We start from the raw sequence: 144,179 nt of genomic DNA, 5'->3' as shown, positions 1-144,179 counted from the left end.
GTGTTAAAGCTCAGTCTCCCCTGAGATTATCTACAAACATACTCTACAAGTTGGGATGAATGGAGTGAGTGACACTTTCATGAAACGCAGACTTTGTTGATTTTCTTTCTCAAACTCCAGCTTATTATCAGATACAAGCCAGATCAAGAACAGTAATACACCACTTTCAGTGAGTTCCCTTCCCACACCTTACTACTCCATTTCAATACCACAGACAAAACAGACACAATAACTTAAGGACCTGAAAAAATACCTGAATAACTGCCACCCACCTAATCCACAAACAAAACTGTTCACTGCACATGTGGATGTGACGGTGTTGTGATACCAGTGTGTTGGACGTCTTTCCTCCTTCCAAAGTGATCTCCAGGTCAGACAGGGCTGCATCCACCTCATCCACCTCCTTCTCACTGTTATTCATGTGATTGTCGGAAGACATGATTGACAGCTTGTTGATGTGGTACTACAGAGGAGAAAGAAATGCCCACTTACACCAATGAGGCAATTTTAAGCACTTCAACCATTTCTGAGTCACAAATGTGAAAACCTAAAAACATGTCAATGAGATCAACGGCAATGGGGCCATAATCATAGTGGTTGTACTAGGAGCCTGAAACTCACATGATCACAGTTCAAAATTTTTAGACGATCCAGAAACACTAAGATCACATCCATTTAAATTTCTTTTAAAGGTAGATAACTGAAGAACATCACCTAACCAAACCATAACCCACACCCCCCCGTCAACCTCCCACAAAAGGTATGGTGTTCACATAATGGTATCACTCAAGGTGAAGTCACTGATATGTTCTATGTTTTTCATGCCCATGAAACTAGGTCATCTGAGTATCAAGGTCAAACATGTCACATTGACCCACTCAGTACAGTGGCACCATACACAAGACTTTATCACTGTTTCTTTTACCAGTTACTGTGTACCCAAAGGACACCCATCATAGTAGGCCTGGGCGATATATCGATTTTATCGATTAATTCGAGTTTTTTGTTGCGGACGATTTAAAAAATAAAAAAATTGATTTTTTTTCTCCTCCTCTTGCTACGGTGCACCTTTTTGTCTCCAGGACCTTCCGTAGCTCTCCCCCATCCCCGTCCTGTTTCTTTCACACAACAACAACATGGCTAATTGTTAATGGAGCGCGAGTTTCGCCAGTGATTTAGGATTGCTGCGAAAGATGTGGAACAAGTGACTGCATGATGCAAAGTTTGTCTAAAGCCCATTGCAACAAAATGCAGCTGCATAACAAACTTATTCCAGCATCTAAAGCAGAGGCATCCAGCCGTGTGGTAGAAATGCCACACTTTATGAGGGGAACAAGAGCACAAACTCCCGCGAAAAAGCAGCTTACTCTGGTGGAATCATTCACCCAAGTGTATTTTTTTTAAACAAAAGAACAGTTGGAGCTTCAATTCCAGGAGGTAAGTAGGGGTTACTTTTGTTAAGTTTTTGATCAAATAAAAGCAAAAGCTGTTTTGAGTTATCTCTGTCATTTGTACTAAATGTTTTTTTAAGTGTGTGTGTGTGTGTGGGGGGGGGGGGGGGGGGGGGATAATCAGGAAAAATAAAAAAATCGAAAGTCAAATTTTTTTTGGAAAAAAAAAAAAAAAAAAAAAAGAGATTTTATTTTTAGGCCAAATCGCCCAGGCCTACATCATAGTGTGATGAATGGACTTTGCCGATCAAATAGACAGGCTTGCTATGTGTAACCTGCCCAAACTTAACCAGTCCAAGGGATTAACATCAGTTAAAAAAAAAAAAGAAGGGTAGATGGGGTTGGTCTTTGCTTAAAGACCTCCCTCAACAGTTTTGCTGACTTCTGGAAATGTTCCCGCTAGATGTGCTACCGGTGTGGATACCCGACAAGCCTGTCTTATAAAACTGAACCTGTGCGTGATAATAACCAAATAAATTATTTAAGACCTGCTTGTATTTCTGCTAACAAGTGCTGCTGCTATTCAGCGATAAGGGAGCGCAATGACTACCTCTGAAGTGTAGTTTATGCAGACAAACGTACAGGGGTGCCCACGTTCGGCCCTCGAGATCTACCTTCCTGACACTTTTAGTTGTCTCCCTGTTCCAACACACCTGAATCCAATGAAAGACTCGTTAGCAGGCTTTTAATGAGCCTTTCATTGGATTCAGGTGTGTTGGAGCAGGGAGACAACTAAGAGTGTCAGGAAGGTAGATCTCAAGGACCGAACTTGGGCACCCCTGAACTAGACAATCAAGAGACACTAGATACAAGGACAAGAAGAAGCAGCGGCGGTGATTCACTGAGAAATAAATGGACGGGTCTGTTCACTGCACTGGCAGAGTTTCTTTGAAGTTCAACCAACTATAAATAAATTTTTATAGGGAACATGTTAATCTGTTGCAGCAGAGTTTGTCTGTTTTTGTAATAATGGAAATGCAAATTCATCAGGATAGATCTATTACTGAAAACTTTATCATGGTTTCCTCTTAGCACGAGTTGGACACCAACCACATACTGATGACAAATGATATGTATAATGAAGACCCATCAACAAAACCAAACCCCCACCTGCATGACTGCAACCAGCATCTTTTTCAGAGTGGATTTTTTTTTGGGGGGGGATAACACACTGAAACCACTGAGTGAGGAGTAAATTGCGTTTCAGCTTTTGGGCACTGACTCAGTGTTTTTCTCCTAAGGGATAAAATTGATAATAAAAAACACTATATGGACACAAGACCCAACAAGAAGCCAGATAAGTGTCATTCTAAACAGGATACAGAAACACAGCTAACACCTCTCAGTGTCCGTGGACTTTTAATGCACAAAGGTCTGTCGCACAGCTTCTTAAAGGAGGAGGTGGTCTGGGCCCAGGCACACCATCTCATAGTCAAGATGATCTATAATTACCCCAGGGTGAGGACATGGTGGCGTCCTCAGATCTTGGCACCCACAGTTTATGAGGGTCAGAAATAGCAGAGGCAGCCCGAAGGGGCAAAGGGGGCTCACGTCTGTACACAACTTGCACACCATTCTCCTATAAAACCATATTCAACAAGTCTCTGCATGGAGAGAACTTAATGTTGGTGGACCAGTTTGCTGGGAAGGTTAAAAGGCCACCACAGCAACATCTCTAATTTTAGAAAACAGACTTCAACCATTGTTTTGTTGTTCATGATTTAAAATCAGCTTGAGATGCTTTTAAGCCTTTTACATTAATTGTAATTAATTATTCATCAGATACATTTGCTGAAACATAATGAGATACTCAGAGAAGCAGAGTGCAAATGCCACATTACAATGTTTTTGCAGCAAAATTTAAATCTGGGCTGCAAGCCCAATCAATTCATTACTTTTGTGGTTGACAAGACAAAGTGCTCAGTGCCTAATGAAAAGAAGACTGCGGGTCTTCTAATTTCAGAAGTGATGTTTATGTTGAAACAGCAGATTTAAGATCAGGTTCACACACAGACATACCAGCTTGTCTTTTCTTTTCTTTTTGGATTTTTTTTTTTTTTTTTTTACCTGTAGGGCAGCAAACATCATCATTTCCTCTTCTGTGCACTCAATCTCCTCCAGCAGAATAGCCCACTTGGCCTGTTCATAGAGCTGGTTCACCCGGATGGCATCATACTGGAAATGAGAAAGTCTCAACAGATCAACATATGTGACAGAAGAAAGGACACACTGATTGTCCTATTGTCCAGCCAACATTTTACACCCCATTATTAGAATATTTCTGTCTGTCATCATACCTGCAAAGCTTAGGGCTCTATCTTGCACCCAGCATAAAGCACCTGGTTAATCATGTTATGCCCAAAAACCACCCCTGAATAATTAAGAGAATAAAGTACAATCCCTTTACACTCTGTGCGTTTTATTGCACTCGGGTGCACACCGTGTAAACACCAAAGTGGAGTTGGACACGTCTCAATTAGGGTTGCAACAAACAATTAATCTATTGATTATTTCTTGATTAGTGAAGTGTCTTTTAGTTAATTTACCAGTAAATCAAGTTGGTCAAGTCTGGGAGCAAACGCTGGTGCTGCACCCACAACTAGAATGCCTTAACTGAGAGTGGCGACATGACAAGTCAAAAAAAAAAAAAAACAGTCACGTGACTCATGGTGCCATCTTGGGTTCAAAATAGAGTTCACTGTTAATCTGTCTGCATGTAAATCCAGCTATTTTATTCATCTATTCGCTGAAAATGCTGGGTTGCTGTGCATTTGGAGGCACAAATATACACAACAAAGGCTTCAAGATGCACAGATTCCTTTCAGATCCGAACAGAAGACAAATTTGGGAAAATAAAGTCAGCCGTGTGGGTTGGAAGTGACATCATGGTCAAAGTTTTGAGAGGTAAATTTATTGTTCAGTCCCATGTAAAGTAAAACTCACCTAAATCGTCATCGTATAAACCGGATATTCACAGACAGTGGACAAAAAAGTCCCAATGTTTTTGTATTGTTTTCCATGTAATAAACACTGTGTATATGGGATTTTGTTTACGTAGCCGGTCTGCTCTGTGTAGGCCTGATCCCATCAGATCTCAAAAGCTAAGCAGTGCAGGATCTGGTTAGTATGTGGATGGGAGACCTCTTCGGAACACCAGCGGCTGTGTGTTTCTCCAGGTGACACTGGAGCTGCGTCAGGAGGGGCATCCGGTGTAAAGCTTGTGCCAAATACCAATGCGGATCTGGCTGTGTCCACTGTGGTGACCTTGAATAACAAACGGGAGCAGCCGAATGGACAACAACAACATATGGGATTTTGTACAACGGATTTTCACTCACATCAGATAGAATGTCCCATCCGATTGCAATGTATTTCCATTAAAAACCCTGAGCAGTCTGGATGTGTACAGTAACAGAGGTACAAATTAAATAAAGTTCAGCGCTCTGACACTCGCCGATTTGAGGAATGTGGGACCGGAGTCATTTCCCTGCTTAAAAGCCCGACTGTTTATTTTTTCACACCGTGCTCAGACTCGGACCTGCAGCCTGGATGTGGACCCAATAAATCAGACACAAAAGGCTGATTTGACACTTTTCTGCTTTCATTCTTTCATATTTTAATAGTTTTTGCAGTGCACACGCTGATTACAAATGGATCAGAAAAGTCCGCAACTTTACAACAGAGTGAAAAAAGAGGAAATTGTTCAGTTTACCTTCGAATTGGAGGTGATGATTGTAGAAAGAAACGCTTGTTGAGGGTCAAATTAGTCGAGAATAAAGCATAATCCAACTGGCATAAAATTAGGCTTTAAATTCATTACATAAATCATCACAAATTGTAAATTTGATAGCTTAACTATTTTTATATTTATTTTGATAGTACCTGCACCTGGATGTGTTGCTGTACGTGGTTAAATAATTTAAAAAAATGTTGAAAACATAAAAGCTTCATTCAGTAGTTCAGCGTAGTTGGAACCAAAATGGCACCATGTTCTGAATTGATGCCACTCTCTCACTAAGGCACTCTACCCACAACACGACAGAACCGCCTTGGGTCATGGATGGCAACCACTCAGGCAGACAACCAGTTCACTCCCCACATCTCTAAAATAACCATCTATCTGCTGCAGCCAGGTGAACCATGGGTGCCACCTTGGCTTTTTCTAGCTGCTGGGGTCCTCAACACCCTAGTGCAATGTGTGCTGGTAAAGCAAGCAAAGCACCACATGGCCAAAATGTCAAAGCTGACATTCCCTCACAATGCAAGTGACACCCCTCATCTTAGTCTCTCTTAGTAAACACTCATTTGATACAAAGACATCCAGTCCTAGTCTTAGGTCAATGGTTAGCATCAAAGTCTCACAAACACACAGCAAGACAGGCAGTACCAGTTCCCTAAAAACTTGGACATTTGTTTATTAAAACACAATGATGAATAGATTACCAAAATTGTTGGTGATTCATTTATTAAGTCAAATAATAATCCTACACTTAAGTAATTGTTGCTTCTCTTGTTCTAACTCGACCTGTGTGCTGTACATCGTGACGATAGGGCCCTAACATACACAGTACAAACCTTTCAAACACGCTGAGTTCATCATTTAAAAATAATCAGACATACTGTGTGGATATTAAATAATGCTAAAGTAAGTCAAACATACTGCAGGGTTTGGTTGGAATCACACTGATGATCACTATAACAACACTGCTGTTTTCCTTCAACTGTGTTCAGCAACTACAAAAAGTTGTACTACATTGACCATTGGACATACCTTTGGGTTGAGGTCAAAGAAACTGTGGTACTTAAACCTCAGCAGTAGCACCTCATTCTCCTTTACATCTTGTTCCATCAAAGACCTGGATGAGTCCAACCACCTACACAGAGAGTAAATATGGCTACAGTGAAAATCACACCTCCTGAATTCACTACAGGGAAAATAAAAATCAATCAATCTGACAATTCCATCAGTTACACAGCTCAAAAACATCTGGTTTACTAAACTGCTACACACAGTTCACCTCACCCCTGGTTAATCTTTGCTTTATCCAACAGGGTGTGGGGCTTGTAGAGCTTCATTAGGATGTCTGGTGATGAGATTGGCTGGCTGACAGCGAGGATACCGGGGTTGCCCTCAGACAGTGGACTGTCTCCAAACCAGGCGGAGGTGGGTGACAGTGGGCTGCCGTCTCTGGAGTCGTAGGTGGGGGTCATAGTTTTACTGTACAAGCCAGGACTGGAGTAGATGCTCCCTGAAACCACAGAGTCATCATTCTTTAGTTATTGTGGACGTAAACAGGGGGTGGGGGTAATTATAGAAAAAGCAATAATGTCAACACAAATTCTAGGGCTGAACAATTAATCCACCCTCATATCAAAAAGCAAGCATACCAATAGCTATCATTTTGCAATGCGTCTTTCCCCCATAGCTAACCCATCCTAAAATGCTCTATTTGCATAATTAGGCCAGAGTGGTTAGACTGTTCACAACACACAACCTTCAGCAGAAACACCTTCTTGTATATGGACCATGTGTTCACCGTGAAGACCAATGAGTGTGACATCACTTAACAATAGGACAATCTTGGATTCAAACATGAGACTGAAGCCAGTGAAACCACGAAGGAAAACAAAACCGTAATGGCGTAAAGCAATCTGCAACCTCACCACCATATGACACCAAATCCTACACACTGCCGCATTAAGTGCCAAAATGTTGGGTTTTGTGAGATACAGTGGACAACCAGTGTACTTCCTATTTTGAGCCATGTTTTAACATTCACAATGACCACAACATAAACTAGACCAACAGGACTATCAAGCTGCATATTAAGCCTGTTGCTAGTCACCAGGAAATTCTGCAGACCCACTGACTGACTGACATTGATTGACTCCATTAATCCGATGCTTATCCTGCTGATCACAGGCAAGACTGCATTTGAATGATATGGACTCTCATATCATCCAACCCTAATTAATACCTCAGTTGTCTAATGACACACTGTGCTCCAATGAAATTTCCCTTCACAGAAGGGTGGGTCTAGTGCACGCACACCAATGCAATCAAAGGCCACACTGGCGTAAAAAGGAGGTTAACACTTTTCAAAAAAAAAAAAAGGACACACAGCTGTAGCTTAGCCAGGCCAGCTAGCGGTCAATGACACCACGTTACGATAAGCTGACACTCTGCAAATGAGCGGTTTTGAGGTCCTCCTGCCGATGGCTGGGCTGGATTGTTGTGAATCAGCATGCAGATGATGCACAACATGATCAGGGTCGCCCTTTTAAACAACCAAAAAAAAAAATGCAGGGATGTGAAGCACACAACAACCAACTGCACAGCGTCCCATAGAGAGGGAACAAGAAAGAAATGAGAGGGGGGGACACAAGGATTTTAACAGCATGTTAAAATAAATTAACATTTAAACCTACACTTAATTAGATGCCATGGTCACTTTTTGTTACCTCCGCCAAGGAGGTTGTGTTTTCGGTCGCGTTTGTTTGTTTGTCTGTCTGTCTGTCAGCAGGATAACTCAAAAATGTTTTGAACGGATTTTGATGAAATTTTGTGGAGTGGTTGGAAATGACAAGAGGAACAAGTGATTAAATTTTAGTGGTGATCCGGATCACGATCCGGATCCTGATGCTAACGCATTAGCATGTCTATGGCATTTTCAATGTTAAAACTTAGCATTAAGCAGTTGCAGCTGTCATCACGTTCGGGTGCATTTGTTTTCAAATTGTAATATTTCTTAAATTTATTTTTGTTTATATATTAATAATCTAATGATTATTATATACAATTTTAGAGAAAGAGACAAAAAGAAATAAATCACTGTGCCAAGGAGGGAATCTCTTTAGGGTCAGTGACCCTATGGCGTTGTTTAGAGAAGTGTTTCATAAATGTTAAAAAATTCATATATTTGCAGTTTAGCAGAATAATAAATTGAATTTTGTCTCTTATTTGTTTTTGTCTATAAGCACATGCAACATCAATATCAGTGCTCAGATGACAGTAGCTTCTGGGAAAGGTGCAAGTTGCAATAAACTGTAATGCCAAGCGCTAAGGATACATGCTATCCAGTCACAGCAGATGAAACTTTTTTTTTTTACTACTGAGCAAACATCGTTAGACTTTTTTAGGTTCAATGATTCCACAGCGTGTAGATGTTATGGCGTCAGTGACCCCATGGCCTTGGCAGAGGTTTGCACTCTCTGAGTGCTTCTAATTTTATATTTTATTTTCTCCCTTTAATTCTTTCACTGGTGTGGATTTGGCAGCAAACGAAAAGCTCGTGGGGTATTTTGGACCTGCTACTCTCCCTTCCCTCTCTCAAGCCAAAGTACCAACTCTTTCTTTCTTTTCTTCAAGAAGCAACATCAGCTCAACCGTTAAATCTAATTTGAAACCAGGAAGTGAGCTTGGTTTGTGTTTATTTGCGTGCATGTGACCATGTTTGTTCGTGGAGGTCATGAGAATGGGGTGAGAGCTATGGCCGACCGTCCCATGTGGGGGGAAGGGTGTTACTTTAGTTGTTTCAAGGTTTTCCGCTAATGCAGAGTTCACCGGGTCAGGAAGAGTACTCCCACTGGGTCTCAGGAGGAATCCCAAATATCCAGAGGGACTATAAGATAAAAGCTAGCAGCCCATTTCAAAACATAAGCAGCTCCTCCATCCTGTTTACTGACTCTGCAGTATAGGCAAGAAGTCACAAAGAATGTTTGCCTCCCTAATGCTCCCACATAGGGGAGGAAGCCGGACCTCCAAAAGCTGTCAAGATGAGATACAAATAAAAATTTTCTTAATTATATAACTTATTTCATGTCTTCAGTGACAGCAGTGGTTCAGGTATAAACCAATAGTCAATAAAATTACGCCACTGATTTGGCTAAACGTCCATGTGTCCCATGCAAGACTTTAGATGGGGAAACGGGACCAGCTAGGCACAGCCATCTGCCTGGAAGAAAGCATGCACTTTGAGCCAGATTTCAATGGGGGGCAATGTCTTTTTCATGTGGCCACCCGAATCAGCTGACGTCCTTACACAAAGGGAGTCAGGGGGCTCAGCTGCAAGTCCCTAAGTTACAGAGGTCATATGATCCAACCAATCCAGCTGTGAGCGCCAGGCAAAATACAACGGCGAGGAAGCAGCGTTAAAGAGACAGAAGGAAGAGGAAAGCTTACCTTTGACAGGTCCGATGTATATTATCTCAGAGGCTAGGATGAAAAGAGGAAAAAGTAAGAGAAAGAAAGACAGGAAAGCAGAGAGGAAACTCATGCAATTACAACAAACATGAATAGGACAGATTTAAGACACTGGAATTTCTTTTAAGGACAGAATGAAACAGAAAAGAAGGTAGAGACATAAAGGAACGAGGACGTTTCCATTGGCACCGCTAGCTGCCAAGTTCGTAACAGATGACTCAGTTTACCCTCTCTGCAGAGAGAGAGCGAGATCACCCTGGTGGAACCGTAGTCACCAACACAAACTAACTGATTGAAAACGCAGACAAGGCGTTGGTCAATGTGACCCAACTCTGCAGATACAAACTACAGGTCAAATATAACAGTACAGGCTATCTGAGGTCACACGCCCTTCTCGCCTGTGTCCTCAAACAACCATTTTAGGACATGCCACACCTTTCTGGACTGAAGAATACAGCATCATAGCTTTTAGCCTTTTTCCACAATTTTGCATCTGAGCAAAGCAGGAGTGCCTGGTGTAAGAACGCTGAGTGCCCTCTATTCATTTGCTTGAATAGCTCAATATCACCAGGAAAAGCCTGTTAGGAGCTGACAAATTTTTCACAGAGCTGACGTTACATCATAGTATAACTAGTGTTGGGATTTATTGCTCCAGCCGACTCAAGCAATAAATCGAGCAATGAATTCATGTACGGTGGACAATCTGACAGTTCGGACGTCATCCTGCTGCAGTGTGAGTCAGGCGTGTCTTATGTGGCCATTTATGAATGTCATTTTTTTCACCTTGTGCATTTAACTTGAACTTTTTTGTCCGCGTCTGTGGGCACGCGGTGTGCACATTTCTGTCTACAGGAGGAGTAAAGGAGGTGGCGAGGTATTACATTTTTCCTGCAGGTGAGTTTATCTGTGTCTATCTGTGCACATGTGCTAATAATTAGTGGCCGATGAATTTTTATTGCCAATTATCCCTCTCGCTTGGCGAGTTAGCAGGTGCATTTCCGGAAAAAAATCTTACTCTGCATGTCTCTGTGTGTGACGTACATTTCAGGAAAACCTGAACCATCATGATGGCCGACAGAGTGACATGAACACTGCTTCGTCCGATAACAAAGCTTCTGAGCTTTCATTCAAAAGTGATGGCTCGGATTAACATATGATGTACAGAAAGGAGATGACACACTTCACCACAAAACTCTTAATTTTTTGAGAGTCTGTTGAATTTTGGATCCTAACGTGTGCTGACTATCTGCATCGTAGGACTCTATTTTACTGCTGCCGCAAACGCGCCCGTGGAATGTCCCCATGTCGCTGTTTTTACAGGCTGCCTGAACATGCTGATTATTTCTTGCATTTGAAAACATCAGAATATGTTACTTTCAGGAGATCATGGACTTTCTATCTAATGTGCCAGAATCATGAGAGAACTCTGTGGGGAGCTGACGGCAGAGCTGCCGTCGGACACTGTTCTCCGGCTGGCAAATGCACACCATCCATGCGTAATGACTTCTTTGATGTTGTAGACTTTACATATTTAATTTTGAAAATCATTCTACAAGTGGACGAGTGTCCTGTTCAGTTTTCTTCCTTTTGTATTTTTTTCTCATCAGTGGAGCTGGTAAGCTTTGTTAACTTTATTTTACTTTGAGAGCATCTGTTGGATTTTGGATCTCGATGTGTGTGGAGTCTGCTGTCTGAACTGGAGCAGCATGCTGTTTTCACCCCCTAATGCTGCATTCACACCAGACACCACGTGAGCGACGGCGGCAACAGGTTGGCATGTAATGCTTATGGAAGGACGCGTTGTGGCAACACAAAAGTCCAAGCCACACAATGCAACATGGACACGAATAAAGCGACGTGAATAAAGCGATTTTTAGTGATTGGTGCATTTGTGGCGTGATATCACGTTGCATCGCGTCATCCTCTTCCCCAAGTTGAAAAATCTGAACTTTTTCGTTTTGTCGCTCCGCGATGACCAATCAGGGACGGGATATGTAGTGATGTGAAGATGTCTGGAATTTATACTTGATGTGGACATGTCCTGTCTCCGGCAGCCAGCCTGTGAACAGGACTTATGTCCCTTTTGTCCTTTATTTCACAATTATGACAGAATTTGAGGGGAGAGTGAGCAGCAGCACTGCAGCCAGTTTCCTGTTTTTTTTCCACGTGCGCGTGTGAACGAATTGTCCACGAAGATAATTTTATTAACTACACAATTATGACAGAGTTGGAGGAGAGAGCGAGGAACTGCAGCGGCAGCCAGTTTTTTTTTTTTTTTTTAATTGTTCACATGTGTGCGTGTGAATGGGAGAGGAGGTCCTCAAACTGGGTCCTGGAGAGGCGGAAGTACCGCTAAAAGTGGCCCTCATCCAGATGCATCTCCTGCAGCAAATAATGAAACTCCCCAAATTGGGAACATCTCATGAGGATGTTGTGAACCCAGGGACGGTGCCTCTGGCGACATTTGTCAGCTTTCCACAACAAATGGAGCACAGCAACTCGCTCCGTGTGATCATGGACCGCCATGTTGACTTGACGGCGAGTGGAATGGAAGCTCCTCCTATGTGATGACGCATTGGGGTGAATTTTCGCAGCAAAAGCAGAGGGACACACCGGGCGATGGTGGCACATTCATCGCCAGGCGAGGGACGCGAATTTGTGGCGTCGCGTGGCGTCTGGTGTGAACGCGGCATAATAGCTACCGACATGCAAGTGGAACTCTCTGCTATTTTACAGGCTGCCTGATCACACAGATTTATTTCTTAGACTTTTCACAGCTATATTGATGATAACATAAGTGTACTATATATTCTGTACTGTAAATTATGGCACTATAAAATTAAATTCACATTACCACCAACATTTTATTTACTTTATTATTATTTATTTGGCAGGGGTGGTGGCCAATGGTTCAAGTGTGCTTGTTTCCAGTGTGAAAGAGTCCCGGTTCAAACCCCAGTCCTACTCATTCTCAAATATGAAGTTGCATCAGGAAGGGCACCCAGTGTAAAACGTGCCAAATCAACATGCAGATCCATCTTGGATCTGCTGTAGCTACCCCGAAACAAGGGAGAAGCCAAGAGGACTTTCTTATTTATTTATTTAATTATGTTTTACACACAATACACCAACACAGAATGCTCTTTGTTCATTTAAATTATTCAAAAGAAATTTTTCTGAGAACCAAAGACATTCTGTCCTCATAGAAGTGATTTCTTGTGCCAATGAAGCTCACATAATTCTCCTCTGATTCCTTCGCTCCATTCCAAGAAAGCTTGTGATTCCTGATCAGGAGAAATGAGCTAACAGGCTTCACAAGAGATGGAATAACGTCTTGTAGCTTAGCCATGAAAAACATACTGTAGTCTAGGAGTACGGCATGTACTGTGACAGGCAGTAAGGCGAGTGTGTGTGTGTGTGTAAGACAGCAAACAAATTCTGCACATTCCCCTTCATACTTCTTTTCACTCTGCTGTCTATTAATATAACCGCAACCCACCATCTTAACCAGAGACATTGCCCTACCAAAAAAAAAAAAAAAAAATCATCTGAATGATGCAACTATGGGTGTGATGGTTATGTGCCACTTGGCATGAACACCAACAATAACAGAAATCTCAATAGTGTGTATGATCTCACTTCCACCACATGATGTCATATCATCACATCATGTAATCTGCTGGTAGAGTAAAAGTGAACCATGTGTGCACAATTCCAGATTGCTTTTGCCCCCCAACCGCTGGGTTGGACAAGATGTAAATTTGAGATTTCGCCTGCTCAGATAAAAGTATATGAACAATAAAGCACAACTCCAGAGCCAGTCAGCACATCAGGACAGCAGAGACTTAAACGTACAAAGAGTCTCATTCACCTTGTCTTAGAGCATTAGCAGTTCTGGCAGTGCCGACTCTGTGACAGCAGTACAGGCTGTTTTGTTCCGCTTCTCACATGGCCGTGGGTCTCCCCTCACTGGGAGGAGGGTTAGCATAGCTGCAGTCGTGTAGCCTGGTTTGGGTTTAAAATGGCAGCGTGACCAACTATGTGTGGAATCTCAATCATTCTTCGTCCTCCCTGCCAAGGAATCGGTAGCCCGGCCTGAGGATCCCACACTGGCCTCAAACTCACACAATCATATTTGGTCACTGGAAGCAGCAATATGAAGCTATTCTAGTGGTTCTAAAACCACAACTGTCATCAGACACAAAAGAATACTGAAGATGCTCCATGTGAGCCAGAGGAACCTGCACTTCAACCTGCTGCAAGAGGGAAACTTTAGTACACTTTAAAAAGAAATAGTTGAAAAAGATCTCCTGCTGATCCACAATAGATCTCTGAAGAAAGAAAAATGAGAATTAATTTAGATGTTGTAATAATGCACCAAATATGCATAAAAGAAAAAAAAAAACCTCATGTTTCCCCTGTATTAGTACAGGCCAGGCTACAAGTGTATATATATATATATATATATATATATATATATATATATATATTAGGGGTGTTGGGGGGGAAAAAAAAAAAAAAAAAAATCGATTCATGTCCGAATTGCGATTTTTAAAAAGCATTTTTAAAAAACATTTTCTTGCTTACTAGCTGCGTGTACTGTTTGTCAGGCAACGGCTTGCGTACTACAGCATCCCTCCAAGGGGAGGGTCCGCGTGCTTTAAACATTCGTGAGCTGCAGCTTAGCATGGCGGACGAAGAGCTAATTCACCCAGCACCGTCTTTGCTGAAGATAAATGTTTGGGCACATTTTGGATTTTATTATTTGCTGCATAAGAAGGAGCTTGACATGACTTATGCAGTGTGCAAAATTTGCAAAATGAAAGTCAAGTACTTCGGAAACACTTTAAATCCGCAATCCCACATGCTACGGCATCACCCGGAGCTAAAAGAAGTGGAGCAGACCAGCGCTTCCCTAAACTGCCAGCCAACTCTGAACGAGCAAAGCAGATAAGTAAATTTACATCTAGAATCACTTGATTAACCCTGTAAAGCTGCATTTTCTTAAACAAACATTTTTTAAAGTAATATAACTATTTCTCAGAGCTCTTTGAATCGAAAATCGATTCTGAATCAAATCGTCACCCCAAGAATCGGAATCGAACTGAATCGTGAGTTGTTGTAAGATTCAAATCCCTAACATATGTGTGTGTGTGTGTGTGTCTGTGTGTGTACGTACACAAAAACAAAATGCCGAGAAAATAGCAGCAAATAAATGGTAAATGAACTGCATTTATATAGCGCTTTTTCATTTGCATCAGATGCTCAAAGCGCTTTACACTTATGCCTCACATTCACAAACACACTTCCACACTGATGCCAGGGTGCTGCCATACAAGGTGCTCGCTATACACCGGAAACAACTTGGGGATTAAAGACCTTGCCCAAGGGTCCACTGTGATTTTCCGGTCAGGCTGGGTTTTGAACAGAGGATCCTCTGGTCTGAAGCCCAACGCTTAGCCACTAGACCATTACCTCCCCAAATATAGAATAGAATAGAATAGAATGCTTTTTATTGTCATTATACACAAGGTACAATGAAATTCAAATATCCATTAATTTGGAAGTCAGTCATTTTGCTGCATCATCACCATTTGCTCACTGCTTTTGCATTATTTTGAGCACATCAACCTCCATCCAGGCTGTGTTTTTTCAGTGCGTAATACCACTGCACCCCCCCACCCCACAAAAAATTATAGGGGGAATGTGGTTAAACCATCAAAATAATTCAAGAGTTGTTCAATCAGTCACTCACATTCCACCACAAAATTCAAATGTTTGGATTTAATAATTAAGCAGAAAGCTGCTTCATTAAGAATTTCTCAATCTCCATACAGAGATGAAAAATCCATCAGCTCACCTGATCCAGGAGTTAATAACGGACCCTCCAACTCCAGATCCTCTTCTTCAGACTCCTCCAATTTTTTCTTCTTCTTCTTGGAATCACGAGGTTTACGCAGTAGAGACAACTCCTCTGGGTGGCGGATATCTGGCGAAATGCACAGAGTGCCAGAGGGGGTTAATCTGATGCCACATAAACTGATCTGCAACATGAGGTGTGTGGTGATTTATGCCACAAAATCCATTACCCCCCACACCCCCACCCCCACAAACCCATTATCAGACTAGAAGGGCACTCGGTAGAGCGCATTCCTCCGCCATGCCACATATCAATATTGAAGGATGTGGATGCACAAAAGGGCAAACTATTACATTATGCTATAATCCAGCGTTTAATCTGGATCATCACCAAATTTTAATTGATCCTGGACATATTTCCCATCATCCACCAAATTTGGTTCAAATGCGTTGAAAACGTTTTGAGTTATCCTGTTAACAGACAAACACCGGTGAAAACATAACCTCCTTGGTGGAGGTAATAAAGCAAATGTTATCTCAAAGTGTACCAAGACAGGAATGTGTGCAGAGGGGAATGTTGGGACAGGAAATGCAAATGCAAGAATAAGTTAGAGAAAGCAGAGGGCCAGGTGAAAAACCCATACAAACAGCTGTGCACAATCTGGGATGGAAAACTGCAAATTCCATTTTGAGGGGCCCCAACATATCTTTCAAAGCAGTTCTCAACTCAGACCTGGGAGACAATCTGCCCGGTTATTCCTCTGACACACATAAAACTAGTATCCATGACCGGCAATGAGTAATGATGCAGTGCCGCTTCCATCAGGAGATTTCAAATTTATCTTAAAATACTCCTGTAAACTACACAAACCACTGTCTTAACTGTGCGTGTAAGTGAGACTGCATTGTGCAAGAGGCTGACACCATATGAAATATAATGAGTAAACCAGAGCAGCCCTCCTCTCTGCTCCTCTCCTCTTCTATTCCATCTCTCCCTTGGGTTTGGCAGTCAGGGAACCATCAGTCATCAACAGAAATTCTGTTTAAAGAGGGGATTTGGATGTTTCTGACGTAGTGGCTAAGAAAGACAAACTATCAGGACTAAAATAGATCACACCCTTCTAGAAGCACATCTGGATCCACAGCTGAATTTGGTTTTCTCCAGGATTCGGTACACATCACAGAGGGACCCGATATTTGGGAATGTCATTTTATTACTTGCAGAACTGTTGCTAATTTTCTCACATCCAATTGACTATTTTAAATATATTCAAAGGTGTTTTCAGATGATTGCAGAGGCTGTCTGGAGAAGCACAGAGGGGGAGATGACTTCTTGGCTTTGAGTTAAAGCTTGTTTGGTTTGTGTAACTAAAGCAAAAGCATTCCAGGGGTTTTAAGAACTACCAGATGGGAGCGCTCCCTCCGTCTCTACTCCCCTTCAGTTTTACGCTCACTCCTGCTGTAGCGGTGAAGCACGGTCCCCGTGCCCTTATACAGCCATGTGAGTGCAGGCATGCTTGTTGTGCGAAGACACCAACACACACAGTAAAGTGTGTATTGGCCTCCAGCATGACTGCTTCTTGGTGAGGTCTGTGACAATTTACTCAAGACCTCACTGTCAACAGTGAATACTTACAAAGAGATGGAATATCAGCCATCTACAGAGTACAACATAGTTGATGATACAACTTTTAGCAAATATTTCAGGAACAACGCGACTTCTTAGCCTTTTATTATAAAACAAGCAGTGGTGAGTTAGTGACCATGAGACCCAGGCTTAGGAAATGAAAGATGCAACTTCAAAATCACAAGTATCGCCATGAGAACTTGTGAAAGTGTTAGGAGTTATTTGGTAGGGGCGTGAAAATAAACAGATACGAACAGAAAATCAATTTTCAAGTAATCGATAGACAAAGTCCTGAATCGATCTAAATGTGTTATGAACATATTTAAACATTTTTTGTGGTGTATAGTAACTCTGCGGGAGCACCCCCAATTTTGCTGTTACACCCCCCCCCACCCGGTACAATGACAATAAAGGCTATTCTATTCTAACCTGTCAATGACTTTATGTTAATGTTATAAATTAGTTCAGCTTCTTATTTCACTGCTATTACCGCATCTTCAAATGCTCATGAAGGTTCAAAGGTCGCGACGCTGGCCACAGTAAATTTTAACTTAATTCGATAAAATAAAACCAACATGTCTGACAGTGGTAGATGGCACAATGGATAAATGTACATGTTTAAATGTTAATTTGTTAATACAGTCACACCAGTTCAGAACGCCAAAATTATGCTTCGCTATTTATGCTATGCTAACAGCTGGCTTCTTCTAGGCTATGCTTTCTGCTACTCTGTGGTGCTGCCCCTAGTGGTGAACAAACATCAATCTGAGGCAGTGCTGAAGTGCTACAGCACTGTGGTAAAAACCCAAAGAAGGCCCCTCGTGTTTCATGAAATATGTATTTGACTTTAAGCAAGGCCACATTTGGATTACTGTAATTTATCATAGAAAATAAATGTCGACATTAAAAATAATCCTAATATACCAAATTTAATGTCTCAATGATAAAATGCATCATTCCGAAATCATAATCACAGCGCATATGGGATTGTTTTTATAAGGGAAAGATGCTTACCACTACTAACTTCATTTAAACAATATTGAAAATATATTTTTATTTCTGATTTGGTGAAAAGCAGCAGTGGCCTTGGTGACCACCAGAGCAAGGCTTTGGAAATGAAAGAAACTAAATTAAAAACAAAAACACTAACGAAACTGATACATCTCTGATGTAGTATTTTTCTGTGCAGAAGCGGTGCGTCTCTCACAGACCTGTTCACTCAGCACCTATTCTTTCATGGCTAAATCCAAACAATCCTTGTGCTAGGATGCGTGAAATATGAACATGTTTATGTGAAACAGACTTGATTTAACTTCTCTAATTTAGTAGATTTCTGTCTACCTCGGGTTGACACTTGCTTCTAATGAATTATCAATCCAGAATGCACGAAACATCCAGCCAGTGGCAGACGTGTCTATGGGATATTACATATGCAAAAAACTAATTTGCTTTTTAATTACTTAGGTACATCAAATTTTACAAGATGTTAAAGCGTTTGCCCTCATTATGTGGAAATTCACAATATGACAGCATTTATTGTGATAAATTGTAGGGGATGGATTTGCATTATTAATACAGAGAAAATGCAAAACACGAAAGCACACCTTTAAGTATTATTTTAGGCTATGGCTGCCTGTGTGAAATCAAAGGCGGGAAGTACGTTTAAGATATAATTACTAAGAATTGTAAAATGTAAAGACAAAGGCGACATTCACATTGCCTCAATTCGGATGATGGACTGTCTTAAAGTTTAGTGTTCATAAACAATCAAATGTATATGTATGGTGAAGAAATTTCATTGCACTTGTAATGACAATAAATCTATCTATAAGAGTTATTAGGTAAAAGTTTATAGATTTTTTCCCTTAAATAAAGATGATCACATTAGTCTGTTCCATCTCCTGAATTTACATTCATAGTAATAATTTCAAGTCATGACGATCGAGTGGGATAAAATGCTCTGAAGCTCACCAGATACTTGTGGTAGATGTCAGGAGGAGGAAGGTTGAGTAAGAGTTATAGTGTTTCTAAAACCTTGGCTGATTTCCATTCACAGAAATGACACTTGCACAGCAAATCCCAATCTTCAATCTTGTGGCAGTCTCTACACAGAAAGCCAGCTAGGCGTGCAATATTTACTCCTTGGAACACATGATTCACTGCAGTGAAATGAAATGTGGGGGGAGATCACAAGTGCTGTCACATTCTAATTTCACAGCACAAATGTTCCCGTATGAAAAGACAGACCCTACATGGGAAAGTATACAGTTACAGAGGCTCAATTTCACCTATTTTTTTTCCCCACACCTCCGCGTTTTCCCAGAGCATCATGAAGAACTGCTGACTAGGTTTGCAAGAATGACTGATCATTATGCTGCAATAATAATAAGTCAATACATAACAATAATAAAAAACCTTGTTCTTGCTTAAAAACTATGTTTTGTTACGATGAGCAGAATCTAAAGAAGCAAACATAAGGAGCAACGCCATTTTTTTTTTAACTAGTGAGACAGTGAAAATATGATTCAATCACTAGCACACAATGCTCTCAAAAATTAAAATGACCAGATTTTGTTGCTTTAACAAAATTATACAACATGTAACAAAGTGCTATTACATGTTCTGATATCTGTGTTACTGGTCAGTGTTTTGTATTTAGGTACACAAGTACTGGGAAGTGACGATCTTTGTTCATTTGCCTCTGTACAATGCTCCATTGTTGAATTGAAATTAAAAAAATGTGTGAAACGTAGATTTTCAGCTTTATTTCAAGAGGTTCCACAAATCTGTCACATTCATTATTTAGGAATTACAGTTATTTTTTTTAAACATAATCAACTTTCAGCAACCAAAAATATGAATATTTCCATGTCACTGCTTATAAGAAATACAAACAGTATGTTGCTTTATGGTAAATATGTCTGGAGTAGGCAACTTGTGAGGGAAGCCCCCAAGACACCCATGACAGCTCTGAAGGAGTTATAGGTTTCCGTGGCTGTCACTGAAACTGTGTGTGGATTTTTATTAACAATAATCCTCATATCTAGTTTGTTCAATTACATATGGCCTCTAAAAACTGGGTGGCTACTTATAAATATAATGCAATGCTAAAATACCCTATGATACCCGTATGAGCATGTAATCAATGAAAGAGTGTGTACAAAGAAGGTGACCTTTTAAAATAGGTCAAGGCTAGCTGTCTTTGAACTTGTCTAAGGTCTGTGTCCCAAGAATGCTCCCTATAAATTTGAAGATCCTGGCAGTAATAGGACTGGAGTTATGCTGAGCAGAGACAGACGGACGGAGGCAGTCTTCACAATACCCATATTTTGGCCTCGGGTAAAACTGGCTGTAATTTGATATTTTTGCTAAGCCTCATGAATGACAATCACATTTTGACTCTTTTGTTTCAACTTCACTGTGATGTTATATAGCGGCAAAATTATGAAAATTCTGCCACTGTAATTAATCACATACCCATCTCTACATTCAGTCAAAATTCAGTCACTTTAGTGAAGCTTAGGGATGGTGGCCGGCGATCACCTAAGTATTTCTTCTGTTTTTCTTGTTGCTTAATGCTGACAAATTATGCTGTATTTGTTGTCTTTCCGATGCCCAATTCTGTTTTTCTTTTCTCTCTGTTTGAGGTGCGGCTCCATCCAGAGATGGGTGTAGTGTCTACTTTCAGACCCCCCCCCCCGCCCCCGTCCTGTGCACCAGCAAAATTTCTGTATATTTGTTTTGTAAGTTGTTTTGTCAATTGTGTCGCTAGCATGGCCCAAGCAGAGGGTCACCCCTTTGAGTCTGGTCTGCTTGAGGTTTCTTCCTCAAATCAGAGGGAGTTTTTCCTTACTACTGTTGCCTGTGTGCTTGCTCTGGGGGTTTGGTAAGGTTAGACTTTACTTGTGTGAAGTGCCCTGAGGCAACTTTGTTGTGATTTGGCACTATATGAAAATAAATTGAAATCTTTGATGACAGTATTGCAGCTTACATTCATCATTTGCTTTCAATTCTAATATGCTGCTGGACAGCTAAAATAACCAACTCCATCAAAGTCCAAATATTTAATGGACCTCTGTTTCAGAAAGGAGGGCTTTCATAGTAAAGACATGCAGTTTTAGCCATAAAAAGATTTATATCCACGCTACACAGAAACGTATAGTCTTATGAGCAGTCCTGTTAGTCAAAGTAAATATTTTGTCTGTCGTATCAGCTGACACGATGCATCACTCCCTACAGGGAGTGGAACGGTACCAAAAAGAGCACTGAAAACGGATAACAGTGTGCTGAATTTAGTGCTCTGCTCTGTGTTATGACAACAGTGGCTGGTCAATCATAACTTGCCCCGGGCCAAAACGATGAAGCAACAGTCCCGCACAAACACAAAAAGGTTCCTGGAGGGCAGCGCGCCCTACCCAAACACTCTGCTGCAAAATGCCTTTCCAAGCATCATCCTCCTCCTTTCTATTGATCATCACTGAAGTCATTTCTGCCATCTCCTCTATTCCCCCCATAGCTAATCAACGTGCTCCAATCCTACATGCAGGCTACAGCGCTGTGACGACTCGGTGGATTCTTCAGCGCTACAGTGCATCGGTTTTCTCACATGCAATACTAAAGGAGACCTTGCAAAACAACCCTGCGTGTAACTGTAGGCTGCCTGACTCTTGTTAGCCTGCAGACAAAAGCAGGTTTATTTTGTAGCACCATAACCTCCCGTGTGCACAGTCATGTGTCTGTGAAAGCTAAGAGACTGGGGGTGGTGTGGTGGGGAGGAGGTGTTTGGAAATTGCTGAAGTCAGTCCAGTTTGTCTAGACAGGAGAAGCACATGTCTGAGGTTCACTGAACACAAACGCTGCAAAAACCTCACAGAGAAATTCATACCTATAACGCACCTCCTCCATCAGGCACCGGAACAAAACAAACACCACAGGCTGAGGACTTCAAAAACAGCATACTGCATACTGACGTGGAGCAAAAATGTCAGAAAAATGATCTTGCAACTGAACGTGGAACCACTTAGGCCTTTGCTTTCCTTTCAAGCAGACAATGCCACACAGGATATAAGTGCGGCCAAGTAGAATCAGAGGTCAAAAGGGGAGTGGAACTGAGTGAACATGACAATAGATCCACTTTCTGCTGAGTACTCCTCTTTCCCTGCCTGCACAGATGGACAGTGTCCATGTCAGGACACAGCTGCCACGGACGTGGGAGGAGAACAGCGGCGCTAACCGCTTTCATACTTAAAATTTTTCACATCATGTTGATTTTCGATGCTTTGCGTCTGCGTGAGAGGTTCACTAACCAAGTCTGAGATGCATTTGAGACACTAAAAACACTCAAAAGATGGACATTTGACACAATTCTGTAGCATGAACAAAATTTTCGTGGAATTTATGTTCGCAAAATTAACATGCTAGCAGGTAACATAGCATAGCTGATGTTAGTTCCAACTCCACACTCGCCCAAACTGTGCACCATGACTGAGGCAATAATCTAATCCAGTCCACAAAAATAAACTAACGCCAGAACCAACATTAGCCTGTTTGCTTTGTGTGGCAACGCCAAAATGGATGTGGGTTTGTCCCAACCAGGTCACGTGCTGTCTTGGCTATGCTCCGCCTATCTGCCCATATATGGGATGGCAACTGAGCACAGCAACACATAGATTAAGCCACATAAAAGAACAAATGTGAATAGTCTGCTAAATGTGCAGTACAACACACACACACACACACACACACACACACACACACACACACAGAGAGAGTTGTGCTCAAAAGTTTACATACGCTGGCAGAAGTTTTTTTTGGCCATTTTTCAGAGAATATAAATGATAATACAAAAACTTTTTTCCCACTCATGGTTAGTGGATGGGTGAAGCCATTTATTGTCAAACAACTGTTTACTCTTGAAATCCTAATGACAACACAAACTACCCAAATGACCCTGATCAAAAATTTACATACTCCTTTTCTTAATACTGTGTGTTGCGCCCTTTAACATCAATGACAGCTTGGAGTCTTTTGTGGTAGTTGAGGACGAGGCTCTCTGATGGTAAAGCTGCCACTGAATACGTCTTGGACTTTATTTACATTAATTACAAAGAAATACAAACAGTATGGCACTTTATGGTAAATCTGCAAGGAGTAGACAGTTCTCAAAAACAGTGACTGTGCAAAAAGGAGAACAGTGAGGAAAGCCACCAAGACAACCCAGGAGAAGTTATGGGAAGTTTGTATTTCTTTGTAAATAATGTAAATAAAGTCTGAAATATGTTCAGTGGCAGCTGTACCATCAGAGAGCCTCATCCACAACTACCACAAAAGATTCCAAGCTGTCATTGATGTTAAAGGGGGCAATACACAGTATTAAGAACAGGGGTATGTAAACTTTTGATCAGGTTCATTTGGGTAGTTTCTGTTGTCATTATGATTTGAAAAGAGTAAACACTGTTTGCCAATAAATGGCTTCACCCAACCACTAACCATGAGTAAAAAAAAAAACTGTTTTTGTGTTATTGTTCATATTCTCTGAAAAATGGCCAAAAAACCAACCAACCAAACAAAAAAATATGCCAGGGTATGCAAAGTTTTGAGCACAACTGTATAAAAATGGCAGCATGGTGGTTTAGTGGTTAGCACTGTTGCCTCGCAGCAAGAAGGTCATGGGATCAGTTCCCACTTGTAGGCCTTTCTGTGAGGAGTTTGCATGTTCTCCCCATGTTTAGGTGGGTTTCCTATGGGTGCTCTGGCTTCCTCCCATCATTAAATACATGCAGGTTAGGTGAATTGGGAACTTTATAAATGTCCAAGTATCCCTTGCAAAAGAGATCTCAATAGGACTACCTGGTTAAATTATATATATATATATATATATATATATAAATAAAATAGAGGCTTTATTTCTCCAGGTGTAGAGAAAGGAGCAGTACCTAAATTAGCATGTTTTTTGATTGCGGGAGGAAACCAAAGTGCCCAGAGGAAACAAACACAGACATCGGGAGAACATGCAAACTCCACACAGAAAGGGCTGGAAGTGATCTCACGACCTTCTTGCTGTGAGGCACCAGTGCTAACCACTAAGCCACTGTGCCGCCCCACAAGTCTTTGCACTACTAACCCAGCAGAACAAACCTCATCTTTTCCAGTCCCGTGATTCTCTGTAGTCTACAGTAATCAGAAAACATGCACAAGAAATTATACGTTGCTCAGGAAGCAAACAAACAAACAAAAAAATAAACTTCTTCAGGACCGATCAGCTGCAAGTCACCGGTCATAACCCCAGTTACAGCACCACCCAGTATCATCAGTTCTGCTTTTTGTATAGTCGTGCAAGTAAAAATAAATCCTTTTTCCTTGTGTGTGTGTGTGTGGAGGGGGGTGTACTGATGTTTATTTGCAGTTTCAATGCAACATACAATGATGTAAATTAAACAAACACACCACAGTGTCCAACTGCTGATCCGCGTTGTGCCATGTAAGCCAAAAACAACTTGTCCTGAAGATCCGCATAACTGAAATGGACTGTTACAGAAGCAGCAACACACCTCAAACAGTCCCTCCAAAAGAATTAGTCTGGTTCCCCCTTTCAAAAACAACCTTCTGTGTATTTATACTCTACTAAATCTTCCATTACTTCTTTTTATTACACAGAAGTGCTGTGCAGCCCTCTCAGCCCTTTGTATAATCAAAAAACAACTCGATCTCCATTCCCACCAAATTAAAAGAAGGCAGAGTGTGACCTCACACAGCCAACGAAAACAGGAAGGTTGTCAGTGATCCGGCCTGCTGAACACGGCCCGCTGCCTAAAACACAACAGGTGTTACATCACATCGTCTCATGGAAGGAGCTGCACAAGTGGGTGGATGGGTGGGAGTTCTCCAAAACGGAAACTTATCAAAGCCGCAACAGCAAAGTATTGGGAGTGCGAGAGAACAGGTCAGGAGTTCCTGTGAATGACCTATGACACATCAGACCAGATCACCTATTGCGACGGCAGAAAACAGCTGACAGTGTGTATACATGACTCTCGGCGGCACTCACTCAGACTGCTTTAACTTTGAACATTCTGACAAGAGCTGGTAGGAGAAAGATGCTAAACAGAAGGAGTTATTTGGTACAAATTATTATGCACTTTTGTGCACACGCGTGTGCTATGACAGCAGAAGATTAAAAATCTCTATTTACTAAACACTACTAGGAGACTGATGGAGTCCAGGTTCCAAGCACATGAATCCAGAGCTAACAGAGTTGACTAGCGGCCCAGCTCATATATACTCAGCACTTTTGGTTTTGCTCCCATTTTGTATGAGATGAACTCAAAGATCTAAAACTTTTTCCACATACACAATATCACCATTTCCTTCAAATATTGTTCACAAACCAGTCTAAATCTGTGATAGTGAGCACTTCTCCTTTGCTGAGATAATCCATCCCACCTCACAGGTGTGCCATATCAAGATGCTGATTAGACACCATGATTAGTGCACAGGTGTGCCTTAGGCTGCCCACAATAAAAGGCCACTCTGAAAGGTGCAGTTTTATCACACAGCACAATGCCACAGATGTCACAAGATTTGAGGGAGCGTGCAATTGGCATGCTGACAGCAGGAATGTCAACCAGAGCTGTTGCTCGTGTATTGAATGTTCATGTCTCTACCATAAGCCATCTCCAAAGGCATTTCAGAGAATTTGGCAGTACATCCAACCACCCTCATAACCACAGACCACGTGTAACCACACCAGCCCAGGACCTCCACATCCAGCATGTTCACTTCCAAGATCGTCTGAGACCAGCCACTCGGACAGCTGCTGAAACAATCGGTTTGCATAACCAAAGAATTTCTGCACAAACTGTCAGAAACCATCTCAGGGAAGCTCATCTGCATGCTCGTCGTCCTCATCTGGGTCTCGACCTGACTCCAGTTCGTCATCGTAACCGACTTGAATGGGCAAATGCTCACATTTGCTGGCGTTTGGCACGTTGGAGAGGTGTTCTCTTCAACTTTATGCGAAGGAGATGTGTTGCACTGCATGAGGCACATGGTGGTCACACCAGATACTGACTGATATCCCCCCAATAAAACAAAACTGCACCTTTCAGAGTGGCCTTTTATTGTGGACAGTCTAAGGCACACCTGTGCATTAATCATGGTGTCTAATCAGCATCTTGATATGGCACACCTGTGAGGTGGGATGGATTATCTCAGCAAAGGAGAAGTGCTCACTATCACAGATTTAGACTGGTTTGTGAACAATATTTGAGGGAAATGGTGATATTGTGTATGTGGAAAAAGTTTTAGATCTTTGAGTTCATCTCATACAAAATGGGAGCAAAACCAAAAGTGTTGCGTTTATATTTTTGTTGAGTGTATGTTATGTTATTAAACATAGGTATGTTTAATAAACACGACAAACTGCCAGGGATCAACACAAAGCAAGGCGAAGGACACAATCCGCTAGGTTAGAGCCAGCTTCAGGACCTGTCCGAAGACCAAACCAATGTCTGACACTCACTTTTCCAACCTCTGCTGTCTTATAAATCAGTCCTTCACACCAACTTACTGAAAGTTTTGCAGATGTCGGAGACGGCCTTGAAGACTCGGTCAGAGAAGTTGACTTTGACTTTCATGTGCTTCATGTTGGGTAGTTGGAGGCGAAGCAGCTTGTGCTGTGGTGTGAAGAGGAGCCGGGCATCAGCTTGGATGCCGTACTTGTCCAGCGTCCAGTGGGTTTTCAGCAGCCACGTCTTCTTCTTCTCCCACCATAGAGCATGATCTGACCAGTCCTTCTTCACATCTACAGAAGGGTAAATAAAGGTGCAGTGGTTTGTAAATGCATCAAACAAAAACAAAAGTGAAGGAAATAATTTGTAAGATGCAGGACAGTACAAGTGGGCAACTCAGGATATAACCATCAGCGTATACTGTACCAACCCCACCTCAACAAGTATATACACCTTTAGGGCAGACGGCCGGGTCTGAGGTAATGGATTTCAGTGTATGCACAGGGGCGGTGATCTCAAAGTAAGAGGGAGGAGAGGACAGCGTGTGCGAAAGATGTGGTTTTGTGTGACATGGCTGGGATATCAGATTCACACCCCCCTCTTTGTTCCAAAGTCTAGCTGTGATCCCTGTAAAGCACAAACAAGCTACCCAAAACCCCCAGCTTCCAGGCTTCTTCTCAGCAGGGCCTCAGCACAATGGAGATTAACCTCCAGACTCACATCTGAGTTAAAGGTAGAAAAAAACAACAAAAAACTTCAGAGACTGGAAAGAAATCAAAGCAGCTGTATTACACATCACTCTGTTCTGGTTTCTGTTGGAGAAGATCTGTGATGAGCCATGATGTAAATTCTTAGCCGCATTATTTTTTTTATTTTTTAAAAAGCAAGGTGTGATCAGCATCTGATTATAAATAAATAAATAAATAATAAATAAAGCCAATGGACAGAAGAGGTTTTACCATTTAGGAGTGATGGATCCATCACATTTTGACCCTTGATCCAATCTGAGTCTGAGTATTTTATGACAGTGATTCAGATACTTGTGACTGAAATCATGCATCAGTCAGATAAGCTACGGATTGTAGGGTCATCTTTAAAATGCACATGGAAACAAACTGTTCATTTTAAATGCACATATATAGTACAGCAGCACATTAGCAATGTGTTGTAACAGAAAAAAATGAAGATATTAAAGAGGCTTTATTAAGCAGATATAGATCCTCAATAAGACGCCTGAACTGGGTGAGATAGGGACAGACCCATAATTCATTGTTAATTAAAGACTGCCCTTTTGTATGCATGCATCTCGTAATCTGCATACAATCAAATGTATGACACTGTTGCCTTCTTACCAGAAATTAGTCACTGAGGTTGTATTTTTATCTTATTTACTTGATCTCCCCCTCACCGGGTAGTGATGTCATTGTTCCAGCATTAGTCCACGAAGGCTTCCCAGAGGAGTGTTTCATTTCCTCCAACCACATACCTCCTCATCTCTCCATCCTATCCTTCGTTTCTCTTTAGGTTTTACTCTCCTGGTTATACTGAGTCACTGTGTCTGGACACAAGGTGGTTTGCACAATCATCCAATAACATTTGATCAATTTAAAACTGTATTTTTTAGTCAAGCAAGTGACATCACGTCTGAGAGCAGCTCTGGTGCCAGACATTGCTGCATCTACCACACTATGGAATCGCCTTGAGACCTAGATGAGAACTACCCAAGCAGACAAGTGGTCCATCTCCAACTCTTGAAAGCAGCCATCTATCTGCTGCAGCCATGTGAAACGAGGCCAATAAGGGACTGGTGAGCCAGATCATGCCCAAAGAAATGTGCCACATGAGCAAAATCCAAGTGATATGGTTCACCTGAGCCTCCCTAAGGATCTGTTCATTTGACATGAAGTTATGCCAGCAGCATCCAAGGATCATCCAGAGACCAAGTACCTTATGTCACTGGTTAGCATCCACAGCTCACAGCCAGACCATAAGACAGGAAGCACCAAGATCCAAAAAAGTTGGACTTTGTTCTCCTGCAAAGATATAGGCACTAACAAAGACCTCGGTCTAGGGATCTCATGACTCCATAAGATCTTCCCAGGCATCTCTCGACTGAGATAAGAGACAAAAAGTGGCAACAGCATGGTGCCACTTTTGGAAGTACTGGATCTTTTGGATGGAATGAGCTTCTGGACTGACTATGATCCTGCATTAACATACACAAAAACCATGTTCGAACTTAACGAACCTGAAATCCAAGGAACTCACTTTTACTGGGTGCAAAAATATCTGCAGACAAATCAAAGGTTGAGCTGGTTTAGACTGCGTTCTAGGAAAACCCTTAATGACTAAGAGCTGGCACCAACACAAACACGTATTTCATTGCCAATCTGTCCGTACAGTGGATTTTATTCATTTGTTTATTTCTTGATAGCTCGTCAGATGGTTGCACAATTGACTGTCACAGATTACTTCTGGTAACTGAGCCCCCAAAGTATTTCTTAAAAGAAAGCAACTGTTAAAAGGTCCAACTTGATTACCAACAATGTTCACAAAAAATAGTCATTAGTCAGTCAAGTCAATCTTCTGTCAATCAGTGGTGTAAAATGCAAAATGACCCAAGAAACCCAAACCACTGACACATTCCATTTCTACAAGTTGCAAATGCTTCTTTAATTTTTACAAACATATTGATATATATACTGCTGAAACTCATGCTGGTCCCCTCTAAAACCTGAGTAGATGGCATTAATGCTGTAGTCGGTGAAATACCAAATGGCTGCTTTTAACCAGTAAACAAGACTGTGACAAGTTAAGACTAACTTGCCAAGAGATTACAATTGTGATTAAAAAGGGAAGAAAGTTTGCCAAGAGCTGCCACCAGCATCTCAACACAAAAGCTTTTAAAGAACTTTGTGTGAAGTGGAGAGAGGAGGCACCGTTTGTCAGACTTCTTGGGTTTATACCGTTCAGCAAACACAAGGTACTTCAGTGACAACATTCTGTGCTTTTCTTTCTAAGACCCTCTGTATGTGCTGGCTGTCCCCACTCTATTTTGATGCCACAGCTGTGCAAAATACAACTTCAATGCTTCCATTCTACCCCTGTAAGTGCACCGTAGCTCCAAAAGGTAAATGCGCTAATGTGTTTTTTTGTTCTTCATCTGATGCAGATGCTAAAGCCTTAAATAAAGAGAGGGGCTAAGTGGAGGAAAGTTGAAAATAGACCTGAATGTAGCTCTCCTCAGTTTTCCTCTTACAACCTTGTAATTTCTGGTGTCTGGGAGCAGTACGGAATAACTACCATTAACGTTTGGTATTCAGGTCTTCACCACAGACCGTGTTCTATACATATGTCCATAATCAGGATGCATGACCACCATGCAGTCCACAGGAACGCTGATGTACAGTAAGGCATGAATGCACATCACGATTGAGGTTTCCAAACCTCTTCTCCTACGTCCTAATGGCTCCACAGTGCTTGTGTGTCCTCGTGACTTGCCAAACCTGACTGGTTATACCTCGTCCTGCGTTATTACGCAATACTCACATATGTTATTGTTAGATGGGGCTGTCAGTCCATTGGGTTCTTTCAGTAACAAGGTGGTAACTGGAGCCATAGAAGGCAGCACAGTGGGCCAATGGCATCTCCCAGCTAAAAATATATTCTGCCAAGCCTGACGTAATGCAGCAGCCAGAGGAGTGGCGGGCTAAGTAATTGAGTACATTAAATGCAGCACCACAGCCCTTCAGTAAATTGGTGTGTGTGTGTGTGTGTGTGTGTGTGCGCAGGAAAGATAAGGAGAAAGGAAACCATAAGCGCAAACCATGTTTTATGACCTCTAAAGGATGTCAAAGATGATAGAATTTTGTGTGTGTGGGTGGTGGGGGGATTTAATTTGTCAAATGGAGTGTTTTTATCCATCCATTAGTTACATTAGCTCTGTGTGCTTGTGTGGGCACTTTAACAATCTCAATTATTCTATACAAATCTGTCAACCAACACCAAACCAGCTCTTGACCAAGACCACAGTCTACACCAGACACCGCAACTGGAAATATTACGTACTAATCTCAGTATTCCAAACAGAAACTAACCAACAAGCAAATTGCAGACATGTTCTGTCCTTCTTTGCTCCTCATTTCTCCTCTGTGTCATTCCACTTTGCTCCCTTCCTTCCTGCCCTTCTGGTCAGAGCATCTCAGTGTTTACTTTAGGAGACAACAATGTTCACAGATGCCTGACTGTGAGGAGGCGGGAATGGACAACAGACAAGAGGATGAGCAAACCGGAATGACAGAAGAGGCTACATGAAAGAGAGACCAGCAGAAGCAGAGATATAACTGGACTGTGTGAGAGCAAAGAAGAAATCCAGGCAACCAGGCCCACCCTCTGCATCACAGCAAACACACAGACCGCCTCACCAAGGTCAACATTGATTTTTGTCTTTACCAACGAGCTCCTCCCTCCATCTCCATCAGCTGTCAGACATAAAACATGTCATTTTCAGCCATGAGCTGATTTTAAAATAATAATAAAAAAATCCAGCTGGGCGAGGTTGGATAAGCTGTTTCCTTGGCGAGACTGAGCGGACGTCGTAGAGGCAGCAGTGCAAGGTGACAACTTGTTTTCATACACAACAAAGACAGACTTGCAGGTGTGTCAGTCTTATTTTCCTTCTGTCAGACACTTTACCCCACTCTACATCATGAAAGCTGTTCCTTTTACAAATACATTCTACAACCGAAGCAGAATTCAGATAGACAGAGACAATATACAAGAAGCCTCTCTTCTAAATTAGACATACTGTAAATGACATGTGGGTGCTCATTTACGGGTCCAAGTGATAGATGGCATCACAGTCCAACGTGTGCACGACAAAAATCAATATAAGCAACCGATGACAGTAACGGAGTGAAACCAGATTGGAGTGGAAGATAGTGTTGCTGTCAGTCAGTCGACTCGTGCTTAAGACGGAGGACAGTTTGTAATCACTGTGCATCAGCATGTTGGACAGACAAGTGGAAGGTAAAGACAAATGTTTACAGACAATCGAAAGACACAAAGCCTAATCTGTACATAGACGTCTTGCAAAACACATTGGGTGCACATACAAAAACAAGTGTGCAATACCAGAAAGGAAGCATGTTGACTGATTTGTAAGAAAAGGAGATATAATGTCACCAAATAATTTGCAGACCAATTCTACCTCCCTTTATTCTCCAACAAACACCTTTTACATACAAGTGTAAGGTATCGACAGGTTCGGCTAAACAAGGTTACCGGTGTTTATTTCGGAACCTTGCTATAAAATAGATCAGCACTTTCCAGCAATCAAACACAAACAGTCCATTAACTGCAGGTATTAAATATGCAACACAACGTGGCCTGAATCCAGAGTCCTTCATTGCTAATAGTCAAAACCTTTTAAAACTGTCCAGAACTACCAGACGCATGATGTGGCGCACGGTCAAGAAAAAAACCTTTGATCAGACACAATGTCAATTCCATTTGTGCCCACAGTCAAACATGCACACAGCTGTCATAAGTGAGAGCATAACACAGAAGTCTCAAACACAAATAACCCAGGGACCGCAGGTTAAACTTAACTTAAACATAACTTGGTAGTAGGGATGAAGCAATACATGATTCAGAGTTCACAATAAGACTCTCACAATATATATATTTTTTGTAAAACAGAATGAGCTGCAGACAAATTTAAACATTCCTTTATCTGAAATTAAAACATAAAACTGGATTTTTAAAACAAATTCCACATTTAAAACTAAAAATATGCTACACCACGGTCGACTTAATAAAAACAACTACAACCTCTGGCAAAAATTATGGAATCACCGGCCTCGGAGGATGTTCATTCAGTTGTTTAATTTTGTAGAAAAAAAAGCAGATCACAGACATGACACAAAACTAAAGTCATTTCAAATGGCAACTTCCTGGCTTTAAGAAACACTATAAGAAATCAAGAAAAAAAAATTGTGGCAGTCAGTAATGGTTACTTTTTTAGACCAAGCAGAGGGAAAAAAATATGGAATCACTCAATTCTGAGGAATAAATTATGAATCACTCTGTAAATTTTCATCCCCAATACTAACACCTGCATCAAATCAGATCTGCTCGTTAGTCTGCATCTAAAAAGGAGTGATCACACCTTGGAGAGCTGTTGCATCAAGTGGACTGACATGAATCATGGCTCCAACACGAGAGATGTCAATTGAAACAAAGGAGAGGATTATCAAACTCTTAAAAGAGGGTAAATAATCAGAATCAGAAGACGTTTATTGCCATTACCAGTGAACAGGATTCACAGACTAGGAATTTGCTTCAGTACAATGGTGCAACATTAAGAAGAGATAAAATGCTAAGATAAAATATAACATATGTGTCAAAATAAGATAAAATATAAGATAAAAAAAGAAATATGAAATATGAAAGGCTGTGTGCAACAGAAAAACAGAAAAAACAGTGCAGTGGGAGGAGTGCAATTAAAAACCAAAGTACACTGTCTAAAGTGACCCGTGATAAAATGATAAAGTGACAGAGTTAAGCTTAAGGTGACTGAGTTATGAGGTGTTCATGAGTCTAATGGCAGAGGGGAAGAAACTGTTCTTATGGCGGGAGGTTCTGGTCCGGATGGACCGTAGCCTCCTGCCCGAGGGGAGTGGTTTGACTAGACCGTGTGCAGGGTGAGAAGGGTCAGCTGTGATCCGACCTGCTTGGCCCAGAGTCCTGGAGAGATGGAAGGCTACAGCCGAGAATCATCATGCAATGTTGCAAAAGATGATGGTTGTTCACAGTCAGCTGTGTCTAAACTCTGGACCAAATACAAACAACATGGGAAGGCTGTTAAAGGCAAACATACTGGTAGACCAAGGAAGACATCAAAGCGTCAAGACAGAAAACTTAAAGCAATGTCTCAAAAATTGAAAATGCACAACAAAACAAATGAGGAACGAATGGAAGGAAACTGGAGTCAATGTCTGTGACCGAACTGTAAGAAACCGCCTAAAGGAAATGGGATTTACATACAGAAAAGCTAAACGAAAGCCATCATTAACACCTAAACAGAAAAAACAAGGTTACAATGGGCTATGGAAAAGCAATCGTGGACTATGGATGACTGGATGAAAGTCATATTCAGTGATGAATCTCAAATCTGCATTGGGCAAGGTGATGATGCTGGAACTTTTGTTTGGTGCCGTTCCAATGAGATTTATAAAGATGACTGCCTGAAGAGAACATGTTAATTTCCACAGTCACTGATGATATGGGGCTGCATGTCAGGTAAAGGCACTGGGGAGATGGCTGTCATTACATCATCAATAAATGCACAAGTTTACGTTGATATTTTGGACACTTTTCTTATCCCATCAATTGAAAGGATGTTTGGGATGATGAAATCATTTTTCAAGATGATAATGCATCTTGCCATAGAGCAAAAACTGTGAAAACATTCCTTGCAAAAAGACACATAGGGTCAATGTCATGGCTTGCAAATAGTCCGGATCTTAATCCAATTGAAAATCTTTGGTGGAAGTTGAAGAAAATGGTCCATGACAAGGATCCAACCTGCAAAGCTGATCTGGCAACAGCAATCGGAGAAAGTTGGAGCCAGATTGATGAAGAGTACTGTTTGTCACTCATTAAGTCCATGCCTCAGAGACTGCAAGCTGTTATAAAAGCCAGAGGTGGTGCCACAAAATACTAGTGATGTGTTGGAGCGTTCTTTTGTTTTTCATGATTCCATAATTTTTTCCTCAGAATTGAGTGATTCCATATTTTTTCCCTCTGCTTGGTCTAAAAAAGTAACCATTACTGACTGCCACAATTATTTTTCCTGATTTCTTATAGTGTTTCTTAAAGCCAGAAAGTTGCCATTTGAAATGACTTTAGTTTTGTGTCATGTCTGTGATCTGCTTTTTTTTTCTACAAAATTAAACAACTGAATGAACATCCTCCGAGGCCGGTGATTCCATAATTTTTGCCAGGGGTTGTACATGTTCATCACAATTATTTCATTTCTGATAGTCAAAGACCCACAATATCTACCATAACAGGCATTCTACTATTTTGAAAAACTAATATTCATAACTTTGAAATCTTAACAGCAAATTATTTTGATAAAATATTGTCAGTATAAATGCTATTTTGCGTTTCTCGTCACCAATTTGCTGAAAAGTGTCACGTGACAAAAAGCCACACTGTGATTGGCTGTTGGCTTTGCCCAGCTCAAATCAGGAGAAAATGCAGCGTTTAATTGCTTTAGATGGTTTGGATTACAACTCGTCCCATTTCACATTTGCGATGCTCTAATATATCACCTGCATTACCCAGCCGCACAGTGCTGGAATTCAATGCTTCTTCTCATGAAAGCAGTGTTACATTTGCACTCCAGGAACATTGCTGGTGTACCGTGGTGAAGTTTTTTCTAGAAGAACCAACTTCACCATGGTCTCTGGTGTGTGAGCTTGAGTGAAAAATAACAGATTCCTTTTCCATCTCAACAAACCTCAATTTTTACAATTCATAATGCACTGTGATCCATGATGCACTGTTCCATCCTTACCTGGTAGACATACTCGAGGTGGTGTCACATTGAATGGATGCAAAATTATGTATCTGGGTCAAGAGCAGTGGTGGGTGGTGTACCTACTGAACCTCGTTTGAAGGTTTGGTTCATTTCACAATTTGCAAATACAGTAACACTGATTGTCTGTGTTGCTTCCAGCCTATGCACAGAAGAGTAATTAAATAACGCAGAGGCTTTTTAATATGCAGCTGTGCACTCTTGCCTGGTATGACTGCACCATCTCTACAGCATGGTGAGTTTGATGCGTGGTGCAACAGATGGAGGAAATTCAGGAGTTGAATTTGTACATCAGACATCAAAAAATGGAAATGAAAACATCTGGCTGCTTCTTCTCGGCTTCTAGACATGAAAAAGTCTATGTATGATGGTCCAGACTGCACAAACATGCAGTCGTAATGACATTAAGAAGACCCAGTTTGAAAAATAAATTAATAAAATATCAATATGGGTAGATGTCTGAACTGTATTGTGATGCGCATTTACTGTACCCTGCTAGCCAAGAAATGATAAATGTATGAGCAGTAACAAATGTTTTCCACAGTCTGTTATAACATAAAAAGACTGCAACAGTGCCGGCATTTGAGCATTAGGAGAGGCCAGAAGACTATTACAAGCAACCTCCTTAGAGACAAATAGTTTGTATCCATTTGTGTCATAACCCAAACACAGCAAAACAATGGGGTACTCCCTCACTTCCCTGACAGAACGTTACACAATTAAGTGTTCAGGGACCCACCAGAGTAATGATATTACATAGAAACTCTGTTACAGAGAACTAATGGACCAGATACAGAACATTCATCTCCTCCTATCACATGCCAGGCCTCCCATCAGGACTGTGATAAGCCACTAATGCCTCCATGCGTCCAAGTTCAAGGAACTGCTCTGCTGCCAATCTTACACATGCATGTTTCAGATGGAACATGCTATAACTTAAGTATGCATGTTGCACATTTCCTGATTACAGTATTCAGGCTTTTGAATGGTTCATTCTGTTAAGCAGGCCTATTGCCAGATACCCGTTTCGACAAAACAGGTGTGTGCAGCAATCAAGTGCTGAGAACTACCAATTTATTAGCAAATGAAGCACGGGTAGAGCAGAGAGATGGAAAATATGAAGAGAAGAGTACTGATATACTTTATGGTTTGCCAAGGCTCTCCAACCACCCCAAGCATCCATCCATTTTATAAACAGTTAAAGGTCACGGGGAGAGGGGGATGAAAGCCAATCTCAGCAGTCATTGAGCGAGGTACACCCTGGACAGGCTGCCAGGCTATCAAAGGCCCGACACCCCAACATAATCTCCTCCAACACCAAAGTCTGCCCACATTACTTATATGAGAATCCAAACTATATGTCACTGTCTTGCATTCATGATTGGGGGTCATTCTATATCAAATCACCCAAAAGGTTCCAAGTCACCCGCTTTAGATTTCCTGGGTGAGGAGATGATTCGCAGCTACTCCTGTACAAGACCAAATATTAGGGAGGGTACACAGTGAGCAGATGATTGTCCAACTGGTCTCATCGGGAGTTAATAAGTCATATTGGCTCGGTGTGTCCCATACCATCAGCAAGGCTGCACTCAAACATCAGCTCTGAGCAGCATTTTCCCAGATTCAAAATGTTGAATGGACATTGGTGCACAGGGGTGAGAGCACACTTTTATTGGATGTGCATAATTAGAACTCCACAAGTTCTGGTTTCCACATGCATAATGTATGTGCTAGACCAGGGGAGGGCAACTTGTTCCAGGAAGGGCCAAGAGGGTGCAGGTTTTCTTTGCAGCCACTGATTCCACCAGGTGATCTCACTGATTAATATCACTTTGAGCAGATGGACTCAGTTAATCAGTGAAATCACATGGTGGAGTCAGTGGCTGCAAAGAAAACCTGCACCCTCTTGGCCCTTTCTGGAACAAGTTGCCCTCCCCTGTGCTAGACTGTTTTGAGGGACCATGCACTGTCATTACATAGTATCTGATCCCTATGGGTTAAAACTCTAGCACCATACCTGCCTCCATCCTTAAGTGGTTTTGAACTGAATGGCCGTTTTTACATTGAGTGGAATGCTAATCCTGTCACCAACCCAATGGTTTAATTTTACCAGGCTGTTGAACACCTGTAGCCCAGGCTAGAGCTCAGTGTAGAGCAGGTCCTTCGCCACCAGAATGGCCAGTGATAGAGAATAATAATTTGTCAGTGTGTCGTAGTGTCATTGAGCAAGACATTGAACCCCACATGGGTCTGTCTTGGGTTTAAATAATCAATCTGACTCCTAACCTATTAGCGGAGAAGCTGATAGAAAAAAAAAAATTCAACTGAAATCTACACCTGTGTGAAAATTACAAAATTATATTACAAAGGCAAAGAGCGTCTGACTTATTTTAACAGACATGAAAAGCTTGAATGGAACTTGCGTGCATTTTATACCTGCTCTTAAAGACCTGAACAAAAAGGTTGGTGGTGAAATCTGGTCTTTGTTCCGTAAGAGAGAGAGAGAGATGCAGACTATCACGCAAATTGAAGCCAAAGACATGTGGGCTGGAGAGCTAAACAAAAGCTCCATATCAGTTTACTCCATTGACTCGCAGCTGTGTGGAGTTAAAACAACAATCCAGAGCTCAAACATTTCCTTTATCTGGACGCACTACTATATTTGTCACAAAAGGAAGGGACAAGACAAACGATGCACCAGACTGATATTTTATAAATTGCACCTTCCAGGTTTTCACAACAATAAAAGTCCTTGTAAGATAATGATGAGGAAATGATATAAATATACTGGCAGCATTTAAAAACCCCTAGTCATATTAAAGCATCGTCAGCAAGTGAGCTTCACACTCACATTTGACAACTGCTAAGAAATCACATGTATATGAGTATTCACAGCCTTTTGCCATGAAGCTCAAAACTGAGCTCCTGTTTTCACTGATTGACCTTGAGATGTTTCTACAGCTTAATTGGAGTCCACCTGGGGTAAATTCAGTTGATTGGACATGATTTGGAAAGACGCACATCTGTCTACATACAAGGTCCCACAGTTGACAGTGTATGTCAGAGCACAAACCAAGTATGAAGTCCAAGGAATTATCTGTAGACCTCTGAGACTGCCAGCACAAATCTGGGGAAGATTACAGAAACATTTCTGCTGCTTTGAAGGTCCCAATGACCACAGTGGTCTCAATCATCCGTAAAATGGAAGATGTTTGGATCCACCAGGATGCTTCCTAGAGCTGGCCGCCCCCATCTAAACTGAGTGATCAGGAGAGAAGGACCTTAGTCAGGGAGGTGACCAAGAACCCATTGGTCACTCTGTCAGAGCTCCAGCATTCCTCTGTGGAGAGAGGAGAACCTTCCAGAAGGACAACTTCTCTGCAGCAATCCACCAATCAGGCCTGTATCGTAGAGTGGCCAGACAGAAGCCACTCTTTGGTAAAAGGCACATGGCAGCCCGACTGGAGTTTACCAAAAGGCACCTGAAGGACTCTCAGACCATGACAAACAAAATTCTCCGGTCTGATGAGACAAAGATTGAACTCTTTGGCGTGAATGCCAGGCATCATGTTTGGAGGAAACCAGGCACCATCCCTACAGTGAAGCATGGTGGTGGCAGCATCATGCTGTGGGGATGTTTTTCAGTAGCAGGAACTGTGAGACTAGTCAGGCTTGAGGGAAAGATGAATGCAGGAATACACAGAAACATCCATGATGAAAACCTGCTCCAGAGTGCTCTTTAACTCATACTGGGGCAACGGTTCATCTTTTAGCAAGACAATGACCCTAAGCACACAGTCGAGATTTCAAAGGCGTAGCTTCAGGAAAACTCTGTGAATGCCCCTGAGTGACCTAGCCAGAGCCCAGATCTGAATCTAATTGAACATCTCTGGAGAGATCTGAAAATGGTTGTGCACTGACACTCCCCATACAACCGGATGGAGCCCAAGAGGTGCTGCAAAGAGGAATGGGCAAAACTGCCCAAAGATAGGTGCACTAAGCTTGTAGCATCATTTTCAAGAACACTTGAAGCTGTAATTGTGCATCGCAGTCTAGTTTGAGGACGAGCGCTAAAGGGGTAAAAATATGATGTAATTTCTCTACTTCCAGGGGAAAAAAAATCCATGTCATTTTCTCTGAGTTTTTGGGCAAATTATATGCAAACAAAGTGAAAATGCAAAGAAAGTGATGATGCGGTGGGAAAGTGGACATGTGTTGCGGTTTGTATGTGACCCGGAGCACAAACGTGTGGAGGAGGTTTTGGAGACGAGACAACGCAGCTACTCTGGTTAGCTGTGTAGGCTAACACCTACCGATACAACGTCTCCCACTTACCTCATCTTCCTTCTCCACTGGGAACTGAAAAAAAAAAGAAAAAAAAAAAAAACACTTTTTGCAACTGCTTCAGTGACTGCAACCGAAAACAAAACAGTACACCATTTTTCCATGTGAAGTTATGCTGTGTATATATCGCACAACGTGACCAGCTGTCCCCATAAGTGGTCAAATACTGTGATATCATTCAGGGTTCAAACGAGACTGCAGTGCCCTATTGCTACCAAAGGTGCATGAACAAAGTATTGAGCAAAAGGTGTCAATACTTACATGTGCTCTTAGTTTTTTTATTTTAATAACTTTGCAAAAATTAAAGAAAAAACAACAACAACAAAAAACCCCCCACTTTTTTCATCTTGTCATTATGGGGTGTTGTGAGTAGAATTTTGAGGGGAAAAAATAAATTTACTCCATTTTGGAATAAGGTTGTAACATAATGTGGGAAAAGTGAAGCGCTGTGAATACTTTCCCGATGCGCCGTATATCAACCCTGCATCAATTAAAGCAGTTGGTTCCAAACAGTTTCTTTCCTGCCATTTCCAGATATCAATCTCATATTGCATGCCCTGCCCCCGTATTAGCAACACTGAAAGCTTAAACAAACAACAAAAGCAGACGCTGAACCTTCAATAAAGGTTTACCGTATCAGTATCACCAGTGGGTAAATAGTCCCTAAAGAACTGAATAAAGGTTGTAGTACGTGTTAACTCCACTATGCAATTTTAAAGTTTGGCAGAACACAGCCTGATTTTGTTTACAGATAGCTCTAAAATACTGTAGCTGCCCCAGTGATACCCATTATTTCTTTTTCAGCAATTTGTGGAAAAATGGAATTCTCTCAGACAACCTAACTGTCAGGCTTAATAACCATGTTTTAATATGACTAAGCTGATGAAAAAGTGAGCTTGTCTTAGCAGCTTAAATTATTCATAAATAGAGTGAGGTTCAAAGATTATTTTTTGTACATGTATATGAAATTCACTTACTCAGATAACTGTATGAGGAGAAATTTACTTGGAGCAACACCAAGTAATTTTATGTGCATAATACTTCAGTAGGGGGCAAAACAGTATTGCACTTATGAGTATATGCGACCCTGATTTATAAAATACAACCCCTGGCAAAAATTATGGAATCACCGGCCTCGGAGGATGTTCATTCAGTTGTTTAATTTTGAAGAAAAAAAGCAGATCACAGACATGACACAAAACTAAAGTAATTTCAAATGGCAACTTTCTGGCTTTAAGAAACACTATAAGAAATCAAGAAAAAAAAATTGTGGCAGTCAGTAATGGTTACTTTTTTAGACCAAGCAGAGGGAAAAAAAATATGGACTTCATTCAATTCTGAGGAATAAATTATGGAATCACCCTGTAATTTTCATCCCCAAAACTAACACCTGCATCAAATCAGATCTGCTCGTTAGTCTGCATCTAAAAAGGAGTGATCACACCTTGGAGAGCTGTTGCACCCAAGTGGACTGACATGAATCATGGCTCCAACACGAGAGATGTCAATTGAAACAAAGGAGAGGATTATCAAACTCTTAAAAGAGGGTAAATCATCACGCAATGTTGCAAAAGATGTTGGTTGTTCACAGTCAGCTGTGTCTAAACTCTGGACCAAATACAAACACATGGGAAGTTTGTTAAAGGCAAACATACTGGTAGACCAAGGAAGACATCAAAGCGTCAAGACAGAAAACTTAAAGCAATATGTCTCAAAAATAAAAAATGCACAACAAAACAAATGAGGAATGAATGGGAGGAAACTGGAGTCAACGTCTGTGACCGAACTGTAAGAAACCGCCTAAAGGAAATGGGATTTACATACAGAAAAGCTAAACGAAAGCCATCATTAACACCTAAACAGAAAAAAACAAGGTTACAATGGGCTAAGGAAAAGCAATCGTGGACTGTGGATGACTGGATGAAAGTCATATTCAGTGATGAATCTTGAATCTGCATTGGGCAAGGTGATGATGCTGGAACTTTTGTTTGGTGCCGTTCTAATGAGATTTATAAAGATGACTGCCTGAAGAGAACATGTAATTTCCACAGTCATTGATGATATGGGGCTGCATGTCAGGTAAAGGCACTGGGGAGATGGCTGTCATTACATCATCAATAAATGCACAAGTTTACGTTGATATTTTGGAAACTTTTCTTATCCCATCAATTGAAAGGATGTTTGGGGATGATGAAATCATTTTTCAAGATGATAATGCATCTTGCCATAGAGCAAAAACTGTGAAAACATTCCTTGTAAAAAGACACATAGGGTCAATGTCATGGCCTGCAAATAGTCCGGATCTTAATCCAATTGAAAATCTTTGGTGGAAGTTGAAGAAAATGGTGCATGACAAGGCTCCAACCTGCAAAGCTGATCTGGCAACAGCAATCAGAGAAAGTTGGAGCCAGATTGATGAAGAATACTGTTTGTCACTCATTAAGTCCATGTCTCAGAGACTGCAAGCTGTTATAAAAGCCAGAGGCGGTGCAACAAAATACTAGTGATGTGTTGGAGCGTTCTTTTGTTTTTCATTCTTCCATAATTTTTTCCTCAGAATTGAGTGATTCCATATTTTTTCCCCTCTGCTTGGTCTAAAAAAGTAACCATTACTGACTGCCACAATTTTTTTCCTGATTTCTTATAGTGTTTCTTAAAGCCAGAAAGTTGCCATTTGAAATGACTTTAGTTTTGTGTCATGTCTGTGATCTGCTTATTTTCTACAAAATTAAACAACTGAATGAACATCCTCCGAGGCAGGTGATTCCATAATTTTTGCCAGGGGTTGTATATGCTGACTTTGCATTCAAGTCACAGTATCTGCTGCATCATCAAGCCCGCCTTTGGAAACAAAACAGACTCACTGTATAAAGAAAACACCTCTTACGTTTGAGCCTCAAAGTACAGAAAAGAAACACTGCGGTAAGAATGAAGTTTTAGGCCAAAAAGTTGAGGTGCAGACACACCGCAATCACCGGAGCATCTTGCAACTGAAACAGGAAACCTCTGGGTAGGGCAGGACCACTACTTACACTAACTACTTCCTGATGAAGAGATTGGACAGGAGTTTGATTACGCAGCCTGCCAAGCCATCCCTGCAGATTTTTATGATGGCTCCAAAATAGCAATCAAAGACTCTCATACACGGTGATACATCTGATCTGTGCGTGTGTGTGAGGACAAGACAAGGAGAGGACCGTACGTATTATCCACAGCTCTCACACCATCATGAAAACAATACCCATCTCGACTCTTAGCTGCCTGCAGGGATGCAAGATTCTGAATACCCCTCAGCTCAACACAGAAAAAACCCTCAAAAAAAAAAAAAAAAAATCATGTACATGCTAAGAGGGTGGGAGTGGAAGTGTGGCAGAGGGATGAAAACTGTTATTAAAAGCCTGGAGGAAGTTGAGCATCCTGTTTGAAATCATGTCTGTTTCCTAATGAAACCTGCGCTCTATTGTCAGAAGCCAGTGTCCCTCTGCTCACCACAGCCTGCAACAAACAGCGCAAGGAAACATTCAAAGCACAGCACAAGAAAGCACTACTATGGAATAAATTAAAAACATAAAGAATCTTGAATTAAATAGTAAATGGGTGGCATTTATTAGAGCTTTTTTTTTATTCTCTTTCTTATGAATAGTTTTTGTTATCTGTTTTATTATTTTACTTCTGTTTTTATTTATGTATTTGAAAATTTTATTCATTTTTAATTATTTATTTAAATTTTATGTTGAATTGTTTTATGTAAGGTGCCTTGAGATGGCTTTTGCTGCGATTTGGCGCATTATAAGCTAATTAAATTAAACTGAATCCTTGCAGGCATCCATTTCAAAATGAGCAAATAGTTGCACAAAAACAAAGTTTATCACTTTGAACATTAAATATTTTGTCTTTGTGGTGTATTCAACTGAATATAGGTTGAGGAGGATTTGCAAATCGTATTCTGTTTTTATTTACATTTTACACAACTTCCCAACTTCATTGGAATTAGGGTTGTACTTTGTAAAACTTACAGGACAGAGTAATCATCAGGGAAATATGAGTGGATTATGAGACACATGAGAATGCTGTTGCCCTGTTATTGCCGTCGGGTGGGGCGAGGGCAACAATAACAGGAATCTGGGATGAAAACTTACTGAATCAACTGTGATATCCATATGTAGGTCATCGAATACAAAACACATTCTCCCCCACCAGACATGCAGAGAACGTTTCCATGGTTGGCTGGTGGTGGTTCAGCCAAAAACTACAAACTCTCAGTGGAAACGTCGTGAACTACCACAGTCACCCTGTACCAATTAGTTTGCTTTTTAGCTCTATTTTTAGAACACTGAGTGGGCAGCATACATGAACCTGGGTCAGAAATGGTGGTTGATATTAGGACAATGGGAACTTTAATGCATTGATTATTCAAACTACAGTTGGTAATGTGAGGCGTGTCCAAGACATTGTTTATTAAAAGTGGGACAATAATGCTTTTTTCCACAAGCTATATATCAGTGAAGAAAGAAAAAAAAGGGGTGAAAATGGACTGAAAGGAAAGCAAGGCTGAGAGAGGGGGAGGAGGATGAAGCAGTCAGCAGAGAATCCAGCAATGACGGCAGCGACCAGAGAACATGCCAAACCCTGGAAGTCATTTCCTGCTTCGTCAAAGACTTTTATGGAATTCTAGCGCTAGCAGTGTGGCTAACGTCACAATGAGAACGACAGATGGAAAGAGAAAGCCCACTCGTTCACCAGACACACACACACACCTCCCTCCGAGTCCTTTTCTTTCTCTCCCATGTTCTCCCCTTCAGTTCGTCAACCCTCAGCTTTCCTGATAAGCCAATTCAACCAGAGTACTTCTGACAGTGGAGCCTAACCCATCAGTTACCCATCAGTCTGAGGGCATCAAGCGCACCTTTAGTGCATGCAAAACGGTGGTGCATTTGTGCAAAACAATAACAGGACAAGCACTTACTGTAAACGACATATTACCACACCTAAACGCTTTGTAGCTTCCAACAATTCTTTAAAATTTAATAAAACTGCTTCCAGCTAATGCCTAAACATTTGTTTTCCCATCTAAATGGTAATAATATTGGCTTTTAGAAAGCGGGGACAAAGAGAGTACCCAGGGACCAAAGGCTGGTCAATCAGCTGGCTTTAAATATTGTACTGCTCGAGAGCTGCAGTGGAAATGGGCACTGCAATGGCTGCTGTGATCAATAACTAAGTGCCTTCCTGGAATTCGTCTATTTAATCCATTATCGAAGGCCATCTGAGCTTGCAATGTGGACGGGAGATTTGCAGCTTGCAGGAAGAGGCAAATGATGGAAGCAGGATGCGTGTGGATGAGACGCATCCACTGGCTAACTCGACCATGATCATGTACGGAAACATGCATAAATGCATCTCTCGAGATCAGCAGCCATGGCATGGTACACACAAACTTAACAGGCAATCCCTGTGTGTAAAACACTCAATACACATGTACAAAACAAATGCACACACAGCAGGTCTCCTCAAATGTAATTAATGAATCTTGATAATTTGCAGTGCATGACGGCAATACGATGGACAGGAATCAGTCACTGCACTTGTGCTCAAGTGGCATCAAGCATGAAGGACAAACAAAACAAGCGTGTCCTTCAAGCATGAAGGACACGCTTGTTTTAAAGTAGGTAAGGTGTTTGTTCGAGGCCACTTACTCACGCACTGCTGCACGTCTGCTTCGCTTATGGCTAACACGTGGAAAAGCAGTTACATGTTGGCAGGAGCACAAGTTTGCATGTCAAAAAGTCAGTGCACCATGTGATTACCCATAATTCCTTTCTCTGTGCCGACCTAAAGTGAACCCGTCAAGCATCAGTATAATACTGAAAATGGACCATTCTATTTTTTGGTATATTTTTTCTTGATACAGCACACCTTTTATGTGTTTGGATGTGTGTGTCTTCTCTGCATCACCAATACTGAAAATGGGCCTTAAAAACACATCACGTACACTGCATGGCAGGTTTAAAATGAGAAAATAGGACTGAAGTGTCCATCTACTGCTCTCAAGCTCCAACTTACACCTCCCCCCCAACTTGTGAACAAGACCCTGAGATACTTAACTCATCCACCTATAGTAATAACTCTCCCCTGATCCGGAGAAGACAATCCACCCTTTGGCAACAAAGGACCATGGTCTCAGATTTGGAGGTGCTGATTCTCATCCCAGCCCTTTCACACCCTGCCTCAAACCTGCTCAGTGCACACTGGCAGTCACTGCCTGAAAAAGCAAACAGAACCACAACATCCGCAAAAAAGCAGAGATGCAACTCTCGTGTCACCAAGCTGGACACCCTCCGGTGCGTGACTGTGCCACGAACTCCCATCCATGAACAGGACTGGTGACAAGGGTCAGCCCCAGTGGGATGGAACACTGTATTTAGTTTCTCAAAAAAGGTCCAAAACAAGGCTGCCCAAGCTAATAATTCTGACAAGAAATGCATTTTCTGGACGAACAGGAACTTCACATTTCTTGTCCAAACAGAGAATAGCTTAGCCTGTACTCGTATAACAGAGACACTGTAGAATCTTATGCAGACTGAAGCCATGCAGAAACCATGTTGCAGAGTGGGTTAATAATTACAATGGATAAACAACCTGTTGACTCTGTGTAGGAGGGAAAACACAGTCCAATGAAATGTCCCCCTCAAAGACACATGACTGATTCTACATCACTACATGCATTATGACTGGCTCCAAAAGGATCTACTCAGCTGTAGAAGCACAAATATTACTACAGCAATGAAGAAGCACAATGATGTTTTGATGTAGATGATCGGGAACAGCAACCAAGATCTGCAACTTAAATACATGTTCCATTGTTTTACTTTAGCAAATGATTGACAAAATTAAAACCACTTTCCATTAAGAATGTGAAGACCTCAAGCTGCCAGAATCCTGAAGTGACAAAAAGTGCAAGGAATCAGCAAAACTATTATGTCATCAAGAAAGGGAAATCAACTTAGTGAGGAGAATGGAAGAAAAAAAAAAAAACCTCCTGTTACACATGGGATTTATATGGACCATCTTATATTTATCCAACTGAAATCACACTGGACAGCATCATAACTGTGATTTAGTCATTTCAAATACACTGAACCAACGGTGGGGTAACACAACATGACTTTAAGGCAAATTCAGGACCAATATGAGGTTGGGCAGAGTCTGGGATAGTTCGTACCAGTCTAAGGTACTTGCATTGAGCAATACCAACTGCAACCTGAATGTGCGCGAGGATCAAAGATCTCATCCAAAGATCCATCCCAGCTCAAGCAGGTTTGAATGTATTGGCCTGAATCACTCTGTGGCTGATTAGCATCACAGGTTAGAAGTGGAGCTGAATCTTTGAGAATGTTCAACATTTTCCATTTATTTCTTCTCATTTCTAAAATCAAAAATTCTACATTACACATTTTTTTTCCACCAAAAATATTCACTGAAATTCAGCAGCTCAGTTTGTGTCACAATGTCACAAGAGAAATCAATCTCATGAGCAACGCTGACAACGAGCAAAGCCGGGCCATGACTGAATTCAGGTCGACCCACACGGAGAAGCTCCCCTGCATCAGTCTGGTATGGAAGCTGCCCAGCACAAACGACCACAATGAACAAAGACCTCAATTATATGAAGCTCTAACAGGATAGCTAAAAATGGGACCACGGACAGCCAGGGAAGAAAACCTTGGAGCACCGAAAGAATGCTGAACATGTACTCGCCACCGACAAAACACGCTGTCACTCCCGAAGTGCACCGCCACCAATGACCTTTCTCTGGCCTCCATGAAACAGGGCAGTGTTCAAGTAGCTGGAACAGAGGACCCTTATGCATGCTTGCACCCAAACTTCGTCAAGTGTACAACTGCAGTTACAAGACGGTGCATGATATATAAAGAGAAGAAAAACAATGCATACTTTCTTTATAACTGGAGAACTGCTAGCCTAGATTCCCTCCAAGGCAAGAATTTGAACATTTCCAAAGTTCAAAGATAAACTTGTTGAAAACCCTAATATTGGTTCCGCTGAGAAGTGGAAAATAGCAAGGCATCAAGTGGAAACACTGATATCTTAAAGCGTGGACTAACTCTGAGTCTCACCTGACTGGATTCACTACAAATTCTTAGAAACAACAGTTCACTGGACAGCACGTTGGAAAACCAATAAAAGAGGAATCCAAACTACTGCAATCCCACCCCCCTGCCAGAGGACTCATTTGGTTTAAAGCAACAAATAACAGTCATGCAGTTATTCCACTTATTTAGTACTTTGGACATGTAGGATATGTACTGAACAAACGGTAAATTTTCTCTGAAAAACAAACCAGCGCATGCTGTCCCAAACATACTAAAGTTGGAAGCGTCTCTATAACTAATCAGACACTGACATTGTACTACTGCAAGACCACACAGAGGTTAAAGGAATAAGCTTTTTTGGTTGCCAATAAGAACCATATCTACAGAAACAAGGCATGTCAGTCGGTACACAGTGGATTACCATTTCACAATTTCTCACAACCCGCAAGACAGCTTCAAATTAATGTTTTCTCACTTAAGTGTCCAACTGTACAAAATCCAGATTTTTGTTTAACTTACGCCACTGGTTTGGAGTTGTATTTATTAAAAAATTAATAAGTTAGCAAAACACTGCCTTAAAGTGCTCTTGAAACAGGCAAAATGCACTTTAAAAACAACCACTCCAACAACAGTTTAGTCAAAACCAAATTATCTGTCATTTAAACCAGTGACAAAATGTCAAACTGGTTTTTACCTCCGGCAACGAAGTTGGGCAGAGGTTGTGCTATTTCACCCCTGTTGGCTTGTTTCTCTGTTTGTGAACAGCCATTCAGTTTTCATATATGGTTATGAATTTTCTTTTTTTTTTTTTCTTTTTAAACAGAGGATTCATATCCTGATAGTCAAGAACTGATTCAATTTTCAAGCAGACTGACACTCACTATCGCCTGACAAAGTTTGACCTGGATCTGATCCAGATTGCGGATTTTGTGGACATTTGAATTAATATGTAAAACCCCATCTGGTGTACATTTTGCTTTAGATCTCAATCAAAAGTGCCTCACTCACTCATTTTTCTGTTATGGGTTTACCTACACCACCAAAATTGGATGGAGGTTCCAATTTTATGCCTGTCTGTCTATCTTCGAGTTATCAGTCGGAAACCAAGTGCCAAAAAGCAATGACAAATTGTACATAGCAGAAATAAACAATGTTCTGTGAAAATGATCTGAAAAAAAGAATTCGGAAACCAAAAAAGTTGGGAAAAAAACAAAACCTGACAACACCACACAGAAAACTTTGATTCAAGTGCATGAACTAAATACATACTCCTGACATTTCATCACATATAATTTCAGAATAAAACCAGTTTAAGACATTTTATCAGTGGTTTAAAGCCATTTAAACAGAAAAATAATCCTATATGTAGTTTAAACCAGTATAAAGCATGTTTAAATGCTTTTAAAAAATGTCTAACTATTCTATACATGGTACATAACGGTTAAAAAAAAAATCCACCAAAGCCAGTTTTACACATTTTACCACTGATTTCAAGCTGCTTAAATACTGAAAAATAAACCAAATCTAGGTTAAACCCATATTAAATATATGAGAAATAGTTTTAAACCATTTTAACTGCCCAAACATTGGTACAAAACCATTTAAACACAGGCTACCTGTAATTTAAACCAGAATAAGGTCCATTTAAAACATTTTATCACTGATTTAAAGTCATTTTATCAAACAAAAAAAACAAATTTATCTGGCATAAACCAGTATAAAACACGATTTACACAGTTTAAAAGCAGGATAAAACATTCAACAGTTTATTACCAGATTGTTCTCTAGAAACAGAGAAAAGGAATTTCCCCATTGGACAGAATATATGATTTAAAAAAAAAAAAAAAAAAAGCTACTGACGATTAACAAAACTTATGGTTATTTTTCTGCTAATCCATAAATCATTCAGCTTGACTATGCACAAGTATGTATTGCATTCAAGACAAACCACTTTGACTTATAAGCATACCTAGCTTCTCCACGAGTTTAAGCATGACTCCACCGATGTGGATTTCCCCGGTGACCCTCAGCGACACGTCCCTGCGGAGGTCGGTCACATGCATCTTAAGTTCCCACGTCCCATCAGCGTAGCAGCCATCGGGCATCCGTATCCCGTCCAGCGCCATCCTGTCAAACAGATTCACAGTGAATGCCTACTTAAAACATCTGTCACACTGGAATGAGCAGAATTCTGGAGACCGCCTGTCTCCAACCATATGACCTGAAGGGCCAACACTGTGCACGCTAAAGAATGCACCAGTTGATTTTACTCACTGACGTCACTATCAGCAGAAGGAAGTCCATAGTCAAATTAGCTGCTGATATCATTTAACAGAATAAAAACCTGCCGACTTTAACACATGGATCCAGTTCACTATTTTAGCCCATCTGCAAAGAAGTTAATGAGCCGCACATGCTAGGCCTGTGAGCATTTGAAATTCATTTTTCCCCTCCATATTAGAAAAAAGAAACTATGGGAATATTAAAGCAGTTGGGAAAAGATGAAGTGTTTGTCTGTCCACAGTCCAAAACCTAAGGCTTTTCACATTACACTGATGGGGTGGGGGGGGTGGGGTATTCTCAAATTCAGAAATCTGGAGCCAGTTTGACTTCTCCCGCCCCTTTTATGTTTATGATTTCCTTGAATTTCTGAAAACAATCCGTTATCAAACAAGTTCAGCCTTTTTTTTATCAAATTATTTATACTGTAAATGGATGTACCACTCATGAATTCAAGGGAAAATGTAATTTTCATGATGTATACACTGATCTGGCAACCATAGTTCATTATCTTGTAAACTTATGCTCGCAACTAAAATAATTTAGATAATATCAAACAACATGTAGCCTATAGGAACTATATAAAAAAATGGTTTACTTAACTTTAGAAAAAATTTAGAAAGGAATAGCTTATTAAAGGTGACCCCTCCCCCCAAGTACATGGCAGAGCTGTTAACTTGTCAAACATTCACAACAGATTGACTTTTAATGCACTTGTATTATGTTTTTCTGCAATATCTCTGAAAATACAAGTATCAGACTGGGACTATGAATCAAGAGATACTCAATGTGACTGATTTATATATATATATATATATATATATATATACACAGATATACATACATACATACATATATATATATACACATATATATACATACACATATATATAAATATATATACACACACACACACACACACACACACACACGAGGTCTAGTAGAAAAGAAATCAACAGTTTTATTTATTTTTTTTAAACTATATGGATTTGAATCACGTGTGATTACATCAGCTAAGCTTGAACCCTCGTGTGCATGCGTGAGTTTTTTCATGCCTGTCGGTGACGTCATTCGCCTGTGAGCACGCCTTGTGGAAGGAGTGGTCCAGCCCCCTCGTCGGATTTTCACTGTCTGAGAAGATGCTGAGAGACTGGCGCTGTGCTTGATCAAAATTTTTTCAATAACTGAGGCACATCCGAGACACCATTTGAGAAATTCAGCTCGTTTTCTGTGAAAATTTTAACGGCTGATGAGAGATTTTGGATTGTTTCTATCGCTGTAAGGACTTCCCATGGAGCAGGACGTCGCGCAGCGCTCCGAGGCGACGTCGTCATCCTGTTTCAAGCTGAAAACCTCCAAATTTAAGCCTCTGTAGACCCAGGACGTCGTGAGAGAACAGAGAACTTTCAGAAGAGGTCGGAATCAGCAGTTTATCTGGACATTCCACTGTTAAAGGAGATTTTTTTAATGAAAGACGTGCGGACGGATTGGCGCGCCCGCCACAGGAAAAACACCTCCATGTTGATAACCATTTGTAAAATCCAGGCGGCTTTTGGTGGCTTTCAGTTGAGTGAGTATCTGAGAAATTGTTTAACAGCAGGGCATGGTCCAACTTGTCCTTAAGGCTTCCAACGGAGGCGTTTTTCCTGTGGCGGGCGAGCCAATCCGTCCACACGTCTTTCATTAAAAAAATCTCCTTTAACAGTGGAATGTCCAGATAAACTGCTGATTCCGACCTCTTCTGAAAGTTCTCTGTTCTCTCACGACGTCCTGGGTCTACAGAGGCTTAAATTTGGAGGTTTTCAGCTTGAAACAGGATGACGACGTCGCCTCGGAGCGCTGCGCGACGTCCCGCTCCGTGGGAAGTCCTTACAGCGATAGAAACAATCCAAAATCTCTCATCAGCCGTTAAAATTTTCACAGAAAACCAGCTGAATTTCTCAAATGGTGTCCACTCGGATGTGCCTCACAGTTTTTGAAAAAATTTTGATCAAGCACAGCGCCAGTCTCTCAGCAACTTCTCAGACAAAGGAATTCCGACGAGGTTGCTGGACCACTCCTTCCACAAGGTGTGCTCACAGGCGAATGACGTCACCGACAGGCGTGAAAAAACTCTCGCATGCCCACGAGGGTTCAAGCTTGGCTGATGTAATCACACGTGATTCAAATCCATATGGTTTATATATATATATATATATATATATATATATATATATATATATATATATATATATATATATATATTTGGATTATTTGGTTAAATTGGCATGCGGTGAGTATGTACAGTTGTGCTCAAAGGTTTACATACCCTGGCAGAATTTATTTATTTTTTTGGACATTTTTCAGAGAATATGAATGACTCATGGTTAAGCTAAAATCAACTTTATTTATTCCGAAGGAAATTATTTTTCCCAGAGTACAGAAACAGTGGACAGTTTTTTTTTTTTCCCAATAAGTACAAGAAATTACTCTGAGTAACTGTTCCTCCCCCTTCTGCACGATGTATTCATTGTGCAGAAGGGGGAGGAATTATACAGTCTGATTGGCACAGGTAGGAAAGCTCTCCTGTGGCATTCTGTGGTGTTGGGGTTAGTTGTTGGGCGAAGCAATTTATTGTCAAACAACTGAGTTGACTCTTTAAAATCATAATGACAATAGAAACTACCCAAATGACCCTGATGAAAAGTTTACATACCCGTTCTTAATAGTGTGTGTTGCCCCCTTTAACATCAATGACAGCTTAGAGTCTTTTCTGGTAGTTGTGGACGCGGCTCTCCGATGGTAAAGCTGCCACTGAATGTGTCTTGGACTTTATTTATGTTGATTACGAAGAAATACAAACTTTACAAATTTTGCATCACCCCTCTTAACTTCATAATGGATTACAGCGGAGAACGATATTCTTTCACTAAAACAGATCAAATCTAGGCTTGCATCTCAGATGAACCTTCTGGCAATTTGAAGCTAAAGTTTCAGGTCTTTTTTTTTTTTTTAATCCTCCTCTATACCACTTCATCATGAAGCTGGATAACTAGTGATACAAAATGATACAAAGCCTGTAACTTCTTCTGGGTTGTCTGGGTGTCTTGGTGTCTTTCCTCTCTCTTCTTCTTGCACACTCACTCAGTTTTTTTGAGAACTGTCTACTCCATGCAGATTTACCATAGAGTGCCATACTGTTTGTATTTCTTCGTCCAAGACACATTCAGTGGCAGCTTTACCATCAGAGAGCCGCCTCCACAACTACCACAAAAGACTCCAAGCTGTCACTGATGTTAAAGGGGGCAATAGACAGCATTAAGAACAGGTGGATGCAAACTGTTGATGAGGGTCATTTGTGTAGTGTCTGTTATCAATATGATTTAAAAAGAGTAAACACAATTGTTTCACAATAAATTTTAATTTAACCAGGTTAGTCCCGTTGAGACAGAGATCTCTTTTGCTTGGGAGACCTGGGCAATTTTTAAGTTTCCAATTCACCTAACCTGCATGTCTTTAAATGTGGCAAGAAACATGCAAACTCCACACAGAAAGGCCACAGGTCGGAATCGATCACACGACCGTCTTGCTGTGAGGCAACAGTGCTAACCACTATGCCACTGTGCTGCCCATGGCTTCCTTCACCCAACCATGAGTGAGAAAAAAAAAAAAGTTTTTGTGTCATTATTCATATTCTGTAAAAAATGGCCAAAAAAAAAAAAAAAAAAAAAATTCTACCAGCGTATGACAACTTTTGAGCACAAATGCAGATCTGACCCCCAACTTGCCTGGAATGGCAAGTGACCTCTAGGGCTCAACGTAGAGCCCTGACTTGATGAAAATCCTGTACACTATTACCCATTTTTCACAAGTATATACAGATCTGAACCCAAGAAGACTCCCTACCAAGTACATGACAGCACCTTTCAACAAGTATGTAGCGAATCACTTGCATCTCATTTTTTTGGCCTTAATGTGATTGAGATCAGGGGAGGTGATGGTCTAGTGGTTAAAGCATTTGGCTTGAGACCACAGAATCCTTGGTTCAAATCCCAGCATGACCAGAAAATCACCAAGGGCCCTTGGGCAAGGTCCTTAATCCCCTAGTTGCTCCCGGTGTGTAGTGGGCGCCTTACATGGCAGCAGCCTCACACTGGGGTGAATGTGAGGTATTGATGTGCTTTGAGCGTCTGATGAGGATGGAAAAGCGCTATATAAATGCAGTCCATTTACCATTCATCAAGGTTTGGGGTTAGGATCCAGGTAGAATATTAAGCGCTGTGAATTGGACAAGGTAGTGATCCAGACCAGTATTGGATATCATGTGCACATGTAACTGTGATTGCCTGAAGAATATCCTGTATGTGATTATATCTGGACCTCTACCAACAGTCCAATACATTTTATGATAATTGCTCAACTTAGCTTGATCAACAATACTGCATTTTTACCTGGGTGAATTTTCAAATACATGACATCTATTTTATTTCCCCAACATAGTCTTGTCAGTTTTGAAAGAAAACTGGCATTTTTCAACGTGGGCTCCATTTTTAGATGTCTTGGGTTCATGGTTTCACTCAGGGCAAAAGCTAAACTAAGTAGCTGCCTGTATAATCTGCTGTTTGAAAGAGTTTCTTTACAAAAACACTTAACAATGGTGCCCGGGATAAAAAACATTCAAGTTCCCCTTAAAGTCAATTAAAAACATTTTTCCACACTGGTGCATTGTAGTATTAGCTCAGCAAGTATAACACTAAATGCATTCAAGGTTACCAATATACCTAGAATAACACTGTACCCACTGAGCATACAAAATTATGTTTCCTGAGAAGTCATTTGTGGAGTGTAAGATTTAAAAAAAAAAAAGTAGCGAGCAAGAGAGAAGGTGTTCAAAAGTAGTAATGACAGGAATCATTTGTAGTCAGCCTAACAAGAAAAACACTCACCGATTCAACTTTAACAAATAAATTGGCATTTCAAACATAAAACAGACATTTAAATAGAAACAAGGCTCTTAAAAGAATCAGCAGTACTCTTGGGGCAACATCAGACTTCGGCTTTACAAATAAATGACACTCACACTCATCTTCAATTGCTTACTTCAATTAAGGGTGACAGGGGGCTGGAGCCTATCCCAGCAGTCATAGGGCGTGAGGCGGGGTACACCCTGGACAGGACACCAGTCTGTCAGAGTGCTTCACATAGACAAACACATTCACACCCACACGCACAAACAATTTACAGCTTCTAATCAACCTAACCTGCATGTCGTTGGATGTGTGAGGAAGCTGGAGCACTCCATGGGACAGAAATGCCACAGGTGGGAATCGATCCCATGACCTTCTTGCTGTGAGGCAACACTGGTAACCACTAAGCCACTGTGCTGCACATAAAAGCAACTAAACTCATTTCAAAATACATGGAACATCTTCAACCACACCTGCTCCTAATTTCCATCATGCATTTGATGTTACTCCAACTAATCATTATATCTCCTTAATAATATGGAGATTTACAAGATTGTAGCATTTGTAGTTTTTGAGTTAAGGTGAGGGGGACTGGCCAAAAACCAATCAACATGCCAAAGCTTTTCCAAATCCAGGGAATAAAATATGGTTGAAATTGTCTGTCTGTGGTTTAGTGCAAAATGCGATAAACGTCTCTTGGACAAACACGTGTCCAGAGGGTGGAAAATCATTCCTAAAACGTTAACATTAGAGCCTGTCAATCATTATTTGGCCTAGAAGTGGGTCCACTAAAGTAGCCTGCTGACAACAAATAGCCGTTTAAATCAGTAAACAGGACCGAACAAAAGGTTCGGCCCTCAGCTACAAGTTCAACAAGAAATGCTGGCAGCTTTTTATGTGCGCAATATCGCCTCTTTAACATAACGGTAAACGCACTCTTACATAATTACGTCACAAAGCTCATACAATAAACTCCTCGCGGCACGCGCTCATAAAGTCAGTCGGTCGGTATATAAAAAAAAAGTGTTAAAAAAAAAATAAGAGCCTCACAGGAAAAGTGCGCGAACAGAACAAAACAGCTGCTAAAATAAGACAAAAGAGTGGTAATGGTCTAAAAGTAGGACACGCTGCACAGCAACAAGCTGGTAAATGTTTTCATAGCGGCGTCCGAGCAGCGCTCTGAGGAAGAACACTTAAATCTGTCCACTCACCTTCACGAAAGACCAAAAAAAAAAAAATCCCTCTCGAACAGTCGACTACACGGTGCAGAACAAGTTGCCCTCTTTAAATCATGTAGGGTTTTTCCGTGGCTAATTAAAACTAAAAAATAAAAAAATAGGAAGAAAATCTGGTGAGCAGCGGCAGAGTGTTTGTCCCCCCGCAGGCTTCAGCTAATGGAGACCAGCCGTCCCTCCCTCTTTCCACTGAACGTCACGGCTTTAAGCCCACTTTTCCTTTCATACTTGGATCTTTTCGGGTCGCCTCCTGCGCTCCTTCTCACCTTTCCCCTTTACTTTCACGCCTGACGACCCCCTACAGTGCAGACAACTTTTACCAAAAAACACAACTAGCCCTTAAAAAGTAGCCTAGCCTTAGGCTAACGCCATTGACCAGAATCAAAAATCCTACGCTCCAGGGGCGTAACTAGTATTTTGTAAGTGTGTGACGTGGGGGGGCTCAGAAGTCCCATAAAGGAAAAAGTAAAACAAAAGTGCTTTTCAAGTACTTAAGGTAGAGGTGGGCGATACCGGGAATTTTGGTATTGATCCGATACCAAGTAAATACAGGCCCAGTATCGCCGATATCGATACCAATACTTTTTCATATTTAAGCCTCATAGATCCAAAGGATCCAAAGGACCTAGGATAGAATTTCGCCAAACATTGTACGTGACAACAAAATACTTTATCATAACCAACATTTTTGTTTAAAAATTAAAAAAATCACAACTTAAAATCTCCTAGGTAGAGGGCTGACAAACCACAATACAAGGGTGCTCTGCTCCGTGTTGTGTGACACAGCACAGCGCTGCTCTTACAGACAGACAGTAGATTTTGATGAATCTGCATCCGCAGCAGTCAGTGCGTGCGGGAGAAAAAAAAAAGCTTGAGTATCAATGTTTTTACATGAGGAACGTTCAATATCAATACCAGCATTGGTATCGATATTATTGATATTAGGATCGCTCCGCCCACCTCTAATTTAGGGTGCCCTGACACTTGCACGACTTTGATACGCACACTTGCATGCACTTCATCGTGACAATCCCACCTGCTTTGTTCCACTGAATGCATTTTGTGCGCTGGATGCTGCGTACATGAAATAATTATTTCGTAGTGGATTAATCATTTTCTCTCAGAGTTGGTTGTTGAAAACACCTCTAATCACTTCTGGAATCACAGAGGACTGTTTCAGCTGGACCTTTTTTTCCTCACTCTCATGCACTACATGAGGTGGAGAACATATTTGTAACATCTAAAAGGTAATTATTTGTAATGTTTATATTGTAATGGCTTGGTAAAACAGTTGCATATTCAATTCATTCGCATGAGGAGCTGTAAAAGTATGTTTATGATAGATTTAATATCTCGTTATCGATCAGATAAGCTGCGGTGTGGTGCTGTGTGCTGATGCAAACACTCGCACTCACACGTAGTGTTTTTTAATTGTTCACACAAAATGTTCACGTAATTTATGCATGATGGAGATTTTGAACCTTTCCAAAATTTATTTACGTACTTGCACGAAGCCACGCACAGTTTAGAATGGTTTACAACGAGTTTATTCTCCTGCACGGTAGAGTGCGTGCAAGTGTGCGGATCAAAGTTGTGCAAGTGTCAGGGCACCTTTAGGCTCTGTGAGCAAATGCCATTCATTAGCATCTGCCCTCTTATGTCCTGTCAAGAGTTCTGCTCAACCAGCTCATTGCACATCTCAAGGAACGCCTCCTATCAGAGAGCCAGCTTGGCTCCTGGAAAGATCGCGGGAAGAGAGAACTGTCAGGAGCAGAACACAGATCTCTACCTACATCAATTTACCCAAGACCTTTGATACCGATTGTAGAGAGGGCCTTTGGAGAATCATGGTGAAGTATGGATGCCCCAGAAAGTTCATTGCCATCGCATGACAACTACACGACTGCATGCTGGCAAGGGTTCAGGACACAGGAGAGACCTCTGATCCTTTCCCCGTCTCCAATGGAGTGAAACAAGGTTGTGACCTTGCTCCCACCTTGTTCAGCCTCATGTTCTCAGCCATACTGAGAGATGGTATCAGAGACACTGATGTCAGCACTGGCATCAGGTATCGGATTGATGGTTCCGTGTTCAACCTCAGGTTGAAGACTGCTGTTTGGTGAGCTTCAGCATGAGAAGCCCTCCCAAGGTGGACAGAAGAAGCATTTCAAAGCTGTGTTTAAAACTTCACTGAAGGCCTTCGCCATCAACCACAACACAGCAGTTAGTGCAAGACAGAGGAACATGGCAATCAGTTGTCCACAAAGGTTCCAAAGCATGCAAGGCCAACAGGACCACTACAGTATGAATGAAGAATGCAGGCAAGCCAGGATGAACAGAGCTGCCAACCGCAACCATTTCCTGTCCCCACTGCCAGAGACTCTTTCAGGCGCAGATTGGCCTGTTCAGTTATCTGTGGACTCATAGAACTCAACTACCTTAATCCTAGGATGAGTAGATGGTCTTCGTCGTATTGATAAATGAGACAGGTATGTACATGTGTAAAAATTTGCATCCCTAAAATTGGCATTTTTGGAAGGGTGCTGCACACTTCTAGCTTAAATGAGGCTCTAAACTTGTCTTTTTCTTCAATGATTTCTGATTAGAATTATGATAAGAAACAGGTCCTATACAGTTCCTGAGGCACACTGGTATCCCCAGAATCCCTAGAGGGAAGCATTGAAAGGCTATGACTCCCAATGGACGGGACACCAATCTGACATAGGTTACTTACCCAGCCATGGCATTTACACCTGGGTGGAATGCAACAATGCTGATTAAGTCCAAAGGTGCAGACAGGAAGCATAAACAGGAAGCCACTTTCAGCTTGTTGTTCTGAAATGCATAGAAAAATATTAGAAATTTGAAAATTTCCTCTTAAGTTTTGTTGCAGATCCACCTCAAGAGACCACTCTTGCCTAGGATCTGAGAACATTAAACACTGATTTCTCAAAAGTCTATGGATTTGGATTCAATTTGGTGGATAGGGAGGTAGGCATTGCGCTTGAGGAGTTGATCCAAATTAAGTGCAGATCTCAATTAATGGGTAATTCTACATTTGAAGGCTTGGTCTTGATTCCCTTGAGTCTGTAATTAGGATTACAGATTAGTGATGTAGATCAAAGGTCAAGATCCCCAACCCCCCCATTGGTCCTGATTGCACGATCAAAGAAAGACAGATAAATGATAACAGCAACATATCTTTAGTGAGGCTCCTGGATCAAGGATAAGAGAGATTTACTGTAAATTCAACAATCAGGATCTTACAATGTTAGAGATCAAAGGAAAAACCCAAACAGGACTGTTGAACCTGAAGGTACATGATTTCTGAGTGCCCTTCTAGCTTGTGCAATTGTTTCTTTTTTGCATTATTATAGTATTCTTTATAAAACAGTTTGGCTTTAGAAATTTAAGAAAAAATTAACAAACATGCTTCTTTCAAGATACATGCAACTTCAACCACACAAATTCCTAATGTCCATCATGCATGTGGTAAATTATTTCCTGCGACAAGGCCAGACATGTCCAGCAGGGGACAGTGTTCCGAAATGTCCCGCAAATGACAGGCATATGGCATATTCATTAATTTTCTATACCTGCTTATTCCCATTAAGGGTCACGGGGGCTGGAGCCTATCCCAGCAATCAATGGGCGAGAGGCGGACAACACCCTGGATGGGCCACCAGGCTATTGCAGGGCTAGCAGATGGGTAAATTATACAAGCAAAAAGAAAGTTGCTTTTTGAATTGCGCTGTTGCATCAAAGTTAAGTTGTTTATCTTCATGATTTTCCCTTTTGATTCGTTTGCATTTATTTATTGTTTTTCAATAAGACTGTTAAACATGCGCAGACTTTCTCAAAGCCCAGGAGTAAAAGAGTAACTGTGTGGCGTTTGACACCCTGGTGTCTTTATGAAAAGTCGAATAACCTTTTTAATAGACACACACTACAACATAATCAGGTACATTCTTTATCTTATTTTAGGCAGCTTTTGGTTGCAGGTCTGAGACCCATATGGTGGAATCTTCTCACTAATTGACTGTTATGTAATTATAGATTTGTGCAACATGTATTTGCAACCAAACGTTGTTAGGACACCAGGTTTGCAGTCCATCAGAAATGACATAATACAACCAACTTTGATATATGTGCACGGTGGTGCAACAGTTTGATTGATTGATTGGTGGTGCATTTTGTCTTCTTGTATATTTTATCAAAGTGCAGTCATCCGGAGCAGAGGGTGCAGCAGACTGCAGCACTGATAATGCTCATACAGTTAAGATCTCAAGCTGCCTTTTATGGAAATAGTACCGAGCCCTGCAGCAGCGTGCAGGAACCTTTCAGTCTTTAACTCCAACACAGTGAGTAGTAACACACACTCTGAATACTTTGTCATTTTCATTGTAACTATCATAAGCTCCCACTCTCATATACGTTTTTTTCCCCATGCATTGCTGATATACTCTAAGGGTTGTCATTACTTTCTCTTACAGTAATGATCAAGTCAAAAATAGCAAGTCATTAAATCCAATTAAGTTGCAGAACAGTTAAATCTCATTTGCTAATAGCAGTTTTCCCAATATAGGTAGAACAACAAAAAAAAAATCTTCTGCGGGTCAGCATTTCTTTTCTTCACTTGCCGATGAACAATGCACATGTGGGGATCAAATGGTTCCTGACAAATGTGTAGTTTGGATTTTTTTTTTTTTTTTTGCTATCCAGATAAATGATGACTAATGAATTCAATCAAAAGCTCATGCAGATGGCACAATCTCTTAAAGACAGAATGGCTGGCTTTCATTTCAAAGCTGAAGTGCAATGCGCCTTCTGAGACAAATTCTCTTGAGTGGTTGGCAGCAGATAGCCATGAATCATCAGTGTTTCTGGCTCAATTTCCCTGCTGAACTCAAAACTCTGAAGCCTCAGTTCAGGGATCTGCAAAGCGATTTATAACGTCTCTCCTTGCAGCTCTGAACCCTTCGTCAGTGTCTGGCTGCTGATGCATTGCCTTTTATAGACTGTGTTTTAATTGTGGAGTAAACATTTGAGTCAGAGATGCAGAGCAGGAGACGCTCTGGGAGAATGTGAGGTCTTCAGGACCTTCACGGTTTCATCTGCTGGGGGAAGGGAAAAAAGTGTGGAGTCTGTGTGATGGTTGAGTGAAGTGAAACAACACATTTTGTGTTATCTGCTATGATTAAAATACTGTAAAAAATAAAACTGCACACTGAGAAAGTGCATTCTATTTGAAGTGTTAATTCAATGAGCAATAAATGGATAACAGATCTTTGTCCAACTCTTCTCTCCGTGGATTATGGACCTCTCCTGGTGACACGCACAACAGCAGGCCAGTGTGCAAGCCTGGTCTTAGAATGTTAAAACTGCATTAAAATGGGCTAAATTCATGTTGAAACAGTGACAGCTGGCAGATCACAATACACACCATTCATGTTGTATAAGTAGGCTTTGTTACTCACATCGGGGGGCGTCTTGGAAGGACTCTGACCATATTTCAGATGAACAAACAGCTGTATTGTCCTCCAAAAGGAGCTGCAGTTTCCAATGGCGAGATCATCTACTCCACCTACGCTGCAGCACACTTGACCCAAATGGACTGCACACTTTCTTCTTTTTATCTGCCAAATGTTGCGCAATAAGCAGGAAAAAGTCACCATGTCGAAAAAAGATGCTTTAATAAAAGGAAATAAATACGTTTTAGATAGCAGAATCCATTACAGGCATGGGTTATTGCACAGCTGACAGCACGTTCATCAACATCCATTTGATGTTTGAGCATCAGTGGGAGCTGAATATCACATTTATCCACCAAATAAATTCAATGCATATTTCTCTTATCTTGGAACTTTTTTTTTAAACATATGGCTGCAGGGCTTTAAAAGCCTCTGAGCATTTGAATAACAATACTGACACACCCATGAGAGCAACAAATGATTATGGCTTCAAACTGTGTTTAATAAGCGTTAAATCTCCAAAATATGTAACAGTACATTTCTCTGTTGCTGATGGTGCTTTTACCAAGAAAATATATACTTTTATTTTTAAAAGGCTGTACAATAAATGCTCATGTAGTTAAAATTACAATATTGCAACATATTTAGTTTTTTTTGTCCAGTTTAAGCTGCTATAAATTGTTAGTCAGCAACATGAACTGATATCTGCAATTGCCATGACAGAAAAAGTGCAAATTTCACATACATTTTGAAACAAATAAGATGACAAATGCAAATCTTACAGGGATGTTGAGATACAGAAACAAAAAAACACAAGGCTGGGAAATTTCTGACTGTTTTATGCATTGATTTTTGTTTTAGAGCATAATGAACAAAAGATAAATTTAATTCAGGTGTAGCAGGGGGTTACTTTGCAATTTATTTACATTTCATAGCTGATGATACACCATGTGCAAGAACCAAAAGATTACATCCCACTCCCTTACTTTTCACTACTTCTGTAATACTTTAAGCCTTTGGAAACACGAAAAACTCAGATTCTCCTCTGTAGCGGACAGTCATCAGCCCTTGATTGTGTTGAGCAGCACAACAACATTTCACATCTTGGCAAACGTGAATAAATCCTTCAATAATTTCACCTTAAGCACATTTTTGTTAAATGAGCCATGACTGCCACCTCAGAAATATTACTCAGATGATAGAGCTATGTCTTCATCCCCTGTGTAATAAATTATTTCATTACAAACCCATAAACAATCACAAATGGTTTTCTAGTCAGTTTTCTTGCATCATGTTGGCCCCTTCACCAGTTATGCTTTCTTTCCCAAACTTTCACATTTCATTAAATGAGAGATTTATTTGCTTAGTTGTCTCCTCAAACTAACAGAGGAGGGTCAAAGGTTATGTGATTGCCAGTGTCTGAAAACTAAAAAAAGACGGATTTCAGTAACATTTTGCAGAGACAGTGTTTGTGTCTGGAAATAGCTGACCAAACTTTGAATCCAAACTGGATTTAATTCTAAACCTTTTAATTAATGGAGTCTGGTATTTCAAGGATTGGCCTATTATAACATGCACAAAACCTGGACAGCTAAGTTTAAACGCCCCATGTCGGTCAGTGAAGTAATACAGGTGGCCATTATCACCCCACAGTCTTTGGCTGCAACATCTAGTTACTCAAGAACGTACTGCGAGGGCAAAGGGGAACAAAAAAACAAAAACAAAAACAACCCACATTAAATTACAACTAAAGTAAAAATGCTAACAACGTGTTAGAGCTCTGTCAGTTTGCCCTTATATGTATGTCATGTTGCAAACCTAAGGCAAAATTCATGGTAAACAATACCCAGTGTGCAAGACTTGACCTTTAACCCAACATTTACACAAATAAAATGACAACCTAACATCGACTGAGGCAAAGGGTAAAGTGTGAATTAGTGACCAGCTCAACAAAGAAGGCAAAGTTGAAATAAGTTTTGTGTGAAATACTCCACATAACCCTTACATGGAAAAAAAAATTACAGTCCAGGCAACTCAATTGCATAACAACGTCAAGAGAATAAAGAAGAAGAAGAAAAAAAAAAAGGATATTTGGCCACCAGTTTCAATCCCATTTACCAAGATGAGATCCAAAGCTTAAAAAAAAAAAAAAAGAATACGTACATAAGAAAAACATTTAAATTAAGGAAAAAAAAAATCTTGTTCCAGTGAAACAACCTATTTTCTGTCAAATTCTGATTCTAGCATTAGTATTTCTAAAATGAGATTGAATGTTTCATGTAGCAAACCTTTTTGTTTTTTAAACTGATTACAGTATATCTGCAGTTCTTCAAGTTGATGACAATATTTGAGCCTCTACTACTGTAAATCTGTCTCATGGAGACCGTAATGTTACATCAGGGCTGAGATGCAGCTGTTACATTAGTGACGTCTAAAACCAGTGCTGTGGAAAAGTAAACATGAAAATGGAATGCTGTTGTAGTGAACTGTGTTCTATATATATATATATATATATATAAAACAAAACATTTTTTCAGATTTCACATCATGGACAAAAGTGGGAGAATGGAAATAACCCCAGAGGGAAATGAGCAAACACACACACATGGATGCATGTTATCTTCACACTTCCAAAAAAACAAAAAAAACACTCAGGAGAAAAAGAAAATGCCCCGTTATAAATAAATGCCTAAACATACATACACATTGGATTGGACTTTGGAAAGACGCCACATTTGCTTTTTAGAATTACCTTTTTAAGCCATAGCACCTGAACAGGTTTTTTTTTGTTTTGTGAGTTTGTCAGGACAAAAAACAATTTTCTGGGTGATGTACCAGCTTTCTGTTAAAATGAAGGTAAATTATTGGGTAACAGTGAAAGCTGAGGTGGTCGTGTTGCAGAATAGTTTGTCTCACGATCTGAGAGAAGTCGAAGCCTGGACATTGTGATCAGTAAACTTCAGGCCATTTAATCAACTGCTTCCGCCTGTGAGGCTTCAGACTGAAGAGTTGCTGGGATGACGTTTGGACGCTCTTCCCTTGAGTGTGACGAACATCTATGGATCAAACTCATTAGATTCTTGCAGTATAACCGTATGGTGTGCTTGAGGTCATATTGCCAATGTGTGCACCACCTCAGCGGTGGCAGTCACCTGCGGGGCGAGCCATTGTGCACAAACTAGACGAAGACCAAAAAAAAAGTGTGTGTCTCGGAATAAAAGTACAAGTCAGTCTGTCAATAACTGTCATGAGCTGGAAGAGGTTTCAAACAAATCAGTGTATTTTGAGCTTATTTTAAGTCTGTGCTCCACCAAACGTGCTGTTTGGGTCTGGTTCCAGGTTTTCTTCTGCTGGATGGGAAGGTGTCATCTTCTGTTTGTATATGAAGGTCAACAGAAAGAGTGCAATGTCATGTGAGCACCAGTATCCCGTGTGTGAGGTCACAGCTGACCAATAGCGGCTCTCTACGAGACCCTCTCGGAGCTCAAAGTCGATGCGTCGTTCCAGCTCCACTGTAAGAAACACAGACATCGTCAGTGGGACATTTTTAGGTGTGCTCCCAATATCATTGCACCTGCCTGACACAGATCTAAACAAACAAAAAAAAAAAAATCACGTGAAAATCCAACCAAAGTGTTTGAGAGGTCAGTGTACTAACGAGAGGGGTCAACCGTGGGCGAGTTGAGTCGAGTCATGGTGGAGAGGCTATAGGCTGACTGACTTTCTGTTCTCTTCTGCTCCTCCTCCTCAGTGCTGACTCCACCTTCCACTCCTCCAGACACTGAGGGCTGGCTGCTGGAGCGAGAGAAACGCGAGAAAAGGATGCCCCCGATGCCCTTCCCTATGCTGGCTGCTCCTGCGAAGAGGAAGGGAACAGAAGTCAGATGTGGAGACGGCTACTCATCATTTCAGACCATCTGCTTCATTATTCACGACAATGATAGAAACTGAGTTTATTGACCAAGGAACAATGCATCTTACATGTCACAAAATTTAATTGCAACAAATGTAAAAAAAAAAAAAAAAAAAAAAAAAAAAAGTGTCAACAAACAAACAAACAAAAAAAACCCCACCAATATTGCTATTGTTTGGATTTACAGAGATTACTGGGGTCTAACCCCCAAATTTAGACTTCAGTGACTGCAAAACGTAAAAACAACAGTTTGTGTGTGTGTTTGTAAAAACATTTACTTATCCTTCTTACCCATCATTGTAATTAAGTATTTCCTATATTCACACCTGGGGGAACACTGTAATATGATTTCAGTTACCCCTAAAGTGGACCACACCACTTCTTAATGTTACTTTAACATCTTGTCTGCCAACCGTACTCTTATGAATTATAACTGGTAATTTAAAGCCTATGGTTCAGTGCACTGCACAGGCCAAAGGATACTGCAGTAGGTTAATGTAAGTAGCAATCTAGGATTAGATTGCTCCAAGTTTTGACAGTTTAACAAATCAACAGTAGCTAGCGAAAGTTACTATTTGGCTTACTTAACATAAGGACCCCCCCCCCATCCAAACAAAACTGTTGCTTAACTCCACTTGAGAATATAGTATAAGGGACGACATGATTACAAAGTGATTAGAGCAGATGTTTCCTGAGTTAAAGGTTCCCGGTTTTCCCGCCTATTCTCCATAAAATGTTGAGTTGTGTCAGGGAGGGGCCTTCCTGTGTAAAAGTTGTGCCAAATCAACAATCAGATCCATATCGGATCTACTGTGGCGACCCCAAGTGATAAAGGGGAGAAGCCTTAAACTAGGAACCTATTCATGCAAGTAAGCAAAATGAGGCTACTCTCCATCTATCCACATGGTGGCAATGTTGCCACAGTTCTGAAATCAATAAGGATATATCAGCAGCCATTTCAAGTGCTGAATACTGCTGCTCCTGTGCTGGACATCAAACTAAAATTTTGAAGCTCTTCAACAATAAAAAAAAAAATGTGGAAAAACAAAACACTTTCACTGCATTGTTATTCTCCTACTGAATTACAGTTGGAGTCAAACTTATAACTTAACCACAAACTTAAACTCAAATTTCCTGACTCCTTTATCAATCTTTGGGGTCATAAACTCAGTTATAATGATTATTAATTTTTGCATAAAGTTATTGGAAAATAATAGAATACAAGAATTAAACCAAGGTATCTGGGGAAAAAGTGTGTATATCAGCAAGTCTAGAACTATCACATCATTGAAGAAGGCAGCCTAAATGAACACCCAGGAGTTCACAAAGGTGCAACAGAACCCCACAATGACAATTAAGGAAGAGATCATGTAGCTGGAAGCAAAACAATGGAAACTGATAGTATCAGACAGACAGTACCAACCTTTAAGAGAGTATCAATCAACTCAATCAACTTTTTTTTATATAGCGCCAAATCACAACAAATAGTTGCCCCAAGGCGCTTTATATTGTAAGGCAAGGCCATACAATAATTATGAAAAACCCCAACGGTCAAAACGACCCCCTGTGAGCAAGCACTTGGCTACAGTGGGAAGGAAAAACTCCCTTTTAACAGGAAGAAACCTCCAGCAGAACCAGGCTCAGGGAGGGGCAGTCTTCTGCTGAGACTGGTTGGGGCTGAGGGAAAGAACCAGGAAAAAGACATGCTGTGGAAGGGGGCAGAGATCGATCACTAATGATTAAATGCGGAGTGATGCATACAGAGCAAAAAGAGAAAGAAACAGTGCATCATGGGAACCCCCCCACAGTCTACGTCTAAAGCAGCATAACCAAGGGATAGTCCAGGGTCACCTGATCCAGCCCTAACTATAAGCCTTAGCGAAAAGGAAAGTTTTAAGCCTAATCTTAAAAGTAGAGAGGGTATCTGTCTCCCTGATCTGAATTGGGAGCTGGTTCCACAGGAGAGGAGCCTGAAAGCTGAAGGCTCTGCCTCCCATTCTACTCTTACAAACCCTAGGAACTACAAGTAAGCCTGCAGTCTGAGAGCGAAGCGCTCTAATGGTAATATGGTACTACGAGGTCCCTAAGATAAGATGGGACCTGATTATTCAAAACCTTATAAGTAAGAAGAAGAATTTTAAATTCTATTCTAGAATTAACAGGAAGCCAATGAAGAGAGGCCAACACGGGTGAGATATGCTCTCTCCTGCTAGTCCCCGTCAGTACTCTAGCTGCAGCATTTTGAATTAACTGAAGGCTTTTTAGGGAACTTTTAGGACAACCTGATAATAATGAATTACAATAGTCCAGCCTAGAGGAAATAAATGCATGAATTAGTTTTTCAGCATCACTCTGAGACAAGACCTTTCTGATTTTAGAGATATTGCGTAAATGCAAAAAGGCAGTCCTACATATTTGTTTAATATGCGCTTTGAATGACATATCCTGATCAAAAATGACTCCAAGATTTCTCACAGTATTACTAGAGGTCAGGGAAATGCCATCCAGAGTAAAGATCTGGTTAGAGACCATGCTTCTAAGATTTGTGAGGCCAAGTACAATAACTTCAGTTTTATCTGAGTTTAAAAGCAGGAAATTAGAGGTCATCCATGTCTTTATGTCTGTAAGACAATCCTGCAGTTTAGCTAATTGGTGTGTGTCCTCTGGTTTCATGGATAGATAAAGCTGGGCATCATCTGCGTAACAATGAAAATTTAAGCAATACCGTCTAATAATACTGCCTAAGGGAAGCATGTATAAAGTGAATAAAATTGGTCCTAGCACAGAACCTTGTGGAACTCCATAATTAACTTTAGTCCGTGAAGAAGATTCCCCATTTACATGAACAAACTGTAATCTATTAGACAAATATGATTCAAACCACCGCAGCGCAGTGCCCTTAATACCTATGACATGCTCTAATCTCTGTAATAGAATTTTATGGTCAACAGTATCAAAAGCAGCACTGAGGTCCAACAGAACAAGCACAGAGTTAAGTCCACTGTCCGAAGCCATAAGAAGATCATTTGTATGCCATCAACACAACCTAAGAGGCTGCTGACCAAGGAGGAAGCTACTGATCTAAAATTAACACTCAACTTGTCCTGCAACAATAACCTTTTGACTACTTTTTTGTTGTTAATTTTTCAAACTTAGCCAAGGTGTCTGTAAACTTAGTTCAGCAACTGTATATTTTACATCCACATCCTCATATTTTTAAAGACACAGATCTGTCTCACATTTTGTATTTTCTCCTGCAACATCATTATGCAGCAATGAAACATATAATGTATGTAGAAACAGCTTCAAAGCTAAAACTCTTCACAAAGTGACTTATTTTTAGCCTATATACTATTAAATACGGTAAAACAAATCTATTTGAAAATTGAAACAGATGATGCAAAAATAATAGAGAGGTATTTTATCAGAGGCACATTTAACCCTCATTTCCAAAGTGGCTTACCCATTATACTGGCCTTGCCCAGACTGGTAATGGATTCGCCATAGTGTCTACGTGGGAGAACCGGAGATGAGCTCGGGCTGGGGATGCTGTCAGTGTCAGATGTCGGGTCTTTCACTGGGTTTAAGAAGGTAGGCCGGATTTCATCATAGGGTGTGGGATTTGTAGCACTACACCTGATGGATAAGAGGCATTCAGATGATACAATGCATAATGCAGTCCATGACATTACACCGATATCTGTAAAACAGTTCAGTACCTGTTTAAAACACCAAGAATAACTGTGGTACAACATGAGCCAATCATCTGTGTCTGAATGCATCATCAAACTGACATGAGCTCCAACTCCTTACCAGTGTATTTGAACAGGTGCCACGTTGCTGTAATGTTTGAGGATAAGGGGCTCCAATCTGTAGGCCTAAAAGCACAGAAAAATGTTAATTGAGGCATAAATGACGACAGGAAAACTATTCAACATGTACAGTGCATGACTGGTACTTGACAATTTTGTTGGAAGGAGCTCAAAGCAGCACATTTTCCCCAAGATGGTCATAAAATTTAACAAGACTGAAATCAATCGTTTTACAACACAGCAAGTTCAAGAACAAAGTCCTGGGGAAAAAACAAAACACTAAATGTGTGTGAATGTATTCAGCTAAACTAAATCCAGAGATGATGTCAAAACCCTGAAAGCATTGACTGTATATGTGTCAAGTCATCCAAAGGAAACTGACCACTGGGTCTGTGGGATGGAAGACATTGAAGAGTCTGTTGCAAATGGAGGTTGGCATGATGTGGTCTTGGTGGCCGCTGGTTCCAGGGCGGATCCCTCTCAGCGCTAAGAACACTGCCAGTGGTGAACCCATGCAGAAAAAGTTCTCCACCTGAAAGGTTGAAAATGATGTAAATGCTCTAGAGTGTGTTTTGTTTAGGAAACTGCATTTAGATCCCGTTTAATTTCCATGTGAAAGTCAGAATTTCCCTACCAAAATTGGAGAGTGGCTATCCTTAAATTGTTAACAAGTTAGCTTTCAAATTGGAAACATATCCGGAGGGTATCGAGAGCTGCCATGGACATTTCTACTGTTAATTTGTTTCCTTGCTGCAAGCAGCAGGTAAAATGTGTAAAGCTAGTGCTGAATGCATTTTTAAAAAAGTTGACTGTGTGCGCTCAAGAGGGAAATTTACAAGTACATCAAGGCACACAACTGATCATGGCAGAGAGAATTAAACACTCAAAATGTGTTGTTGACTGGTGACTAATTGGCATATACAAAATAAAGCATTGTGAATTGTATTCTAAATTAGATTTTTTTTCTCCCCCAAAAGTACTGACAAACTCTCAGTTGCACTGTAACGGATCAAGGAAATGTATGAGGAACTAATCCTATACGTTTGTGTTTGCTTTTGTTCGCCAAAAGACCCTTTCCCATTCACAGAATGCACTCCTTGTCACCTGATGTCTGCCAACTTCATCACAAAGGTTTGTGCATGTTCAAAACTTTGAGCAGAGATCAGGCAGACAGTTTTCCTGCTGCCTGCACATTTGTGTGCCATTTTCTTCTCTGCTCGTCTTTTATTGTTCCAGTGGCTGTCTGATGCTTCATTCTGGTCTTCTGATTGGCCTATAGTCCAGCACTAGCAGAGAAAGGACCGACACAGTAAGTGCAGCTCCATGTCTTTAAGAAATAGCGTGCTGTCTGTCTTGCTCTCTTTCTGCCTGTGTCTCTCTCAGCAAGGAGAAGCGTCATGATTTTTGAGGTAAGGTCAAATCATGCAGATCCAGAGTTTTTAGTTTATCGAGCTCTTATTTTGTGCAAATGCGGATTTTGTCGGGAAAACTCCACAAGGAAGAACTTCTCTGCGCACAATAAACTTTCCAGTCTGGACCATGTGAAGGTTTTCTGACAACTGAACAAGCATGGGTGCATGGGGGGCATGCCTGCTTCTGTGCGGCGATAACATGGGGTGCACGGGCATAGTCTGACGTCCAAAGCTCATCTGACACACACGTCTGAATTCAAGTCACACGTGCATGTGTGCATGGGATTCTGCTTGCTGTTTTATGTCTACCAATGAGGAATAATGGACAGCTTGATGGAGAACTGCAGAGTCAACTCCTGCAAACAGGTAAACACATATTTGTGTGATATTTCAGAAAATAATTAATTTATAATCTCACAACAGTTAACTTTTAAACTGACGTCAGCAACCTGCAGTCTGTCTCTACAGATGACATTAATTCTGCTGTGACGGTTTTCTGACGCCGACATCGGAATGAGCGTGGGTGCATGTCTATGTGCCTTTCTGTGTGGTGGCGCTGCAGAAAAAGAAATTTGATGAGCACTTTACTGGAGGCGAAGGAGTGCACAGAATCTAGCTAGCCCCGGCCTAGCTAGATTCAAGCTGCATTTGTGTTTAGACTGTAGAGAATCCAGCTCAAATCCTCCAAGAGGTGGGTTGAAAAGAATCTGGCTTGAGTTGGATTTGTGGCATTCAGATTCAGAACAAACTTATTTGGCTTAAGCAGGATATGGCAGTACCCTGCTTAAAACTGATTGCAAACCTCAGTCTGAACAGGGTCTAAGAATACTGTTAAACTACCGAATCATACAGGCAGAAAAGAAGTAGCACCGTTATCCCTAGTAATAACTATGACAAATATATAGAGTAACTTCCCATAATAATGATGCTGCAAAGTAAATGCTATCTTACCTTAAACTTGAGGGCTGGAGGTGTGGAAGGCTTAGAAGCCTCCAGGCTGAGGAGTTGATTTTCTAGTTCTCGTAACCTGACAGGAGAAAGAAACATTGTGTTCATAAAGTACAAAATAAAACATGAAATAGTACTGAGTACAAACTTTTGGCTGGGTAATAATGGTTTGCCAGGCACCTTTTGTCTTCACAACACATTGCTGTTGTCAAAGAAAAGCAACATTTTGGTTACCAACACTGTATAAAATTACAGCACCTACAAAAGCTGTGCAATTAATCACTTTAAAAAAAAATTTACCACTGTACACCACCACAATGGAGAGTAAATGAAAATAATGACTGATGGAAATGCAGTCCAAAACATATTAAGTGACTTGAAAATGTTCATGTAGTCGTCATCAGACTGGTCGGAAGAAAAACTGACTGAAAAAGGGAAGATTAGTATAAACAATAATCAGTTCCTTCAATTATTTATGGCCTCTAAAAATGGACTTATGTGTATAAAAGTAACATAGATAGATTAGATAGATGGATAGATAAAACTTTATTAATCCCCCGTGGAGGGAAATTCCACTGTCCAATAGCAAAACAGACATACAACAAATAAGCACATAATACAAAAACATAAGAAAACATTAACATTATCAGTGTGTGTTATACAGCCTAATGGCCAAAGGAATGAAAGATCTCTTATAGCGCTCTGTCCTGCAATGTATTGACAGGAGACGATCATTTCTTCTGCTCCTCTGAGCAGTCAAAGTCAGGTGCAGAGGGTGTCTGGTGCTACTGAGGATGGTCTGTGTCTTAGTCCTTGTGCACCTCTCCACCACATCCCCCACCCTCTCCAGTGGCTGGCCCACCACTGAGCACAACCTCTTAACCAGTGTGTCTATTATTTTACAATTTTTGGCTGAGATGCTATTGCCCCAACACACAGCAGCGAAGAAAAGAGCCGCAGCAACAACAGATTCATAAAACATTGACAACATTACACCCACATTACTTGTAAGTCTCAGAAACTGTCTCCCAGCATCACATATTGAGGCCATCCTGTAAGGTAATTGTAAATCCAAGTGATAAAAAGAGGCTCAACTCCCATTCGCTCCAGCTTCTCCTTCAGAATGTCTGGCCATATAGTGTCAAAAGCACTTGAGAAATCGAAAAACATAATCCTTACATATCCACCGGGCTCATCCAAAAACGAATATATTCAGTGCAGCATAGAGAGGACTGTGTCCTCCACACCCACTCCCTCCTGATAGGCAAACTGTAGGGGATCAATCGCCTGTTGAACCTGTGGTCTCAAGACACGCAGAAGAAGCCTCTCCAGTGTCTTCATGATGTGAGACATCAGAGCCACAGGTCTGAAGTTTTTCATTTCAGTTGCACACATATCCTTAGGCACTGGCACAATACAGGACGTCTTCCACTGCACTGGTACAGTGCTCGACTGTAAACTTAGGTTGTACAAAGTTTGTAGTGGTATCGCCAGCTGGTCAGCACAGTCCTTTAACAGACATGGACTAACACCATCTGGCCCTGCAGCTTTTCCTGCACGCAGCCTTCTCAGTTCTGCTCTCACCTCAACTGTAAAATACAGGCAAGGTGGTGCAGCAGAACCTGAGATGGTAGAATGGTCAGGCACAGATGGTGCATCAGGGCCTGAGATGGTGGAATAGCAATAATTAATTTGATACTTTTGTTATAGTCCATGAATTAAAGCTAAAGGTCTACACTATAAACCACATCTTGTTTCAAATCTACTGCAGTGGTGTACAGAGGCAAAATTACAATAACTGCCACCGTCTAAATTCTTATGGATTGGACAACATTATAAGACCATTATTTAAGCAAAAAAAAAAAAAAGCCATCCAATATTTTGTAATTTTTTTTTATGAATTACATCTTTATATCACAGGCCTCCACATGTTCTTAAGTGTCTTCCAGCATTAACCAATGGGGAACTTTAGCAGTATAACTGTTGAGCACCATTACGTCTTCAAAGTCAAGGAAGATGTGAGTGATGTATATTAGCCAGCCCTACCTCTTCCTTGTGAGTCGCAACTGCTCTAATAGGTGCCTTTCTTCATAGGATATCCAACGTAGGTCCAGCTCTTCTTCTACAGCATGGTGCTCTTGCAGGCAAAAGCGTACAGGGTCCCATCCTGTCATGATGTCATAGGTGATGACGCAGCCAAGTGAATGGGACACGATGGACACTTTGCCTCCCTTCTCCTCAAACTCAGGGTTGCGTGAGCAGAAAAGACTGTAGAGCCTGTTCAGCTCCTGAGTGAGACCTTTGGTAATCTACAGAAAATCAGTGGTAAAGTTTTCAGGAGAAAAAAAATGTCTTTCAGAATGTCAATGCTTTCTCTGTGTGTCAATAATAACAAAACTGTTGCTTCACAGTTTGAGTGTGGCTCGCACCTCATCCCGGTAAAGGGGGCTGTTGTAGTACATAATGTCCATGGCACTGCTGTTGAGAAGGTCTCGTAGTCCTCTCAGTTTGTCTGGTGTGATCGAGTCTACTGTATCTACAGAAACATGCCACCAATAAGGAAAACTATAAATTTATTACTAGGCACGCGTTAACCCCACCACTGATATTTGAAAAAAGAAACTTTTGTTACAAGTTTATTAAGAACTGATGACTTTGTGTGTTCACGGTCTGAGCCCACCTGTTTGCACAATGAACTACATTAACATGTAGTATCAGACCAAAATAGGCCAATTCAGCATCTCAGTACATGTGGCGCTTGATGGGCCAGGTCAAAGTTCACAATTACACAAAACACATGATAAGGGCCGACAGCAATGTAAATACTGAAGAGCACTGGAAAGTTGACATTTTGAAAGAATTTAGCAAAAAAACAGCTACAAAATACGTGGGAAGCAGAAGAAAGAACTTGTGGCAATACCTTATGCACTCACACTACAAAATGCCCCCGTAGTACTAACTAAAGAAGATTAACAGGAGGTCGTTAAGACTCAGTCTTTAATGACAGTTGAAATTAGTAGTTGTCGCTTGTCAATTCCCGTCAGATGGCTGGGAAAATAATACATCAGTAGCTGGGCTTCCTGCATGAATGCAGATATTAACAAGTATCTCATACAGAAAGATGAGCAAAACTTGCATGGTCACGCAACACATGGTACACAAACTGAAAGCTGTCCATGTCTAGGTTTTTTTTTAATATAGAGTTTATATTCTTTATACCGGTATTATAAGCAGGGGTGGTGGATAAGTGGTTAGTTGGTTTCAGTGCAGAAAGTTCCCAGTTCAAACCCCATCCCTGCCACATTTCTCCATGTAATGTGGAGTTGCGTCAGGAAGGGCATCAAACGTAAAACTTGCCAAATCAAAAGTTGCCAAACAAAATGCAAATCCACCTTGGACCTGCTATGGTCACCCTGAGTGGGGGAAGAAAAAAAAAGTCAAGGGAATCAGAAGGGAGTTATTATTCTGTATACCGGTATTATACAGTGCACTCTGTGTGTGTGTGTGTGTGTGTGTATATATATATATATATATATATATATATATATATATATATATATATATATATATATATATATATATATATACATACACACACACACACACACACACACACACATACACACACATTAAAAATATACGAGGTCTGTGATATAAAAAGCGGTCCTTTTTATTTTTTGAAAAAAATTAATGGATTTGATTCATATGTTTTTACGTCAGACAAGCTTGAACCCTCGTGCGCATGCGTGAGTTTTGTCATGCCTGTCGGTGACGTCATTCGCCTGTGGGCAGGCTTTGAGTGAGGTGTGGACTCCCCCTCCCGTCGGAATCTCTTTGTCTGAGACGCTGCAGGGAGACGGGGCGCGTTGCATTATCAAATTTTTTCAGGACCGGTGAGGGATATCCGTGTGGACACTATTCGAGAAATTCAGCTGGTTTTCGGTGTAAAGTTTAACGGCTGATGAGAGATTGTGGAGTTTCTTTCGCTTTAAGCACAGCCCACAAAGCGGATCGGCGCGGCGCGTTCGGAGGTGGCGTCCGTCTGGCTGTTTCGAGCTGAAAACATCCTAATTTAAAGCTCTGTTCACCCAGGACGTCGTCAGACAACAGAGAAGTTTCAGAAGAAGCCGGCATTAGGAGTTTACCCGGACATTCCACTGTTAAAGGAGATTTTGTAATGAAAGAACGTGCGGACGAATTTGCCAAGTCGGATCCGTGACGACGTGGCAAATCCGTCTGCGCCGCGACATGAAAAACACCTCCATGTTGAAAACCATTTGTAAAATTCAGGCGGCTTTTGATGGCTTTCAACAAGTGAGTATCTGATAAATTGTTTAACAGCTTGGACATGTTCCAACTTGTCCGTTAAGGTTTCCAACGGAGGTGTTTTTCCTGTGGCGACCCCCCGCGGTCGGGTCCGGCCTGACATGCGAATCTGCCCGCACGTTCTTTCATTACAAAATCTCCTTTAACAGTGGAATGTCTGGATAAACTCCTGATCCCGAATTCTTCTGAAAGTTCTCTGTTATCTCACGACGTCTTGGGTCCACAGAGCCTGAAATTAGGAAGTTTTCAGCTTGAAACAGCGAGACGACGCTGCCTCGAAGCGCAGATCCCCGTCAGGCGCCGTGGGCTGTCCTTACGGCGACAGTAAAACTCCAAAATCTCTCATCAGCCGTTAAAATTTTAACCGAAAACCAGCTGAATTTATCGAATGGTGTCCACTCAGTTGTGTCTTACAGGTTTTGAAAAAAATTTTATCAAACAAAGCAGCAGTCTCTGAGCCATTCCTAAACAATGAAAAAATCGACGAGAGGGTGGGCCACTCCTCACTCAAAGACTGCCCACAGGCGAATGACGTAATCGACAGGCGTGAAAAAACACTCGCATTCCCACGAGGGTTCAAGCATGTCTGATGTACAACCCCTGGCAAAAATTATGGAATCACCGGCCTCGGAGGATGTTCATTCTGTTGTTTAATTTTGTAGAAAAAAAGCAGATCACAGACATGACACAAAACTAAAGTCATTTCAAATGGCAACTTTCTGGATTTAAGAAACACTATAAGAAATCAAGAAAAAAAGATTGTGGCAGTCAGTAACGGTTACTTTTTTAGACCAAGCAGAGGAAAAAAATATGGACTCACTCAATTCTGAGGAATAAATTATGGAATCACCCTGTAAATTTCCATCCCCAAAACTAACACCTGCATCAAATCACATCTGCTCGTTGACATTAACCCTATGTCATGAAATTGACCCTATGTGTCTTTTTGCAAGGAATGTTTTCACAGTTTTTGCTCTATGGCAAGATGCATTATCTTCTTGAAAAATGATTTCATCATCCTTAAACATCAGAAAAGTGTCCAAAATATCAACGTAAACTTGTGCATTTATTGATGATGTAATGACAGCCATCTCCCCAGTGCCTTTACATGACATGCAGCCCCATATCATCAATGACTGTGGAAATTTACATGTTGTCTTCAGGCAGTCATCTTTATACATCTCATTGGAACGGCACCAAACAAAAGTTCCAGCATCATCACCTTGCCCAATGCAGATTCGAGATTCATCACTGAATGACTTTCATCCAGTCATCCACAGTCCACGATTGCTTTTCTTTAGCCCATTGTAACCTTGTTTTTTTCTGTTTAGGTGTTGATGGCTTTCGTTTAGCTTTTCTGTATGTAAATCCCATTTCCTTTAGGCAGTTTCTTACAGTTCGGTCACAGACGTTGATTCCAGTTTCCTCCCATTCGTTCCTCATTTGTTTTGTTGTGCATTTTCGATTTTTGAGACATATTGCTTTAAGTTTTCTGTCTTGACGCTTTTATGTCTTCCTTGGTCTACCAGTATGTTTACCTTTAACAACCTTCCCATGTTGTTTGTATTTGGTCCAGAGTTTAGACACAGCTGACTGTGAACAACCAACATCTTTTGCAACATTGCGTGATGATTTACTCTCTTTTAAGAGTTTGATAATCCTCTCCTTTGTTTCAACTGACATCTCTCGTGTTGGAGCCATGATTCATGTCAGTCCACTTGGTGCAACAGCTCTCCAAGGTGTGATCACTCATTTTTAGATGCAGACTAACAAGCAGATGTGATTTGATGCAGGTGTTAGTTTTGGGGATGAAAATTTACAGGGTGATTCCATAATTTATTCCTCAGAATTGAGTGAGTCCATATTTTTTTTCCTCTGCTTGGTCTAAAAAAGTAACCATTACTGACTGCCACAATCTTTTTTTCTTGATTTCTTATAGTGTTTCTTAAAGGCAGAAAGTTGCCATTTGAAATGACTTTAGTTTTGTGTCATGTCTGTGATCTGCTTTTTTTCTACAAAATTAAACAACTGAATGAACATCCTCCGAGGCCGGTGATTCCATAATTTTTGCCAGGGGGTGTAATCACACGTGATTCAAATCCATATAGTTTTTGAAAAAAAAAAAAATAATAAGGTCCGTTACTTTTCTCACAGACCTCGTATATAGTAACTAGCGCACTGTACTTCACGCTATGACACTATGGTCTCCAGATCTATGTGGTAGTATATCGTAATATAGACATTACCTTATCAAATATTTGGCTGGGTTTATTTGGACATGTAACAGATAAAAGTAAAAATAATATTTGTAACTTACTAATTTAGTCCACTCAGCACATCCTTCAGAATCTTGCTATTCCATTAGAGATGTAGGACATATGGCAGATTGCAAATACAATGTGTCAATACAACGTCTTGTTTGCACTCACATATTGGGCAAATTTGCTTTTTCTACTCTTGCAGCCCACGCGTACCATTGTGGCAACTGGCCATGGAACAACGGAGACCTGGCATGCTGCTTTAACAGCTTTTAAAAATCCTAATTTTACTTTAAGGGCAAGATATAAATGGATCACACACTTGAGTAATGCAGCTTTGTTTACTGAAGTGGATAACCATCAACTTTGATGAGAATATATGACAGTCATGGTGCATGCATGTTGTTAATGCTGATTTGGCTTATTCAAAACAACTCTGATTACATTTCAACAAATACATGCATTCATTGCACAGTGTAAAAGCACAAACCAAAAAAAACCAAAACAAAACAAAACTGAAGGAAAGGAGGAATCAGAATGAAAAATTTGCTCTCACAAACCTCCATCCAGTGCCAGTTTGGAGCGCCACTCCACAGGCAGGAATTCCACATGCTCGTCATTGTGCTCTGAAAAGTGTTTCTCCTCCATTTTCCTCACCCCCTCCCTCAACCTAAACAGGCACATCATAAAATCAGAATCCAGTGTACATTAACTCACACCAACCCAGACAACATCATGACCCAACCATATTTTAAACCCCTGTGGTAATCCAGAGGTGGTGAGGAAGATGGTCTCTTCTAGAAATGCCCGTGTGTGAGTTTCTATAACATGGGAATGTTGCTGCATGCTGACACACAGTCCTTGGCAGATCTTTGGCCTGGTCTGATGGCTGGGAAATCTCAGAAAACTGGGGTCTGAGGACCTGCTGCAGCCTTCACCCACCTTTCATACCCGCTGGGTTACAAGCTATCACCTCCTCCGCTTGATCCTGCTGTTAGCAGTCTTATGTTCAAGGTTCCTGTTGGGTCTTCATGACTACCATAGTGGCCATGAGGTACACAGGGTCCCCACCATATTTCACTACAATAGGCAATGCCCTACTTGATCCATTACCCAGGTGTCACAATGAGCACGAGGTTGGATTTTGACACCCATCTGTTAAACCAAAGTTACAACAGATGCTGAAAAATGTACCTGTAAGCATGTTGGCTGGTACACCACTTATGGTGCAAAATGCAGCTAAAGAACTTGTATTAATGTCTTGCAGCCCGAGTATAATTAGTACATACTCTGGGTGGCAGAGAAAGGGAGCGAAACTGAAGCCTGTTTGCTCTCATTTATGCACTTTAAAAAGGAGTGCCAGGAAAAGAACACTGATGTCCATTTTACCACTCACTGATGCAGCACCTGCTCTCATATACAACACAAACAATAGCTGCAATGTTACTGGGCTTATTGGAACACATTAGCTTGAAGGATGCACAGCATGTGCAAAAAGAACGAGAGAGGTAGTTGCTGACAGTGTTAAACAGTGGCTCAGAGTGCTTTTTAAATGTGTGCTCTGGGAATGCAGTACTTGGTGCATGCTCTGATAGGACTATGCATTGATATACCAAATATAATTAACTGCTACTGCAACTTTGACAAATCTCAATACAGCATATGGGTGTGACGCAGAATGACAACACTGGAAAAACTGGTTCAAAGTTAAAATCAACACAATGACGTTTCAGGCTGATTTTTCCTCTTTGCAAGTAGCGTGTACTCTGTATAGAGCTGAAATGAGGCTTAACGAGCCTGTAGACTTGGTCTACTTTACCTGCTTATGTGACATAAGCACCTGGCAGTGGCGACATGCCAACACTGCCACAGAGGCACACAGTGTGTCCTCTACTACTGCCTGCAGTGATCAGGCTTGGGGAGTAACGGAATACATGTAACAGCGTTACGTAATTAGGATACAAATTAAGGTAACTGTATTCCGCTACAGTTACAGAAAAAAAAAAAAAAAAGAAGACGTATTCAGATTACAGGTATATTTTGTAAAAGTGGGGATTAGTTCACAGGATTACAATTTTAAGGCATTTTATATTATCTGTATGTATTTTTTTCTTTGAAACGAAAACGTCCCTTCATAGACAGCGACATGACGTCTCCTAACCTGACAAAATATCGATGAAGAACCCAGATGTTAATGCATTTTCAATGGAGATTCACGACTGAACACTCAGAAAAATGCTCGCAAAATACGTGTTAAAATGCCATTCTGACCTGGATATCGAGCCAGTAAAATTAAATTACATTAAATTATGTCAGGAAAGTATTAAACTTACTCTGACACACAGACATTCCCAAATATTAGTGTTGAAAGTTACACGGATCTGCGCTGTTCAAGCTGCTGAACTGAGGCATCCTGCAGCAGCGTTTAACACAGCGTGGCTCCTAAAACCATTACAATATTATATATATATATATATATATATATATATATATATATATATATATATATATATATATATATATATACACACATACAATCTTTTTACACAATTATCCTTTATTGACCGAGTTTCATTCATGAAGTCAGTGGTGTGGGTACACATTTCTATGTGTGGGTGTGACTGTGAGCAGCCCAGCGCGGGTCATTATAATCTCATTATTTTAAGGTGCAAATTAAAAACAAAACAAAAAAAACCCCAGTCTTGTCAAACAATTTTAATTACTAACAACAAGTATTTTAACTAGACATTGGTCTAGCAGTGGAAAATATCAACTAGACATAAGTGAAGAGTTAATGGTCCGTGTCATCGGGCGACACAGGTATGGCAGGAAACATACAGCTGTTTATCATCCAAATATCATGGACAAAGTGACTAGAAGAACAAAAACCACTTACTTATGGAAGGAAATATTATCTCCCTTGTTCCTCCGTTTGTGGCTTTGCCAACATGCACAACTTTCCGGCATATTCCACCTGTTTCTTGAACTTCTATATGCACGCAAATCACTAACTTGCCTGGAATTAAAATGGCGATCACGCCTCCTTACTGACAGTATTTACTTAATGGTTTTCATTATGCTGTTGTTCTTATTTTGAAAGTTCAATAAGTGGACTGATATGGTGTGAAGGCTATGTGAAAGACTAAAGTAAGATAATTTTATGTTTACTGAACAAGTAGCAGACTTTTTTTTGTTTTGTATATTGTTCTGCAAGCCACTTTTAATTACAAATTCATCCGCACACCGCCTGAGTTTTCATTATCCTTCATTTGGTTGGCATTTTTTGTTGAAAATTTAGCAGGTGAACACTGGGTGTGTTTAAAACAATATTGTGAGTGCTCGTAATTCATAATGTGAAGTAAAACAGAGCATGCCATGTAAAAGAAACAGTTTTATTTTTGCTTAATAAACTGTACTATGTGGTCAAGACTATTTACATTTAGTTTCTTTTGTCTGTATTAGCATATTTGATACTGGAGTAATCCAGAAGTAATTGAAAGTAATCAAATTACATTACTTTAATATTATGGTACTTGGATTACGTTACTGACTACATTTTTCAACAGGTAACTAGTAACTGTATCGGAATACATTTTTAAAGTAACCCTCCCAACCCTGGCAGTGATCATGGTCCAAAACCAGCAGAGCTGTGTCATTTAGACAAATACTCTATCCTCATATAACAGAGGCAAACAATCATGACAATAGCCAATACAGTGTGAGCTGCTAAAAGACACTAGTCCTGGCTGCAGGAGTTATCTCTGTTAACCATCAGTTCCTCCATCCTTTGCTTTCTGTCCAAAAATGGGTTCAATGATCAAGTCACATATTACAGCATATGTTTGGACTCTGACTGTTGTTTGTGCATATGCATCAACCAGCATTTCGGAGGATTCAGTCTTCTTGGAGTCCCTGAAGACAGTCCTGTACGGGGTTCCAGTGGGGGACTCCAGGGTTCTGCTGGGGAACTTCAACGCACATGTGGGCAGTGACAGAGACACCTGGAGAGGGGTGATTGGGAGGAACGGTCTCCCCGATCTAAGCCCCAGCGGCTGTTTGTTATTGGACTTCTGTGCTACTCATGGGCTGTCCATAATGAACACCATGTTCGAATATAAAGATTCTCATAAGTGTGCATGGTACCAGAGCACCCTAGGCCAAAGGTTGATGATAGATTTTGTGATCGTATCATGTGATTTGAGGCCGCATGTTCTGGACACTTGGGGGAAGAGGGGCAGAGCTGTCAACTGATCACCCTCTGGTGGTGAGATGTATCAGAGGGTGGAGGAGGACTTTGGACAGGACCTAGTAAGCCCAAACGGATAGTGCAGGTGAACTGGAGTAGCCCACTGTCTGACAGATCTTCAACTCACACCTCTGGCATAGCTTTTCTGGCATCCCTGTGGAGGTTGGGGAACTGAACCAGAATAGACAATGTTCAAAGCTTCCATGGCTGAAGCCGTAGTGGGGAGTTGTGGCCTGAAGGTCTTTGGTGCTTGAAGGGGCAGCAACCCTTGAACACTGGTGGACACCAGTGGTCAGGGAAGCTGTACGGCTGAAGAAAGAGCCCTTCCGGGATATGTTATCTTGGAGGACTCCAGCGACAGCCGCAAGGTACCAACAGGCCTGAAGGGTGGCAGCCTCTGCTGTGAGGGAAGCAAAGCAGCAGGTGTGGGAGGTGTTCAGCATAACCATGGAGAAGGACTTTTGGTCGGCACCAACGTGCTTCTAGTGGACTGTGAATTACCTCAGGAGGGAAAAATGGGGAACCATCCAAGCTTTTTACAGTAAAGATGGGACACTGTTGACCTCAACTGAGGTAATCGGCTGCTGGAAGAAACACTTTGAGGAACTCCTGCATCAGACCGGAGCGCCCTCTATAATAGGGGCAGAGCTGGAAGCTGATGGGGGATCATCATCAATTTCCCTGGTGGAAGTCACTGAGGTAGTCAAACAACTCCACAGTGGCAAAGTCCCAGGCATTGATGAGATGCGTCCAGAAATGCTGTAGGCTCTGGGTGTGGAGGGACTGTTTTGGATGAGATGTCTCTTCGACACTGCGTTGAAGGCTGGGACAGTGCCTAAGGAGTGGCAAACTGGAGTGGTGGTTCCCTTATTTAAAGAGAGGGACCAGATACTGTTTACCAGGGAGGTTGAGTAGTGTGATGCCCCTGTAATTGGCAAAGTCTACTCTAGGGTCCTGGAAAGGAGTGTTCGGCTGATAGATGAACCTCAGACTGAAGAGAAACAATGCAGGTTTTGTACTGGCCATGGAACAACCAAATAGCTCTTCATTCTCACAAGGATCCTGGAGGGGGTTTAGATGTATGCCCATCCAGTCTACATGTGTTTTGTGGATTTGGAGAAGGCGCATGATTGGGTACCCTGGGAGATACTGCAGGAGGTGCTGTGGGAGTATGGAGTAAGGGGATCCCTTCTCAGGGCCATCGAATCTCTGTACTCACAAAGTGAGAGCTGTGTTTGCATTCTTAGCAGTAAGTTGGACTTGTTTCTGGTGGAGGCTGGCCTCTGCCAGGGCTGTGCCTTGTCACCAATCTTGTTTGTGATATTCATGAGCAGGATATCGATGCATAGTCTGGGAGGAGAGTCTTCAGCTTGGTGTGCTCAGAGTCTCATCACTGCTTTTTGCAAATGATGTGGTCCTGTTGGCTTCATCAGCCTGTGACCTTCAACATTCACTTGATCTGTTTGCAGCCAGTGTGAAGCAGCTGGGATTAGGATCAGCACCTCTAATTCTGAGGCCATGGCTCTCAGCAAGAAACAGATGGACTGTCTACTTTGGGTAGGGAATAGGCTCTTGCTCCAAGTGAAGCAATTCAAGTGCTTTGGGGTCTTGTTCACGAGTGAGGGACAAGGGAGTGCGATATTAGCCGGAGAATCTGTGCAGCAGGGTAGGTATTGCAATCACTCTACCGTACTGTTGTGAGGAAAAAGGAGCTGAATGAAGATCTCGATCTACTGGTCAATCTGCATTCCTATGCTCACCTATGGTAATGAGGGCTGGGTCATAACCGAAAGAACTAGATCGTGGGTACAAGCGACCGAAATGGGTTTCCTCAGGAGGGTGGCTGGTGTCTCCCTTAGAGATAAAGTGAGAAGTTAGGTCATCTGCAAGGAGCTCGGAGAACAGCTGCTGCTCCTTCTCACTGAAAGGACCAGTTGAGGACGTTCAGCCAGCTGGTAAGGATGCCACCTGGGTGCCTCCCGAAGGAGGTGTTCCAGGCATGTCCAGTTGGGAGAAGACCCCGAGGAAGACCCAGGACCAGGTGGAGAGATTGTATCTCCCCACTGGCCTGGGAACGCCTCTGTATCCACCAATCAGAGGTGGTTAATGTGCACCAGGAGAGGGAAGTTTGGGGTCCCCTGCTGGACCTGTTCCTGGATAAGCGATTGAAGGAGACTCAGCAGTCTGGTTTTGCCAAATAAGTTTACACTTACTTGTAGTGCAATGAAGAAGATTTGTTTTTATGTGTCTAGATTTTACAGTATTCACCTGGAAATGCTGCATTTCTCTGCTTCAGACACGTGCATTTTGGATATCTTTGCATTTGGTTAAAGGTTTCACCCTCTGCAGTCATGTAACGTAGTACTGAGCTGAGCATTATAATTAGTCAGATGTAGCTAGAGATGGGGAAAAATACACAGCACAGGAAGGCCTACAGCCAAAGAATGAGGAGTGTATTAATTACACATGCACCTTATTATCTGAAATTTAAAAAGGACGAAACAGTTTCTGTTACCTTTTAAATACCAAACTTTTTTAAGTGGCTTTGAAGTGCTACAGAAAAAAACAAACAAACAACAAAAAAAAAAACTATCCACAGCAAAAGCACTCCAATAGCAAGCTTGTGGTATACAGAAAAATATAAAGTGTGGCAGTAGGAGGGAGTGTGAAAAGACAGACCCGGTGTAGAACAGCAACAGAGCAAACACACTTTAGGACATTCAAACAATGTAATTCCACAACGATCCTTTCTGACATCTCCAACGGCTGACTTGGGTTGTTTGAAAACTAAAAAGTTGGAAACTGCCCTGTGTAGCACTCTCCCCCTTTGTAGTAGAAGTGAAAAGTGTACAACCTTTGCATGCACACATACATAAAACATGATCAAAAGATTCTAAATGAGTCACAATACTAACACTTACATTCCAGTGTTTTTAATAATACGTCCCTGGTCCATCTTCTGTCCAATGCCGTGGACGACAAAGACAACATGTGTTGTTTGAGGAGGCCGGTCCTCAAGGGAGGCCTCCTCAACATAACCCCGATGGAGTCGTGTTCCACTGCTCGAAGCTGGGATAAGGAAGAAAGAAAGACACAGCTATTCCTCTTTAATCACATTATTTCTATGGAAGATAATAAAACAGAGAATATGGTATAAATACTCAGTCGACGCTCTAAATCTAAAGAGGCCAATAGGTGAGACTAAAGGCACCTTGACACTTGCAGGCATTTAACCCCTGTACTACTGTGCAATTAGCCGTGCCAATGTGACGTGCTGTGTTCCACTGGACACTGCGTTATATAAAATAATTATTTCGGAGCGGATTAATCATTTGTTCTCAGAGTTTGGCTGATGAAACCACCTGTAATTGCTCTGGAACAGAGGAATTTTCCACAGATGCAGCTTTTCTCATGCGCTTCATTACATGGAGAACGCATTTCGAGTCATTTCAAAGGTAATTATTTGTAATATTTATATTATAATGGCTTAGTTAAACAGTTGCATTTTCATTCCTTATTATGAGTATCTGTAAAATTATGTTTATGATAGATTTAACATCTTGTCATATAGTTCAGATGAGTTGTGCTGTGGTGCGTTGCGCAGACGCAATGACTCGTACTGACAGTGTTTTTGAATTGTATGCACAATGTTCATATGTAGTTCACAAAATTAATGCATGCCAGAGATTTTGAACATTTCAAAATTTTCTTTGCACATTTGCACGCAGCCGCACAGTTTACAACGTGTATGAGTTTACCACGAGTTTACTCTCTGGCACAGCAGATTGCGTACCGGTGTACAGATCAAATATGTGCAAGTGTCAAGGCACCTTAATAATCCGCCTGTGCCTGAGACTATTGTAGCAGCAGTTTTACTTTAAAGAGCTGACTAATATGTGTCTGCATTCAGAAACCACAATCTAGTTCAATCATGTGATCTTGTTCCAAGGGGATAAGAGCTAAAAGAATGCGTTTGTGTCTGGACAGCACTAAGCAGATTTAACCTCACGGAGCACTTACATGTTGGGAAGACTGACATGACTAAGGCCAGCTTTTCATTTTATAATCCAGGAGCAGGCAATGAAAATGTACTCTGGAGTTAAGAGTGGAAATCATATTTGAGTCATTTGAAAGATCAAACAGCAGAACTGGGATTAGAAGAAGTTGTAGCCTCTTCAATATTTGATCATCACACTGAACCTAAAAATGCCAAATGGACACTGATTTTCTGGCCATGACAGAGAAATGGCCAGATAAGAAAGGGGACTTCTTTCTGCTTGCTTCTGCAGAACTGCTGAAAGCGCAAACACAAGCACAGAGCAAATACAGCAAAAGGAATGGATTGATGTATTAAGAAATCCATACAGTTTTTTTTGCAACTTTAATATTTGGAATCAGAAAGGGCTTAACTGACACAGTGAACAGCATATTTTACAATGACAGAGTCAGTGATTATAGACCTTTGGAGAACCCCAGTTTCTGGGTGACTGTGCGTGCAATTTTGGATGTGGTGGCATCACTGTAGAGATAGACTTCATCCACGCTGTGCCAGTCCACATGGCTCCGACTCAGCTTTAGACTGTGAATGGCTGTGGGAGGAGCAAGAATGACAGACAAGCAAATGAGTGATTGGGCAATAGCAAGGGAGGGAGACATTGCCAAGATATTTGATGGAGAAGGCATCGGAAAGCAAAAGCATCAGGGGAAAAAACAAAACAAGGACATTTAAGAATTCACCAACAAACAGGTCTGTGCTTAAAAATATCAGCAATAGCTGAGACTGAAGACAAAGAATCTAAACTGCGGTGTCATCTACAAGGTAAAAATATATTTTTTTTTTAAATAAGCGGGGGGAAAAAAAACATTTAGTTTCCATCTAATACAGCAGCTCAGTCAAATGCCATCTGGAGCATTGATTTGGGATTGTTATGAAAAGCACATCATACTAGAATAGCCCACAATGCCATAGCATATTTCAGTTCTTGTTTGCTCATCATGCACAGGAACAAGGTATGTAGTTTTGTGTACAGACTTCCCAATCAGGTTTTTTGATGTCCCAATCACACTGCCGATACAAGGTCCCAATCAGATACTTAGATTCTTGATATTACACTTCCACAAAGCAGAATGCAAACACATGAAAGTTAATCCACTGTATAGTCTTGAGCCGTCACTGTCTCATAAATTCCATTTAGTGCAGAAGTGTAGTAGTAAAACTAGGAGACTTTCTGGTTAGGTTAAAAAACTCCAGCTTTTGTTGGCTTCTGGTTTATTCTTCTCTACAAGAGTCAAGACAGAAGTCAGACTACCAGAGCAAGAATTTTAGCTGAGGAAGCTTCTGTGATTTGAAACGAAACCTCCTCACGTCAAGCAACCCAGTCCAGTCGAAGATTCAAGCTTCTCTACTATAAAACTAGGAGACGTTAAGTAATAGTGACTGAACAACATTTTAGTTGTAAACAAAAAAATTATTTCTCATTCTTATGACTGTTGCTGTTGGCGCATGAAAAATAAAAGTCTTTAAAATGTCTTCAAAATTGGACCTCATTTCCTCCAAGTAGGAAGGAGGGGAGTGGGGGTTTTGACTCACCATGTCTATCAGTCTCTGGAGAATAACAAACATGATGATGATAAAACCTTTTTTTGTGTGTGTGTGTGGAAATCGCGACTCGATGGGCAGTAATACATGTGATGTTCATCAGAAACAAACTAGGTCCATATTTGAAGCAATGCAAAATATATTTTTGAAATTTTCACCGTGGCAGTGATAGGTGCTGCCAGTTTTCGCTTTACATTTATAAAACAGAGTGAGACTGACCCGCTTTGTTGATGATCTACGTATATGAATAAATTAGGCATGCTGTGTATTTAAGGCAATGTTAAATTACTTTTTAAACCTGCACAGCTCTGAAGTGAAGCATCATGTTTAATTTATCAGATACCAATGAATGAAGAAAAAAAAAAAAAAAGCCTCGATAGTGCAAAGTTCTGACGATTACAACAGATCGGGATGTCCCTAGTTTTTGTTTGTTGATACAACTTTCTGTGCCATATTGATTTTAATGATCTTTACATTTATTTTCAGTTCAATTACATTTTTCTTAAAATTGTTGTTTCATAGAAAGCAATGGCCAGAGCAAGTAAGAACAGAATTATGCCTTTGAGAAGAAACTATTGGCTGCAGAAGCAAAGGGCAATCATTAAACTGTCTGGTGTATTGCCATCTCTGCAAATATAAGGTTTTTGATGAGATTGGTCCAGTTCACAGTCACAACTCATGGTATTGTTATGAACCAATCTGGCCTCTAAAACCCTAAAGCACTGGGAGATATTGTTGAATAGCTGAAAGGTTCCATTGGGTTTTTTGTTGGTTGTTGATGTAGTTGGTGTGAAACAATGTAGCTTATGAAAGCAAAACTTAACACCAGTGCAGAACAGACAGTACCAATGTGTTAGTATGGCACTTTCACAAGCACACAGTCATCCAAGAATCTCCCAAAATGGCTTGTCCAAGACTGGGTTCACAGAAAGAAGAAAAAGATCTTGAGATGTTTGTAACAAGCAATTCTCATGCTTACACTTTCGATGAAAGATCACGGGGGAAAAAAAAAAACCCCATCTGCTTCCACTTTGGAATTTGGGTAAATACAATATTGGAAATTATGTTTTCATAATTTAAAGCTAGAAGGATTATTTTATGTACACCAAATTTACTGAGTTCATAGTTAGTGATTAGTTTACGAATAACAAAAAAAAAGCCCGTCACTACTGACAGCTAACTAAATAAATACAGGAACAGAAATTATAACAAGAGCAATCGGAGATTTCTGATGTCCACTAAGGGTTGACGAGGACTCAGAAGATATGTGATTCACATTGTGACCCGGACTTTACCTGGATCCGGACTCCACAACACGATGCAATAATTACATACGGATGGTCCGACTGATCAAGATGTTGCAATCTGATATTTAATTCACAATATGAAACAAAATAGTGTCTTCTTGATCTTGGTTTTATATTGTGATGCTGTATCCGTCAAGTAGTTTTGACGTAATCCTCAAAAGTCTATAAAGTGAAATCCTGATCCAGATCACCTCCAAAATTTAATGGAAGCCCAACAAGGCCTCCATTAAAGGCCTAACCAAATTTTCACCACACATTGGGTGTGGTGAAAATTTGGTGAAAATCTGTTAAGTAGTTTTGATGTAATCCGACAAAGTGAAGTGCACAAATTTAAATCCTGATCCAGAATCTGGATCACCTCCAAAATTCAGTGGCGCCTTCCATGGCCTAATATCTATCTGTGGTGCAAATTTGGTGAGAATTCGTGTAGTAGTTTTGACGTAATCCTTAAAACCCTATATAAAGTGAAATCTTGATCCAGAATCCGGATCTGGATCACCGCCAAACTTTAATGGAGTCTACCATGGCCCAATATCTATCTGTGGTGAAAATTTGGTCAAAATCCGTACAGCAGTTCTGACATAACAGACAGACAAATTAAAAAAAAAAAAATGCCAATGATTTTACTATGTCACAATGTGTTCAGTAAAGTGTGCAGTCATGTTTGGCACAAGTCTGTGCTCCTGTCATGCCGATGAAAACTGACATGTAACTATTGACTGTCACCAGCTGTAAAAGAAAATGTTGTGTAGGGACTGAAAGAAGTGTTTGCCACCGTTGCAGAGATGGGCACTGAATCCCACTTTTCACTTTGATGAATATGCCTCCCAGGTATAACATACAGCTCACGTTCAGGTTCTGAGCGTGTCATTTCTCTACAACTGTAAAAATCAAAATCGTGGCATAGCCTAATCACAGTACGTTGACCGTACATTCTGAAAGCGTTACATTATCAGTTTGATGTGTCTGGTTTAGGTGTGCACAATACATTCTTAATAACTTCATTATTTTCAGATCAGATTACTGTAATCCTGTTCAGCATGATCTGCATACCAGCTGGGTCATACGTGGCATCAGAAAAAAAAACAAGTTTATTTGCTCTCCATTTGTTTATCATGATTTATTAATTATTATTATTATTATTGTTATAAGTAACTGTGTTTATGCAATGTGTTCTTGATGTTCCTGAAGTAAAGTGGGTGCAAATAAGATTTTTATTCTTATTTCTTTTCATTCATGGAATGTGTAATGTAGCTGCTGTGATTGTTCATGCAACCAACATATGTCATGCTATCTTCAGAAGTCCTGGGACAGGACATCTGGCAGGTAGGCGCAGTGGGTACTGGTGCTGAACGGGGTACAACCAGATTGTGCAAAAGTATCACAGCATTAAGGAAGTGCAGGAAGTGCCACGGTTGTGCTAAAGTTAAAATGTGGATGCACTGTTAACGTTTTTCTCGTATGGTACAAGCCCAGCGTGTCGTCATCACACCGGCACGTTACCCCATCAAACTGCACACCGGAACACATTTGTGGGCAACTGTGATTTTCACATGCCAGTTTGCCATGATTATAGACCGTGACCCCGTGACCTACTGGAATGCATATTTCTGAAAGTGTGAATGGGGCTTAATTCATTTTTAGAAAAACAGAGTAAAGCATATAAAATAAACAATGTTTGCCCAAATTAGAAAAAAAACAAAAAAAAAAACAGCTGGAGTTCATGCAAAGAAAACACATCAAAGAACTTAAAGTGAGAGACTCATGCGCGTACAGTAATCTTTACATATGACACATGTTCAAATGAAAGCACAGAGCAGGAAAATAACCATTGTTAAACTTCACACCACACATTGTATCATTGTTCTCTATAACTCTATGACAACAGTAGCAAAGGACATAATCAAACCGCTGGCAAAGTGAAACTTTCACCATATCGTTTGGCTGTATTTCAAGTCAGTTTAAAGTGGCCTCCTTTCTTTGTCCACATCATGCACTGAGAAGGGACAGTTTAGAGAAGGAAGGTAGCATGTGGCATAACACCTACACTTTGGAAAGGATAGAGACAGGTTAGGCCACTTCAAACTGTAGAGAAGTACACTGTAAAGCAGGAGTTCTGAAGAGATACCAGGAACATTCTGCAAAAACACACCTCCTGTTTTACAATGAAAGGCAAAGCAGTGAGTGGTGAAAGGAGGAGGAGAGATGGACGTGGGTGCAACTCGAAGTCAGTTATAATGCTACAAAAATAGAGGTAAGAGGAAACACAAGGAAAGGGAGGCAAAGGACAAAGGACGAGTGGCAAAGGCCAAGATAAGATGAATGATGTCTGGCAGTGGCAAAATTTGAAAAGGATGCAGGAAGAAAAGGGAAGGGCTCCTCATATAACCAACAAATACAATTTTATGAGACGTGTCTGGGACTGTATTCTTAGGAGCACTGATAGTAAGTTATAATGAGTTTATTATATGGCTTCTTACCACACTGTGTTCAGCATTTTTAAAGATATCCAACAGAGAATGGCCATTTGGCATCATCACTCCCTACAAACTTGTTTAGTTGCCTGTTGGTTCACACTTCTTCTGACGGACTGATTGTCTTATAGCTATTTTAGTCATATGCATCATTGAAGAGTACTGTATTTTCCCAAGTATAAGTCTCAGTTTTCGTTTTTTTTTTTTTTTTTATACTTACTTTGGGAGGTCCTGTGACATAGTTATTTTGAATACCATAATACTGTCAAGACTTGACTCATGATTTTTTTCTACGGTGGGTAATAATTGTCAATTTCAGCAACTTCTATGCTATTTGTCTTTTCAAACTGGACAGCATGAAACACAATACGTATTTATGAAATTGAGCTGTCTGACCTCAAGCCTGGAACAACATTCCTGGCAGGTTACAGTTGATTGTCGTGTTTCCATTTGATTAACAGTATAATATACTGAAACATTTTTAGATTCACTATTTTTCCTAAATAATAATGTTTACAAATAATCACAGAATAGTTTCCCATGCCAAACGCATTAATGATATTTAGAAGTGGCTTGCCAGAAAGAATGAGTCAAGCAAGAAATCAAGGAGTGAGAGGAAGGTAGCAAACACATAAAATGGGTAAAAAAACAAAAAAACAAACAAACAAAAAAAAACCATAAAAAGAAAACCTGGCCAGATTTTTTTGAAGTACATCTTTTTTTAAAATTCCAAATTCAATAATCTAAGCAGAGATGTGAAACTAGGTTTCATTGCTGAGTAAAGAATTGCTTCCACCTACCATCCCAGCAAAGAAATGAGAGACAAATAAGGTTTCCCGAAAAAGTGTAACAGCAGCAACAGCACCAAACTCTAGATCACAGCACAAAGTGAGAACTTCTAGCATCTAGGCTCAGCTGAGGTTGTCAAGAGGAACTAGGAAATGAACTTAAAACCCTTTTTGACACAGCCATTTCTAACTGAGCCTAGGTCTAGTTCTAACGGGTAGTTCTCATTAGATCTGAGCCACAAAGAAAGGAAAATCTAATTCAACAGCAAGCTAGTATTCACAAAGAGGGCACCAACTACCAAATCTAACACAACAGAATATATATTAAAAACATGACATTTTACAGTACCTTGAATGCGTTTGCGCTTGTGACATGTAGTTCTAGCACTCGTCTGATATCCACTCCATTTGAATAGAAACGGGAGGTAGAAAGGGGGTAGGTGGGAGAGAACTAACAACCACAGACAGTGAGTAATGACCGTTACCCTGGTGTCAGCAACATAGGCTACCAACGTCATCCCCATTTCACACAGTCACTGTCTATCTACCTAACATATCTATACAAAGGGTCACCAATCCTGATCCTGGAGAGTAACTCAGCTGCATGATTTACTTCTTCTTGATGAATACACAGCTCAGCTAATTGGCTGAGCACACCTGAATGGGTTAATGAGCAGTGGGTTGAGCAGGGAGATTAAAAAAAATAATTGTATGACAGGTGATCTCCAGGAGCAGGGAAGGAAATCCCAGATGTATAGAATATCTATCTACTGTGTGAGTAGATATGCATTGTAAGTGAGTGACCTTTAAAAAAAAAATTACTTACTTACACTTCTGTTGATCACTTAAATCTATATATTCACAGATTACCCAGTAAAGTAATAACTGATGCAGCCCAAAACTAATAACTCTAAATGTCTTCTACATAAATTGATGTAATTGGTGTAAACAAATTCCTTCACATGACATTTAAAAGACCTCAGCACCATGTGATAATCAAAGCAGCTGAACCCACAGGCCTCAAATTTGACCAAATCCTTTGTTTCATGGTAACTCAAACATTAAACTTGCAAATGTCAGCTATGCCTTGCTCAGGAGAGGTGGAAGAAAAATTCGCTGGCTGACAGCAGAGAAAGACTGTTTGTGGTAAAAGCAATCAGTCCATTTGAGCATCTCAGTACTAATGGATTCACCCAGAAATAGATGGTCCTTAATGACTAGTATGCTCACTAAGAACAGAATCACTTTAAGTGACAATGTATTTGTGCGATTGCAAGTTGCATCAGACTAGCTTCATAACTTTTCAGTCACATAAATGCACAGATTCATACCTTGAAAGCAAATGCTGATTAAAACTACACATGCAAATTTGTGTTATCATGCAGTGTGTCCCCAAATCTAATCTGTTTGTTGAACTGCATATGAAGAGCATTTGCAAGGTCTGCCGCAAGTCAAAAAAGAAAGAATCGCTCTGATGCTGTGCCAGACGACTGTCATATTCCTTATTTTTTATTTATTTATTTATTTATTTTTTTAAACTTTATGTCTCATTGCCAGACAAATTTCACACACACAAACACAAGGAAGACAAATGGACAGGATCCACTTCATATTATACTCTGATTTTCTTTTATTAACTATTGTGTTTAAATGGCAGAATTGTGCTTCATTCAGGAGCGAACTCAACACTTTCTCTTGTGATTTTCTCAAACTACTAAATCATTTATAATACTGTAATTACACTATGCCATAATTATAATTATATAAATACACCAGCATCCATTTGAATATTACTTGAAAACTTGACATCAATCTTTCCTTATTGGGGCACTTATACTTTTTTTTTGCCTAACCTTGAACATTTCTGGTTTCTGGATGTGGATGTGAAGAAAAGGACAATTGTGCACATTCTGTACACAAAAGCAGTTAGAATGTTGCAGAATCACTCAGGTACGCCTACCATACGTTTTCTGCCTCCCTAAACATTATGATCTTCAGGTACTGGGCCACAAGGAGAAAAGTACAGAGATGAACACTGCAATAGGGTTTGGGGGAGCAAGTGATATACAGATACTCCAGTATTGTCAAAATGCACAACGCTTTATGACTTATCTGTCAAGTAGAATTTGGTCCATGGATGGTTTACAGATCCAAGAATAAACACTATATTGAAAAGTCCTGCTGTAGCACAGAAACTAGGTCAATTACCATGACCTACATGTCACTTACAGATAGATGTGTAACTATCTGTCAACAAACGTGGTAGGTAGGGTGCAAAAATATCCAGTGTTTTCACTTTGTGCTAATTGAAGTGATAATATACTATGTCAGAAACAGACATAAGTACCGTGTTTTCCAGAGTATAAGTTTTTTTTTTGTTTTTTTTAATTAGTTTGGGAGGTTGTGTAACTTGTACTGACTTTTATCATGAAAAATTATGCCTTCCTTAATAATAACATCAACAGTTATTAACTATTTACATATATAAGGCTTTCCCAGGAATTAAAGCACTAAACTATATAAGCTCCCACAGTAAAAGAATAAATGCTGATAAGAAGCAAACTATAACTATGCATAAAACTCTCAAATTAAATAGCTGATAATAGAGAATAAAAGGTGTGACTTATACTCCGGTGTGACTTGTACTCTGGAAAAAAGTAAAGCAGATGATATTTTGACTAAATTTACATTCATATTTACCTTCAATCACCCATTATACAAGCTAAGGTCATCATGATCTGTGCATTTTGCAATCACATGTCACAAAGCCAAACTGTGCATCTTTGCCTCATGTATAAGACACTCTGTGGATAATAATGACATCTTATCCCACTGTAACTGTTTATATTCTTATGTGAAAATAAACCTTTTTGTTTTCAGGTGTGCACGCCTATGGAACAGCAGTCACCTTCCAGTTTTATAACACCAACATTGAGAGCGCCTGCAGCTGCAACGAATGCATAACACAAAGGGCAACAAGCCAGCAAGACTGGCCAACCTGCAAAGACTTTCCGCTGCTAATGGTTTTATTTTTAAGCCTGCATTTATTCTAAGCAGTAGCCAAGTGGCATATCAGCTACAGTGTAGTCCATCTACTGGAGATTGGAAAGTCAAACAGAAGCCAAAAAACAAGCAAACAAACAAAAAACCCAAACAAACTTAATACCCTATTCATAGTTTGCCTGAGGCTTTGTTTAATTAAAACTAGGGCACCGGCAGCCAACTGCTGAAATTAAATTACAATGGCACGTTATGATGAAAGACAAAGAACCCAGTACTGTTTAAGTTCAGTTTTGTATGTGAAACTGTATTAATACAGTCCCAAATGTTCACTGTGTAGTGAATAAGGAAGTGTTAAGGGAATCCCTACTAACATTGAGAAAAACTGATATTGTGGTGAGAAAACTTTAAATTGTGTCCATTTAAGGGCACAAAAACACTTTAGTGTGATAATATCAAGGCTAACAATAAGCTTTTCTTGAAATGTGTCACATTTATTGAAAAAGAGTATTCTTGAAGGGATTCAATCAGAATCAATCAGCTGCTGTTCTTCAAATTTTGGGGGCTATGTAATGCATATATACCTACTCAGAAAACAAGGTCACAGGAACAGTCTTTAAATAATTATACAGACTGTTTCAGCAGTTAGCATTCAACTACAACAAATCATAATAGAGAGAATTGCCATTTACGGATTTATGACAAACCATCTTCTCATTTTCAGGCATATTCTCCTGTTTTTTTCCACAATGCAGTTGAACCATTTTCTCAGTTTTTTGCTACCCACTAGTTACAGTGCACCCAGAACGCATTCACAGCGCTTCACTTTTTCCACGTTTTTTATGTTACAGCTTTATTCCAAAATGGAGTAAAATAAATTTTTTTTTACCTCAAAATGTACTCACAACACCCAATAATGACAATATGAAAAAAGGATTTTATTTTTATTTGCAAATTTATTAAAAGTTACACAGCAAAAGCATACTGCTACATTCCAGAGACTCATTTTTTTTTTTAAGACTCATTTTTATGCTTTGGCTTTTAATACAATTTAAGCTGTGTGTGTCTGGTCTTATGTGTTTTTGTATATTTTGGAATTTTAATGCTCTGTTTTTTGTGGTATGGTTTTTGATATTGTTTTTGCTGTGAAGCACTTTGGGCAGCTGCTGTTGTAAATGTGCTATGTAAATAAAACTGACATTGACATTCCACCCAAACCATTCTTGTTAAAGAGTCGTGCCAGATTGTACAAGGTGCACCTGCTTTAGTTTGGGATGATACAACAAATCCTACGCATGCATGAATAGGGGCACCTGCTCCATTTGTTTCTCTTTACAGTGCATAAATACTGCAGCAGACACGGCTATCACATAATTCACCATTTATGCCTCACCGTACGTTTTCTTCTGACTGTATTGTGAAGATGACAACTGGCAAATTTAATGTAATTTGTTAACAACACCACTCATACAACTGTTTCATCTCTTCACTGTGTTCTTTTAGAAAAATGGCCTGCTTTTTCCTTAAACCTCTGATAAAAATAGAAAACTAAATGTACGTTATACTGGTCAGCATAATCCACCACCCTGCTTTGACTGCATGACTATGTTCTTCAAATCTAATGAGTAATTGTAGTTAATGAGTCACGTCTTAGCTTTATATAGTGAGCATATCTGTATTTACAACACATAATTTTGCATTTAAAAAAAAACATACTGTCTCATGATACCAATTTATTCTTATTTTTCTACTTATACTCCCCTCCAGTGTGCTCACCATCTTTACTGTCGACAGTTCTGATCACCATATCTGTCTCAAAGGTGTCCTGCATCTGCTGCCCGCGGAAATGGTTGAGGTGCTCTTGCTCAATGAGGTCGCCCTCGTCTTCATCTAATGGATGCCACGTACCATCAATAAACCACTGGCCTCTCATAACTGGAATATGGTCCTGTTCTGTAGAAAAATAAAAAGGACATGGCTTTAGTGTCGTGCATGCAACAGCCTCACTTTAGGTGATCTACACAATTTATTTGAATGATTTTATTAAATAGTTTGATTAGTTTGTGCGCTGCTCTAAGTGTAAGTAGGGGTAACATGAGAGCAAGAGAGGTTCTTGTGTGTGTATGTGGATTATACTACACAAATATATTTATTGAGGAGAAAATAAATTTTGTTTGCTCAAAGAAATACTTGCATCTAAAGAAATCTTTTGTTTTAACTGAGCAAACTATTTAAATTGTGTGCACAAATATATATACTAATTCAACAATAGAGTACATTCAGAAAGTATTTACAGCGCTTCACTTTATCCACATTTTTTTTAATGTCATAGCCTTATTCCAAAGTGGATGAAATTCAGTTTTTTCCCCTCAAAAGACTACACACAAAAGGTGTGAATACTTATGTACATATGATTCTGCTTTTGATTTTGCTGCTTTTGATACTGTTGACCATAAAATTTTATTACAGAGATTAGAGCATGCCATAGGTATTAAAGGCACTGCGCTGCGGTGGTTTGAATCATATTTATCTAATAGATTACAATTTGTTCATGTAAATGGGGAATCTTCTTCACAGACTAAGGTTAATTATGGAGTTCCACAAGGTTCTGTGCTAGGACCAATTTTATTCACTTTATACGTTTCCCTTAGGCAGTATTATTAGACGGTATTGCTTAAATTTTCATTGTTACGCAGATGATACCCAGCTTTATCTATCCATGAAGCCAGAGGACACACACCAATTAGCTAAACTGCAGGATTGTCTTACAGACATAAAGACATGGATGACCTCTAATTTCCTGCTTTTAAACTCAGATAAAACTGAAGTTATTGTACTTGGCCCCACAAATCTTAGAAACATGGTGTCTAACCAGATCCTTACTCTGGATGGCACTCTACCTGACCTCTAGTAATACTGTGAGAAATCTTGGAGTCATTTTTGATCAGGATATGTCATTCAATGCGCATATTAAACAAATATGTAGGACTGCTTTTTTGCATTTGCGCAATATCTCTAAAATGAGAAAGGTCTTGTCTCAGAGTGATGCTGAAAAACTAATTCATGCATTTATTTCCTCTAGGCTGGACTATTGTAATTCATTATTATCAGGTTGTCCTAAAAGTTCCCTGAAAAGCCTTCAGTTAATTCAAAATGCTGCAGCTAGAGTGCTAACAGGGACTAGAAGGAGAGAGCATATCTCACCCATATTGGCCTCTCTTCATTGGCTTCCTGTTAATTCTAGAATAGAATTTAAAATTCTTCTTCTTACTTATAAGATTTTGAATCATCAGGTCCCATCTTATCTTAGGGACTTCATAGTACCATATCACCCCAATAGAGCGCTTCGCTCTCAGACTGCAGGCTTACTTGTAGTTCCTAGGGTTTGTAAGAGTAGAATGGGAGGCAGAGCCTTCAGCTTTCAGGCTCCTCTCCTGTGGAACCAGCTCCCAATTCAGATCAGGGAGACAGACACCCTCTCTACTTTTAAGATTAGGCTTAAAACTTTCCTTTTTGCTAAAGCTTATAGTTAGGGCTGGATCAGGTGACCCTAAACCATCCCTTAGTTATGCTGCTATAGACTTAGACTGCTGGGGGGTTCCCATGATGCACTGAGTGTTTCTTTCTCTTTTTTCTCTGTATGCACCACTCTGCATTTAATCATTAGTGATTGATCTCTGCTCCCCTCCACAGCATGTCTTTTTCCTGGTTCTCTCCCTCAGCCCCAACCAGTCCCAGCAGAAGACTGCCCCTCCCTGAGCCTGGTTCTGCTGGAGGTTTCTTCCTGTTAAAAGGGAGTTTTTCCTTCCCACTGTTGCCAAGTGCTTGCTCACAGGGGGTCGTTTTGACCGTTGGGGTTTTTCCGTAATTATTGTATGGCCTTGCCTTACAATATAAGGCGCCTTGGGGCAACTGTTTGTTGTGATTTGGCGCTATATAAATTAAATTGATTTGTTTTGATTCCCTAGGTTTTTCTATTGTTAATAAATTTGCATAAAAAATTCATGTTGTCATTATTGGGTGCTGTGAGTAGAATTTTGAGGTGGGAAAAAAAATTAATTTACTCCATTTTGGAATGTGGTAGTAACATAAAATTTGGAGAAAATGAAGCGCTATGAATATGTTCCAGGTGCACTGTAGCTAGAGTTACTAATCTTTTATTCTTTTTAAGCATATCAATTGTATGATATCACAAAAGGTGTACAGGGACAAAGAAATTCTGACCGTGCCATCTATTGGTTAGAAAAGGCAATTATTCCTCAGCTTTAGCACAATGAAGTGGCTACTATTCTGATTGGTCTGTAAGACACCCTCCGTATCTTTAGAATGGTCTCTGTAGATACGGGTCCGTACCCGTAGCCACGGCCTTAGCGCAAACTGAGGTTTGCACCCTCTAAAATGCAGTGGCTGAAAGGATAAATGAGTCTTCAACTCACAATTACTCAAAAACAACAAATACCACCATGTTGTACATCTCCAAATTAGAAGGACATATGAGGATAAACTTTTAAAACTATAGTTAACTTTGATGCACCAGATCAATTGAAAAAGAAAGTTCATTTATTTTATTTAACAATCATGCCTGTCTGGGCTTGCTGTATATTTAATAATCAACCCAATCTCATGGCATTTTGTGACAGCTTCACGAAAAGTAAATTAATGTATGGTCACAAAAAGCACTAATTCATTTTGTGACAGGAGCACGAAATGTGGGCAGCATGGTGGATTAGTGGTTAGCACAGTTGCCTCACAGCAAGAAGGTCATGGGATAGATTCCCAATTGTGGCCTTTCTGTGTGGAGTTTGCATGTTCTCCCCGTGATTGTATAGGTTCCCTCGGGTGCGCCGTCTTCTTCCCACATTCAAAGACATTCAACTTAGGTGGAATGCAAACTGTAAATTGTCCGTAGGTGTGCGTGCAGGTGTGAATGTGTTTGTTTATATGTGGCCCTGCGACAGAGTAGTGTACGGTGCCTCATGCTCTGTGACTGCTGGGATAGGCTCTAGCATCCCATGATCCTTGATTGGAGTAAGTGGTTGAACATGAGTGAGTGAGCACAATATGCAGGGGTCTGTGGGGGTTAGGGTTAGGACTTGCAAAATAAAAAAACATCACAAAAATGTGACTAATTTCATGATGGGAGCATGAAAAAAACCCAGTGAGACTGGGAATTAGGAGCATGTGCAGCTTTTGCCTTAATGTGTCGCTAAAGTTATGGGTACATAACTTGAGCTATGTGTAAGTAACTCATTTACATAAATGGGTTTACTTCTTATTTCTGGTACTCACGTTTCCAGTAAACTGGATAGCACTCCCTCTCTTTAATATCCACTTCATAGAGTCCTCCTCGGACACACACTTTCTCCACGTTGACTTCAATGCCATCAAGATCCCTGTCTTCTTCTGAGGACAAAGAAGTGTCCACGCTGTTGGTGCTGGTCTCCAACGGTGCCGATCCGTTGCAGGCTTCTCTAACGGGGTTCAGCTCGCAGAATTTACGGTACATCAACTCTATTTTAAGCGAATCGTGTCCAACGAATTGCTTCCAAGTTTTCTTGTCCTCTCTGTAGAACCACCGCACCTCCTCGGGACCGAGCTCCTCCACCACGTCGTTAAAGCGGTGTCTGGAGCTGTTGGACCTCGACCTCTTCCGCCTCTCGAACAGCGGGCCCATGGTGCTCCCGTCGCTGTAGTCCGGAGACCCTTCGTCCAGATAGGCGGCCGAGGAATCCAGCGCCAGCAACAAACCGTCCTGGGTGCTGCCGTGTAGCATCGGCAGGTGTCCGTCCAGCCCAGACTGGACCGAGGACATCCCCGCCTGCATCGCATCGGTCATGGGGCTCATATCGTGGCAGCAGGCAAACACATCCCACTCCGTGTTGTTGTTGGTGCCGCTGACCAGCGAGTCTCTACCGGCGGCGCTCAAACACGACGTGGACGTAACGTCGATTTTTAAAGTGCTCATAGCGGAAAGCAAGCGGCCACTACTCGGCGACAGCTATTGTGGAATGCCTTCATATTCGGTCCTAAAATTTAAATGATTATATATATATGTTTTAATTAATAATAATAATAATAATAATAATAAAAAACTTCCCAACCACTCTGTGCGCACACTGACCGGAACTACATTAGCTTCTCGGCTAATGAAGCCGACTAGAGGAACTCTGCGGCTAGCTTAGCTTAGCTTAGCTTAGCTTAGCAACTCCGCAACGTTACAACCGCGGAAAACAATCGAAAAAAAAAATCCGACGTCAAACCACTTCTCCGTCTGTGCTGCTTTAATCCACCGGGAGAGATCAATTCTTTCACTCACTGCGCTACAGTTGAAAATTCACATTTATATGTTGCCCAAATAAACGGTCGTCTAGTATCGTTAGAGCAGTGCGCGTGGATGTATGACAGCTGACCAGGCTGACGCACGACATCGCAGGTTCTATCGTGAACGCGCACGTAGAAAATACGCGAACAGATGAAAGGCGATGCATTTTTTCTTACTGTACACTAGATGGCGACAAACACACAATAATGCAAAGTGAGACGACCGTGTGACGAAAACACTGCTGTATTTGTATTGCTGTGTTTCCATTGTAGATGTTTATGAATGCATATTGAGTATTCATAATTACAATGTGAAGAGTTAGCTTGGCAGATACATTTTAGAAGGTATAAGTTTGATCTGCAGCACTTCTGCGTGGCTTCTGATTCTGCAACACCTGCAGAGGATTAAGAGGAGCAAATTTTAAACACTGTATAAAGGTTTCACTTGATAAAACATAATTACATTTGAATTATTTTGCATATGGTCAAATGTATTTTTGACTAATTGCTACACCCACATGAATGGTAAATAGACTGCATTTATATGGCGCTTTTTTCATTTATATTAGAAGCTCGAAGCACTTTACAATGATGCCTTTCATTCACCCATTCACACACCGATGTCAGGGTGCTGACATGCAAGGCGCTCACTACACACTGGCAGCAATTTAGGGATTAAGGACCTTGCCCAAGGGTCCGTAGTGATTGTCTGGCCAGACTGGGGTTTGAACCAAGGATCCTCTGGTCTAAAGCCCACTGCTTAACCACTAGACCATCACCTCCATCCACTAAGTGATTTGAACCAAATTTTGCAGAATTATTGAGGAGCAACCAAATGAGCTGACCTTCAATAACTCTGCAAAATTTGAATTTGAGAAAAGGTCACAGGCCAAGGTCAAAATGCTGGCCCCATGCTTACAGTACATTGTGAATATTTAGAATAGCTATTCAGAGGAGTTGGTTAAATATAGTAGTAGTCAGAATTTTGCATACACTCATTATGTCATGATAATTTGTCATGAGTTTTACCTTGCAGAGTGATTTATTCTGCTGTCTGTGCTTTGTATGAAAGCTGCTGTTACTACGCGTGGTTCAACCGTTCCGCCACTGGGGGGCAGCACAGACTTACTTATAGGGACTGCAAGCGGCAACATCTGGCTTCCTGAAGACCGGAGTAGATTCATTTTCTCAAAGGTGTGTTATAATTTATTGTAAGGTTTTGCTTCTTGATGACTGGGCCAGAATAATAGGCACAGTCCCAGATACCAACATGGTAGTCCTGCTGTAACCTTAAAACAGATCATATGGATAAATCTCCACATACTGTAATTAAACACGCTGTGTTTTTCAAAAGAGCACACTGTGTGCACAAAGTAATTGCCTCTCTTTTTGTTTATCCAACAAAATTACTGGTTTTGTTAGATAGTAGAATACATTTTGTGATACATCTTCTCAATTCAGAATTTTTATTCCAAAATAAACTGCATTAAAGCATCCCACTTGCTTTTGCATGCATGCGAATATGCAAAAGTGCATGTGTTTGAAAAAATAAGCATTTTGTAGTCCAGGTGATTTTGAGGCTGCCGTGTGTGTGGGGATAGAAGAGAGGTCCAGGCAGCTGTATCTGGAATAAACAGACATTACCCTGCTGTGTTCTAATTTACTGCAGAGTGGGAATTAAACTTTAACTTGTCCCGCCCCTTTGCAGCCTAGTACTCCATGCTTCTGGCCCTCAACAACCAATTGCACAATATGCTTCAGCCATTTCTTTTTAGTGTTAACTATTTACCCCCTGCAGGCTTGAGAAGTTGCAAAAAGTTTGCAATCGATGGAATATTTTTAAAATCAATTTCTCAAAAATTATTGAGCATATCCCGATGAAACCTGTCAGTTATATGGTATTCCATAACAGTCAACTAGCAAGTGAAATTTCCATATCGGGATCAAGATCGATGAGATGATACCACGGTCATCGGCAAAACAACATATCCCAGTTAATGCCATTAATTATTTGTTTGACAACAGAAATAGAACATTTTTTTATTTTTATTTATTTTGTTGTGGAGTACATAGTCAAATACATATTTTGTAAATTTTCTGTCATCATTTAATGTGTGTATATATATATATATATCTATATATATATATATTGTACATCTGCAAATATTCTACAGGGAACTCACATCTCTATAAGATTACCACTTTATTGCATGTATTTTAATCTATTTCTGCATGTTATTCTGCATGCATATTTCTGGCATATTTTATTGTTTATGTTGCTGACATGTACCGATGACTACACAGCTGACTACCACTTTATTCTGTGTTCACACCAACTAAAACGATTGCCTGCATTGATTGCGACAATAATTTTTTTTTTGCTCACCATGTGGATGCCAATATCACAGCTAGAATAATGGCAGAATTAAAGAACTGTTTGTCCCTCATTGGCTTTCCCGGTCTAGTTTTGATGGCACACTAGAATGGTTTCAACCCAAAACTAAAATGTAAAGTTTTTTGTATTAGTATTCTGGATTACATTTTTGTTATTCGAGCCCATATAGGGAATATTCTGCAGTCTCAGTAATTCTAATATTGGTGTTTTCCAGATGACAGTCATTAAAATGGTTTTAACGTTACATAACAAAGTGAGAGATTGATTCACATTGCAGTAAAACCTAATGTGTATGACCAGAATAATTACTGGGCTAAATATGCGGTGAAATGTTGCCAGTAACTTTCTGTGCAGGTTTCCACTGGAGGATGACATGTGGCTTTCATATGAGAATTAGAAAATTCCTCATCGCTGGCAGTCAGACTCACACAGGTTGGCCTCTCTCTCTCTCTCTCTCTCTCTCTCTCTCTCTCTCTCTCTCTCTCTCTCTCTCTCTCTCTCTCGTACTTTCTGTTCTAATGTTTTGCAATCGCCAGGCCCACCACCTGGACGGGTGGATGACAAACAAACTGCACATTTTCCTTCCAGTAACTGGCCGACTAGATACTTATAACCAGCTGGTCACCTCCCCCACCCACTCTCCTCGGCCCTAAGATCTTTTAAAGACCACTAATGTCACTTCTGGCTTTGTTCTTAAACAAAGAGAACTGCCCTTCATCTGCTCATAATTGGGACGAGTCTTGGAATGTGCTTGATGTCTCCAAAAGACAGGCCGGAGTTAAATAAATAAATGGACTGCACACACGCCCTCACACATCGACGTCACAGCACTCCAGTGCAAACACCGGCAGCATCTTGGGGATTCAGGATGTTGCTTCAGGGCATCTTCATGATCTATGACCCTCTAGTCACAAGCCTGCTTCTCTAAGCTTTACGCCACCACTTCCCCTGTATGGAAACACCTTTGTCACATCTGTCAGGGAGTTTAAATGTTCAATGATAATTGTTTGTTTGTTTGTTTGCTTGTTTTTGTTTATCAGCAGGTTTAGTTAGAAGCACATGAAAAACAGCTGTAGGTGAAATTTGGTGGACAGCTTGGCCTTGGAGCGGGACCAAGGAAGAACTGATTCAGTTTTGTTATGGCTTTGGATCAAGGGGTGGAGCTTACCATTCATCTTTTATCCTGATTGCTTTGATCCTGGTCCTTCCTTTGATTTTTGAGCTCCCATCCCAAATGCTTTGATCCTATAAACAGGATCATAGATTAATTTGATTTGGTTGTGGATCTGGTTCAAGGGGTGGATTTTGCCTTTCATCTTTTATCCTGACTGAGTTGATTTTGATCCTTCTTTTTATTTTTGAGCTCGCAGTCTGAATACTTTGATCATGTAAACAGGATGACTAATTAATTCAATTTTGTTGATGAAACTGTATCAAGGGGTGGATCTTGCCTTTCATCTGTCATACTTATTTTGATTCAGATTTTTTCATTGATCTGGATCCTTGGCAAAATTACAAGATCAAAGATCAGTGAACAAGATCAAAGGTAAGTAATCACAGTCAAAGGTCAGGATTAAAGTTCAGCAATCCTGATCTGCAATTGTGATTAGGACCAAAGGCCAGAATTAAAGGTCAGCAACCAAACCTTGATAATTGAGATCTGTGGTTCTATTTTTTTTTGTCCTGATCATACAATCAGAAAAATCAAGCAACACTGAAAACATTACCCCTTTGCCAAGTTTATGAGATCAAAGATCAGTGATCAATGTCAAAGGTGAGTGATCATGGGCAAAGTTTATGATCAAAGTTGAGCAATGAGGATCTAAGGTTAGGATCAAGCATGAATGATCAGGAGTTCATTGATCAGGATTAAAGGCCAGAACTGAAGGTCAACCATTAGGGTCAGTGCTCAGTGATCAGGATCAAAGGTCAGAATTTAAGGTTATAGTGCGGCAGCGTAGCAAAACAATTGTTCACTTTGTGATAAAAGCATGGAATTTGGCACACATATTCTAAATTAAATTAAAAAGTGAAGCAAATTATTGGTTGAAATAAAAGAATTAATAAATGGAATAGTTCTGACTGTGCTGAATGCTTGGTCTCCAAAGTAAAGGTCAAGCAATGTCAACATCCATTGGATTCTATGACGTATGACATATGTTACCCCGTAACATGATAACTAAGCATGACAGATGGTGCAAACTGTTCCTTTTTAAAATGCTATTAACTCAACCAATAATTTGCATATTGTTTTAACCAAAATTGGAGCAAATTTAACTTTTGACCCCTGTACAAACTGAAACTGACCTTTGTTACTATTTTTGCTGTTTTGACCCCATAACTCCAGGGAATTCAGTTATATATAGTCCAAACTATACATTTTTGGAATTGTTATGATCAGACAAATAATATGGTATAGTTTTCAACATGACTGGAGCATTTTTAAATTTTGACCCCTGTGTAATTCTTTATTGATCCCTGTAGCTCATTAGAGGTTGGCTCTATATCTCACATCTATCGAACAGTAGTTAATTTAGAATATGTGTGACAAAGTCCATGCTTTTATCACAAAATGAACTATTTTTATGGGAATTTTAGCTAAGCTGCACCACTATTGGCAACTGGGATCAAAGCTTGGAGGTCAGGGTTCATCAATCAATCAATCAATCAATCATTATCCATTATTCTTTTATCCTCCTTTTACTCCCTCCCTTCCACCATCTTTGTTTTTACCTCTGTTTCACCCTCTCTCTGTCATCATCCGTTTTCTCGTGATGAAGGATCTAACCCGTTGAAACCCTACGCTCATGGTAAGTGGAGCTGTCTGCAGATCAGCATCACTGGGGCTGCTTGGTCTTTCTGGGCTGCACCACCTCACTGAGGTGCTGTGGTCGGACACACTACAAGGCTGAACTGCAGTACATGTCACTAACAGTTACCAAAGTGATGCTGACCATGGACAGATGGTTGAAAGGGGATCAGAGGGTGTTTACTGTGTTGTTACTAAAGGGAAGCAATTTAGAGAGTTCAAGTTCCATTTGCAAGGAAGAAGAAGAAGAAGAAGAAAAAAATGGTAGTTGGCAGACTCCCAAAAACCACAGCCCCTAATTGTTTTCATTAATAGTAAATAATCTCAAAGTGCTTTCTCCGTATTCTGGGAAACATTATGGTGTTAAATCAAGATGTGCATCTGAGACGTCTCTGAGGATCAGTTGAGAAATTTGTCTGCAGCAATCATGTGAGCCTCCACATTCTGAAACCTTCTAGAAGCTTTTACGTGGTGGAGGCTTTGGAACTCATCCTCTGAATCTCGCCCTTTGGTTGTGGTCATGACTCATTTACTCCAGAATCCTTCACCTTTCACCCCGGGCTCCACCGCCCCCTGTGTCACTAGGGAGCTCCCCAGGATAAATAAACACATGATGTCATGTGTGGTTTCAGCCTCAAAAGCACTCGTTCAGCCCCACCCACATCCAGAGGTGATTAAATCGAAGCCGAGCAATCAAGTGGAGATAGGTGGGTGTGGTTGGGTCTTGGGGGGGAGGAGCTGCTAGTGGATGAGGGCAAATTGGGTGGGGGTGGGGTGGGGTGGTTAACAAAGCAGATTGGGTTAATATGGTGTAAGGGAGGTGTTGACAAATAGGGTAGGAGCTAAATCCTAAATTGGAGACATCACAGCAACGGTGATCCGTCTGGGCTAAGGCTTGTTCATCCCTGCAGCCTGTAACCAAGGTCAGCCCAGAGGCTTCATCCCCCAGGAAAAAAAGAAGCTGTCTGCGTTCCAGGTGGGTGAATGAGGCTGTTGTCTGCAATTCATGGCTACCGCTGCCTGGGGCTGCTGCTTCAGGGCTCCCAGATTCATTGTCATTCATCACCCCCCTCCCCCCCTTAAAGTTCACAGGTTTGATGCCCCTCCAAACTGGAATCTAACAATGTGTTAACATGAGGATGCATACATACATGAGGAGGAAGTATATTTTAATTACAGTGCATTAGGAGACTGGGTAGCACAAGAAGGTCATGGGATCGATTCCCACCTGTGGCCATTCTGTGTGGAGTTTGCGTGTTCTCCTCGTATTTGCGTGGGTTCCCTCTGGGTGCTCCGGCTTCCAAAGACATGCAGATTAGGTGGACTGGAAACTTTAAATTGTCCATAGGTGTGCGTGTGAATGTGTTTGTTTGTCTGTATGTGGCCCTGTGACAGACTGGCGTCCTGTCCATGGTGTACCCCGCCTCACACCCTATGACTGTTGGGATAGGCTCCAGCCCCCTAAGCAGTTGAAGGTGTGTGTGTGTCCATTAGGAGACTGACTTGTTTATAATTCCCAGTAATACTAATAATTGCACTTTAGTGTAGTCTTTAGTGTAGTGGACTCAAACTCAAATGATTTGAAGGCGACTGGCCAAATTCTTTCCTCCCACAGGGTCTACTTCGTTAATCAAAATAAAACTAAGTGGTGCTGATCTGCACCAGTACAAAGTATCACTATCATGGCTGAGTAAAATAATCAGTTATAAAAGCTGATACAATATTTGTTGTATTTTTACTTTACTAGTTGGTTATTTAACAATCATTGACAGCTAAAAGGGGATTTAAAAATACACTTAGGGCCCTGTCACACCTTGACGATTTAGCCAGCGTATGCCGACATATGAAAAATGTGCAGAATACGCTGGATAAGTTATGCCGCTGTCACACCATGATGATGGTGACGGTTAAGTCTGGTTTGGTTTGCGTTTCCACCGCCGGCAGAACACTTTTGTTTGGCTGGTGTAACACGTAAATGTTGACGAACACATCATCGAGCATGCTTACACTGTTGTGCGGTATCTGTTCTCCACACAGAGGCCAAACAGTGTAATTTTAGTTTTTAAAATTGAATTAAATTTTGTCTTGGTGGATCATGGGATTTATTTTCATCACATGCAGAATGCTGAAGAATCGGCTGCTGTCTGTGGTAAACAATGACATGAATGAATGAGGCGCTGTGGCTCTTTCAACTTATGTCACAATGTGCCGGTGTTCTCTGATTTAGGCCGAAATGCACCAGGAGCAGAAAAACCACACAGGGACTTTTTAAAAAAATGTTACTTTTCTTCAGCCATGACATGGAACTAAAGGATTTTGTAACGTTTTCCAAAATCAGGACGCTTTATGTGGATAAGCTTTCATCAGGCTGTGATGATGAGTTAGATTGAAATGACGTAACAGTTAAGTTTAAGACTTTATATTTACTCTATGTGTGAATTGTTTTAATATTTGTAACAGTCTGAACTGCATTAGGACTGCAGCTTTCAGTTTTTCAGCCAATCAATGGACGTATTTTGACTTATTAGTAACTTACAAGAAACGTGTCAACATAACTTACCTACAACTTATGGTCGGCGTATGTGGGACATATCAGACATAAGCTGGCATATGTCGAAAATATTGTGCATGCCTAAAATTTTTTGATGTACTCACTGTATTATGACATATATCAGCGTGGTTCAATGTACCCTTAACTTATACAAAACTTATAACTATTACACCATACATCAGCGTATGCCAGCATTTTTAATACGCTCAGCATATGCTGGCTAAATCGTCAAGGTGTGACAGGGGTTTTAGCAATCCATCCATCCAAGCATCAGTCACATTTTTGTTGTGCCCAACAAAAATCGGCCCTTCTACCACGATCTGAGCGATTGAGGTAGAAGGGCCTTAGTCAGGGAGAACGTGACCAAGAACCTGATGGTCACTCTGTCAGAGCTCCAGCATTCTGCTCTGGAGAGTGGAGAACCATCCAGAAGGACAACCATCTCTGCAGCAAACCACCAATCAGGCCTGTATGGTAGAGTGTCCAGACGGAAGTGACTCCTTAGTAAAAGGCACATGGCAGCCCACCTGGAGTTTGCCAAAAGGCAGCTGAAGGACTCTCAGACCATGAGAAACAAAATTCTCTGGTCTGATAAGACAAAGATTGAACTCTTTGGTGTGAATGCCAGGCATCATGTTTGGAGGAAATTAGGCACCTCTCATCACCTAGCCAATACCATCCCTACAGTGAAGCATGGAGGTGGCAGCATCATGTTGTGGGGATGTTTTTCAGCAGCAGGAACTGGGAGTCTAGTCAGGATTGAGAGAAAGATGAATGCAGCAATGTACAGAGACATCCTGGATGAAAACCTGCTCTTGACCTCAGACTGAGGTGAAGGTTCATCTTTCAGCAGGACAATGGCCCTAAACACGCAGCCAAGATATCAAAGGAGTGGCTTCAGGACAACTCTGTGAATGTCCTTGAGTGGTCCAGCCAGAGTCGAGACCTGAATCCAATTGAACATCTCTGGAGAGATCTGAAAATGGCTATGTATTAACGCTGTCAATCCAACCTGATAGAGCTTGAGAGGTGCTGCAAAGAGGAATGGGCAAAACTGCCCAAAACATAGGTGCGCCAAGCTTGTGGCATCATATTCAAAAAGGCTTGAGGCTGTAATTGCTGCCACAGGTGCATCAACAAATTATTGAGCAAAAGGTGTGAATACACATGTGTACATGTGATTTCTTTTTTTTTTTTTTATTTTGAATAAATTTGCAAAAACTACAAAACTCTTTTTTCATGTTGTCATTATGGGATGTTGTGAGTAGAATGTTGCGGGACAAAAATTAATTTGCTCCATTTTGGAATAAGGCTGTAACATTACAAAATGTGGACAAAGTGAAGCGCTGTGAATACTTTCTGGATGCATAGTACACGCCAACTTTGACAATAATCCATATCTCATAAATCAGAGCCGTGGAGCTGTAGCATTCAGACACTGAACAACACTTATTTGACTGACATGCCGTGTGTGACTTCCATGATTATGGCAACCGATGTGGATCAGATGGCAGATGAAGACTGTAGTTAGGACACAGAAATTGCATTTGGTCACTTACTATATCAGTATGGGAGATCAGATTTGAATCACATATGCTTTAAATCCAAATTTGAAGTGGCAGTACTTCTTCAGTAAGCAGAATTCATGGAAAGTCCATATCTGAACTCCTGCTTCCTTTGTATGACAGGGAAACTCCATCTGTAGGAGACAGACGGACAGACACAGAAAGAGAGATACTGCATAGTTTGTGTTCTTCCTTTCGGGTCTTCACAGCATTTTCTAAAAAAAATCCAGTCATTGTCAAATTCAAACTCGTCTGAGATACAATCATTTGGGATGTCCAGTCCAAATTAGGTCAAACTCTGATGAATTCTTCTCATGTTACCATGGACACAATACGAAGTAACTGACAATGGCTAAAAATGCTGTAAATATATATATATATATATATATATATATATATATATATATATATATATATATATATATATATATATAAAATTCCTTTTAAAAGAACGGTCAAGCCAGAAGCTATGAAAGAATTAAAAAAGTTGTGAGGATGCAATTTCTAAAGTGTGCAAAAAAAATTATGACTTGTGGTTGACACTGACCATTTTGCATTTTCAAGCAGGCGTTTGCGTATCAGTCACTTTCACCTCCACTTAAAAGTAAACTTGCTGGTAAAGCAGACAGCCATGGAGTGGAAAGTGCCAGGAAGATTAATGAGGTGTGACGTCGCTCTTTTGCACGCTCTCCTCCTCTTTATCCCTCTGTTTGTCTGTGAGTGTGTGGGGTGCGTGTCGGGTGGCCTGACGGGGTTTTAAGCTGAGGTAAACAAGTGGAGGGGACAGCAGGGTGATGTTCCTCTCACTCAACTTTATACACTTCAAACAGGGACCGAGTGTTATCTCATTTAGACAAATGCCACTTCCACCACATTTTCTGCAAGTCTGTATGTCAGTCTTTGTTCACTGGGAATGCTGAGCTTAACACTTGTGCTGGCATGTGACAGAACATTATGTTGGAAATGTGATATGAAACAAGAAGGACACACATCAGACTGCCATCAAGGTCCAACAAGCATGTTACATAGTCTCTGTTGTTGTTATTTTATGTTTGTTTGTCACCAAGCTATCATTTTGTTATATATAAACTTAAAAATATAAATTGTATAAATACATATAAACACACCAGCTTTGACTATAATCCATATCTCATAAATCAGAGCCCTGGAGCTGCAGCGTTCAGACACTGAACAGCACTTGTGACTGATAGTCCATGAGCCACTCATTAATTTTGACCAAGTCGGTACCATTTAAGGGGAATAAACAACAATTTGAATCCAGCCTCAGTGTATCATGGCCTACACAAAAATGCATGATAGCCATCCCAGGGTGGTAGTTGTAGCCAGGTAGGGGTCAATGAAGAATTGCACAGAGGTCAAACTTTAAAAATGCTCCAATCATGCTAAAAACTATATCACATTACTTGTCTGATCATAACGATTCCAAAAAGGTATATTTTGGACTATCTGTGATGGAATGGTCTGGAGTTATGGGGTAAAAACAGCAAAAATGGTGACAAAGGTCAATTTCAGTTTGTATAGGGGTCAAAAGTTAAAGTTGCTAAAATTCAGTAAAAAAAAAATGATGCTCATTTCAGCATGTTGATGGCCGCCCGGAGCGCAGCTCGCTCTCCACCGTTGTGCAGACATCTTTAAACCGGTTGTACCGCTCCTTAATCTGTGTGATGCCCATAGGATCATCACCGAAAGCCGTCTGAATAATCCGAATGGTTTCCACCTGGCTGTCGCCCAGTTTCTGGCAAAATTTGATGTGGCGCTGCTCCAGTTGTTCCGTCTTTTTCCTTGGAATGAAAAAAAGCCGAGAGACTCCACCCGTCCTCATACAAAGGCTGCTTACAAGCAAATGACCCAATCGACAGGCATGAAAAAACTCACGCACGCGCACAAAGTTTCAAGGTTGGCTCATGCAAGCACACGTGATTCAAATCCATCAGGTTTTTGAAAAAAATAAAAAGGTCCAATACTTTTCTAACAGACCTCGTAGTGTGGACAGTCAGTCATTTTGCTTTCTTTGATACTAATGACTCATTTTTTTCATTGATAAATGGAGATCATGTTTTTATTGCCATTTTTATGTTAAAAAAATCTGTGATCCTCATTACAGCAATCCTGATCAAATAAACAGGATCAAGGTAGCAACATCAGAGATGAAAGATCAGTGTCATTTGATAGAATAGCCAGAGCACATGGTCACCCTGCTGAGTCTGCTCTGCTTGAGGTTTCTTCCTCCTGAAGTAGCTGTCACACTGTGATGGACTGTAGAAACGCATGAGAAATGGATACGAAAATTTGATAGCCATATGTCTCCAGTTTCATCCTGTACAAATCCTTTTCTCATTTGTTAAATGTGTTCCTTGTCAGCTGATGTCCGGCAAATCTGTTAGAAAGTTTTGTGAATGCTCAAAACTTTGCGTGGACATCAGACGGAGAGCTCCCCTGGTGGTTGCACATTTGTTTACTGTTTTGTCCTGTATCCCATTCAATAGACATTCGTTTTATCCATGCATTATCTGTGTATCTTCTGCTTGCATCCAGACACACTGCACACCTGCATTTGGTGGTTGTCCACGCATTCCATCAGAGCCCCAAATCAACCGGAAACTGACGGAGTAGGCAATTTTTGCGCCGGACAAATTATTTAAATCTGTTATTAATCACTTTACTCAATCCATCAAAGTGTGACCACACATGAAAAAAGAGTTGTTTTTTTCCCCACCAATGTCACAAATGTGCTTGCTCATTGGGGGTGGGAGGTGAGATCTGGCATTATCTAAAGGAGCTGAATTAAACTGAGGTGTAAGAATAAAAGGAATCAACATCAGGATCAAAGCTAAAAAAAAATAAAGGGAAGAGCCACCTCTTCATATGGATCTGCATCAAAATACATACCTCCCCACCAAATTTCATGGACATTCATTTCCTTTTTAGATATACTGCACAAAATCTAACTGAGAGACAAAATGCAACCAAAACATAACCTCCTTGATGGATTCAATTAAGGCACATGTGAATCTACTTGTTATTTTTGATCATATGAGCTTTAATGTTCCACTTTCACACTGCCTGCCCTTTGCTCTCCTTTAGAGGAAAGATGAAATTGAGATCAAAGGTGATGTCTAATACTTTCTGATCTGCCCGTCATTTACAAGGTGAGTATTGCACCCTGAGGACCTCTGAGACCGTGCATGGAGACCTACATGTGTTTGGCCGATCCTCAGTGTTTTCAGATGATGTTTCTGTCAGGGATGACTTATCTCAGTGGGGAAAAGTTGCCCAGGAATAGACATATCCCACAGACAGCCCTGGAATGTTACTCCAGAACGGCCCAAGGGACCTGAAAACCACTGTGAGTAACCAAGTCTTTGGTTATTTGTGTGTTTTATGTGCACAGGTATGAACAAATTTGCAACACAACCACATTTCAATCAAATTAAATTCAAATTTATTAATTTATATAGTGCCAAATCATGACGTTGCCCCAAGGTGCTTCACAAACATCATTTAAAAGGCAGAATAAAATGAATTAAGATTAAAAACACAATAAAAAAATTTAAAACATAAATAAGTAAAAGGAATAAAATAAATAAAAGGAATAAAAGTAGATACACAATCGTATAAAATACTAATGATAAACAGGGAAAAAAGTGTGTCTTCAATCTACCCTTAAAAGTCTCCACAGAGACTAAATTTTCTTCTCTCCAACTGGTTTGTAGAGCAGGTAGCTGAGTGGGTAAAGACCTGGTCTACCCATAGACCAGGTTCGAATTTCACTCATGCTACCTATCTGTGTGCTTGAACAAGACACTTAATCTACATTATCTCAGTTGATCCAGCTGTCAATGGGCCCGCCTTTGATGGGGAAGTAACCTGGGTCAGACTGGTGTTCCATCCAGGGGGAGCTGTAGACTCACATCCGCTTCACGCTATGAAACCAGAGATAAGCACCAGCACCAGCGGGCTAACTTCTTCAGCTGGTTTGGGTCCTTGACTGTCTCCTGGTTGTGACATTTCTGAAACTGATGTAAATATAAGATGGCTAATTAAATAACTGCACATGCAGCATGGTCAGCTGGCAACATGTCACAGCTGTACATCATGTACAGTTGCTCTACAGACAACAAGTCTTCACAACTCCCACAGTCTGCTTTTAAAATACCTGGTAATCAATCATTGTCGAGCATGATCCCTTTAGTATAGAGTCAGGTCTAAGAGCATGCTCTGGTGCTACACATTACTGCATCCACCACACTATGGAATTGCCCTGCATCCTACATGGCAACCACCCAGGCAGATAACAGGTTCATCCCCATTTCCCAAAAGTAGCATCTATCTGCTACTGCGAGGTGAAACATGGATGTTCCTGTTGCCTCATCCAGTTGTTGGTGGTCCTCAAAATTGAGGCACCTGCATGCTGGTCACATCTAGAGAAACACATCATACCCTACGTTCCCTCACAATGTAACCCATCGTTTGACACAATGTCTTTCCATCAGTATTCAAGGACCCTCTGAAGAGACCTAGTACTAAAGACATCCAGTCATCTCCTTCAGCCACTCCTCCCAATTCATTTTTTAATATACTGCCCTTTATAAAGAACAAAATCGATATATGCCTCAGTTTGAATTTATTGAAAGTCACTCTGAAAACCAGGCCCGGGTCCCCAGAAATGGAGCCAACACACGGACTCCATTTCCTGAGAAGACTTCGAACATGGCTGGCATAATGCTTTTATACAAGACAATATAGGCAGTACAGTGGGTGGGTTTTAGTCTCACAAACCTAATCTTACTTGCTCCCCACAAACAGAGGGAAGCCCTCACTTTATGTGAAACTTGCGCATGCATGATGGAAGTGAAACCTAACTCTTCTGTTGAGACCTTGAACCAGTTAGACGCAGGTTCCAGACACTTCTAAATAGATAACAAAAGCAAAAACTTGATAACTAACATAACATAACAGAATAAGGAATTAGCACAGATATTATCTAACACAAGTGTCACAACCATATGATAAGTAGAAAACACAGTAAGATGGGGTATTTTTAATTTCAATTCAATTTAATCAGCTTATAATGTGCCAAATCACAACAAAAGCCATCTCAAGGTGCCTCACACAGAACAATTCAAGATAAAAATTAAATAAATAATTAAAAATGACTAAAAAATTCAAATACATAATTAAAAACAGAAGTAAAAGAATAAAAAAGATAGAAAATAAAACTATTCCTAAGAAAGAGAATAAAAATGGGTTTTAAGTCTTGACTTAAAAATGTCCACGGACTCCGACTGCCTCACGGTCGCAGGAAGACCGTTGCACAGGGTGGGTGCACGATGAGAAAAAGCCGCAAAGCCTGGGTCAGGACGTAAGGTTTTTACCACCTGTGTAGTGAAGGTGGTTATGTTTTTAAACCTGTTGCCCTCCAGATGTGTTTGTCTGTCTGTGTGAGGATGATAACTTGAGAACTGTTGAAGTTTTGAGCATTAAATCTTACAGATATGTACTCTGGCAAAACATCCTGGGTGAGTTTGAACATTGAAGTAATAGACCAAAGTCAGGGAGGGCAGGTTTGGGGCGATGCAGTCATACTTGTAGTTTTGACATTTGAACCAATAGTTCAAAAACTAATAAGCTGTTGTTGAGACACATGCTAATACTCTTGTTGATCCCAATGAAAAATTTTAAGATTATTCACTTCTGGCATGACTATATTCTCTGTGAGTGCCTTGCTTAGGGTTTTTTTTTTTTTAAATGCCAAATTATCTATTTCTTTCCCCTGCAGCTTGTCAAATAGAAATGCATGTCACAAAATTCTGAAAATCCAAGCTCGTTAGTATGTCATTGCTCAAATTAGGTACCTTTTTGGACTTCTTTTTCTACTGATTTCTATGTCAATTTTGTTATAGCTAATTGATTTAATGATGACATTATGAAGAGAAAATGTGATCTGAGGCCACTAGGATTCACCAAGTATACTAAAATATTAATATTAATTAATATCAATTGATATTATTAATATCAAATGTTACACGTATAACTTATATTGGTTTACAGAATGTATGCACATTTAGAAGTGTGCTTGGCTGCTCATCTGAGAACAGGCATATATTGTTGCCCACATTTGGAACAATTTCTGAGTCCTCAGAATGCATTCCCTTTATTTTACTCCCTTTTCTCTCCTTTCTCTTCATTTCTTTTCTAAGAGGAGCTGAGAGACAGGACCGCAAGTCTGCTCAGAGGCTCGGTTCACCATCAGTATCTCTAATGGATGTCAGATGTGTGTGAGCGGAGGCCGTAGCGTGAGTGTGTTTCATGTTAGTTCTCAGCGTGATGACCAGCGAAGCAGCTGGGGATGAACAGAACCCGCCTCAGCCCCCCCCCCCCACCCCCCTTACAATACCTCATTTTTAAAATCCCCACTTATGTCCCTCCAAGTACTGCTCTCCTGCTTTTCCAAGAGTAATATATTGGTATTAATAAAGGCAAACATTCTGCTATGGGAAAGGAAGATGGTTTGGTTTCTTGGAGAGCCGGATAGCAACATCTTTCCGTCTTCTCACTGTAAATCTTGTGGCATTTTCAGTGGTTGGATGGTTATGCTCTGTGTTATACGATTTCCCTGAGTTGATTACAAAGGAGTTCAAGGCAAACTGCTCTCTTATTGCTTACAGTCATGATACCGAATAGTATGCTAGTGTAGCACACGCTGTCATACAATATCAACTTGGATCTAAAACGGAACTTCCATCCAACCGTTCATTTTCTAAGCCTTCTTATTACAGTTAAGGGTCACGGGGAGGCAGTAGGTGGGAGGGATTGAGGTTCTCCTAGCAGTCTTTGGGCAAGAGGCGGCATTCACGCTCAACAGGCTGCCAGTCTGTCACATGGCAGACGTATTCAAATACATTCACACTCTCGCTCACACCTATGGTCAATAAGACCATTGTTACATTGTTTGGCGCATGCATATGGAGTACTCTGCAAGTCGCTCATTTAGAACGCAGTGGGGTGCAGTGGCTTTTAATGTGGACATGCAGGCTCCATGTAACTACACAGACATGACTGAATCTATGGATGACACTGCGACAAATGCCTGTAACGTACCCAATGAAAAGTGGAAAAAGTCCTTTAAACATCTCCCAGATGTAACAATCAGAACAGTAAAACGATATTTAGCAGATAACATTGGCGCTGTGCGCACATTTTTGCCACAGCTTTCTTTGCAAAAATCATTCAATATTACAACAATAAAGCTTGTGTGAAACTACATTTAATGTCTCATTTCAAATGTGCTTGGCACAAATGATAGCTGTAGAAGAAAGCTGGAAAAACAGCAGACTTTTCCATCAGGAAGCGTTGTCAGGGAGACTGCAGAACGTTATAAAAATGCAACATACCATTTATTCATCAAAATCATTAAAGTGTACGGCTCCAGTCATCGTGAAAAGAAAACACCAACTCAATATTTTTCAAGCTTTTGGAAACAGTAAATCATGCACTGAAAGTAGCTGAACTTCTGGCCCAGGGTGCAGTTTACTTTCGTTTTGAGGTGGGTTGCCAGGTCTGCACTTTGTAAACCAGCCTGTTAGGAGGCAAGCCGGATTAAACTGTTTCATCCTGTTTTAGCATTTTTTTGGATCGTGGGTGACCATAGTACAACAGTGCCATGTGGAATAAACTGCAAGAGCTGCTACTTGTAAGTGTTTTGGATGAAAAGGCAAACAATTCACCCACCCCCCCAGTGCCAACAGTGGAGGAGGAAGCAGTGGACGTTGTGATTCAGCAACACGAAATATACATTAATCTACTGGTTTGTGATATTGTGATGAAAAGTGCCTCATTTTCATCATGGCAGCACAAATTCATCCTAATTCATTCCGTGATGGCTGCACAAAATTAAAAGTGAAGTGGGGGGTCGGGGTGGTTATGGTTAGGGTGGGGGGAAGGAGTAGGATTAGGTTATGGTTAAGGTTAGGGTCGGGGGTAGGAGTAGGGTTAGTAATAGTGAGTAAAAAAAAACCCTTCACTAAAATTTGACAGGATTAGATGGTTTTAGATTAGGAGAGCACTGTGTCTATATGCCCGTAATGAGTGATGAATGCAAAAAATGCTGTGCCTTATGATCTTGGCAGCATTTAAGGAGGTGTCAGAAAACAAATAACTTCATGCGTTTTGGGAGAATGAATCTACTGCATGAGTCAAAACAAGGAATTTCCACTTGTTGACAAACGGTGGTGCAATCACCAACGGTGACTAAGTGGGGGCCAGGTCGCCGCAGTGTTTGCATGTGTGCGTGATAGAGAAAGTAAGGGGAAAACGGTGTAACGTGAATCAGGAGGAAGCTGAAGCCAAGTTTATTCACTTGCGCGGGGTCAGGCTGGTAGTTAATCTCACCTAGCAGCTCATTGGTACACTGACGACTTCATTACACCTCTTTCCAAGTTGGCCCTTAAGTCAGTCTCCTCTGTCAGTGAACCACAAAGAAGAGCTTCCTTCTTGATCCCACTACCTTGACTTCCTTCTGTGGAATCTCGCTGATTTTTCTGTTGTTCACAGTTTTTACTCTCTCTCCTTCTCATTTGTCTTTTGGCAATGCTGATATCTTTTTTGGGGTATGAAGGCCCAAGTCTTTATGGTCCTGGTACTTCCTGTCCTACTGTACAGTTGTAAGATTTTGATGTAAACCAATGACCTGAGGCAACAACTGGATGTCATTGGTACCAGGTTGCGTCAGAAGATCCTCCAGCTGGAATGACTTTGTGTCTAATGAGTGGTTACTCAGGGAGATTTAGAAGCTAAGTATAATTTGCATTGTGAGGGAGCGCTAGCGTAGACATTTTAGTCATGTTGCTTGTTTCTCTATGCATGATGCAGCATATAGATGCCTGTGTGTTGAGGACCCTAGTGGCTGAAGAAGGTCAAGTTAATGCTCATACGTCACCTGGCAGCAGCAGACAGATGGCTACTTTCAAGAGGTGGTCATGGACTGGTTGTCTGCCTGGGTGGTTGCCACTGAGGACCCAAGACAGTTGCATGGTATCGTGAAAGCAGCAAAGTGACACCAGTGCATGCTCCCAGACTTGACTGGAGTTTACTGTCACTGCTCTGTTGCCCTTTGCTGGCCTCCACTGGCCAACATCAGAGGCTTGGCTGAGTGCACCACCTCCTCTAGATCCCTTGGGCATGAAGAAATGCAAAGGAATATCGGGCTCGGTGGTCAGAAACGTGTGGACACAAATGCAGGACTCAACAATGCAGCTCTGGTGTTTAAGATTGTTTAATGAGTGACTCAGCAGGGTCCAGGACACAAAAAAGCAGTCACAGAAACATCAGGCAATAAGGCGTGGTCATAAAAACAAACTGGTGGTCAGAAAACACAATGTGGCAAGCAGGACTAGAAAAACACAGGTACAGAGCTGGAAACGAAGGCACAAGGTGCAATGATCTGGTGGGGACCTAGTGCAACCAGTGAAACTTATATACACCCTGGTGATGAGCTACAGATTAGAAACAGGTGTGTGGAGAACACCAGAATAGGGTGTGGCCCAAACAGTGTGCACCGCCCACCACCAAGTACAATGAGAGACTGACGAGAGAGATAGCGAAAGACAAAGCCCAAGCAGGAAAAACCCGGAAAGAGAAATCACACACTGAAAAACTAACGAACAAAACAGAAAAACATGATACAAAAGTCCAGATTCTGACAAGGGATGTGTAGAACCTGTCTCGATGGCACACCAATGACACAACCGCAGAGTTACGTCGAGTTTATATAGGCAACATCAAGTGGGATACCAAGCACTGAATCGACGATGAGCTCTGCCAAGCTATGCTACTGCTCTGAGTAGTGTGCTCCAAATGCGCCCAGTCTCCGAGGGCGGAAGTAGACCGTCTGTGTGAGTAAGTAGACCGTCTCTGCTGGGCTACGTCCGCCTGCTTTGGAGACATTTGGACCTCCCGTAGCGCTTTTGCTGGCATTTCACAGAGATTTTTGTGAATGTGCTATGTCGGTCAGCATCATCCACTTCACGTTATTGTGAGAATGGGCCCATACAGTGTTTGTTTAGACATAAACATTATTCTTTCATTAATTTTCTGCTGCTTATCTGGCAGCACTAACACAAGTAACACAGTCCAGTCACAGCAAGTATTGAATGAACTGAAGAAAAAGCTGAGCCCTGCTTGCCAGCTAGTCAGCTGTGAAATGTCAATTTATCTGATATTGCATGCAATCACAAATGTGGTAAGGATCAGAAGTAGAAAACACAAAAGGTCTGTTTTGGGCTGTTAGCAAAGAATATGAGTCACCATGAATGGAGCCATGAAACCAGTGTTTTCCTTCCAGAAGGTCTACTGTACTTTGAAGTATATTGTGCTCTAACTCTCTCAGCATTCTCTCATCCCTGCTGTCCTCCCCTCATATGCTGTACTTATTTCTCCCCCAGGACACCCATGCAACCTCCATCCATTCAAAAACACCCACCTCCATGTCCTTTCAGGCTGGACATTTTATGCTGTTGGGAACAACAAGTACTTTGTCCATGTTTAAATTGTCCCACACCTGCAACTGTTCTTGATTCTCTTCGTCACAGCTGACAGTATGACTTAATAGTAGCAACAGAGGGCAGTTGTCTTCAGTACAGTGCTGAGAAAGATTTGTTAGGACCTCATGAAGCATGCCATACCCACAGGATACTGGCTTTCACGTTGGGAATAAAAAGTATGTGCCTGGGTAGATTGCATGTGTTTATACTGTAGGTATATGCAGCCACAGGCTCATACGGTGCACTCTAAAACATGCTCACCCTCTTATTTATTGTTTTACACCTGGCCCCCCAAAAAAAAGATTAAAATCAAGAAATTTAGGCTTCTTTATGCAAAAATCTCTCACTAACTCAAGCCCAGATTTCATTTTTTCTTTTTAATATCAATTTTTTCTGTGCCCTGAAGCACAATAATGCATAAGGCTGCCAGTGGGAGTCTTATGAAGGACACTTTCTCAGAAGATGCGACTGGTGAAATAAGCAGAAACATCCTCCCCAAACAGATGACTGCCAAATATACCGAAGGCACCAGCAGACGCCATGGTTCAGGTTAGGTTCTGGTCAGGACTAACTTTATTGATCAACCAAATGTTTCAAAGAATTATTCTTTCCAAGTATCAGATGTTTTATAGAACATCCCAAACACATGTCCAAAAGTCGAAGATGGCAGCATGTACAGTAAAACTCGCCAAAACAGTCATCATATAAAGTGAATACTCCCACTCAGACAAAAGCAAAAGTCCAAATGTTTTTGTACGGATTTTCATGTAATAAACACAGCATATATTGGATTTTGTATAACGGATTTTCACTCACATTGGACAAAACGTCCTATCCCCCTTGGAACATATGACTCCTGTCCTGGCTGCACTTCATTGGTTGCTGGTTCATTTTAGTGTCCATTTTAAGATTCTTATGTTCATTTTTAAGTCTCTCCATGGTCTAGCTCCGTTGTACCTCTTTGGGCTTCTTCAGTCTTATACACCTAGTCAGTCTCTCAGGTCGGCTGACCAGCTGTTCCTGCTAGTGCCTAGGTTGAAGAGAAAGCTCAGAGGGGACAGGGCTTTCTCTGTCGTTGCTCCCAAACTGTGCAACAGCTTGCTTCTGGGTGTTAGGGAGGCACCCTCATTGGCCATTTTTAAAGTTTGTTTCAAAACCTATCTTTATTCCTTGGCTTTTGACACAAATGAGGCTTAGTTTGATAATGTTTTAAGTTGCATTTTAGTGGTTCTTATCTTCATTTTATTGTATTTTAACTTGTCTTTTGTTTTTAGTGTACAGCACTTTGTGTCAGTGCTGGCTGTCTTAAGGTGCTTTATAAATAAAGCGGGTATGGTATGGTATCCCATCGCAACACATTTCCATTAAATACACCTTGCTTTTACCAGACAGAGCAGTCTGGGAATGCACTGTAGCAACAGAGGTACGAAATGAAGTTCAGCACTGACACTATCCTTGTTTAGATGATGACTTGATCAGCATATCCTTGATTAAAAGTCCAAACACCTAAAAAACCCGGCGTCTAAACGAGGCAGGCCTTCGTTCAAGGCCGGTGATTATTAACAAAATACTGCTTGCTGCCTGCACTGTAATATGTTGTTAAGCTTCACACATATCCCTGGGTGTGGCAAACCAAAAACAATGGCTTTAGATCCAAGCACTCTGTGTGGCTGCAAACCCTCCCCGTAGCCTCACACACACCTGCTTTAACAATGAAGACCGCAAGGGCTATGACTGGTTACTTTTCCGGTTTTATTCCTTCTTCTCCCATCACAGTTTAATAGTTTTTGCAGTGCGCATGCTGATTTCATTTCGATCATGGCTCAAATAGAGGAATGTTTGGCAAAAAAGTCTGCAAATGTGACTAACTTTACAACACAAAGTCGTAAAACTATAAAGATGCTCAAATGACACGGATTTCATAGAGGGAAATTGCACGTACCAGTAACATCGGCTTGGAGGGTGATGATTGCATAAAGAAGTGGAGCTCGTTGAGGGACAAACTGATCCAGAAAAAAATGCTGTTCCTGTGGTAAATTGCATTAACCACCAACGTGATGGAGAACTTTAAAAGGATCACATGCACGTTGATGTCATTGCGTGGCATCATAATTGTAGAAGCATAAATCAGTCAGTAGGATTTTAAGGTACCACTGCGCAGCAAATTGAGAAAAAAGAGTGACTCAACCAAATGTAATCCATTTCAATGCACATAATGCCCGGTGCTTATTTAAGGCAAGCGTTAATGTTTTTCAGATGAAGTTTTGACCCAGTTTTGACCTCGGGTCTATTCGAGGTCAGGCATTTAATCAAGGAAATACATAAGTCTAATTGGTGCTGGGGATTCCCCGTAGATTGATCGGGGGCCTCCTGACTGCAACTAATTCGTTACATACATATAACAAATTTTAGAATAGATTATAACGGACAAAATTAGCTGGCCCACCTGAATCCATTATATACAAGTTTGACTGTATTGGTAATTTATGGCCCAGTCACACGGCATATGACGATTCCTGAATGAAGGGAAAATTCTGATTCTGATTCTAATTCTGAACAAAGACAAAAAAGTAAAAAAAATCACAATTCATTAAGAAAAAGTGGATGAACAAGTTTTATCACCGAATAGCCTGCGAATGAAGAGTGCAAATGGGACAAAAGAGGAACAAAAAGAAACCAAAGCTAATGTTGATCTCGGCGCTTTAAACAAAACGCGCCTGGAGCCACTGCTGGAGCAGTGTGTGTCTGCATATCTCCGTTCCAGGACTTGGCGCTGGGACGGAGCTGCAGCTCCTCCACAAAAGCCCTCAAAAACTGTCTTTTGTACTGTGAGAAAACATTCAGCTGGTTCAACAAAGTCAAACAAAAGGCTAACGTTACAAAAACTAAGCAAACGATAAGAAACCATCAAGAACGACAGCAAAACGAAATACGGACGAATTAAGGTTTTTGTTGCCCTTCGTTCAAATTTTTGACAGTTTAAAAATCCGAAGCGACCACTGCAGGAACGAAGCTGAGCGAAGTTTAAATGACTCCAACGAAAGTCAACAAAAGTCCAGATGTCTTGTTTTGTTTGGGCGTCGTTGCTCTTTGTTAAGTGCCGTGTGACTGGGCCACTAGGCTAAGTAAATGGATTTATATCATTTTAATAGTGGTTTATTTTGTACATCAAATCCCTAAATAAATGTCTGTGGGCCGTATCTTGATGATCTACAGTGCACTGTTGTGTGGGCCGCCAGAAGAGGAGGTACTGCTGGCCCACCACCAGAGGGCGCCCTGCCTGAAGTGCGGGCTTCAGGCACGAGAGGGCGCTGCCGCCATGGACACAGCCGGGGGTGACAGCTGTCGCTCATTACCTCTTGACAGCTGTCACCCATCTACTCAACATCATCTCACTCCATAAAGACCAGACGTCATCTCCACCTCGTTGCCGAGATATCATACTTCATTGGAGGTAATATCCTCAGCCGTTTTGTAATTGTAATATTTGTATATTGTGAGTGTTTGCAGGAGTACCAGTTCCTCCGTCGGTGGAAGCTGTGAGAGCGCTGAAGGCACTCTTTTCCCCTGAGGAATCCACAGTACTCTGCAAGTTATTGAGTGAGAGGTGGAGGTGGCATTCCCACCGTTGTTGTTACTGGGTGTACACACACCCACACTTGACTGTCTTTGTTCTTCGCCAGCAGTACCAGATCCGACAGTCGGGGACGGTGATCACCTGGGAATTCGGGACTTGGCGGCTCCAGTATTCACCAGGTTCTGGGGCGGCGGAAATCGTGTGGTTCAGGCTCTTCTTAGGACAGACGTCTTCTATCCTCGAGCCTGCCCACACGTCACCTTTGTGTATTGACTGTTATGATATTCTGAGATTGTCTGTATGTTCGTTGTGCACATTCACAACATTAAATTGTTATATTTTGGCTCATCTATTGACCGTTCATTTGCGCCCCCTGTTGTGGGTCCGTGTCACTACACTTTCCCAACATGCACAGTCTAAAGTGCGAAGTGTAAATGCACTTGGACAAGTTGTTGGTATTTATATGCCATAAAACATGAGCACAAATGAGGGTGCAGAAGCACTGTATTTAGTCACTCAATTAATCATGGGTGTGTTTTGGGTGTAACATGAATTACACCAAGCAGACTGTCATCGGTCATTCCCTTTAGGAGCAGGAGTGCGCTGGAACCTGACACATAGCTATTTAGACAGCAGACTTAAGTGGGAGGTTTTCTGGTGAGTGAATGAATCTGTGTGTGTGACCAGATGACATATCTTTGTGGTAGGGCCACAGTGGGGTTCAAACACCAGATTGCTCGTACTTGAGACAGACGCTCTACTAGGTCAGCCAAAAAGGAATTCCCCACAAGCCAGTAGAAACATCTTTTCAAACTAGACTTCACCTTGTTACACGTGCATCGCATCAAAGGGCATGAGTGGAGAGCAGTTTTCCCAGAGGTGAAACAGTGAAGCAGCAAGTGAGGTTTTGTGTTGTTCCATTAGTGTTTACTTTCATTTGATCAATTACTGCTTTTGACTCCATTTCATTGTGTGCACGAGCAAGTTCAAGTTGTAAACATGAAGCAGGTGCTGGAAAATCACCCGGACACTGTAATAGTGTTGACCATTACAGTCGGAGCAGAGCAGAGAACAGAGCAGATGTGATAACATTATTCCAAGTGACAACAAGATCATGAAGAATCAGCATGAGATGATTGAGAAATACACTCAACAAAAATATAAACGCAACACTTTTGGTTTTGCTCCCATTTTGTATGAGATGAACTCAAAGATCTAAAACTTTTTCCACATACACAATATCACTATTTCCCTCAAATATTGTTCACAAACCAGTCTAAATCTGTGATAGTGAGCACTTCTCCTTTGCTGAGATAATCCATCCCACCTCACAGGTATGCCATACCAAGATGCTGATTAGACACCATGATTAGTGCACAGGTGTGCCTTAGACTGCCCACAATAAAAGGTCACTCTGAAAGGTGCAGTTTTATCACACAGCACAATGCCACAGATGTCACAAGATTTGGCATGCTGACAGCAGGAATGTCAACCAGAGCTGTTGCTCGTGTATTGAATGTTCATTTCTCTACCATAAGCCGTCTCCAAAGGCGTTTCAGAGAATTTGGCAGTACATCCAACCAGCCTCACAACCGCAGACTACGTATAACCACACCAGCCCAGGACCTCCACATCCAGCATGTTCACCTCCAAGATCGTCTGAGACCAACCACTCGGACAGCTGCTGAAACAATCGGTTTGCATAACCAAAGAATTTCTGCACAAACTGTCAGAAACCGTCTCAGGGAAGCTCATCTGCATGCTCGTCGTCCTCATCGGGGTCTCGACCTGACTCCAGTTCGTCGTCGTAACGGACTTGAGTGGGCAAATGCTCACATTCGCTGGCGTTTTGTTGTATGGCTGGGGGGCCTGGCTGCCTTTTTGTTTCTGTCTTTTGTTTTTCCTTCCAGGTGGCTTGCATTTGGGACTGAGTGGCTGTGTTGCTGAGGTTATCAGGACCTCACCCTGATCACCTGCGGCTCGTCAGGACTCACAGCTGAGGTGCATCTATATGGATTGGAACATGGTGGCATTTAAGACTGGAGTATACAGTGTGTATTTGCCAGAGACTCGACCTTGTGACCAGACGGGTGAGATCGTCGTCTCGGGAGCCATCTCATCATCAGTGGATGCAGAGAACGTCCAGGGTTTGATGCACGGTCTGTGAAAGAGGAGGGGGTGAGGTCTCACGCTCGTCAGCACACTTCCTGAGGTACGTTAGATTTTGTGACTAACATTTATACAGTCAGTAAATGTGGTGTCCCTCACACCTTTATTATATTGAGCTGTATGTTAGTCATGTATCGGCTTCCACTGCAGTGGAGTTTTGTGAACTGGATGTTCCATGCCTACAGGTTGGGAAGCTGATTAGTAATCAAGCCAGGAAGTGTTTGCTGTTTGTACACCTTTAAGTGTTCTCTCTGTGTGTAGAGTGTGGACTCACATAATGGTTCCTTCTTTCACAGACTCGGTTTGTTGTGGCCACCTGGGGGGTGTCGGCGGGGTCCTTGGGTCCGAACAGCTTCTGGCTCCGGACCGTTAGCGCTGCTGGGAGCGCACCACGCCAGACCGCACTTTCTTTTGTTGTTTTTTGTATCACTGTTATGTATTAAATTCAGTTAGCCTTTGTACCGTGCTCTGCTTATTTCATACTGGGTCCTTCAAATGCTGGTCGGTTCTCCGAGCTGCGTCCGACACATAACAGTAGTCTCTGGCCAAACATCACGGACCCAGCGGTAGCAGAGACGGTAACGCGCTGGGAAGGCGGCAGCAGACGTTCAGTAGTTATCCGGATCAGTTGCGGGTGCTCTCCGCCCGGATGGTGCGTGTTTGAGACCCATTACTGAATACTGATTTGTGCTCTCTTGCAGCCGTGTTCCTGTGTTTGTGCCTTATCCGTGGGTCGTGGTGGAGTGTGACTGGCGACGGCTTCGCGTCACGCTCCGACCGGATAAGAGGTTTGAACGGGAGCTGCAAGAGTGTGTCTGTAATGGGTGCACGCGCACGGCGGAGCTCTGTGGCACGGGTCGCTGAGCTTCCTGTGTTACAGTTGTAGCCCCGTTTCCCCGGATAAAGATAACTACTGCGTCTGTTGTATCAGCTCCGGCGTTATTTAGTTGAGCACATTTTGGTTGTGTGTTGCACACAGCTGCGCACGGAGATGCAGCTCGTTTGTTTTTTGTCACCAAAGGGGGTTTTTCATTTTTAGCACTTTGGCTCCCTCTTTTGGTGACTGAGTCACATTACCGTCAAGCTCTTAAGTTGGAACAGGTGTGTTCCATTTGTTGGAGCTTGACGGTATAAAACACTTATTTGTTTTGTGTTAGTTCATTTTGTGTGGGTGTTTTTTGAGTTGGTTTTTGTGTGGGATTTTATTTTTTGTTTTTTCACTATTTAGTGTCTGGGGTCGTGACCCTGCAGTTCTGCCAAAAAAAAAAAAAAAAAAAAAAAAAAAGGACCCGAGCAACCTTATGTCAGTCTGTTAGTCTTTCTTTTTATTTTTATTTTTTTTCTCAGTTTCACCTCCCAGGGTTTGATGGGACGGTCCCCTGGGGGGTCATGGGGGGGGGTATTTGGGTTGTTGTTTTTTCTTTCTTTTTTTTTGTTTTGTTTTTTGTTATGCCCTCTCTTCTCCTCTGACTCCAGCCGTGTGAGCCGTAGTGTCGGCGTTGCTGGAGTGGTGCAGTGTGGTTATGCTGGGCATTTCCCAGGTAACCTCTGCACCCGGGAGGGGGGGGGGGGGTTTGGGGTATTTTCTTTTTGTTCCCTCTCTTCTCCTCTGGCTCCAGCCGTGTGAGCCGTAGTGTCGGCGTTGCTGGAGTGGTGCAGTGTGGTTATGCTGGGCGTTTCCCAGGTAACCTCTGCACCTGGGGGGGGGGGGTATTCCCCCCAGTTTCCGCCCTCAGGGTTTGACTGTGGTGTCCTCTGGGGGGGAAAGGGCTGTGGGTCCATCTAGCCATAGATGGCCAGGGCTGGGTCCGTTGGTCGTGAGGGGAGGCGTCTCCTGGGGTTGACAAGTGGTCCTCTGGGAGGCGCTGGGAGTCCCCGTGGGTGACGTTGGATCCCAGAGGGACCTCGGCTGTGGTTATTACTCCTGGAGGTGGCGGGAAGTCCTCTGGGGGGTGTTGGTCCCTACATGTCGTTTGGGGGGGGGGGGGGGGGGGGGTGTTTTAGCGCTTTTATTTGTAAGCTTAAGTTTGGGGTTTTTCTTTTCTCCTCATCCCGGGGTTTGATGGGACGGTCCCCTGGGGAGGGGGGGGGGAGTTTGGTTGTTTGTGTTTGTCTTTTTTGTTTTATGACTAATGACCGCACATGGTTGGATAAAGGCTGACCGCACAGGTTTAAGAACTCCTGGCCACACCTGTGCTAAGTGACTGACTGAAACAAAGGCAAGGATGCAGCCAGAGGAGAGGACATCAACCATTCTGTTGGAAGACGAATGCAGATGCGGTTTCCAGCCATGGTCCCTGGAGGGGGGTGTTTCTCCTGGGCCAGGTTTGTGTGGTCGCCGGGAGGCTTCCCGTGAGGGTGGGGTACTGTTGTATGGCTGGGGGGCCTGGCTGCCTTTTTGTTTCTGTCTTTTGTTTTTCCTTCCAGGTGGCTTGCATTTGGGACTGAGTGGCTGTGTTGCTGAGGTTATCAGGACCTCACCCTGATCACCTGCGGCTCGTCAGGACTCACAGCTGAGGTGCATCTATATGGATTGGAACATGGTGGCATTTAAGACTGGAGTATACAGTGTGTATTTGCCAGAGACTCGACCTTGTGACCAGACGGGTGAGATCGTCGTCTCGGGAGCCATCTCATCATCAGTGGATGCAGAGAACGTCCAGGGTTTGATGCACGGTCTGTGAAAGAGGAGGGGGTGAGGTCTCATGCTCGTCAGCACACTTCCTGAGGTACGTTAGATTTTGTGACTAACATTTATACAGTCAGTAAATGTGGTGTCCCTCACACCTTTATTATATTGAGCTGTATGTTAGTCATGTATCAGCTTCCACTGCAGTGGAGTTTTGTGAACTGCATGTTCCATGCCTGCAGGTTGGGAAGCTGATTAGTAATCAAGCCAGGAAGTGTTTGCTGTTTGTACACCTTTAAGTGTTCTCTCTGTGTGTAGAGTGTGGACTCACATAATGGTTCATTCTTTCACAGACTCGGTTTGTTGCGGCCACCTGGGGGGTGTCGGCGGGGTCCTTGGGTCCGAACAGCTTCTGGCTCCGGACCGTTAGCGCTGCTGGGAGCGCACCACGCCAGACCGCACTTTCTTTTGTTGTTTTTTGTATCACTGTTATGTATTAAATTCAGTTAGCCTTTGTACCGTGCTCTGCTTATTTCATACTGGGTCCTTCAAACGCTGGTCAGTTCTCCGAGCTGCGTCCGACACATAACACGTTTGGCACATTGGAGAGGTGTTCTCTTCACGGATGAATCCCGGTTCACACTGTTCGGGGCAGATGGCAGACAGCGTGTGTGGAGTCGTGTGGGTGAGCGGTTTTCTGATGTCAATGTTGTGGATCGAGTGGCCCATGGTGGCGGTGGGGTTATGGTATGGGCAGGCGTCTGTTATGGACGAAGAACACAGGTGCATTTTATTGATGGCATTTTGAATGCACAGAGATACCGTGATGATCTCCTGAGGCCCATTGTTGTGCCACATCCAAGAACATCACCTCATGTTGCAGCAGGATAATGCACGGCCCCATGTTAGAAGGATCTGTACACAATTCTTGGAAGCTGAAAATGTCCCAGTTCTTGCATGGCCTGCATACTCACCGGACATGTCACCCATTGAGCATGTTTGGGATGCTCTGGACCGACGTATACAACAGCGTGTACCAGTTCCTGCCAATATCCAGCAACTTCGCACAGCCATTGAAGAGGAGTGGACCAACATTCCACAGGCCACAATTGACAACCTGATCAACTCTATGTGAAGGAGATGTGTTGCACTGCATGAGGCAAATGGTGGTCACACCAGATACTGACTGGTATCCCCCCCCCAATAAAACAAAACTGCACCTTTCAGAGTGGCCTTTTATTGTGGGCAGTCTAAGGCACACCTGTGCACTAATCATGGTGTCTAATCAGCATCTTGATATGGCACACCTGTGAGGTGGGATGGATTATCTCAGCAAAGGAGAAGTGCTCACTATCACAGATTTAGACTGGTTTGTGAACAATATTTGAGGGAAATGGTGATATTGTGTATGTGGAAAAAGTTTTAGATCTTTGAGTTCATCTCATACAAAATGGGAGCAAAACCAAAAGTGTTGCGTTTATATTTTTGTTGAGTGTACCAAGGATTGAAATAAGAACTGGAAGGTCGCAGTTAGTTTAGGTTTGATCTAATTCATGCATTCATTGATTCATTTTGTATGCAGGGATGGTGGCCAAGTGGTTAGTGCACTTGGTTTCAGTGCGTAAGGTCACCAGTTCTAATCCCACCCCTATCACATTTCTCCACGTACGAGGTCTGTCCATAAAGTATAGGTCCTTTTAATTTTTTTCAAAAACTATATGGATTTCATTCATATGTTTTTACGTCAGACATGCTTGAACCCTCGTGCGCATGCGTGAGTTTTTCCACGCCTGTCGGTGACGTCATTCGCCTGTGAGCACTCCTTGTGGGAGGAGTCGTCCAGCCCCTCGTCGGAATTCCTTTGTCTGAGAAGTTGCTGAGAGACTGGTGCTTTGTTTGATCAAAATTTTTTCTAAACCTGTGAGACACATCGAAATGGACACGGTTTGAAAAATTAAGCTGGTTTTCAGTGAAAATTTTAACGGCTGATGAGAGATTTTGAGGTGGTACTGTCGCTTTAAGGACTTCCCACGGTGCGAGACGTCGCGCAGCGCTCTCAGGCGCCATCATCAGCCTGTTTCAAGCTGAAAACCTCCACATTTCAGGCTCTATTGATCCAGGACGTCGTAAGAGAACAGAGAAGTTTCAGAAGAAGTCGGTTTCAGCATTTTATCCGGATATTCCACTGTTAAAGGAGATTTTTTTAATGAAAGACGTGTGGACGGATTGCAGCGTCGGCTCGCAGCTGCCGCGACGCTCCGCCACAGGAAAAACACCTCTGTTGGAAGCCTTAAGGACAAGTTGGAACATGTCCAGCTGTTAAACAATTTCTCATATACTCACTCCACTGAAAGCCATCAAAAGCCGCCTGGATTTTACAAATGGTTATCAACACGGAGGTGTTTTTCCTGTGCCGCCGCACCGCGCCGGCTGCGTCCCGACGCGCGGACCCGTCCGCACGTCTTTCATTAAAAAAATCTCCTGCGTCAGGAAGGGCATTAAGTGTAAAACTTGTGCCAATTCTTATTCCAGTGCTTATTCCAGTACTTCTATCTATCTATCTATCTATCTATCTATCTATCTATCTATCTATCTATCTATCTATCTATCTATCTATCTATCTATCTATCTATGTTAACAAGCAATTGAACAGGTGTATCTAATAAAGTGGGTAGTGGTGTGTGTGTGTGTGTGTGTGTGTGTGTGTGTGTGTGTGTGTGTGTGTGTGTGTGTGTGTGTGTGTGTGTGTGTGTGTGTGTGTAATGAGAAATTGTGTCCAAACTTGTGATTTGTCCTGTATGCCTATAATGTCATTTAGATTAAATAAAAATGTAAAACACAAGATAATGGACTGGATTTCAATGGGTCAGAATCACTGTAAAACTCAATGAGTTAGTTGAACTCAAACCATTTGAGGAAACCGATTGCCTTAAACCATTTGAGTTTGCCAATTTAAATAAAATAATTTTCAAAAATTTAATTGTTAAAGTTTTAGTAACTTAAGAATTTATAGTTAATTAAACTTATGTAAATCTAGTTTATGCTTTTTAATAAAAAAGTGACAAATTTCTGCCTAAAACATTTGCATTACATTTTGGAATAGATTTTTTGATGCATTCTTTGGTTTGCTTGTTGACTCTGCGTTGTGTTATTTTATGACTCCGCCCATTCGCTCCCCTCGGGACGCAAACTCACGATCTCCAGCATGGAAGTTGGACTCTCTAACCAGAAGGCTAAAACCCAGGGCTCTGGCCTTGTGACCAGAGAATCCTTTTGAGCTGCTGGGAGTGAGGTTCACTAACTACATCTGCACAGCGACACCTGCTGGCCTCCGTTACATAAATTCAATTAAAAAGAGTGAATGGAATGCACTGGAAATACATCACCAACACTTAAATGCCCCAAATCTTTAAATGCACTTAAAGGAACTGAGTTGTTATGACAACAACCCATTTTTGAGTTAGTTTAATTAATGGAAATGAGTGACTGTAACTTTTTTCAAAGTCTGAGCTATATTACCTTAATTATTGTATTAAAATGGAGTGCTCGGTTTAACAGGGTAGGTTCAGTCCCCAATTGTTGCTTGGTGTTAACTCTTCTTTCAGCAATACACTCAACCCCTGAACTGTTCAGCCTTGGGTCACACAACCTCCTTTGGCCCTACAGAAATGTGGACTAAACATGAAGAAAAGAAGAGGATGCACATAGACATATGAATATTTAGATTTTATAGTATAAAACAACAATATGTAAAAGTTCAAGTAAGTAAATCCATAAATCTGATTACAGGTCTTCCATGTGAACATATGGGAGCAGATTGCCAAATACCATGCACTCCAGTATTTGGATATCCCCCTCCCCATTTCAAGCAGTAGCCAGAGGAAGGTGTTGTACATCAGCTCTATGTTCAGGCCCACTTGCCCCATTAACACTGAAAACTTAATTATGGTGATTTCTCAATAACAGAGAAAATAGAAGGAATTCAGATCTTACGGCCGTTAATCACAACCGGATTAACTGCACGGGCTGGACCCTGCAACCTCCACAAGCTCAATGACCCCTTTCACAGCTGCTTTTGTCTTGTTCTCCGAGCAGGAGGGGGTGAAAAGGAGGAGAACAAGAGGAAGAAAAAGACAAAGAAAATTAATCTGCTGGGTTCAGGATCTTAATTCGATGTAATGAAGGGAGTTTGAAGTCTGAGAGACTTTGAGCTGAAACACCTCCACACACACTCACTCGTGTAGGTCCTATTGATCTGTTGCAACAAACCCTATTATGGGCAATTATGTTGTTCACCGGCCGTGGCAAATCCATTTCTTTGCTTTCATTACAAGCTAATACGTGGAAAGGAAATCTACTAAGCTTGAACCTGACGCATCCTGTTTGCATTGAATGCAGGATTGAAAATCTCTGTTTCATTTATTGTTGTAATTCTTTTGTCTCACACCACTCTGAACTCACTGATGAACTTCCTACATTAATTTGTTGCTTTCAGTTTAGAAAAACAGCTGACCTGGCAATACACAGTTATTGGACAAATTTGTGACCATTTTCAGTGTCTTTTGAATGAATTCTTCTGCAAACTTCAAGGTCATCCTGACACTGGCTTTGTACTGCTTCAGATTTTTCTTTAGTCTGTTCATAGGTTCCTAGGTTATTGCCAATTTTGCAATACCTTGTATTAACCACTCTTAAAACAATGTGCCTAGAAAATCATCCTGCGGAACGAAGTTGAGCTTACAGTGGAGTCCAGCACATCTTGGTTTGTAATTTGGTCTTGACAATTAATTTGCTTGATGGATAAAAGAGAACTTTTTTGATATTGCTCCAACTGCTTACTGAGTCTACAGTATAGGATGTTTGACAGGTATAGAAGTGATGGCAACATTGTACACTTTGAGTTTTGAATGAGTTAAGATGCCATTTTGCTGCCATTGTTGTGTGGGCCGCCAGAAGAGGAGGTACTGCTGGCCCACCACCAGAGGGCGCCCTGCCTGAAGTGCGGGCTTCAGGCACGAGAGGACGAAGTCGCCTCACAGGAGCAGCCAGGGTGACAGCTGTCACGCATCACCTGCAACAGCTGTTACCCATCATCTGATCAGCAGGGGAATATCAGCAGGACGACGCCTCCACCTCTTTGCCGAGATATCGTTCTACCTGGAAGGTAACGTGCTCAGCTGACTGGTTAACAGTGATCTTTTGTGACTTTTGTGAGTTGTTTAGCTGACTCCTTTTCCAACGAGTGGTGGAGGTAGTTTTCCTGCCGTACGGATTCCTGGGTGCAGACACACCCACATTTAATTGTTCTTTTGTTCCTCGCCAGCAGTACCAGGTCCGACACGCGAAGGCAGTGGCCACCTGGGAGTTCGGGACTTGGCGGCTCCAGTATTCCCGGGGTCTGGTGGCGGAGGAAATCGTGTGGTTCCGGTTCTGCTTTGGACAGACGTCTCCTATCTTCGAGCCTGCCCACATGACACCTTTTGTGATTTGGCTTTTGTCTATTGTTGTAATCTGATTGTATTTGTTGTGCCCATTCACAACAGTAAAGTGTTGTTATTTGACCTCATCCATTGTCCGTTCATTTGCGCCCCCTGTTGTGGGTCCGTGTACCTACACTTTCCCAACAGGATATCTCGGCCAACGTCATGGACCCCGAGGGGCGTCGACCGGCCGTTGAACGGCCAATGGAAGAGCAGGGCGCACAGGCGTCTGCAGGAGGAATGATCGGTGAGTTGCAGCGAATCCTCACCGCTTTTACGGCTCGGCTGGATCTGATGACCGAGCAGAACGTCCTCCTTAACCGCAGGGTGGAGGCTCTCGCCGCGCAGGTGGAAGCGCGCCCTCAGGGCGCTGCTGCGGCTCTCCCTCCTGTCGATCCTGTGCGCAATAGTGACGTTCCACAGGTCGTTCAACGACCGCTCCCACCTTCCCCTGAAGCATACATAAGCCCTCCAGAACCGTACGGGGGTTGTGTGGAGACATGCGCGGACTTTCTTATGCAGTGTTCGCTCGTCTTCGCACAACGTCCCATCATGTACGCGACTGATGCTAGTAAGATAGCTTATGTGATTAATCTGCTTCGCGGCAAGGCACGCGCTTGGGCTACAGCGCTCTGGGAGCAAAATTCACGGCTCCTTCTGACATATGATGGGTTTGTGAGGGAGTTCAGAACAGTGTTCGATCACCCAAATAGAGGAGAGACCGCTTCAGCCGTGCTGCTGTCAATGAGACAGGGGCGCCGGAGCGCAGCTGCTTATGCAGTCGACTTCCGCATCGCAGCTGCGAGGTCCGGCTGGAATAGCACCGCCCTCCGCGCCGCCTTCGTAAACGGACTATCGTTGGTCCTGAAGGAGCACCTGGTGGCTACGGACGAACCGCGGGATTTGGACGGGCTTATTGATCTCGTTATACGATTAGACAATCGGTTAGAGGAACGCCGTCGGGAGCGAGGCGAAGGACGTGACCGGATACGCGCCGCCCCTCTCCCTTCCGGGTTCGAAAAGGGGCCGCCCTCCCCACGCTCCACAGCCGCAGCGCTTTGTGGGGCAACAGCTCCCCCTGTTGACGTTGTTAGGGAAACGCACAGGGCCAAAATGGGGAGGCTGATCCGTGGAGAGTGTTTTCTCTGCAGCTCAACAGAGCACACACAGAGAGACTGCCCCAAACGGCCAAGACGTCAACACTCGCCCTTAGAGACTGGGCTAAGGGGGGGTCAAGACATTCAAGTGAGACACACACAAATTGCCACACGACTCTCAGTCACGATCCTGAGCGGGGATTTAACCCTTCAAGCCCGAGCACTGGTGGACACGGGGTCAGAAGGGAATCTGCTAGATAGCAGATGGGCAAGGGAGGTAGGGCTCCCTCTGGTGGCGCTTCCTTCGCCATTGCAGGTGCGGGCACTAGATGGCACCCTCCTCCCTTACTCACACACAAGACACAACCAGTAACTCTGGTGGTGTCTGGAAACCACCGGGAGGAGATTGAGTTTTTTGTAACTCCTTCTACCTCCCGCGTGATTTTGGGCATCCCATGGATGTTAAAGCACAATCCCCGGATCGATTGGCCGTCTGGGGTGGTGGTTCAGTGGAGCGAAACCTGCCATCGGGTGTGTTTAGGATCCTCGGTTCCTCCCGGTTCCCAGGCTAAGGAGGAGGTCAAAGTCCCTCCCAATCTGACGGCAGTGCCGGCTGAGTACCACGATCTTGCTGACGTCTTCAGCAAGGATCTGGCACTCACCCTTCCCCCGCACCGTCCGTACGATTGTGCCATTGATTTGGTTCCAGGCGCTGAGTTCCCGTCCAGCAGGCTGTACAACCTCTCACGACCTGAGCGCGAATCAATGGAGACCTACATCCGGGACTCATTAGCTGCCGGGCTGATCCGGAACTCCACCTCCCCGATGGGGGCAGGTTTCTTTTTTGTGGGCAAGAAAGATGGCGGACTTCGTCCATGTATTGATTACAGGGGGCTGAATGAGATTACGGTTCGCAACCGATACCCGTTGCCATTATTAGATTCCGTGTTCACCCCCCTGCATGGAGCCAAAATCTTTACTAAGCTGGATCTTAGAAATGCGTATCACCTGGTTCGGATCCGGAAGGGAGACGAATGGAAGATGGCATTCAACACCCCATTAGGTCACTCTGAGTACCTGGTCATGCCGTTCGGCCTCACAAACGCCCCCGCAACGTTCCAAGCATTAGTTAATGATGTCTTGCGGGATTTCCTGCACCGATTCGTCTTCGTATATCTAGACGATATACTCATCTTTTCTCCGGATCCTGAGACTCATGTCCGGCATGTACGTCAGGTCCTGCAGCGGTTGTTGGAGAACCGGCTGTTTGTGAAGGGCGAGAAGTGTGAGTTTCACCACACATCTTTGTCCTTCCTGGGGTTTATCATCTCCCCCAACTCCATCGCTCCTGATCCGGCCAAGGTTGCGGCGGTGAGAGACTGGCCCCAACCCACTAGCCGTAGGAAGCTGCAACAGTTCCTCGGCTTTGCAAATTTCTACAGGAGGTTCATTAAGGGCTACAGTCAGGTAGTTAGCCCCCTGACAGCCCTGACCTCACCAAAAGTCCCCTTCACCTGGTCGGATCGTTGCGATGCCGCGTTCAAGGAGTTGAAACGGCGCTTCTCGTCTGCACCCGTTCTGGTGCAGCCCGATCCTAGTCGCCAGTTAGTGGTTGAAGTGGACGCCTCGGACTCAGGGATAGGAGCTGTGCTTTCCCAGAGCGGGAAGACCGATAAGGTCCTTCACCCGTGTGCCTATTTTTCCCGCAGGTTGACCCCGGCCGAACGGAACTATGACGTCGGCAATCGAGAACTCCTTGCGGTGAAAGAGGCTCTTGAAGAGTGGAGACATCTGTTGGAGGGAACGTCCGTGCCATTCACGGTTTTCACTGACGACCGGAACCTGGAGTATATCAGGACCGCCAAGCGGCTGAATCCCAGGCAAGCCCGCTGGTCACTGTTCTTCGGCCGTTTTGACTTCCGGATCACCTACCGTCCCGGGACCAAAAACCAGAGATCGGATGCCTTGTCCCGGGTACATGAAGATGAAGTCAAAGCGGAGTTGTCGGATCCACCGGAACCCATCATCCCGGAGTCCACTATCGTGGCCACCCTCACCTGGGACGTAGAGAGAACCGTCCGGGAGGCCCTGGCACGAAGCCCGGACCCCGGAACTGGGCCGAAGAACAAACTATACGTCCCACCAGAAGCTAGGGCTGCAGTCCTGGACTTCTGTCACGGCTCCAAGCTCTCCTGTCATCCAGGGGTGCGAAGAACCGTGGCAGTTGTCCGGCAGCGCTTCTGGTGGGCGTCCCTAGAGGCCGACGTCTGGGATTATATCCAGGCCTGCACCACCTGCGCCAGGGGCAAGGCTGACCATCGCAGGGCATCAGGACTACTCCAGCCGCTGCCTGTGCCTCATCGCCCCTGGTCCCACATCGGCCTGGATTTTGTCACGGGCCTCCCGCCGTCCCAGGGTAACACCACCATCCTCACGATAGTGGACCGATTCTCCAAGGCGGCCCACTTCATGGCCCTCCCGAAGCTCCCAACAGCCCAGGAGACAGCGGACCTCCTGGTCCACCACGTCGTCCAGCTGCATGGGATTCCAACAGACATCGTCTCCGATCGCGGTCCCCAGTTCTCCTCGCAAGTCTGGAGGAGCTTCTGCCGGGAACTGGGGGCCACGGTGAGTCTCTCGTCCGGGTACCACCCTCAGACCAACGGGCAAGCAGAACGGATAAACCAGGAGGTGGAACAGGCTTTGCGCTGCGTGACTGCCGTGCACCCGGCGGCCTGGAGTACCCATTTGGCCTGGATCGAGTATGCTCATAACAGCCAGGTGTCTTCAGCCCCCGGCCTCTCCCCTTTTGAGGTATGTCTGGGGTATCAGCCCCCGTTGTTTCCGGTGGTTGAGGGAGAGGTCGGTGTGCCCTCGGTCCAGGCCCACCTACGGAAGTGCCGTCGGGTGTGGCGTGCCGCCCGTTCTGCTTTGCTAAAGGCCCGGACGAGGGCAAAAGCCCATGCAGACCGTCGGCGGGCCCCGGCCCCTGCGTATCGGCCAGGGCAGGAGGTGTGGTTATCCACAAAGGACATTCCCCTCAAGGTGGACTCCCCCAAGCTACAGGACCGTTACATCGGCCCATTTAAGATCCTTAAGGTCATCAGTCCAGCCGCGGTGAGGCTTCAGCTTCCGGCCTCACTGCGGATCCATCCTGTGTTTCATGTGTCCCGAATAAAACCACATCACACCTCACCCCTCTGTACTCCGGGTCCGGCACCGCCTCCTGCCCGGATCATCGATGGCGAGCCGGCTTGGACTGTACGCCGGCTTTTGGATGTCCGTAGGATGGGCCGGGGCTTCCAGTATTTGGTGGACTGGGAGGGGTACGGCCCCGAAGAACGCTCCTGGGTGAAGAGGAGCTTCATCCTGGACCTGGCCCTCCTGGCCGATTTCTACCGCCGCCACCCGGACAAGCCTGGTCGGGCGCCAGGAGGCGCCCGTTGAGGGGGGGGGTCCTGTTGTGTGGGCTGCCAGAAGAGGAGGTACTGCTGGCCCACCACCAGAGGGCGCCCTGCCTGAAGTGCGGGCTTCAGGCACGAGAGGGCGCAGTCGCCTCACAGGAGCAGCCAGGGTGACAGCTGTCACGCATCACCTGCAACAGCTGTTACCCATCATCTGATCAGCAGGGGAATATCAGCAGGACGACGCCTCCACCTCTTTGCCGAGATATCGTTCTACCTGGAAGGTAACATGCTCAGCTGACTGGTTAACAGTGATCTTTTGTGACTTTTGTGAGTTGTTTAGCTGACTCCTTTTCCAACGAGTGGTGGAGGTAGTTTTCCTGCCGTACGGATTCCTGGGTGCAGACGCACCCACATTTAATTGTTCTTTTGTTCCTCGCCAGCAGTACCAGGTCCGACACGCGAAGGCAGTGGCCACCTGGGAGTTCGGGACTTGGCGGCTCCAGTATTCCCGGGGTCTGGTGGCGGAGGAAATCGTGTGGTTCCGGTTCTGCTTTGGACAGACGTCTCCTATCTTCGAGCCTGCCCACACGACACCTTTTGTGATTTGGCTTTTGTCTATTGTTGTAATCTGATTGTATTTGTTGTGCCCATTCACAACAGTAAAGTGTTGTTATTTGACCTCATCCATTGTCCGTTCATTTGCTCCCCCTGTTGTGGGTCCGTGTACCTACACTTTCCCAACAGCCATGCTGTGTTTCTTCCAAGCACTTCCTCAACTCTGTAAGATATTAATACAATAACATGCTTTTGGAGGGTGGTATGCATTTTCAGAGGCCCGACATCCATGCACAGTTGTCCAAAATGGCCATTTTGAAGAAGATCATGGGTTCAAATCCCTGCATGACTGGAAAATCACTCAGGGCCCTTGGGCAAGGCCTTTAATCCCCTATTAGTCCCGGTGTGTAGTGTGCACCCTCTGTTGTGTCTCAGTCGTATGTGTGTGTGTGTGTGTGTGTGTGTGTGTGTGTGTGTGTGTGTGTGTGTGCATATGTGTGTGCCCTCTGTTGTGTCTCAGTCGTACGTGTGTGTGTGTGTGTGTTTGTGTGCATATGTGTGCTCCCTCAGCTGTGTCTCAGTCGTATGTGTGTGTGTGTGTGCTCCCTCAGCTGTGTCTCAGTCGTACTTGTGTGTGTGTGTGTGTTTGTGTGCACCCTCAGATGTGTCTCAGTCATATGTGTGTGTGTGCGCCCTCTGTAGTGTCTCAGTTGTACGTGTGTGTGTCTGTGTGTGTGTGTGTGTGTGCCCTCTGTTGTGTCCCAGTCATGTGTGTGTGTGTGTGTGTGTGTGTGTGTGTGTGCGCACTCGGTTGTGTCTCAGGCATGTGTGTGTGTGTGTGTGTGTGTGTGCGCGCACTCGGTTGTGTCTCAGTCATATGTGTGTGTGTGTGTGTGTGTGTGTGTGTGTGTGTGTGTGTGTGTGTGCGCCCTCGGTTGTGTCTCAGTCATGTGTGTGTGTGTCTGCGCCCTCTGTTGTATCAGTCGTACATGTGTGTGTGTCTGTGTGTGTGTGTGTGCATATGTGTGTGCCCTCTGTTGTGTCTCAGTCGTACGTGTGTGTGTGTGTGTTTGTGTGCATATGTGTGTGCCCTCTGTTGTGTCTCAGTCGTACGTGTGTGTGTGTGTGTTTGTGTGCATATGTGTGTGCCCTCTGTTGTGTCTCAGTCGTACGTGTGTGTGTGTGCTCCCTCAGCTGTGTCTCAGTCGTATGTGTGTGTGTGTGTGTGTGCATATGTGTGTGCCCTCTGTTGTGTCTCAGTCGTACGTGTGTGTGTGTGCTCCCTCAGCTGTGTCTCAGTCGTATGTGTGTGTGTGTGTGTGTGCATATGTGTGTGCCCTCTGTTGTGTCTCAGTCGTACGTGTGTGTGCTCCCTCAGCTGTGTCTCACTCATACTTGTGTGTGTGTGTTTGTGTGCACCCTCTGTTGTGTCTCAGTCATATGTGTGTGTGTGCGCCCTCTGTAGTGTCTCAGTTGTACGTGTGTGTGTCTGTGTGTGTGTGTGCCCTCTGTTGTGTCCCAGTCATGTGTGTGTGTGTGTGTGTGTGTGTGTGTGTGTGCGCACTCGGTTGTGTCTCAGTCATGTGTGTGTGTGTGTGCGCGCGCACTCGGTTGTGTCTCAGTCATATGTGTGTGTGTGTGTGTGTGTGTGCGCCCTCGGTTGTGTCTCAGTCATGTGTGTGTGTGTGTCTGCGCCCTATCAGTCGTACGTGTGTGTGTGTGTCTGTGTGTGCCCTATGTTGTATCAGTCGTACGTGTGTGTGTGTGTGCACCCTCTGTTGTGTCTCAGTCGTACGTGTGTGTGTGTGTGTGTGTGTGTGCACTCGGTTGTGTCTCAGTCGTACGTGTGTGTGTGTGTGTGTGTGTGTGCACTCGGTTGTGTCTCAGTCGTACGTGTGTGTGTGTGAGCCCTCTGTTGTGTCTCAGTCGTACGTGTGTGTGTGTGTGTGTGTGTGTGTGTGTGTGTGTGAGCCCTCTGTTGTGTCTCAGTCGTACGTGTGTGTGTTAGTGCTCCGTGGTCACTCCCCCCCACCCATGTGGTCTGTCTGTGAGCTGTCATTCATGTCTGGTGGCTGAAGTTTTACCCAAATGTTCACCAGTCAAAAACATTTGGGTAAAACTTCAGTCACGCCTGCTTTGTGTTTTAGTGTTGGACTTTTTGTTGTTACTCACATACCTGCACCTGCCTGTTTGATTTTTGTTCACTCAGTTGGATTATTAAAGGCCCTTGTATTTTTGTGACACACTCTCCTGTGTCCTGGCTGTCTACTGGGGTTATACGTTGACTCTGATTGAGCTCTGAATGAAACAGATTAAGCTCCATAAATTCAAATTCGTTTGAATGAATTGTAGCCTATTTTGGCCTTGCTTCCTGGGATCAGTGGGGTGACGATCTGAACCTGTCAGGTTCACACACATGTAGATTACAGCTGTAATTCCTAAACATGACTACCTCTGACTGCCATGTACAACCCTAATCACAAATCGGCCTTAAAAAGTGCCTAGAGTGGCCCCAGCGTTCATGCAGTGCACCAGACCTTTGTGTAAAGTAAAACAGTCGCAGAAGGTCTCTCTTTGCACCCCTTTATTGCGCCCTTTCTTTGCCTTAAAAATGCGAAAGCAAAACCACCCTCTCCATCTCTCCACCGATACAGGAGAAGCCCATTACTGTGTTCATCTTCTCAACATTTGACAGGTGGAAGTAGAACTTTGGGGTTTATATTTTAATTATAAAGAATTCCAGATGTGGAGGGGGGCTCATAAATTAGAAGCAGAGCTACTCAAATGTCTTTTTTCAAAGGGACCAAGCGGGTCAGCATCTGCTTTTCATTGTAGCCAATGTTATTAAGGGCCCTGACTACAGAAAGGCCCAAGTCCCCCGTCTGGCCCCACAATAATTGACACTATTAAATGTGCCTAAACAGATTTAGAGCATCCAGAAAAGTTACATTTGTCTTCCAGAATGACTGCAATCATCTATTTTAGATAGAAGGCATGAAAAGAGGAGAAAGAAACCACCTAATCCAGTGTGATGGAGAGCAAAAGAAGAAAGCAGCAAAACATAATGCAGGAACCCTGAATAATAATAAATACACAAATACAAAACAAATTGGGGCCATTGTGGCTCTGTACCGGAATGTCACAGAAGGTGGGATTGAACGACAACGAGAGAAGTCTGAATTGTGTTACCACGTTCCAGATCACCGAGCAGTTTGCGCAGAAATCAAATGGTTCTACAAAAGCACCAGTCATGAAAGACCATCTGCTTCACTCTCTGGTGATTTTTTTAAACCCACACTGAGGCGGGTTTTCTCTCTTAAAAATGATGTGAACCACAG

The 144,179-nt window shown here is 42.0% G+C and overlaps 2 protein-coding genes across 7 annotated transcripts in view; both read right to left on the bottom strand.

Moving 5' to 3' along the window:
- Positions 1 to 56,413, bottom strand: part of fermt2 (fermitin family member 2) — a 74,594-nt gene extending 18,181 nt beyond the window's left edge. Inside the window, exons 1-9 of one of the 4 annotated variants that reach the window (XM_034159355.1) lie at positions 56,147 to 56,413; positions 49,679 to 49,836; positions 26,709 to 26,942; positions 15,515 to 15,643; positions 9,634 to 9,666; positions 6,475 to 6,700; positions 6,223 to 6,325; positions 3,519 to 3,626; positions 329 to 463 (exon numbers count right to left, since the gene is read on the bottom strand). In XM_034159355.1, the coding sequence (XP_034015246.1) occupies positions 329 to 463; positions 3,519 to 3,626; positions 6,223 to 6,325; positions 6,475 to 6,700; positions 9,634 to 9,666; positions 15,515 to 15,643; positions 26,709 to 26,942; positions 49,679 to 49,835 (1,125 nt within the window). In that variant the 5' untranslated portion in view covers position 49,836; positions 56,147 to 56,413. The remainder of the gene's footprint in view (positions 1 to 328; positions 464 to 3,518; positions 3,627 to 6,222; positions 6,326 to 6,474; positions 6,701 to 9,633; positions 9,667 to 15,514; positions 15,644 to 26,708; positions 26,943 to 49,678; positions 49,837 to 56,146) is intronic. The other 3 variants (XM_034159356.1, XM_034159357.1, XM_034159358.1) reach the window with 3 other exon arrangements.
- Positions 56,414 to 61,838: 5,425 nt separating this feature from the next.
- Positions 61,839 to 102,152, bottom strand: ddhd1a (DDHD domain containing 1a). 3 transcript variants are annotated; one of them, XM_034159352.1, is made up of 14 exons: positions 101,014 to 102,152; positions 97,501 to 97,677; positions 93,074 to 93,175; positions 87,017 to 87,145; positions 85,478 to 85,625; positions 78,871 to 78,980; positions 74,156 to 74,262; positions 73,773 to 74,035; positions 71,730 to 71,805; positions 69,749 to 69,898; positions 69,368 to 69,432; positions 69,018 to 69,190; positions 65,300 to 65,497; positions 61,839 to 65,153 (listed from the first exon to the last, which is right to left on the bottom strand). In XM_034159352.1, the coding sequence occupies exons 1-14, from the start codon at positions 101,687 to 101,689 to the stop codon at positions 64,936 to 64,938; spliced, it is 2,592 nt and encodes an 863-aa protein (XP_034015243.1). In that variant the 5' UTR covers positions 101,690 to 102,152; the 3' UTR covers positions 61,839 to 64,935. The 3 variants fall into 3 exon arrangements, with proteins under 3 accessions (XP_034015243.1, XP_034015244.1, XP_034015245.1); XM_034159353.1 differs by having other exon boundaries at positions 65,306 to 65,497; positions 101,014 to 102,149; XM_034159354.1 differs by lacking the exon at positions 93,074 to 93,175 and having other exon boundaries at positions 101,014 to 102,151.
- Positions 102,153 to 144,179: the final 42,027 nt, after the last annotated feature.

Source organism: Thalassophryne amazonica, chromosome 19 (genome assembly GCF_902500255.1).
Source record: "Thalassophryne amazonica chromosome 19, fThaAma1.1, whole genome shotgun sequence".
NCBI lineage: Eukaryota > Metazoa > Chordata > Actinopteri > Batrachoidiformes > Batrachoididae > Thalassophryne > Thalassophryne amazonica.
The sequence above is the reverse complement of the archived record's forward strand: the minus strand, read 5'-3'. Positions and strand labels throughout refer to the sequence as shown.

Bases quoted from the DNA above. Each gene is read 5' to 3' on its own strand.
- ddhd1a (XM_034159352.1), bottom strand. From the start codon at position 101,689: ATGAGCACTTTAAAAATCGACGTTACGTCCACGTCGTGTTTGAGCGCC. The intron at 97,678-101,013 runs GTGAGTACCAGA...ATTTTTCTACAG, and splicing joins CTATCCAGTTTACTGGAAAC to AACAGGACCATATTCCAGTT. The intron at 65,498-69,017 runs GTAAGCCACTTT...TCCTCTTCGCAG, and splicing joins GGGCAAGGCCAGTATAATGG to GAGCAGCCAGCATAGGGAAG.